The sequence below is a fragment of the Camelus dromedarius genome, chromosome 10 (assembly GCF_036321535.1).
Source record: "Camelus dromedarius isolate mCamDro1 chromosome 10, mCamDro1.pat, whole genome shotgun sequence".
In the NCBI taxonomy this organism is placed as follows: Eukaryota; Metazoa; Chordata; class Mammalia; order Artiodactyla; family Camelidae; genus Camelus; species Camelus dromedarius.
In genome coordinates, this window is record NC_087445.1 from 66,184,832 (window position 1) to 66,316,474 (window position 131,643).

At 44.3% G+C, this 131,643-nt stretch overlaps 5 protein-coding genes and 1 long non-coding RNA gene across 19 annotated transcripts in view; 2 read left to right on the forward strand and 4 right to left on the reverse strand.

Annotated features, from left to right (window-relative positions):
* LOC135322351 (uncharacterized) overlaps positions 1-4,804 on the reverse strand; it is a 12,081-nt gene extending 7,277 nt beyond the window's left edge. Inside the window, exon 1 of the long non-coding RNA XR_010382880.1 lies at positions 4,699-4,804. This is a non-coding gene — a long non-coding RNA (uncharacterized LOC135322351). The remainder of the gene's footprint in view (positions 1-4,698) is intronic.
* Positions 4,805-22,241: 17,437 nt separating this feature from the next.
* FBXW2 (F-box and WD repeat domain containing 2) lies at positions 22,242-53,214 on the reverse strand. Of its 2 annotated transcripts, XM_010998259.3 has the most exons (8): positions 53,122-53,214; positions 52,911-53,019; positions 47,966-48,475; positions 39,243-39,437; positions 36,987-37,120; positions 32,598-32,684; positions 31,814-31,983; positions 22,242-27,134 (listed from the first exon to the last, which is right to left on the reverse strand). In XM_010998259.3, the coding sequence occupies exons 3-8, from the start codon at positions 48,453-48,455 to the stop codon at positions 26,846-26,848; spliced, it is 1,365 nt and encodes a 454-aa protein (XP_010996561.1). In that variant the 5' UTR covers positions 48,456-48,475; positions 52,911-53,019; positions 53,122-53,214; the 3' UTR covers positions 22,242-26,845. The 2 variants fall into 2 exon arrangements, with proteins under 2 accessions (XP_010996561.1, XP_064346537.1); XM_064490467.1 differs by lacking the exon at positions 53,122-53,214 and having other exon boundaries at positions 52,911-53,091.
* A 2,450-nt stretch (positions 53,215-55,664) lies between these two features.
* Positions 55,665-58,010, forward strand: B3GALT9 (beta-1,3-galactosyltransferase 9). Its single transcript, XM_031449526.2, has 2 exons — positions 55,665-55,670; positions 56,900-58,010. Exons 1-2 carry the CDS (start codon positions 55,665-55,667, stop codon positions 57,998-58,000), a joined length of 1,107 nt encoding a protein of 368 aa, XP_031305386.2. The 3' UTR covers positions 58,001-58,010.
* A 3,185-nt stretch (positions 58,011-61,195) lies between these two features.
* Positions 61,196-78,470, reverse strand: PSMD5 (proteasome 26S subunit, non-ATPase 5). 2 transcript variants are annotated; one of them, XM_064490469.1, is made up of 11 exons: positions 78,244-78,358; positions 75,183-75,376; positions 72,928-73,072; positions 71,792-71,905; positions 71,235-71,363; positions 69,193-69,302; positions 67,446-67,588; positions 66,492-66,683; positions 64,944-65,053; positions 64,411-64,551; positions 61,196-62,014 (listed from the first exon to the last, which is right to left on the reverse strand). In XM_064490469.1, the coding sequence occupies exons 2-11, from the start codon at positions 75,188-75,190 to the stop codon at positions 61,757-61,759; spliced, it is 1,350 nt and encodes a 449-aa protein (XP_064346539.1). In that variant the 5' UTR covers positions 75,191-75,376; positions 78,244-78,358; the 3' UTR covers positions 61,196-61,756. The 2 variants fall into 2 exon arrangements, with proteins under 2 accessions (XP_064346539.1, XP_064346538.1); XM_064490468.1 differs by lacking the exon at positions 75,183-75,376 and having other exon boundaries at positions 78,244-78,470.
* Positions 78,471-78,548: 78 nt separating this feature from the next.
* On the forward strand, positions 78,549-96,795 carry LOC105104490 (protein CutA homolog). Of its 6 annotated transcripts, XR_010382799.1 has the most exons (7): positions 78,549-82,080; positions 85,814-85,962; positions 89,388-89,447; positions 91,036-91,081; positions 91,343-91,392; positions 94,444-94,563; positions 94,718-96,795. XR_010382799.1 is itself a non-coding variant. In XM_010998222.3 (6 exons), exons 2-6 carry the CDS (start codon positions 85,844-85,846, stop codon positions 94,818-94,820), a joined length of 378 nt encoding a protein of 125 aa, XP_010996524.1. In that variant the 5' UTR covers positions 78,550-82,191; positions 85,814-85,843; the 3' UTR covers positions 94,821-96,795. The 6 variants fall into 6 exon arrangements, 3 of the variants coding, with proteins under 3 accessions (XP_010996524.1, XP_010996515.1, XP_010996532.1); XR_004136357.2 differs by lacking the exon at positions 94,444-94,563 and having other exon boundaries at positions 78,550-82,080; positions 91,343-91,498; positions 94,718-94,780; XR_010382800.1 differs by lacking the exon at positions 94,718-96,795 and having other exon boundaries at positions 78,550-82,080; positions 91,343-91,498; positions 94,444-94,562.
* A 2,458-nt stretch (positions 96,796-99,253) lies between these two features.
* Positions 99,254-118,988, reverse strand: PHF19 (PHD finger protein 19). 7 transcript variants are annotated; one of them, XM_064490470.1, is made up of 15 exons: positions 118,670-118,981; positions 116,083-116,283; positions 115,503-115,584; positions 113,017-113,112; positions 112,423-112,523; positions 111,748-111,896; positions 109,956-110,051; positions 109,156-109,224; positions 108,836-108,956; positions 106,456-106,523; positions 105,074-105,235; positions 104,402-104,489; positions 103,572-103,657; positions 102,976-103,071; positions 99,254-101,729 (listed from the first exon to the last, which is right to left on the reverse strand). In XM_064490470.1, exons 2-15 carry the CDS (start codon positions 116,266-116,268, stop codon positions 101,387-101,389), a joined length of 1,743 nt encoding a protein of 580 aa, XP_064346540.1. In that variant the 5' UTR covers positions 116,269-116,283; positions 118,670-118,981; the 3' UTR covers positions 99,254-101,386. The 7 variants fall into 7 exon arrangements, 4 of the variants coding, with proteins under 4 accessions (XP_064346540.1, XP_064346541.1, XP_064346542.1 ...); XM_064490471.1 differs by lacking the exon at positions 118,670-118,981 and adding an exon at positions 117,547-118,337; XM_064490472.1 differs by lacking the exon at positions 118,670-118,981 and adding an exon at positions 116,774-117,522.
* Positions 118,989-131,643: the final 12,655 nt, after the last annotated feature.

The following is a 131,643-nucleotide window of genomic DNA, read 5'->3' on the forward strand; positions in this document are numbered from 1 at the left end:
CCTAAGGAAATACTTTCAAAGATTTTTTTTTAAAGCTTGTTTTAATATGAGTTGATAGTATTATAAGTAGTAAAAAGTTGGAACTACGCAGGCACCAAGGACAGGTGAGTGAGCAAACTCTGGCCGATCTACTTGAAGGAATACTATGACCAGCTTAAAAATGACAGATAAAAATCTCGTCCAGACATGGAAAATTACACACGAAAGAACGTCCAATGGAAAGTTTAGGAACCCAAGCTCTTCAAGTCCATCAGTTTCTCCCTTGGAGGCCTGTAGATGAAAACAGGAAGAGCTCAAGAAAGACTTAAATAACATGTAAATAAAGCCTGGGGGGAGGGTACAGCTCAATGGTAGAGAACATGATTAGCATGCACAAGGTCATGGGTTCAATCCCCAGTATCGCCATTAAATTAATAACAATAATAAATAAACCTAATTACCTCTTCCCACAAAACAACAAAAAAAATTTTTTTAATTTTTTAAATGTAAGTGAAGCCCATCTTCTCTTTTCTGGTTATTTGTGGGCTTAGATAATGTAAGTAAAATAACCCCCATGAAAATGCTTTCTAACTTTAAAATATTGTCCAGTATAAGGTTATTATTCACCTTCTTCATAAAGTAAAACATCATTTTGATAACAGCTAATTGCTCAGTCCTGCTTTAGGTGGTTGGGACAGAAAAACAATGGTTTGCTCCCCAGGATCCAGAAGAGTGGGGATCGAGCCTTGACAAGGCCTGTCCCTTCCCAGATGACTCCAGGAGTTGGGATGCAGAGGAGGAACAAATACGCGTGCTCACACCCAAAGGATGGGAGATCACCTTCTCATTGGCACTGTCTGGACCACAGGAAACTGCCCAACTGGCCCAAATGACCTGTCCCCCTAGAAAGCTGCCCTGCTCCCCCAAGTAATAACCTTAACTGTATCTGTCAGGATTCTTGGCTGCAAACAATGAAACTCTACTGTGGACAGTTTAATAATAACAACTCTCAATACTGTTATTTTCAGCGTCAGTGCCACTGCTGTTACATGGGGGCCCTGTCCCAGGCTTGGTGGTAAGGGTTTTCAACGCATTACTTCTTTTTACCCATAATTTTGAAAGAGGCTGTTCTTCCCTGGTAAAAATGAAGTAATTAAGATTTAGAAAGGTTGAGAAACTTGCCTCAAGGCCACAGATTTAGTAAGTGGTGGGGATGGTTTTCAAAGCTAGAGGCTAGGACCACAAAGCTGGAGGTCTCAACCGCCAGGTCCTGCTGTCTTGACGAGGCTCCTTCAGGGCTTTAGTAAGAATCTGACAAGCTGGTGATGTGGCCTCTGTCCTCTGTGGGTCTCTACTGGCCTTCATTCTTTGGGGGCCATTTCCAGAGAGCTGGCTAGAGTTGGTTGTGGACAGCCCCACGAGGAGAATCAAGAAGCCAGCTTTCCCAGCAGCCACACAAACTAGCAAGAAGCAGAAACGCTCTCGCTCTCGTGGCCTCCAGAAAAATCTGCAAGCCCTCAAGGAGGCAAGACCTGCCCTTTAAGAGAGATAGCGGGCCTGTCCCATCTGCAGAGACTGAACAGACTGCTTTTACTTTCCAGGCTGGGTTTCTGCAAATGGAATGATTCACTCCTACTAAGTTTTTAGCATTGCGCACTTGGGAGCAGACCCCGGACTGTGGGGTCACAGTCCTGAAATCAGAGCCACCACTTGCTTTCTGGGGCTCACAGGCAATGATGGGGACAGTGACAAGCAGCAGTCTTAATTTAAGGTGATTGGTGCAGGACAGGGGAGGTGGGGTAAGGGGAAAAGTATGAACTTTGAGTCGGAAAGACCTGTTTCTTCACATCCTGGTTGTGTGCCTCTTGGCAAATTTCCTAATCTCGCTAGGTTGTTTCTTCATCTGAAAGAAATGTAAATAATTATGCTTTTATTGCATAATTCCTATGAAAATTAAAAGGAACAAGTACATCCATACTTAAAATTACCTAGCACACAGAGGCTCACTGAATGATAGTGACTAATATCAATAGTACTAGTATAGTTATAAAGGCTCTAGAAGGGACCTCTATAAAGGGTGTTTTTTAAGGAGAAAACAACAGAAGGGACATATAAGCTGGGTTTTGACAAGTAAGTAGGAGTTTGTTGAGCAGCTGGTGGGCAGGAAGGGTTTTCCAGTTAGAAACAACAGCAAGGGCAGCTTTGTGAAGAAGCACAGAATGTTCAGGCAGCAGGAGAGGACCAGTTAGGAACTACTGAAATATTCCTGTCAAGCAATAGGGCCCATGGGGGGAAGGTATAGCTCAGTGGTAGAGTGTGTGCTTAGCATGCAAGAGGTCCTGGGTTCAATCCCCAGTACCTCCATTAAAAAAAAAAAGAAAAAAGGATAAATCTAATTACCTCCCTCCTAGAAGAGATAAGGGCCTTGCCTGGGGCCAAGATGACTCTCTGAAATCCCCTTTCTACTGTCCTCAAATAAAGGACCATAACTGACCTCTCACAGAGTAAATTCATAAACCAGCATTCCTGTGAGCTATGCTACCTGAAGGCAAGCAGCCACCACGCCCCTGGCTGGCCAGTCTACAGAGAATAAATGAAGCTGAGGACCACCTCCAGGCATCCAAGGCCCTGGCTCACCTTCTCTGGAGTTGCACGGGCTTGGGTTTGACTCCTGGTGGAGTCACTTTCCTCCCTATCTAGCCTCAGCCAGCCACTGGTCTCTCCAGCCTCTCGGTTTTGTTACCTGAAGCAAAGGGAACCACACGTGACCTAGAAGTCACTACACACCATGGCAGCCCCCGGCACCCAGCAGGTGCTCCACATCTGAGAGAAAGGGGCTGCGCGAGCGCCTGAGCTCACTGCAGCATCGGGGCAGGACCGACGTGCTCCTGGGGAAGCCTCACACCCTCAACCACTCCTGACAGGAGAAAAAGACTTTCACCCAAATGGTGTCTTTGGGAAAACTGCTTTGCAACTTTGCTTTTTTTCCAATGACTGACAGATCACATCAGGATAAAAATGCCTCTTTCTTTTTTTGGTTGAAATAGAGTTCACCTACTATAATGTCCACTCTTTGAAAGTGTACAGTTCAGTGGGTTTTAGTACATTCACAAGGTTGCGCAACCATCACTACTATCTAATTCCAGACAATTTCATCATCCCCCCAAAGAAACCTCGCATCCATTAGCAATCACTCCCCATTCCCTCCTCCCACCACCTTCCAGTAACTACTTAGCTTGTTTTCCGTCTCTGTGCCTATTTGCCTACTCTGGGCATCTCATATAAATGGAATCAGACGTGGCTTTCTGCATCTGATTTCTTTCATTTAGTATAATGTTTTCAAGGTTCATCCATGTTGCAGCGTGTATCTGAACTTTGTTCCTTTTTATAGTTGAATGATATTCCATTGTATAGATATTATAACACATTTTGTTTACTCTTTACTTGATGGATATTTGGACTGTTTCTACTTTTTGGCTGCTGTGAATAATCCCCATTCTTTTTAACGGTTGCATATATATTGATCGGATGTAACATAGTTTATTTAAGCACTTTCTATGGAAGAACAGTTCTGGTCTTTCCCATTTTTGGCTAATGCAAAATGCTAATGCGAAAAAAATGTCACCACAACATCCTTCTAGTCTTCCATAAGAGGGAGTCGAAACTTACCCCATTTCTTAAGGAAATTATTCAACTGAAATGAAGCAAAAAGCTCTATTGACAAAGATATTGATTGCAGCAATTTTTACAGTAACACACGATGGAATTGCTTAAAGAGTCCACAATGAGGAACTATTTAGATAAATTCTATTATTTGATGAAATGATGTGCAGTTAGTAAAAATGATAATTATCAAAGCAATGGAGCAACAGGTGAATTGCCAATGATGATCTTAAATGAAAAAAAAAAAATACAACACAGTGCAAAATGCCCATGCTGGTGCTCACAACAGCAAGACGTGGGGTTGGGAAGCACGCCCGTGCCCTCTGGCCTCAAGTGTCCCACCTCTGCCACATCACTGAGATGAACAGATGCTGGGTTTCCCCTCTAGGAGTGGGCTGGGGATGACTGCCACCCTGTACTCCTGAGGGTGCCACAAGAGGACCACTCATAGGAGGAGGGAGGGCTTTCCTTCCAAGTGACAAGGGGAACAGCAGTCACGTTGCCATCCCTGGATTTAAGGTCCCAACTCCTTAGGTGGTCAGAGGGTGGGTCACAGCTGGCTGGGTAACCCTGATGAGAATCGTGGCTCAAGGTCATCTTGGGGCTGCAGAACCAGTCATTCATGAAGGTAATGCGGGTACCCTCTGACCTGCCCCTGTGCTCTGCGGGTTTTCCTGCCAGCTTTCAGCATCTGGGACAAAGGCTGACTTCTTAGACAGCTGCCTGATACCGTCCTGTCCACAGTAGTGACTGCAAATGCATTCAACTGCAGCAATTGTGAATGTATTCAACCGAACCAATCATGAGAATCTTTTTTTTTTAATGTGCGCTTTCTATTGTCATAACCATGTCTATTACAGTCATTGCCATTAAGAATGCACAACGCAGCAAAACCAGTGATGAACATGGAGCCTTTAAAATCTTAATGGGAAAAATTTAGCCCCATTGGAGGATGTCAGTTGTATGCTTGTAGTCGTGATTTGCGTGGGTTCTATGAATATACTTAGATTAAACTGATTATTTATTTATTATACCTTAGGTTACCACCCTCCTTACCTGGCCTTTAAATATGCTTTGCTGAAACCCTTCAGGGAGTTCAGGGTTTTCTTGGGCGTGAGCCACCCCCTCCTCCTTGCTTGGTCCTGCAATAAAACTTTCTCCATTCCAAAAAAAAAAAAAAAAAAAAAAGGTTATAAGGTATAATAAATAGTGACAGATTATAGGTGTTATTTTTAAACATTCTAAACTTGAATTATACAAAATATACAATTTTTGTAAAATCCAAGTTTCTATGAAGGAATATAAAAGACCATTATTTTATGATATTCCTTGAAGTGCATAGTGGCTTCTAAGTGCTCTGTTAACAAGCTCTAATCAGCTCCATGATCTGTGAAATGGTCTCCAGTGTCCCCAAGCTTAGGGAGTTTGAGGCTGTGTTTGTTAGGGTGCAGTTAAGCTGCTGTAACAAAGAGACGCGAAAGTAGCATGATCCAAACGTGATGAAATCGATCTCTCTCTTAAAAACAGGAAGCCAGGTTGGGTTGGACAGGTGCGAGGTTCCCTGTTGCTCTGCCAGCCCCTAGGGTGTCATCATTTGCTTAATCACAGCTGGGTTGCTACTCCTGGGAAAGAGGAAACAGCCAACATCTAAAATAAGAAGCTGAAGTTAGAGATGACTCTGAAAATGGGCACAGCACTTCCTTTTACAGCCTACTAGTCCAAACTTAATCATGGCCACATCCAGCTGCAAGGCTCAGAAAGGCAGCCTCTGCTCTGCTCAGGAAGAGGGAGGGGAGGGAACTGGGGGTTAACTAGCCACCGGCTACTAAGACATTTTTTAATTTAAAAAAGCATATAACAATAGAATTACATCACAATCCCATCACGCAAGTGCAGACATTTCTCTATGGTTCCTGTCAATCTTGGCACATGCATGTTTGTTTTTTTATTTTTTACAAAGTTGTAAAAAGAATGCCTAAGCAATTTTACATTCTACTGGAATAAAGCAACGTGATTAAAATAAATGATATACTATTTTTCATCTGCGGTATTGGCAAAGATTTTTTAAACCACGGTAGCCAATGATGGGGAGATAGTGGAGAAATGGCCATTCTCAGATGTTACTAATGAGGATGTAAACTTGTGCAGCTTCTCTGGAGGCCAATTTGGTGATACATCTCAAAGGCTTTACAAATTTAACTTAAGGAGGAAAATTCAGAGATGTGGATATAGATTTGTATAAAAGGCTAGCCATTAATGCCTTATTTATAATGCTAAAAAAAATGGAAAGAATCAGGAAATTGTTTAAATGAATTGTGATCATCCATCCATATAATAGACTATTACACAGCCATTAAAGTACCAGCATTGGTGTCCCACAAAGGGAGGCATCCAATCTTTATTTTTAACACAGACATTTTTAACTTCCAATATATGTGCCCTTTTCTTTAATAATTAAAGCAGATGTACAATCTACATTTGATAGGCCACACACAGGCTGTTTTAGTTAGCATAAAATTCAAGATGTCTCATGTATAAGCCAGAATAACTTCCTCATACCTCAATATGTTAAAATTTCTTTTATCATCTGATTCCTTTTTTTTTTAACTTAAAATTATCCAGGGATGTAAACAGGGCTTGAAGAATATTCACCAAAACGTTAAGGTGGTTCTTGCATGTGAGTGGTGTTAGCAGTGATTTTTTTACTTCCTTATTTCTTTTTTGTAGTATTTTTCAATTTTTTTTTACAATGAACATATGTTACTTTTATAATAAAGGAGTTATTTCAGAGTTGAATTAGAACCCTAACACATTAGAGCAGGCTAGATCGTCAGCAACAACTCCCTCATGTTCCAAATGGGGGAAATGACTTGAATAAGGTAACACTGCTCATCAGCACCGGGCTTTGAACCAAGGTCTTCTGTCTTCAAGACCCATATTCTTTTCTCTATGCCACACTAGAAAGAACATTTCTAAAAACAATTTGACCCTTGATGGCTTAGTCCGGGTTGAGCTGAACACAAAACAAAATGTGTCTAGAGGACTTAAAATGCACACACACACCAAACTTCTGGTGCCACCAGTGCTGATGGGGAAATGCACACTGGGGAAACAAACACTGACCTTGACAGAGATAGGAGATGAGAACTTTGTTCATTCCTTAAACAACTGTTTGTGAGCACCTGCTATGTGATATTTTCAACACACTAGATCCTGGTCATCAGTGACGAACAGATGTGAGCCTTGCTCTTCTGGTCTTACAGTGTTTAAAATCGGCTAATGGTTGCTGCATGTCTATTATCCACTCTGCGTTGTCACGGACACTTGTCTGTCATGTTGCAGCAATAATATTAACCCTCACTTCTCAAATTAGAGCCTAACTGTATGGTAACTAGACACTATTTCTAATCTCACAGCAACCCTATGAGACAGCTATCATTAACCCCATTTTACAGATGAGAGAACTGAGGACTGGAGAGACGAAGTGAATTTCCCGATGTTACACAGATAATTAGTGGCAGAGCTATTTTCCAATACATGTCTCTCTGCTCTTAAACCTAGGGTCCTGTATCCTGCACAGAGCTTCACCCTCCAACACCCACTCATTCCAAAGCCTAGATAAAAGCTTCAGACTCAATGATTTGGACCTGTCCAGACTTACTGAACTTACCAGGATGGGGTCCAGGAATCTTCTGTTCTTTTTTTTTTCCAATCAGTTGTCAGATTTATTTTGAAATTGGTTGTCAGAAACTTCTGTTCTTAATAAGATCCCTAAATACTTCATATCTATGCTAAAGTTCAGGACCACTGCCTTAATCTGTAGCCTGGAATCCATCCTCCAGTTCAATTATCAAAAAAAGGAATTATCCCCAGGCCCCAAACCTCGAATTCCACTAGGGGGCAGTATAAACCAATGTGTCTAGAGGAATGGATGCCGCGGTGACATTCATTCATGCACGGGACCTACAGCAAGGGCCTCCCAGGTGCTAGGCACTGGGCTGCGCAGTGGTGGATGATTCCTGTACCTCTTCTGCTGTCTATAAACTAGGAAATGGGGGAGCGGGGTGGGGCAAGGAGGGGGATGCCGCTCAGCGGTAGAGTGCATGCTTCCCATGCATGAGTTCGATCCTCATTACCTCCACTTAAAAAAATATAATGATTAATAAACATTTTTTAAAAGCTAGGAAAGCTGCTTTGGAGCAATGTGGTAGATGGAAAAGCAGGGTCATAATATTTTTCAGCTTCTCCAGTCAAGAGATAGAGACTCTTCCTTCCCCCTTGATTCTGGTCTGGCCCCATGACTGGCTTTCACCCAGAGAACATGGAAGTAGTGACTTGTGGAATTCCAGAGCCTTGACCTTAAGGCCTTGTTGCTTCTATCTTTGCCTTTTGGAAGGCTTCTGCCATGGAGAATGGAAGCTGGAGTTGACAGACCATGTGGAGAGGCACAGCTGCCCCAGCTGAGGCCCTAGATGGGGCGGCGGTGGGGGGGCACCTTGGACCACGCATCCCCAGACCAGCCACCAGCTGATTGCAGCTGCCTGGCTGAGCCCGGGTGAGCCCGGCAGACCCAGTCAACCCACTGAATTGTGAGAAATAATAAATCATTGTTATTTTAAGCCATGAAATTTCAGAGTAGAATATTACACGGCAATAGGTAACAGAAGCAATAATGCACAGGAAATTAGTCATTGATTTAACAATTATTTACCAAGTGCCTACTCTGAACTGAGTATTATATTATCCCAGGTACTGGAGATTTGAATCTTGTTGAACAAGATAGGAGAAGCCCCCAACCTCATATGGGAGAAGACAGGCAATATGTAAGTAAATTAATAGATATATAATTTCAGATGGAGATAAGTGCTGGGAAAAAAAAGCATATAAAGAGTTCGAAAGTGACTGGGGTTGGACATGGGGGTTTGGGGATAGAGTGATCATGGACATCTCTAGGAAGGTGACATTGAGGATAGTCCTAAGTACTGAGAAGAACTGTGCAGACCTGGGAAGTGTGTTCCTGGCAAGCAGAACAGCCAGTACAAAGACACCAAAGCAGGAAAAATCTCAGTATGCTCGGAACACAGCCTGGAGACCAGTGGGCTTTGTTACATGCAACATGTTCTAGTTTAAGATAACATTTCCGCTTACTTAGAATTCTTTATATTTCAGTTTTCCCATCAGTCAGTCACTCACATTTACAAAAGTGAACTCATGTGGATCTAGTTCCCAAGTATTCATCAAAATATGCCTAAAAGTTCTTTATTTTCCTGGCTTCGGAATCAGTAAACTTTCCCACTTTTTTTATAGCCCTTATTGTCTTTTAGTGTTCTCTTATGATGTTCAGAACCTGATTTTCAGACCTAGACTACCTCTTCAAAGAACGTTCAGTGGTTTTAAATCAAATCAAATTAATGATGGGGTCCCTATTAAGATGGTAACTCACATTGGGTTTTCTCTTCCTCCCCTTCAAAATCCACTCTGGAGAAAGTATTTAAGCAAAATGGAAGGATGGAGTTGAGGAACTTGTGAAACAAAACATAAAAAGATGCCTCTGGGGAGACAGAAGTCTGCATGGAACCAGCATGTATACCTGGGAGCCAGGATGGGGGTGGTACCTGCAGCCTGGGGGGAGGGTTGATGGAGGGAGCAGAGAGAGGACGGGCTGGAGGAGAAGCCTTTAAGGTCGGCTGCTGTCTCACCCAGGTATCATCTTGGGATAACCACTGCCTGGCCCCTCCCATTTAAAACCACAGGTAGCCACACGGGAAAGCAAAGAGCCTCAGTGAGAAGAAAAACGAAATGGAACAAGAGATTACACCCCAGAGAGAATGCCTCCTCCCAGTGCTGCAGCTATTTATTTAAGGACAAATCCCTGACTGAGGATTAATAGGTGGGACTAGAAAGGTGGGATTAAACCAGAGGGATCAAGAGTGATTCTGTGGGACCTGGGGCTTAACCCCTCCTCTGTCTTTAAACCCTGCAGGGAGACATAGACTAGAGCCTGGTCTTCACTCCTTCCCCATCAAACAACAAGATACAGAACATGTGCTCTGGGGAACATGAACTCACAGACCAAACTAATTAGCCACCTGAGGAGCACAACTGCAGCAAAAGGAGGATAAACATCTACCAGCTGAAGCAAGATGATTGGAATAGACTGGCCAAGAATATGCTTAGTAAATACACTTCAGAAAATAAGGCACTTTCAAGTATAAAGCAAGAACAGGAAATCGCTTTCTTACAACTTTAATGGTATATAATTAACAGACAATAAGACACACATATTGAAAGTGTTCAATTTGATGAGTTTTGACATAAACTTCCATCTGTGAAACCACCACTATAATCGAGATAATGAAGATCTCTCACCCGCCAAAGTTTCCTCCTGTCCCTTGTAATCCATCCTTCCCTCTACTTCCATCCCCGGACAACCACCAATCTGCTTTCTGTCTCTTGAGGTTAGTTTTATACAGGGAATTTTGTATAAAGAGAATCATATAGTTTGCATTCTTTGTGTATGGCTTATTTCACTCAGCGTAATTTTGAAGTTCATCCATGTTATTATATGTGTTGATTGTCTCCCCTTTTTTATTACTGAGTAGTATTCCACTGTGTGGATATACCTCAATTTGTTTATCCATCTAAAAACAGTAAAACCCACTGGTTAAGATACTCCTAAAACATTTGCAGCATTCAGAGTTCACCTCTTCTAAATCACCTTTCAAGTCAAGATGGTCCATGTCTGTGATTTTCCACATAATATCTCCCTCTATGCTATCAAGGGCACTGGTTATGCAGCATTTCTTTTTTTAAAAAATGAAAGAATTAAGTGCCTTTACTGCTGAATCTCCTAAAGCCATATTTGCAATTATATATGATGCTAACTTACTTTTTTGGTGCTTTTTCTTATTGTGGTAAAGTGTGTATGAGATCAATTTGCCATTTTAACCATCTTAAATTGTATAGTTCAGTGGCATTAATCACATTCACTGTGGTGTGAACCATCACCACTACCTATTCCCAAAAATTTTCATCACCCCCCTCAACAGAAACTCTGTATCCATTAAGCAATAACTTCTCCTCTCCTCCCCCAAGCCTCTGGGAACCTCTATTCTGCTTTCTGTCTCTATGAATTTGTCTTTCATATGGAATCATACAATAGGTGTCATTTTGTGTCTGGGTTATCTTACCTAGCCTGTGTTTAAGGGTCACGCGTTTTGTAGCATGTATCGGAACTTCATTCATTTTCATTGCTGAATAATATTCCATTGTATGTATATGCTGTATTTTGTTACATATTCATCTGTTGCTGGGCACGTGGGTTGTTTCTACCTTTTGGCTATTGTGAATAATGCTGCTATGACAACTGGTATACAAGTGTCTGTGTGAGTCTGTTTTTAGTTCTTTTGGGTGTATATATATACCCATATATATATATATATATGGAATTGCTGGGTCATATGGTAATTCTATGCTAAACTTTTTGAGGAATCACCAAAGTGTTTTCAATAGAGGCTATATCCTTTTAGTTTCCTACCAGAAATGTCTGAGGGTTTCAATTTCTGCACAAGTTTGCTAACACTTGTTATTTCTGGTCTGTTTGATAGCAGCCATCCTAAAGAGTATGAGGTGGTATCTCACGGTGGTTTTGATTTGCATTTCCCCAATGATTAGTGATGTTGAGCATCTTTTCATGTACTTACTGACCGTTTATCTTCTTTGGGGGAAATGTCTTTTCAAGTCCTTTGTCCATTTTTTAATTGGGTTGTTTGTCTTTTTGTTGTTGAGTTGTAGGAGTACCTTATATATTCCAGATATAAAACTCTTATCAGACATATGATTTTCAAATATTTTCTCCCATTCTGGGGGTTGCCTTTTCACTTTTTTGATAGTATCATTTGACGCACATAAGTTTTTAATTGTAATGAAGTCCAATTTATTTCTTCTAGTGTTGCCTTGTGCTTTTGGTGTCTTATTTTTTAAGCAACAATTGCCAAATCCAAGGTCATGCAGATTTCCCCCATTTTCTTTTCAGACTTTTATGGTTTTAGCTCTTAAATGTAGGTCTTTGAACTATTTTGAGTTAATTTTTGTATATGGTGTAAGGCACAAGTCCAACTTCATTCTTTTGTGCGTTGCTATCCAGTTTTTCCAGTACTATTTGTTAAAGAGTCTGTTTTCTCCCCCTATTTAATGGTCTCGGCTTCCATGTGGAAAATTCATTTGGTCATCGATCTGCAGGTTTATTTCTGGGCTTTCAATTCTATTCAGTTGGTCTATATGTCTATTCTTAACGCCAGCACTACGTTGTTTTGGTTACTGTGGCTTTGTAGTAAATTCTGAAATCAGGAAGTGTGAATCCAACTTTTTCTTTTTCAAGATTATTTTGACTATTCTGGGTGCCTTGAAATTACATATAAATTTTAGAATGGATTTTTCTGTTCCTGCAGAAAACACCATTGGGATTTTAATAGGAATTGCATCGAATGTGTATGGGCAGTATTGTCAACCTGATAATATTGCCTTCCAGTCCATGAATGGAAATCTTTCCCTTTATTTAAGTCTTCTTTAATTTCTTTCAGCAATAGTTTGTAGTTGTAAGTATATTAAGTCTTATGCCTCTTTGGGTATATTTATTCCTAAGTATTTTTTCTGTTACTGTAAATGGAGTTGTTTTCTTAATTTCCTTTTCAGATTGCTCATTGCTAGTGTGTAGAAAAATAACTGATTTTAGTGTATTGATTTTGTATCCTGAAACTTTGCTGAATTCATTTATTGGCTTTAATCTATTAGTTTTTTGTTTTGTTTTGTTTTGTCTTTGGTGTTTGAATTTCTTAAGGTTTTCTAGATATAATTTCTAGATATGTTCTTCAAATCCAGTTTGGATGGCTTTTATTTCTTTTTTTTGCCTGATTGTGCTGGCTATAAGTTCTAGTACTACATTGAATGGATGTGTCACATTATGGTTAGTAAGATAAAGCATCTTTATCATATTCCTGATCTGAGCAGAAAGCTTTCAGTCTTTCACCATGTGAGTTGAGAGTCACCAATCTGGTTGACATCAAAACCAACAATTTGAATTGGATGACTGATGAAAAATTTATCTTCATCTTTCAAAAAAAAAAAACCCAACTCATACTGAATTAAACATTCTTTTAATATTAATTGATCATAAACAGTTTCAATCTTCTCTTAAGGAACTGATTTTCAGGTATGCACTTTTGTTATTTCATTAATGTAAAATTTGTAGTTTAACAGACTCACAGACATAGAAGACAAACTTATGGTTACCAGGGGGAAAGGAGAAGTGTGGAGGGATAAATTGGGAGTTTGAGATTTGCAGATACTAACTACTATATATAAAATAAATAAACAACAAGATTCTACTGTATAGAACAGGGAACTATATTCAATATCTTGTAATAACTTACAATAAAAAAGAATATGAAAAGGAATATATACATATATATATAACTGAAACACCAGAAATTAACACATTGTAACCTGACTAAACTTCAATTTAAAAAACAAAAATAAAACTTGTAGTTTAAGATATTAATAGCCCTATTTGATTCCTACTGTATTTCTTTGGAATAGCTTCGAACTTTGGCACTTGCCAAAATCAGAGATAATTTAAAGTTCTCTGGGCGAGGCTTTTTAGTTCTTTTAAAATAAGGAATGAGTTGGAAATATCGGGACTCCAAGATATCTAGAGATCATTTAAAGGGTTTTCTACTGACTTTTATTCTCTACCCAAAGAAGTGTTTCACAGAATTCAGGTATTGTCTCATTGGTTTCAGCCCTCTGCCTGGGTGATGGTTTGGTTTTGGTTTTCCCCCCACCCTGGAGCAGGTCTAGACTTTTCACCAATTTGGAGGAGAAAGTCAGCTTGGTCTGCAATCTGCTTGCAAGTGGAGGGGAAGGGTCCTGGACCATCTATAACATCAGAGGCAGGAACAAAGTTCCAATCGCAATTCCTTTATTTCACTTCCAGCCGGTTACATGGGCAGGTGTTTCTCTGTTATTTAGTAGCGACTTTAAACAGTAAAAAGGCGAATCTGGGGACTAAAATTCCCCACAGAAACTTTGCAGACGCTACATGGTTCATTTGCTGCAATGATGTGAAATGGATCTTTCTGAGAAAGGTCCCATTTATATTTTAGTTTGACTTGAGAACAGTCACAATTTATGCCCATCTTTTTCCTGAGAGACAGGAAAACATTATTACGTACATGCTGGATGTCAGGAAGCTTTAGGTGTATAAAAAGACATTTGGCAGAGAGATTCTTAGAAATATGACTTTATGGCAGGCGACAGTTTCCCTTTAAAATAAATTCACACAAGAAAAAATAGTTGTTTCTACTGGATAGCACGGGGAACTATATTCAATTTCTCCTAATAACACATAATGGAAAAGAATCTGAAAAGCAAATAGATGTAGTACGTATATGTATAACCAAATCACTTTGCACAAAAGAGGCCTAAAGTCAGGTCTAGGTGCTCAAAGTCATCTAATAAACTAAACCAAACTCTAGTGGGACTTTCCAAATACAATTAGAAGAGCAGAGAATGTTAGCAATCTGAGCAGTCACCTGACAGAACCATCCATCAGCTTTTGACTCTATGGGGAAGAGATGACCCTGGGTCTTAACAGGTCCTCAATAAATATTTTAAAGACACGCTTTTCCAAGGACATTTAATTATAAGCACAGTGGCTCAATTTTTCTTTCTCTTTGGCTTTAGGATAATGTTATTGGAAACAGGAAAGAAACACCTTGGATTTGAGTCTGAGATCATGAAATTATTCTCTAGAAAAGGTTTTCTATCATCAAATGTCTTCTCAAAATCACTTCTATTAAAATTCTTTGGTGCTGAAGACGTTAGATGTCTGTAAGCAAATAAGCCACCCCTACCTGAACACTGATTGGATTTTTGAAAGGATGCCTTTTCTTTTACAAGGGTCTTGCGTGGTATTTCTCCAGGGAGGCGCTCATGGCATTCTGGGTGGGGCGGTTCTGGGTTGTGCTGGAGCCTCTCATGCCTTTCAGGAAGTTAGCATCACTAGCCATGAGGTACAGAACAGGCTAGTAACCTAGGTCCTAAGACAGCCGCCTACAGATCCTGACCCTGGACAGAGTCAGGAGTACCAAGAGTCTCTGATCCAGGCACTGGGCAGGCATCTGGGGCACAGACGTGAGGCAGAAAAGCACAGCCATTGCCCTCAAGGAACGTACAGTCTAACGGGGAGGGCAGACACCAAACGACTCCCATCAGGCGCTCTGGCACAGTGAGCTCTGGTCTGGCAGTCAGGAAGGCCGGCTTGTGAAGGACTGTGCAGCAACACTGGAAGGGGAGCAGGCGGAGCTACACAAGGCGAGGGGGAAGTGCCATCTAAAAGGAGAGGCTCTCCTTCCTCATGCATAAGAGGAGAAAAGAAGTTGGATGTTCTCTTTATCTCCAACAAAATGATTTTTAAAAATCTAAAATGCCCTTTCCTACAAATGCCGTGATGGGAAATATCACTTGGAGCTGATATTTCTGCAAGAGACGATGTCAAGCAGATGCTCCCGCAGGGGGCAGGGCTTTCGCTGGCGTTGCAGGAGTTGCAGGCTCCTTCCTGGGCTCAGCTCTGCAGGCTTGGAAAATATATCAATTAGTTCAGAGTTGCTCAGATTCGCAGATAGATGATAACGAATCTAGATTGTTTCCTAAAACCCAATTCCTTCCCAGAGGGTTGGCTGGCAAGTATGGAATTTGAGCAGAAGAAATTCTAGGTTGCATTATCCAGGCAGAATGCAGAGTTTCTGGTCATCCGGACACAGTGTGTCTCTCCCTTAGTTAGTGCCAGAGCAATGGGAAGATGTTTCCTGGCTGGGTTGCCCTTTCTGGGCTCTATTCCGACCCCTGGGGCATCACATCCCCATTTTAGACAGACTCTACGATGGGCCAGGTAAACTTTGCACAGTCTAAATGGGCTCAAGATTTCCAGGTCTCCTTGAGCTACACACTTAAAAGCCAACTTTTAGGATGAGTGGATCCTTCCAGAGATTTCTTTCTCTCATCTTTTCAGTTTCATGAATTGGTCCACCTGTACATTACATAATCCAAGAGAGAATTATCACTTCCATCCTACAGATGAGGAAACTGAAGCTGAAGTGACTTACTTCAGCATCACACGGGAAGAAGCCAGGACTGGCTCCCGGGTCCTCTGCACCAGGGCCTCTCACACTTCAGTGTGCATAAGGATTATCTGGGGATATGGTTAACACTCAGACCATACTCCCTCTTTTAGGTACATTCTTAAAAAATCCTTTTGTGGTAAATGAAAACACAGATACAGAAAATCATATAGATCAAGTTCATGGCTGAGTTAATTATTATAAGGTGAATACCACCCAGACCAAGAACTAGAACTTTGCAAGGCACCCCGAAAGCCCCTTTCATGTCCCAGCAGAGCCCCCTCCCTTGTAGCACATATAACTGCTATCCTGACTTTTAGAGTGACCATATCTTTCCTTTTTATCATTTTATCACCCAAATATGCGTCACTAGCCCTAGAATTTAGCCTTTCCTGTTTTATGAAAGTCATGTCTTTTAAGTCTCTTTTAATCTATCGATTCCTCTTCCATCCCTTTCATTTCTCTCCAGTGTATCTGTTGAAGAACCCAAACCATCTGAGCTGTCCTTTCCCACGGTCTGGACCTTGCTGATTGCATATGATGCTCTTGTTGCAGTTCAGCATGTCCCTCTGTCTTTGGTTCTTCCCGCAAACCGGCAGCTGTATCCAGAGGATGGTTCAGGCTCAGATTTAGTCCCTTTGTCAAGATCATAGGAGACACATGTCTGGTTGTCTCTCTTTTTGTGATCTCAGCAGCTCTTGGTGCTTCATGCCTGTTTATTCAGTAGGGCTGCAAACTGGTAGATAGTCTATCATTTTTCCCCCACCAATGCCTGGAATACTTTTATTAAGAGACACGTCCCCTCTTCTATTATTTGGATGCCCAAATACTTTTTGTCCTTAAAGTCCAATCAGGTTGATTAGAATGTTTTGGTCTCCATCACTCTGGCTCTTTATTCTTAGGTACACAGTATACTTTCAATATGAGGTTTCAACCTTTAAAAAAAAATGTTTTCAGCAATGTTCTCTTAAATTACAGTTTTTAGCATTTGTTTTGTTCCCTTGCTTTGCTTTTCATCTCTGGGGGCTCCTGTTACCTGTGTGTTTGGTCTCCTTTGTCTGCCTTGAATATTTGTCACTTTCTCTCAAATCATGTTTCTTTCATTTTCTTTTTTGCTTAAATGTTATTTTTTCTTTCTCAGCATCTGTTTCTCTTAAGGCATAATCTTGTTGTGGCTAGTTCTTATCTCGCTTCTAGTTTAGTCTTCGTTTCTAAAATAATTTCTCTCCTCTGGAGTCTTCATTTTGTTTTTGAGGTTTTCTAGTTCTGATTTATGCAGCACCTCTTAGCCTCCTTTTGCTTTTAATAACTTCGTGTGGAATTTGGCCTTGATACTTTTCTATTGTCTATTTTTAGGTGAAATTATTTTCCTGACTTTCTGGAATGAGGCTACATTCAGGGAAGATTTTCAACCTTTACAACGCCCCCTTTTCTGTTGTTTTGGCGTGGAGTTTAAAAATAAAGCAGCTTGCTTTCTGGGATTTCCTGCCTCTGTCCTTACCCTTTCTTGGGTCTCGTCCATCTCTTTCTTTCCTTGTTCTCAAATTCTGGTAGTGCCTTACATGTTCCTGCACTGACTATAAAGACCCCCACGAGTAATACAGCCTTTCTGACTCTGTCTCTCTCTCTCATCTCTGTCTGGCTTAATTTGATTTTAGTCCCAGTTTTCCCTAGTCTGGGCCCCTGTCCTAGAAGACAGCAGGTCGGTCTCATGAGCTCATAGGGGCTACCCTGCTCCAGCCCTTTCAGGTGTTGTTACCATAGGCACTTGCACTCACCCCCTGTTGGAGAGGACAAACTCTCTCCCAGCTTCAGCTGACGTTTTCAGGTCGCCTGCCCAACTCTCCAGTGATCACCATTGCCCATTTTGGCTTCTCCTGTTCTCAGGTCCGTGATATACTTAGCCCTGTTCCTTCCTTCCTCCCCTCCTTTTCCTCTCATACAAATGCCGTTCCTGTGGCAGTTTTTGGTTTGCCTGTCTCGCTTGTATTTTGGGGCTCAGGGGGTTACCTTGTTACCCACTTTTGTTACAAGTATCACCTGGTTTTTTTGGTTTTGCTATTTAGGTGCTTTTTTTATGTGGAGCTTCTAAAAGATTAAAAAACGATGCTGCTACCACCACCAACTTGCTCCTTTTGTGTTGAATTTCAGGTGTTTAAAATGGTTTTGTCTTCCAGTTCTGGTAGTGTCCCACATGGACCTATACTGACCGTAAAGACCTTCATGAGTAATAATAGTCCAGCCAACCACGTGTATCCTGGAGCCCTCTAGCAAAGTCTGCCCACATCACAGGCGGCCTGCATCTAGAATCCTCTTAGCTTGGGAACTTGATGGAGGGCTCCTTCCTCTGTGAAACCTTCTTTGTGCTTCCTTCATTACAACTCTTGGATTGCGCATGTGTGCGCTGCCCCAGAGAACTGGGAGCTCCTAAAGGCAGGGTCCATACACAATTACCTCTGCATCCCCAGGCCACAGCACAATGCCCGGTACAGAGCGGGGACCTAACATTTCCTGTAGAAGGCATTTGAGCTAAATAATGCCTGCAGCTATATTACATTCTAAATTGATTTTTTTCTTAAAAATTATATATGCTTATTGTAAAAGGCTTAGAAAATACAAAAAAAAAAGCATATAGAAAATATTTACCTATAATCTTACCTCCAAGAGATAACCAGTATTATCCTTTTGGTATATTTCATTTTGTTCTTGTGCATGTTTAAATCATTTAATTTGAATCATGTGTATGCCACTGTTAATCCTGTTTTCCAATATATACTTTTTGCATTTCCATGAATTATTCTTTGTAACATTATTTAATAGCTCTGTGTTATTCCAGTATATATGGTAAGATAAATTTTAGTACAAAATTAAAGGCATTTATTTCTAAAATAATGGGGACAAGTTTACGTGGAGTGCCTGCTGATGTCTTGATATGAAATGACCTTTGATCACTGAACATAAAGTAGAAGGCAACTCCGGTTTTAGAACACATTCAGAGTGGCTTTAAGTGTAGAAAAGCCCTTAGTATAATTAGTGTATTCAAAGGGAACAGAATTCTGCTTAACTCACAGCCAGATGCTATTTCCTAGGATTCCACTAGGTGGAAGAATAGGCGAGAGAATATCAGTGGTTCTCAGCCTTGGTGGGCATGGGAACCACCTGCCTGGCGCCATACTCGGAGTTTCTGATTCATTAGCCCTGGGGTACAGTACAATAATTTGCATTTTTACCAAGTTCCCAGGTGATGCGAATATGCTTGAAGGAAACCACACTTTGGGAATATTGGATTATGGGAATCAACGTAGACCAATCCAAGGCCCGTCCACCACACTTCCATCCAGCCCCTCCTTCAGAGTTCCCATTTGCCCGGCTCTAGGCCACATGGGCACAGAGAAGAGTAAGACCCATTCCCGTTCTCGAGACATAGTCTTGTGGGGGAGGAAAAAAGAGCCAAAAAAAATAATGCTTAGCTTTGTCAGCTTAGGCTGACATCCCGCCTTCGTGGTGTTTTTTGTTTGTTTGTTTTTCTGATTCCTGCTCATACACAGCTCAACCTTTGTGCCCTTAAAGCTTGAATGATTAACTAGCTCAAGAACTGCCTTACATGGCTCAATCTGCTGAACCAACAAACTCAGGAAGGTCTGCGCTCCTGTGAAACTCACAGATGGAAAATCACCTCTCCGAACTCAAAGAGCTAAGAGGCACCCCTGACAAGCCCCGCCCTGCTCTGCATTAATGAGTCAAAACAAAACATCAGCAGGACTATGGTCTTGGACTCTGCCCTTGGGAGCCTTCTGAATTAGTTCTTCATTTTAAATTTCAACACATTAATTATTTTTGGCGGGGGTGGGGGGTGGGCTTTTGATTCATGATTGCTCATATTTTCCTTTGAATATGATTGATCACCTGCGGTACATCTTCATTAGGGAAAAACAAGTTCTACCCATGCAGTGCTGTTGACTTGGCTCTCTTCCAAAGGACTGGGACTACACCCACTCTGACGGGCAATGCACAGTTTGTGACATGTCACATTAATTGCTGGGATGTAAACACTGATTGCTGGTAGGTTTGCTTGACACCAGCTCTTCTTAAGGAATGAAAACAAAATTTTCTGTGCATGCCCAGGGTTGAATTATTACTTCTAAATCAGTGATGCCTAGATTAGTGAAATTTTATTTCTGACCATAATTCATCTCAAACAATGTTTCCCAAGTTTTGGAAAATGTAGTAAAAATAAATGGGAAAAAGGAATTCAGAAGAAACACAAATAAGCACACATAAAAATATCCGTCTTCAGATGTTAAAATACCAATTAAATCAACCTTGAGATACCATCTTTATACCCATTAAACTGGCCAACTGCTTAAAATAACCACTCAGTACTGATGACGTTGTGTTCAAACAAGAACACTCGATCCAGCAAGGCGACATAAAAAAATCCCTTTAGCCCATTTGGAAAGCTACATGACAAGTACAAAGCAAAAGCCATGAAGCGTTCCTTCCTGGACACAGGGGAGGTTTCTGGGAGCCAGAAATACTCTCTCTTGATTCGGGTAGTGGTTAGACAGGTGTTCACTCTATAACTGTGACTGTTTCATGCTCTCTTCCTGTCGGTAACAAAAAAAAAGTTGAGAAAAAAATTTTCCTTTGTTTTTTACCAATAAGTCATCTACCTACTGGGAACTTGTTCTAAGGAAATAATGCACAAAGAAGCTCTCAGCAGCATTATCTAAAAAGCGAAACTGGAAACTACTGAATTATCCACCAAAACAGGAATGATTTAGCATATTATATGTAATAAAGGAATATTACAAAGCATTATGGTAATTGCAAAGGCTTAAAACACATTTCTGACAGCACAATAGAAAGCAATTTGTAATCATGTATCTAGACATACATGCCTAAGGACCAGAGTATTAAAAATTGTTATGATAAAGGAGCTCTGGGTAATTTTCCCTGTAAGTTTGTATTACTGTTAGATTATCTTTACCACAAAGAGAACAGAACATGCAGTTAAAATAAGAAGGACAGGAACATTCCACTGGAAAGGACTACCCATGTCTAATCACACAGTGATCATCAAATATTCTGCCCAAGTGTACTCGGAACACTTCAGATGTTTACAGAATATGGCAGAACAGGGAAGTCTAAGGGAGGAAGAGCTGTAATAATGCTCTGAAATTCTCGAAAGTTATTTTTCCTCCATAGCATGTAGCCTCTAAGATAATCCATGGAATTTATTAAAATATCAAGAATGGACTGAGCATCATGTAAGAAGAACTCAATCTTATGATGTTGCTGGAGAGACAAAGCATTCACCTAAATTTTGGAAAGTGTACAGATTAAGGGTGAACGTTAATGGTTTGCCAACTGTAAAAGGTACTACATGAGGAATTGCCAAATGAATTGCACAACTACCTACCCTGGGCTTGAGTAAGGCTGAATGGGGGATGGTGGTCAGCAGAGGCTTTAAAGACAGTGAGAGGTCAGTGGGGTCCTATAGGTTGGCGAGAGGACAGATGGAAAGAACACAGTGTCTCTATGAGGGGAAGACCCAAGATGCAAGGGCAGGAAAACAAAGAGTGAGAATTTTTTGAAGAGATGAGTTGGGACTCATTCATGTTAATAGATCCAGACACCTCCTATTGATAAGAGTCATTAACGTTGGTGAACAGAGGAGCCATGCACTCAAAGGAGGGGCTGCAAGAGATGGATGTCCTGGAAGCCGGGTCCACGATGGCTGAGAGGTGCACACCAGTGGTGGAGGGGGTGGGCAGCCGTCCAGGTCTGGATGAAGAGACTGAAGTGGGGAGAGAATGGGAAGAGAAACAAGGAAAGGTAGGAAGAATCCAGGTCTGTGGGAGCCAAACATCACAGCCCCAGCCTCATCCTCACCACCTACTCCTCCTCTAGGCAACTAGTTACTTTTCCAAGCCTCAACTTTCTCATCTGCAAAACAGGAAGGATAATCTGCCCTATAATGGCGCTGGCGGCGAGCAAGGTCCAGGACCATGCTTGATGACGAGGAGTCCTACGGACTTAAACTAAGAAGAAAGGACAAACCAACCTAGGGATGTGCTGAACAGAGGAGGGAAAAAGAGAAGCAGTCAGTCCCAAAGTCTGAACCCTGCGTAATGGTACGTCCCCCACCTCCATTTGCATCTATTCATGAAGGTCGCCAAAATCCTTCCCTGCATTTTACTTTTAAACTTGTTTCCCCTCTTGGATCTCATTCAGAAACCACTGCTGGACTTACATTCTAAAACATGCACGAACAGCGAGAGGACAGAGCCACTTTAGATCACTCACAGGGCAGAGTCTCATTTCTCAAAACCCATCCTCAGACACTCGCTTTTCAAAAGTCCCCTCTGAACTGGTTTGGGGGGAAAAAAGCAAGAAAATAGTCTTAACTACAGAAAGTATTTTTAAGGAAATGCAGCTTTATTTTTTTTTCAAGTACAAACAATAACTTGGGCTTGGCTAACCAAATGTTGCCTAATCAAGGGAACCCGCTTCAATGCAGATATAAGTGATTTGTAGTTAGCACAGTCACTCGTGGGTGTAAGAATGCTTCTATGGTGCATGAAAATAACTTCTCGTCTTACAGACATCTTGTCCCACAATCACGCCACTGTCTGCTCATACATAAGCCGCCCCTTCTCCCCCCGCCCACCCCCACAGACAGTTCAAATATAAACTTCACCTCATTCCCCCTAGATCACAACACACATCAGACGAGTGAAACATGAGTTCCACGTTGCCACAGATGTCGGCTTGATGAGACCAGCCTTATTCAACCTGAGCATTCTCATCAAGAGGACTAAGTCCAAATTAGTGAAACATGTCTGTTTACAGTGTGAGTACAGGGACATCAAACAATCGTGAGCTTTTATCGTCTGAATTAATAATTTGCCAGGTTTAAATATGCAAAGACACATTTTTATTTGAGCACATTCATGAAGCGTAGAAGCAGCTGGATTCTTTTAAGCTGCAATAAAGTAGGTTGACCTGGTCAAGACTGCAGTACCAGCTGTGAGCAACTAAACCACTCTGGGGCGGACTGCAAACGCTCTGAAGCCACTTGACAGCAAAACACCTTTCTGCACTGAGCATGGCCTTTCAGCCTGATTATGCTGATGGCAGTGGTACAAAGACCACCCAGTAATCCGTCTGCGGATTCATCCTGAAAAAAATTCACTTCCCTAGAGCAGGCACGGGGAGATGGCAGGTCAGCATTTCCGTTCAGAGTGCTAACCTGGTCTCTTCATCAGACACTCTGTCTGAGGACTGCAGAATTCTCAAGTGTCTCGGTTGTCTTAAATAGCTTGGCAAGCACCAGCAAAACAGGTAGGAAGGCTATGTCAAGGGGACAGACCTCAGGGGCCTCTCCTCATCCTGACAACTCTATGGCCCTAAAGGCAAAGGTGAGTGTGCCCCAGCCCAGGCTGCATCCTGGGGCAGCAATCCGACTGCACACTTCCCTACAGAGGACGGCAAGCGGCCCAGACACCAAGGCCCGACACAGGCCCAGACGAGGAGGCGAGGAGAGCTACAAGAGTGACAGTGGGAAGATTTACCTCTGGGCTCCCAAGAAGCCAGGACACATGGTCACAGCTTCAAGGAGCTGGCTGGGTTTGGCCAAAGCCAGGCTCCACTCTCCAGAGCTACTTCTTTTTGATGGAAATGCCTCACCTAACAGAAACAATGTCTTGTCTAAAACAATACTGTTTCCAAAAGTATTTCTTTTCTCCCTAAGATGTTTCACAAATGCAGAGCAGTAACCATCCTCTTGACAGCAAACACTAGAATGACTATATAATCCTCATTCACATTTTACTAAGTGTTTTCAATGGCCAGATTAATTTTCAACTATGAAAAGTGAAGTGCATGCCTTAAAATTTAATAGCAATATTCCCCCGTTTCCACTTAAAAGCTACTCAAATAAGTGTACCTTCCTGTGGAACTTCTTCAAAGTCTAGCCCCTCCACTGAAGGAAGTCTTTCCTCCTACCTCTCTGATAGGTCTAAAAGGTCAAGTTAGAATCAGTTGTGACAACACTTATTACTGCAAATAATGGAGCTGGAGGAAGCCAGCTTCCTCTGGAATGCCAACAGTCTGCTAAAACCTCACATTCACTCAGCTGTCCTGGACCCCGACCTTCCCCGAAGCCTGAAGTTGTTACGGTTCCCTTCATAAATCTAGGAGAGAAGCCCCGCTTCCACCACACCAGGGCCACTCAAAAACTCCATTGCTCATCCCAGATGGAGTCTACTTGTTCAAGACTTAAGAATTTTCAGAAATGAGAATATTCACGAAAAAGAAGAGGCGAAGATAAGTCCCTTGCCTCTGACCTAAGGACACAAAAGTTAGTGTGTGGGGAAGACAGGCCCCCTAACTCCCTGAAAGGGGACTGAGTTACCCATCCCCCCCACCCACTGCTCTTGCTGCCTCCCTGCCTCGCCTTATTTTTTTTAAGGGTTATTTTCCATTTTTATAAGAGCTGGAGATACTATGAATAAACCTAGCATTGAAAAAGCAATTAAATAAAACGCTCAGGTGAAACGAAGGCCTCTGAGGAGGAACTGGAGTCCAGACTCCAACCACTGCCTCCAGCACTGCTGTCAACGCCAGCTGCGCCGCCCTGACCGGAAACCTGGGCGTTCACCACAGGGAACGCAAGTGGGAGATGCTACACAAGTCTCAGGTTTGTTTTCAAAAAGCTCTCCCCACCAACCACTATAATTACAATCACTCGCTCTTTGAAGCCCCTGGATACATCTGAAGGTAAGGTGGGAGTAGGGATGGTCCTAAGATCAGTAACCTCATTTTGTTCTGGCTGGATGAAAAGGGGCAAGTCATTTACCCTCATCATTGCTCAAAGCCTCCTGAGGCTCCTGCAAAATAGATTCCTGCTTCAAATCTGGTTCCATTTCTTGGAGGACCAAGCAGAGCTCACACACAGGATTCAACGTGAGACGGACCTGGGGGACAGAGAAAGATACTGTTCTTTTACCGAATCCCCTAGAGTCTCAACATGGATATTAAGTAAACCTGTCCTTGGAAACAACCATCATTTCCCTAGAACCCTAACTTCCCAGCATTCAGAGGTCCGTAGTCAGGCTCTAGGCTGACAGGATTCTGGGGGAGCTGTGTCCCCACTGTAGTTTGAATCATTCCTAGCTCTGCTGGCAACTCTTTTCCTACCTGAAAAATGGATATGCTTCATATCAGAGTTAACGAGAAGAATGAAGAACTCTTATTTCTAGGCAGAAGCTCTCAACTCAGGCTCCAGTTCTCAAGTTCATCTTCAAACTACTTTCCTGTTGATCTGTGAATGAAATATGCCCCCCTCACTCCCCTGTAACGCAGTGGGAAAGAGCTGAATTTTTCCGACTGCTTGCTCCCTCTCCTTTCTCCCTAATGTTTGTGACAATTACGTTAAAACACTTCCACTGCCAAATCGCAGCATTATGTAACTTTACAGGAATGAGAGGGTGGAGAATGCAAAGTGGCAGCCCACAGACATGCTTTGTTTAGCCCACTGCATTTTAAATTATCTTCAATTAGTTTCAACATTTTTAAAATTAGGGTGTTACAATTCTGGATTTCTACGTCCCCCTGAAAAACCAAAACACCTGCCAACACTGGGCTTGTCTCTGCCTCACATTCAGGGCTGAGTAACCACCCCCTAGACAGGCTCCCCCTGGTGTGGCTCAATCCGACCTAGCACTGCAATTGCTTCCGTTACCTGCGTGGCTCCTCTGGGTATGTGGATTTGTGAATCTTAATTTAGGGCAATTCCCTCATTTTCAACAGAAAGTTTAACCTGCCTGAGACTACGCATCAAGTTAGAGGCAAAGGAGGAGGAAAAGTCAGGGTCGGGGACCTTCCTTTCTAATGTGGCACACTGCCTTCTGGAGAAGCACAACGCCCATCAGCACTTCTTCCACCAACCACTTATGTTTTTAAAGTGGAACGTGTGAACATTTTCTACATTCCCTTTTATCCAATCTTTTCCGGGTATTTGATTTCCTCATAGATGACAGCTTTGTATCAGTGATTTCATTTATGCATTGTCTCCAAACCCAAAGAAACAATGAATCAGCAATCAGACAGAAACAAATAATCAACGTTTGCACACCTCAGCAGACACAAGGCCAGAAAGAATCTTCGATCACTTGGCCTAACAACTAGCTATGCAGACAGGGAAACGGGGCCCAGAGAAGCGCGTGCCTGGGGTGCAGGGTTCCTGGGAACAGAGCCAGTCTTCAACCTTCCAACTCAGCGCTCTTTCTACCGTACCATGGCACCTCTGCGCAGTCACCTAGGTTGTGCGGGACCCAGCACCGGCTCACTCCACACAGAAACAAAAACTACAGAACTCTCACACCTCAGACATGGCCAGCCTTGACTCTGCCAAGAACTAGGGTTTAAAATGTATTACAAACCATCAATTTATGGAACTGGAATGGCGCTGGAAGACAGATTTTCTTCAGAACTAGTATTTGGAGGAGAGTTTACAAATGTCACAGGACTTGGTGGTCTTTGTAACACTGGCTGTTATAAAAGCTAAGCCCCATGTGAGAAAAGTTGCTGAAACAACATCATAGCACCTTTGCTGCAACTTCAAAAGAAAAAAAGGCAATGGTAAAAAGCTTTAATAATGGACTGAATGTGTTTTCATAGGCAACCAATTAGCAGATTAATGAGCCATTTAAATTTCTTTACTTAAAACCAATACTCAGGAAAGATGAACCCCGAATGCACCCTCTTATACTGACCAACATAACTAAGTACGAATGAAGTCCATGGTGTTCCCCATCAGCATGCTGCGGTGTGTGTCACTAAACAAGCCCTCCCCACCCCGAGCCCCGCCCCCTGGCAAACGTAGATAAATGATTGTGCACTGCGTGATGATACCGTTAGGTGAGAACTTTGGTTCATGCAGTCGGCTGCCACAGAGGTTGCACTCAAAACCCGCAGCCCTGGCACCCAAAGTCAGTCAGCGGTGGCAGCTCGTGGCATCAGCCGTGCTCCTTCCACAACACCAGGTGAATACTGTGGTCAGGCATGCTGGTGGCAAAGACCAAGCCCGTGTCATTGTGCCCGTCCAGTCCGTTCAGCCAGGACGCTTCGCCTGCCAGGAAGCTGGAGCCTCTCTTGGATTTCCTATACTCTGGCAGAGGCCAGCGGCTAATCAGGCTCTCTGTCCGCAAGTCCATGATATACAGGTAGCGGTTGTCAAACAGCAGGGCAAAGACATCTCCAAAGCCAAGCAAGGCCAAGTTTGCTATCTCGGGAGTCTTGATGACCCTACAAGGATGAGAGTTAAGACACATGAAGGCAACTGTGCTTCTGTCTGTGCTGCTGAAATCTTTCCTGGAGATGTTTAAAACCATTACAAAATTCAAGCAAATTTAGAATTGCATTAAATTTTTTTTTAAAAAGGAAAATATGAGCACAAAAGACTTATCCTACTTTAGAAATAAGGCAGGGGAGAAGAAGCCTTCGTAATACTATGGTAACATATGCATGTAAGGAGATGAACATTTATAAAAGCACAAAATGCCCATCTAAGCTGGAAAGGATCTTACAGATTATCTCATTTCTAACATGTGAAAACCGAGGTCCAGCCAAGGTAAATACTTTGGCTAAGGATTCACAACTCGCTAGTTACCAAGTAGGACTAGAGCAGAATACTCAACAAGGTGAAAGATTTATTCACCAAATCCTAGAATACAGCCGTCCCTTGGTGTCCGAGGAGGACTAGTTCCTGGACCCCCTCACATACTGAAGTCCTCGGGTGCTCAAGTCCCTTACATAGAAGGTTGCAGCGCAGTCAGCCCTCCACATCCACAGACGCAGAAGCCATGGACGTGGGGGCCGACTGTGCTGGCCTAGGGGCACCTTCCCTGAGCCCAGGGCAGAGACTGAAAGCCAAGTGACAAAGTACTCCTCTATTCGGCAGGGAGCAAACACACAGGCTCCTCTCTAAGAACAACAGAGGCTGAACTATACAAAGTTCCCCAGATAATTCAGAAACATTTATTAATAATAGATTCATCGTAAATTAGGGAAAACTGGGAGAGTTGGGAAGACAGCCTTAACCTTCTCAGGTTGGTAGTTCCTAAAACATCGACGGCAAAGGCACAAGGTGGGAGAGACCTAACTAAACAGCAACACACACACACACACACACACACACACACACACACACACACAGAACCCTCAAAACCTCAGTCTCTGTTATCCGCACGTTCAGTAACTCGAAAAGGTGATATCCTCTCTGGAGGCACTAGGAAAAGACCTACAAGACAAGGGAGATGCACATTTTGCTCTGCGATAGTACATCTGAACCTGAGGCCAGTATAGCCTGCATCTTGACAAGGACACTACCAGCTAGTGCATGTCCAAGAGCTCAACCAGCAGGGACAGGGCCTGGTAACCAGGACAAGGAAGGAACAGCTGAAGAATATTAGCTTGGGGTTGGGGGGCAGAAAAAGAATTGGCAGGGAAGCTGTACACGGTCCTCACATTTAAATATTGAAGGATGTGTGGGAGGCCAGGCATTAGGGGCTCTAGCAGAGAGAGAAGTAAGGTCAAAGGGAAAGACTTACACGGAAGCAGATTTCAGTTTGGTGGCAGGAAGGGAGGGGATTTGGCAGTGAAGAGGAAGACCTGTTCCTCACACTCAGCCGGTCCAAAACCAAACTTAGTAGCCAAACCTGTTTCTCTTCTTTATATCCTTGCTCACTCACTCACCCAGCTGCTCAAGTTAGGAAACATGGCAACCACCCAACTCACAAACCGTAAATCCAATCACCAAGATCTACTGCCTTTATCTAAACTGTCCTTTAGTTTACTCACTACTACCGGAACTGCCACAACTCTGATCAAAGACGTCACTTTTGCCTGCACTACTGCCAGCAGTTTCCAGCTGGTCTCCCCACAGCTGCTTGTGCTTCCTTTCAACGAGCTAACCTCACACTAAAGTCTAATCCTATTTCCACCTCATTTAAACAGTGAAACCCATAGACGGCTCTCCACTGCACTCACATGTCCTGCCACCCCGGCCTTCCCTCAGTCACCCAAATGCACTGGCTCTTTCAGTCTCAGGGCCTTCCAGCAGCCCTCTCAGCCCTCTCAGTCTGCAACGCTCCTCTCTGCACACCCACCCCCAGCATTTGGTTAAATGCATCTGCTCATCCTTTAGAGCTCAGCTCGAATCTCTTCCTCAAAGAAGCTTTCCCTTACTCCTCAAACTAGGCAGGGTCTCAAGGTACTTCACGCTATGTTGCTCTTATCCCAACCATTAAACTATCTGCATGTAGTCAGCTGTTTATGATGTCAGCCTTCCCTCCCGATGGTTAGTGACTTCCACAAGTTTGGTAAGTATTTCTGCTGGTTCCCAACGTACATCACAATGCCTAACACATACAGGTCAGATAAATAAATATCTGCTAACGGACAGAGCCGTGGTGCAATGAGCATGGCGAACACAAACTCCTACAAGAGAGATCCAAAGGAAACTGGGAAAAGCAGCAAGAAAGTCCCACATCATCAGTGCAAGCAGAAAATGACCAGAAAGTTAGAAAACTGAGAGGTGAGGGGACAGGACTTAAGCCTGGGGAAGACCAACTGACTCCAAAGACTTGCGCACAAATGTGCTGCAGAACAGAACGCAGGTCTTGACAGGCTCACAGCACCTCTACGCTGATTACTTCAGAACTGTGAACAGACATCCCTACTGTGCAGTCTGGCCCCCGAGCCCACAAACCCCTGCCTGCTGTACTGAGACAAGATGCGCTCAGGAGACTGCATCATGCCTTCGCTTTACTGAGCAACGTGCTCTCTGTGCTTTGCTTCCTTCAATTAGCATCAAAGCTTATGTAACACTACGTGGTCCAAGCAACTGAGGCCACAGGATCTGTACTAGGATTTCAAAAAGAGGTTAGTTTATTTGTGTTTGAGGGGGGGAAAAGCAAGAGATAAAGAGATGAAATAGCCCCTTTTCAAAGAAAAATCTGAACTAGCAGCAAAAAATCTTGCAGGTTTATTGGTGACAGTTAGTTTATCCAAATACCAAAACCTAACAGGACCTTCATCTGGGACACTGGCCTCCATCTGCCATCCTGGGTAGGAAGCACCCAGGAGGAAGGCACATGCAGGGTCAAAGCAAACCCCTGGAGACTCTAATAAAAAAGACTATGACACCTCTCTTTCCCCTTGCCTTTGCACCACTCTCTCCCAAATGTTAACTCAAAACAGAAGCAAAACTAAACTGTTAAAGATCTGATTTTCCCACACTGATGACAGTTGTATCTGCAGGGAGCTGGCTCCAGGACCCCTCAGATGCCAAAACATACAGATGTTCAGGTCCCTCATGTAACACAGTGCAGTATCAACACAGAACATGCACATGTCTTCCCACACGCCTCAAATCATCTCTAGATCACTTACATCTAACACAGTGTCAATGCCACAGTAACAGTTGTAAGCACAACATAAATGCTATGCAAACAGCTGCTGGTGCACAGCAAACTTAAGGTTTGCTTTTTGGAATTTTCTGGAAATTAAAAATATACGCATGTTCTATCCTCAGTTGGTGTGACGCCCGCAGCCTGCAGTACTTGAATTCCTTACTTTGCAAAGAATCAAGTTTTTTCAGAAGTTCCCTCTTTCTGGCTTGCTGCTCCCTTGAGCATGAACCTGCTGGATGGCCCAGCCGTGGAGGGATGGATGGACGCAGGGATGCTGGACTAGGGTGAGCTGTGGGACACTGTACTCTCTCAGCTTCTGCTTCCCCATCCATAAAATGAAGAGCTTGGCCTAATGTTTTCTAGGATCCGTTCCAGCCTTTTCTTCTCAGAGTGTAATTATCAATTTCTAGAAATTATTCTGACAGCTTGGAAATCTAACTGGTTAGAAGTGTAGGTCTGACTCCAGGAAGACATGAATGGGGTTGTAATTTAATGACCAGAGAGATGCGGCCCACCAAAGTCCTGTCGGCTAGCACGATCAGATCCCACACAAGTTGACCTCAAACAAAAATGTTCAGTTTTCTGTCCCCAGGCCAGCACTTCCTGAACCATGCGATGGAGCACTAATTGAAAGCTGTTAATAGGTGTTCCTCAAAACAAGGGCTCTATGCACAATAAGTGTGAGGTACAGTAGGTTAAACAAATTAAAACAGGTTTCTTTATGTAGAGCTTCTCAGACCCATTAGTAATAAAGACCTGTCAGGTCCTGAACTAGGTCCTCATACAGACATTTCATTTAATCTTTACTTTATAGGTGAGAAACTGAGGCACAGAGAGGTTAAGAAACTTTCATAAAATCACACAGCTCATAAGAAATGGAACTAGGTCTTAAACCAAGGTTTATTTTATCATTAAAATAAGTTCTCTTAATCACCATATGGCACTGGCTTCCATCAGCCTCCAATATGCTAACAGATACTGCCCGTCACCAAGAAGGCTTTATGGTATGCAGTGAATCACAAAACTATCTGCCATAGACCTCTAAAAGTATTTCTTTGGAGAGAAACCCTGCAAGTTGTAATGTTCTCTAAGTACCTCTGTCTTACTACTAGTTAACAGAAGGCCACTCGATCCCTCAATGCAGAATTTCAACCAGCAAACAGAACTTAAAATATGAGAACTAGAGGAGATCTGAAAGATCTTTTCAGCCAAACATTTCATCTTCCAGAAAAGCTAGAAGGGGTATTTAGAAATTCTGAAAAGGAAAGTGATTCAGAGTAAGAAGAGGTATTAGAACCTAGACCTTCTAGACAGCAGCGTATAACTCTTTCTAAGTTAATTACTGCCTTTGAAAGATTTTTTTGAGTGTGAGATTTTCAGCACAAAACCCTATTTATAACTGAAGGAGTAAACACATCCCGAAAGCAAGTTATTAACAGGTTTATCCAAATATTCAGTCTTGTCTTTATTATTAAACTGCAACTGACTGTTAAAAGTCCAAGGAAGCATTACCTGAGAATATCGTAACTGGCGAAGTCCCACTGGTAAAGACCCAGTGCTGAACTACAGACGATGTATTTGCCATCAAAATGAAGTCTTGGCTGCAGGCAGATACTTCTATCCTCAGAAACAGACAATGTCTTTAAGCACTTGCAGTTGATTTCTCTCCCAATGGGCCAAATCTACAAGTAAGAGAAAATTGGGAAAGATGACAGATCACATCACCACAGAAAAGCTTGTCCTTAAACAATGTGGCTTTGTGTTTGCTGAAGTCAGACACAAAGTGAAGTAAACTGGAAAGACCACAGGTTTTACAGCTGAGGCTTGTGTTCAAATGCTGATTCTCCATGCATGTGTTGAGTAATCTTGGGTAAAACAGTTAACCTCTATGAACCTCAGTTCCTGCAAAGAAGTGAGTTAATGCCTACATGGAACGGTTTAAAAGGTACAATGAAAATGCATGTAAGCATGCTCTGTAAACTTTTTGCAAATTGCTTTTCTTATTATATAAATGTATGTTTGTGTTTTTATTCTTTAGCTCTAAGAATTGAAGAGGGTAGGAGATACGTGTCTTAAGGAAACAGCAAAAATGCACTAAAGATAAAGTTCTGTGGATTTTTTCCCCCTTCATTCACAAACCAGAGTTAGAAACTGCCTGGAACGCAGGGATAATGAACCTTTCTCTTGCCAATGGGTTTAAGACGGTTGGGACTAAAGACATCCCTGCCTCCTGTGAAATACCCGCCCAGTGTCATACCCTTTCTTGAGGCAAATTAATGGAGGAAAAAACCCTCACCTTGATCTCATATTTGTCCGCACTTAAGAGAATGTAGTCTCCAGGGCTGTGCAAGAGAGATTTGACTTTGCACTTCTGTAAAACCACCTAGAAATAATAAATATCCATATTATAGAAAGATCCTTTTAATGCTGTTCCTATACTGCTTTTTAAAAAATTAATCTACAAAAAATGAGCTTGAAATGATATGGTATGTGAGAACAGTTAAGCTATAACTCTATGACCAGGTTAACCTCTACCAAGAGTTTTACTATTACCAGACTAAATTATCAGCAGGATCTAAGTGCCTGATGTTGGCAGCACTTAGTTTCAGTCTGGAAGCAAACATTAGGACTGCTTTTTAAAAATTATAAAATGTGACTTCATAAAAAATGTGAGGAACAGGAAAGAAAAAAGTCCATACACATAGTAGATACAAACCACCTGTTTTCATAAGCATGTGCGTTATAAAGGAAAAAGCACTAGAGCTGGGACCAGAATCTGCCATATGCTGACTTTGCAACCTTGGGTTAGACCATCTAACCTCTGTTCCTCAGTCTCCTCATCTTTAAAATAGGGGATGAGGCACCTATTATCTCAGATGACTTCAGTGCAAATGAAATAGAACAATGAAAACTACAATGTATTAAGAGCTCACATCCCATCAGTATGCGGAATCATCTGCGGACACTAGGTTTCAGTTATTTTAGCACTAAGTCAGCATAAAGTGAGAGGGGAGGCCAGGCTCGCTCATTCAGAAGCCTGGGTTGCAGGTTCAAATGAAACCGACAGACCTGCTACTAAGCGCCAGGCACCTTGCGGGGGCGCTGTCCCCTCATCTCATTTAATATCAGAGAACATTTAGCCGATGATGAAACTCAGGCCATGAAGGGCTGAGTACGCTAAGACATCACAGTGTCCTGGCCACAAGTCCACTGCTTTTAACATAACACTGAATTGTCTCCTATAACTTTTCTATTTAAAATTGAATGTGTCTGGTACGGAATTATTTTTTTCCAAGTTTTTGTTTTTATTGTCGTAAAATACACAAAACATAAATGTAAAATCTCAACCATTTTTAAGTGTTCAGTGGTGGTGTTGATCTTCTCAAAAATCACCCACTCATCTAAAACCCCCTAGTCATCTGCTTCTTTCTTCTTTGTTCCCCATCAGTAAGTTCAGTGGCTTTACCTTAAAGACACATCCTTCATGTGCGCCCTTCTCTTTCTTTATTGCCACCCAAGTCCAAGCTGTTGGGTATCTTTTGCTTAGACTAGCACAAAAGCCTAACTGGCCACCTTGTATCCACTTGTGCCTCATTCTAATCCATTCTTCACTCAGCAGTTATTTTCTTAAAACATGAATCACACCAGATCCTTGCTCAGAACTCATCGATTACTTCCTACTACACTCATGAGAGCCCAAATCCTCAACGTGGTCTGGTAACCCATAGGTAATGGCCACCTCTCCCATACCTCCCCCAGCTACAGCACACCTCCACTAGCCTTCCAGGGCATCAGCTCATCAAATGTCTAGGTTCTTTCCCACCCCAGGAACTGTGCACATACTGTACCCTCTGAAATACCCCACTAATCTTTACACAGCTACCTCCAATTTATTCTTCACATTTGGTCCCTTCTCAAAAAGCTTTCCCTGAATCAAATTAAACACCTTCCTAGACTTTCTCATAGAATGCTACACTTTTCTTCCATAGCACTTAACACAATTTGTGATTATATATTTATTTGCAAAATTATTAATAACTGTTTCTCCTACTAGACTAACATTCAAATCAGGCCTGGGTCTCTTTTGCTCACTCCTGTATCCTTAGCCCCTCACAGAACAGCATGATAAGCTCAAGTGTCTCTGCATACCATTTCTGTTAACACTGCATCTGATGCTCACAGCAATCTTTTTTGAGAACTAAAAAATATCACAATACTCTTCTAAAGATCCTGTATATTTTTCTTTGTTCTACTTCCTGCAATATTGTTTTCCCTTCCTCCCTCCCTCTTCTCTTTCTAAACAATTTAAACGAAAAAAAAAAAAACAACACAAAAAACACTGTTCACCCATTTTTTTCCCACTCCCCACATCCCACCCCCTGCCTCTGGCAACCAACAATCTGTTCTCTGTATCCATGAGTTTTTTCTTTTTTTTTCAGATTCCACATATTAGATCATATCGTATTTGCCATTGTCTGACTTATTCCACCCCTTGAGGTCCATTCATGTTGTCACAAATGGCAGGATTTCATTCTTTTTTTTACAGTTAAGTAATGTATGTGTGTGTGTGTATTGTAATATATGGATGGAAATATATACATATGCATTCACCCATGGATGAACACTTAGGTTGTTTCCATATCTTGGCTATTGCAAATTGTAAATAATGCTGCGATGAACATGGGGTGCATGTATCTTTTCAAGTCAGTGTTTTCATTTTCTTCTGATAAACACCCAGAAGTGGAAATGCTGGATCACGTGGTAGTTCTGTTTTTCAATTTTTAGGAATCTCCAAACTGTATTCTATAGTGGCTACACCAATTTACATTCCCCAAAAGGGCACAAGGGTTCCCTTTTCTCTACAACTTCACCAGCACTTGTTATTTCTTATCTTTCTGATAACAGCCATTCTAACTGACATAAGGTGCTATCTCACTGTGCACCTGCATTTCCCTGATGATTAATGACGGTGATCACTTTTTCATTTACTTGTTAGCCACCTAGTATGTCTTCTTTGGAAAAGTGTCTATTCAGATCTTCTGCCCATTTCTTAATCAGATTTTTTTTTTTTTTGCTATTGAGTTGTATGAGCTACGAATTTTGGATATTAGTCCCTTATCTATAATTTCTAAGTATTTTATCCCACTCAGTGGGTTGCCCTTTCATTTTGTTGAGTTTCTTTTGCTGTGCAGAATCTCTTTAGTATGATGTAGTCCCACTTATTTATTTTTGCTTCTGCTTTTGGTGTCAGAGTCAAAAAAATCATTGCCAAAACCTACATCAAGGAGCCTACTGCCTATGTTTTCTTCTAGGAGTTACATGGTTCCAGATGTTAAGTTCAAGTCTTTAATCCATTTTGAGTTAATTTTTGTGAATGGTGTAAGACGCTGGTTGAGTTTCATTCTCTTGCATGTAGCTGTTAGTTTTCCCAACATTGTTCATGGAAGAAATTGTCTTTTCCCCATTGTAGATTCTTGGCTTTTACCGTAAATTGACCGTATATGAGTGGGTTTATTTCTGGGCTCTGAATTCTGTTCCAGTGATCTGTGTGTCTGTTCTGCCAACACCATACTGTTAATTACTATAGCTTTGTCATATAGTTTGAAAGCATGATGCCCCCAGCTTTGTTCTTTCTCAAGATAGCTATGGCTTTTTGAGGTTTTCTGTGGCTTCGTACAAATTTTAGGATTATTTGTCTTTATTTCCTTGAAAAATGCCATTGGAATTTTGACAGGGATTGCACTGAATCTGTAGATTACTTTGGGTACTATGGACATGTTAACAATATTGATTCTTCCACTCCACGAGCATGAAGTATCTTTCCATTTATTTGTGTCTTCTTCAATTTCTTTCATTAATGTCTTGCAGTTCTCAATATATAGGTCTTTCTCCTCCCAGTTAAATTAATTCCTAGGTATTTTATTCTTTTTGATGCAACTGTAAATGGGACTGTTTTCTTTATTTCTCTTTCTCATAATTCATTATTAGTGTACTGAAATGCAACAGATTTTTGTGCACTGATTTTGTATCTTGCAACTTTACTGAATTTATTAGTTCTAACAGTTTTTTTTGATGGTGTCACAGGGTTTTCTATATATAATACCATGTCATCTGCAAATATGACAGTTTTACTTCTTCCTTTCCAATCTGGATACCTGCTCTTTTTTTTTTTTTTTTCCTGCTCTGGCTAGGACTTCCAATATTATGTTGAATAAAAGTGGTTAGAAAACATTACAATGTTCTTTAAAGATCTCATACATTTTTTTGTTCCACTTCTTGCAAGCATTTTCTTTTTCAAAATGAAAAATGCTTTTCTGATTTAAAAAGAAATTTGCTTATCCTAAAGTATAAAAAGTACCCACAATTCCACAAAAATAATTATCTTCAACACAATACATTCAGAAACTGTTAACATATTATCCATAGCTTTCTGTATGTAACCTGTTTTATTTGCTCCCTCTACCCACCTCATATATTATGGGCATCTTTCCATGCCCGTAAGTCATTCATTCAACTATTTACCAAGTGTCTTTTACATGCTGGTCACTGTTGTACACCAACATGCTTTGTGGTTGCATCAATTCCATCTTATGACTCATCTACCACTCATGAGGCAGCGTCAACCATTCTCCATCCCACCCCTCAGCAGGACTGACATCAAGTTTTCTTCTGTAAGTCTTCCTACCTTGGTGACCCATTCTGTGTGCCCGGTGAGTGTGTTCAGGCACGTTCCAGCAGACAAAGCCCATACTTTCACAGTGAAGTCTGCAGAGCCACTCACCAAGATGTCCAGTTCATCATTGTAGTCGACACTAAACACTAGTATATATAACACACACAAAGTTAAAATATGCCTTTCCCTGCAGGTCTTTTTTTTAACAGAGTTCAATAACGCTCATTCTCCCTAGCTGCCCAACTGTATACTTTCTCAACCAGAACTACTGTAAGAGTGATGCTTAATCAGCTAACAATTTTCTGATAAAAAGCATGTCTACTTCAAAATTTTTGCTATTATTATAGGTTATTATTCTAAGGATGAAAAGTCCCTGGAATAATACAATCTCTTACACTTGTACTAGCTTCAGAGTGAGAAGCAAAGCCAGTATAGGAGACAATGGCATTTCTTCTCAGGACTGCCTGCCTGATACTACACATAACTTATCTAAGCTTATGCAGGGAAAACAGAACATCAGTGGACCTACTCAGATTCGTACTTTTTATTGCAGTAAGATAAAATGTCAAGAATATAAGCCGTAAAACAATACCATTACTCAAGAAAAGCCAGTGTAATGAGAAAAAAACAAAAAACAAAAAAAAACCAAAGGTCAGACTAAGCCATTCTCTCAAACTATCTGACTTTCTTCACAGCTGTACCCCCACTACCTAAAACCGTGCCTGAGTATAGCAAGTACTGAAATATTTGCTTTTAAATGCCTGTCAAGCTCTAAAGGAACACTGGGGACCCAGAGATGAAGACACTGGTCTTTTCTTTAAGGAACTCAGTCTAAGTGAGGGGTGGAGGAGGAAGTCCAAAAATAAATAAATAAATGTTTACCTCTTGCTAGGGAAACACCAAGGAGAATGACTAACTCTGCCCAGGGGTATCAGGGAAGACTTCAGGGAAGAGGCGATATTGGAGATGGGCCCTGAAGGATGAGCAGAGTTTATCAAGAAAAGAAAGAGAATACTGTAGGTAGAGGGAACAGCAAAGGCATGGAGTTAGGAAAAGCCACAGCAATGTCCAGGGAACAGCAAAGAAGAAATCTTTTAGAACAGGGCTCTCAAAGTTTATCAGGCGTAAAATCACCTGGAAGGCAACGTATATCCCTTGACACTGTGGAGTATTACATTCAGATTGATGTATAAGTTCCATGCTAAATCATACATCTTCAAATATTAATTTTTGTAGTAAATAAGTGATAGCAGAGCAGACTGAAGAAAAATGTATAGGATGACAAACAAAATGGGGGAAATTTTTGTTTTTGTAATAAAACAGCTGTGTTTTAAAGAATTACTGAGCACCAGGTACGGTGTAAGGAACTCAGGACCTATGGGTGAACAAGATAGGCAAGTTCCCTGTCCTTCTGGAGCTTAAAGGTTGGTGGGGAAACCAGGTGATCATGCTTACTTGTATGATGAGTGTTACACAGGCTATTGGGACACCTACAGCAGAGGGAGTCAACCTGTTTAGGGAGTCCAGGAAGGCTGCTCACAAATGTGATGCTTAAGAGCATAGACTGTGACTGTCAGGGGCTAAGGCGGTGGGGGGAAGGGGGGAAAGGAAGAAGGGAGCTGCTGCACAAGAGGCTGGGAACTAGATCAACATGATTTCTGCACAAAGCTCCAAGATACAAGGCAGCAGAGGGAGAAGCTCAGGTCTCAGCCCTATGTTCAAATGAGCAGGTTTTGCAAACTAAGGCTGCTGAAAAACTGTTAGGGAATATTCAGGTACCTTTTTCCATCTTGCGGCTTTTTTCGTCAGTAGCTCGTTTTAATTAAATGTCAACCAAGCTCCAATTTGATGTGATCTGTGTAGATCACACAAGTCATTTGTAGAACAGTAATTCTACAAATAAAGTGGACTAAATTTACAGGTGCAGCATTTAGTCAATTTGGAGTTACGGAATCTGATAAAAACAAAAGACCAACCATTCAACAGGATATAAAGGGAAAACAGGGGGAAAGGAGAACGGCTCGTCCCAGCGTAAGGCTACACAGAAGAGTTTAAACACAGGCCAAGGAAAAGTGAAAGTAGGGAGGAATGCCAAATAACTTGAATAAAGGGATTAACTATAGTGACTGAGAAAGAACTGGCTGGGGAAGGACAGCTTAAATTAAAAAACAACAGAAACAAAAACAAAAAGCGATCCCATTCTTGGCTCCTGGCTTTAAGGAATGAGGTTAAAATAACTGTTGAAACCCTTGAAAAAAGGCAACCCACCCGCCCCCGTGTGCCCCCGGAAGTGCTGGGTCCTGGCTCCGGAACTCCATTCCCAGCAGGCCACAGTGTTGTCAAAGGAGCCTGTCACAAGCTTCTGCTCATCAAACTTCACTGCCGCACAAGTGTGGGTCTGGATGCCATAAACACACTGCCCTGTGCTCACATCCCATAGTTTCGCAGACAAGTCATCTGACCCTTCAAGAGAAAAACAGGGAGGTTAGTAGGAAAACAAGCACTAAAGAAAGGAAATCCCCAAACCATGGTACTTCTCAAGGAGAACCGTAACAGTCACCTCCTCTAGCACTCCCACTTTACGGCTGGGAAAACCAAAGCATGGAGAGAGTAACACAACTTGCTCAGGGTCACCAAAGTGGTGTTAACATTCCTGGGACTGAATCCATGCCTTTTGCTTAGTTCTTTCCCGGCTATCGAGGGGTATTAGATTAAAGCATCCCTTGGTGCTTCCACTTGTAAATTTTCCCAAATCTTTGGCTATCATCAGCTCTCTGATTTGAGCTTAAAATGACAGGTATTACCTATGACTGCATGGGTACACGTGCATGCCGGTCCATTACCCAACAACTTTGAACAAATAAAAAATGTGAATAGTAAAGCTGTCTGTTGTAACACATTCTGCTCTTAAGGCAAGTCACAGATAAGCCTCCAATCACTGGTTAACTTCCACAAAGGCTAAATGCTAATTTATTGAGCCATCTGAAATGTGTGAAGGAACTTCAAAGAAAACTAGACATAAAATTATTCCCAGTCCTAACAACTCAACAAAGAGCTTGTTTGTTAAAGAGCCTGTAAAGCTTCTTAAGATTCGATAGGAAATAAGTAGGTTTTATTTCTGCCTCTGATGAAAATACTACACTGATTACAGTGACAATTCAGGACGTTGCCTTAATCACGTTTAAAATCCTGATGATTAACTCATTTGTCATAATTTACCTTTATAAAATAATAAGAATTGACCCTAAAAAGCCATTTTGAAGATAAAATAGTGTAATAAGAACGTGGTATCCTGGAAAGGCACCAACGGATCAGTTTTCAAAAAGCTTAAATGACTACAGTCAGCCACAATCCCACATTTAAGGGCTGATCAAGAGCCACTATTTCAGACAACGGAAAAATTACTATCACTTATGAAAAAGGTAGAGCAAGAATTTCAACCTGGGAAAACCCTGTGAGAGCATACTGAAATGAAGACTATATCTGTTGTCACTTTACTATTTAGGGACTCAGTTTCTCTTTATAAAATGAAAGGTGGGACTTGGCTGGTGGTTCTCAAGGGCATGAGGCATCAGAATCATCAGGGGAGCTGTAGCAACACACACGGAGGGCCCTGCCTTCAGGGATGCTAATTTAGACCATCTGAGGTAGGATCCAAAGATCTTAAAAGCTTGCCAGGAGATTCTAATGTATTAGGCACTAATTTTGAGAACCAATAATCTAGAACAACACTGTCTGATAGAAATATAATACAAGCCACATAAGCAATTTAAATTTTTCTAATATCTACTTTAAAAAGTACAAAAAAGAAAATAATTTAATATATTTAACTCAGTATGCCAAAAATATTATGATTTAACATGTTATCAATATAAAAATTTGTTAATGAAATAGTTTACATTCTAAGTCTTCAAAATTTCCTAAGTATTTCATATTTCGCATCTCAGCTGGAACCAGCCGTATCTCAAATGCTCAAAAGGCACGTGGTAAGTGGCAACTATGCTGAACAGCACAGGCCTAGATAATCTTTGGAAGGTCCTCTCAGCTTTTTGGTCCAGTCCGCATTTTGTGGCTGTAATTCTAGCAAGCTAAAGCAGGAAAAGAAATCATCTTGGGTCCTGTCTGAGCCTGCTGCTGATTTTTCATCAGTGTTCGACCAGGGTCTCCTTCATTCATTCAACCCATATTTAGAGAATGTCTCTGTGAGGCAGGGCTCCTGCTCTTATGATGCTTAGTCTACCTAGGAAGACAAAAAGGCTAAACAAGCAGTAATAATTCAGTACAGTGAGGGGTGGGCAGACAAAAGCCCAGGACAAACACAAGGTGGGCATAAAAAGAGAAACTGCCTCAGATGAAGCTCCACTGAGCTCAGTTGTGCTCAACAACTAGGTGATCCACAAACATGCCTTCGGAGATGGCATGACTGGCTCCACAACTACACTCTTACTTGTTTTTAAGCCAGGCTTTGGTGTAGGACTGTTTGAAGAAGGAATTTCATGGCTTAAAGCAAGAATAAACTTTTGAGTATTAACCAGATGAAATTTAAAGGATGAATAAATCAATCAGCACTCTCCCCCCAGCTGAAAAAGACAGTATACGCCAGAGCTCAGCCAAACTTTTTCTGTAAAAGACTAGATAGTAAATCTATTAGGCTTTTTGAGCCATACAGACTCTGTGGTAGTTACCCTGCTTTGCGGGACCTGGCTCCTGCAGCTGGCAGTTTGCCAACCTCTGTAACATACCTACTGAAAGTACCTATTAAGTATCTCCAGGGAGTACATAAATATATGTGAACAGGTATTGGGGTCGATTCATAAAGAACTACTTGGAACCATTCTAAAAACTGCCTAGGAATTATTTAAATGCTTGTCAAAATGCACTGCGTAAAACATGGACACTGATTACGAAAGCGGTTCAGCGTGGCTGGGAACCAGCAGCAGGGTCAGGTGGGAGAACTGGGTCAGGAGGGTGTTTAACTGTGCCCAGGTCTGCATTTCTGAAAGATCACTGTGGCTGTACCATGGAGAATGGTCTGAAGCGGGACAAAACTGGAGACAGGAAGGCTACTTAAAAACTAGAAGGGAGGATAAACAAAATGTGGTATATACATACAATGGATTAGTATTGGGCCTCCAGAAGGAAGGAAATTCTGACATACGCTACAAGACGGAGGAACCTCGGAGAAATTACGCTAAGTGAAGTAAGTCAGTTACAAAAGAACAAATACTCTAAGATTCCACCCATGAGGTACTTAGATTAGCCAAATTCAGAGACAGAAAGTAGAGTGGTGGTTGCCAGGGGCTGGGTGGAGGAGGGAACAGGGTGTCAGTGCTTAATGAGTACAGTTTCAGTTTGGGAAGATGCCAACAGTTCTGGAGGTAGATGGTGGTGATGTTTGCACAACAATGTGAATGTAATTAATGGCAATGAACAGTACACTTAAAATTGTTAAAATGCTAAATCTTATATATATTTTACCACAATTTTTTTTTTAAAAAAGGAGGGAGGATTATTTAACCTAATTATTTAAACTAGTGTATTCAGGAAAACATTAGGCCATTCAGTTTTATACCCTAAAAATACATCAGAAAACAATCAGGTTGAGTCGCATTCCATTTTATAGGGGTGTAAGTCTACTGCTAACTGCCAAGCCCTTAGGAGCCACTATTCTCTGCTCCTCTCTGGCTTTATGTCAGCTTTCTCTATGGACTCCCATTCGCTGTGCTGACCAACACATGTTTTCAAAGAGGTCATCAATGATGCAGCCTAGAGAGGAAAGTGAAAGGGGACTAAATAAATGCAGACTATTTTTCACTACATGAAAGGAGGGGAGAAGCCCCCTCAATTCAGAAAATGGTGAAAACAATATTTGATAAAAATTACAGAGATAGGTATGTAACAAAAGTAAGCAGAAAAATGAGCTGTAACCCAAAGAGTAAGCTATCTTTCCAAGTTTAAATATTTAACTGGTAGAATCAGATCTCAGCTCTCAAACCACCTCTCTAAGGCATCTGACTCTGCCTACCAAGTGAATTTACCAGTGCTCTCTAAGACAGGTAATCTTCATGCTCCTTCTTGAAACTCTCTTCATCACTGTTCTGTTTCTTTATCTCTATCTTTCCTCTGTGTATACTCTCAAAGGATCCACCTTATGCTCTATTCCTTTTCCTCTCTCCATCTCCTTTTAAAATTTCACTTACAGTCACAGCTGTGATGTGACTAACTCCCAAATCTCTCTCTCCTGTCCTGCGCACTCTCCCAAGCTCTCACCTTGCATTTCTAGACTATGGAAATTTCCACTCTTACTTACACATCCAGCTGAATTCAGCTCATCCCAAATTGAACTCCATCTACCCTCTTGAATTTATTCCTTCATTTTCTGTTCTTGTTACTACTACTGTCTTCCGAGGTATACACACAGCTAGAAACTATCGACCATTTCTGAAGGGTCCCTACTCCACATACCCAAATCACTGCCAACTCCTGGCAATTCTATTTCAATGGCTGCTCTTCCATTTAACTGCCCCTTTAAAAAAATCTCTACTCTTAGTATCCTAAATCTAGACCTATTTAAGCTCATCTAAACTGCAACAAGCTAATACTTCAACTTGGAAGCTCCAGATTTGTCCATGTCAAAGGGCATCAATAGAACTAGCAACATCTCCTAGGGGGAATATTTTACAAATCTGTAGGAAGGCTTCATTGTCACAATGGAGGGACATTACTGGCATCTACTGGGCAGAGACCAGGAATGCCGAACATCCTGCAATGTCTGCAATGCACAAGAAGAATTGTCTTGTATTCCGCATGACATTCTTGAAGGTTCTACCAGATATTCTTAAGTGAAAAGCTTATCCTTAGTTATCTGACTGAGCCTAAAACCTGGTTTTTTACAAAGCATATTTGCAATTTAACTGTATGCTGAATTTTTTCTGGAGTGTTAACTACCAAATAAATTGAGGAAAGATGTATTTTCCTGGGAAAAACTGAGAGTTTTTCACCATTTGAAAAGATCATGTCACGGACGGTATCTGTGACATAAATACAACATTCTGCATTCATGGCTGTCATGTTCACAATGACAGTACACATAGATGTTGACATCTGATTACCACCTCCTAGCACAGCCATGCTTGAGCACTACCTGTTCAATGTGTATTTTTTTTTTCTGTTTCAAAGTATTTCATTAAGGTGCAAAGTATGGAATATATATGTCTGTGTCTATCAGAAAATGGATGTGTTTCTGGTCTTCAAATCGCCTTTGTTGGCTGTTACCCAGGTGGATACAGACTGAGTTAATTAAAAGAAGAAAATCATGTTGGAGGAAAGAAAATGTTTAAAAATAGCTACTTTAATTGCTTTTATTTAAAACCTGAGGGCTAGAAACAGTTATACCCCTCATGGGGCAAAGGAAGGAAACATCACATTTCTGAAACTCTCAAAGTCTAACACACTGGAGCATTACTGCAATGTTGTAGTGTTGTCACAATATCCTTACTCAAACATTTCAAATAGAAATCAAAGAGCAGCACACTCTTGATGTACTCATCACTGTGTGTGAAAAGAAATACTGCGATGCCCACTAACCAGGCTTAGTGAGGCGAGGACATCCCCTCAGAGTGGCAAGGCTCTCAGGTAGGCTGGGAACTGACAGTGACCATCCTCTAGGGGAGAGAGGCTGTGTTATTTGATTCAAAGAACCATGTAAGGGAGCAACCTGGACCTGGTATATTACATATTATTTTAAGTTGCAGTCCTCCTATTTCTCTTCTGGATCAGAGTTTGGGTATTACATTGATTTTAAAACTGTGTATGTAGAGATAAGTTACTTCTATGAATTTTACTTCAAGTTAGGAGGATATTGTAAAATATGTTATAAAAAGAGGACCTGGATCTGACAGAAATAAGAAACACTAGTTTACCTGAAGCAGAAAGCTCTGAATCTGGCCCTTTTTCTGTTCAGAAATCTTTCAGTTTACAGAAAACTCTCCAAACACATGTTCCTGGCATCCCAGTTGTGAAAACACAGTCCCAGCCTATTTCTTCAGATTATATTCTGAAAGTCTCTTAAGAGTTCCTACTTATATTCCAAGATTCTAGTCTAAATGGTTTTCTTTATTTTCTTCCATGCTTGGCCCTTCCCATGCCTTTTGAATGTTGATCTTCCTATTGGAAAGCCCTGATTGTGTATCTCAACTCTCTAAAATCTACACATTCTTCAAGACCCAACGTGAACAATGCTCTACCTTCCCAAATGGAAGAAATCATTCCTTCTTCTGGACAACTATATAATTTTATTTACCTCACACAATTCAACTACACCATTTTTTCGGTCAGTCTCTCTTTTAATTTGAGATATAACTGACATACAAAATTATATTAATTCCAGCTATGTAACAAAATGATTTGATATTTGTATATACTGTGAAATGTTCACCACAATAAGTCTAGTTAAATACATCATTTGATCATACCTCTTTAATAGCTCTTGTTTTTCTTATTCGACTGTAAGCCAGAGGTCACAATACAGCCATTTACAGACTGAATATGACTCAATCACAGTATTTTAAAAATTCGATTAATACTTTCTAAAAAAAAATCAGGGTATTTCACAAAAATCTAGATTTGGGGCTTCTCTTGAAAAGTCAGATCTGACAACTCTGAACCCAAATCCCACGTGGCAATAATTTATACTACAGTGGAGTAACAGCTACCCACTTTAGTGTTTCTATTAGCCACAGTTCACTCAGAGACTTTCACTTAACCAGGTTCCCTTCCTAATCCCAGTGTGTACGTTCTTCAAGAGAAGAACTGCATGCCATCACAGCGTCCTTCACACAGTAGGCATTTTATAAATAAATGTCTATTGAACAGTACAAAGCACAACAGGTTCCTTGCTTACCATTTCAGAAATAAGCAAAAGAATAACCACCTCATTCAATGTATACCATGTTAATTTTTATACCATCAATATTTTGGTGATACTGTTTCATTGCTTGCTCAAGGGCTAATCTGAGAGTCACTATAAACCAAATTCACAATTTCCCCATTCACTCATAGTGAAAATACAAGCTCTGAAGTAACAAGATGACATGAACACATACTTAATTCTATAACAAATATTCCTCTCACTAGTAACAGTCCCAGGGATGCCGCTTTAAACTAATGCTTTGGATCATTTTCAATGAACAGAGCATAATTTTCAATATGCAAACCAGGTGAGTGAGTTTAATCATATTAAAAATATCATAGTACATAGACCCCCCCGGGAGAATAATCTTAAAATGCAGGGTTGGGTTCATAGGTATGGAAGATCTTAACTGTTCAGGTAGTTAAGAAATCCAGTGAATGTATTCTGTGCCAAGTAACGGAGGTTTTATAGCATTTCAAACACAAAGTTTAATGAGAAAAAAAATTGTTTTAAAGCTGGAGTTCGTTCTGAAAATGAGTCAACTGCCAGTACTGGCCTAAGTATATACATATGTAAGTGCCAAGCTCAAATGGAATATGGCATTTTAATCTTAAAAAACAAAACAAAACAAAACAAAAAAAACCTGCTGTTGATCATGAGCTGAAAAGGACACTGAAAAGCCATCACCACAGCTGGGAAAGTACATCGAAGTCTATACTTCCAATAATCAGGCTTTTATAGGACAGGGAAAATAATGTAAGCACAGAGTAATTTCAGGATGACAAAACCATGAGATGCCTTAAATTTAATGTTTACTTCATAAAACTGACAAAGTGTCAAGCATTTCAGAGAAAACGTACATCCGCAACGAACAAAGAATTGCAATTTTAAAACAATCTTGAGAAATCATACCTCTCTTAACTATTACAAATACTAAAACTGAGTCTGGTAGGACTCTGAGGGAGAAGCAAGTTACTTAAGGCTTTGCTGTGGGCACAGCATCAATTCAATATATCTGGAAAGGACACTAAGAGAAATCTATAAAATCATTCATACTTCCCAATCTTGTGGTTCTCCTTTGAGGCTTCTGCCCCAAATAATTCAAGGGGAAAAATAATGCAAACAAAAATATTCATAAAAATAGAAACAACCTAAATATGCACTAACATGGAAGTGGCTAAATAATGGTGATATACTTACACAAAAGAACAGTACACACCATTAAAAATGACAACTATGTAGTTTAGGTAATGCTCAAGTGTTTACTAGAAATTGTCCTGGATGAGGAAAGAACACGGAGTATCCCTGCACTGTATGTTACATGCACTGGAAGTGAACAGGCATTGGGATCGCTGATGAGAACTGCCTAGAGTCGTTCTAAACATTGCGTACTAACAACACCTATCAAAATGGACTGCCTAAAACGTGGGCACCAATATAATCACATGTAGAAACACGTGCCCATTTTAACTGCAAGATACACATGATTTTAATGATTATGTTTGTTATAAAAAGCTACTTAACTATTTGCTGAATTTTAAAATATCCAACTGTGTTTTTTCCCACGCCCAAACTCTTAACTTCTAATTCCTCTCAGAACCACAGGATCTCAGAACAAGAGAGGTATCTCCCCTCTTATATTTTATAGACAAAGGAACAAGCATATAGAGGTTAAGCAATTCTTCCAAAATGACCTATCTGCTAGGACTAGACAGCAACTTTTCCACTATTTTTTTCCTAAAAAACATTGCTGACAGAAAAAAATAAATTAACCAACATGGAGGATTGTACATGGAAGAAGAGTAGAGAAAAAGGTAGTTACAGCTTTCTGACTCACATCACATTTAAAAGAATGTCTGGAGCTTTCTTCTAGTAAAATTTTATAAAAATAATTGTTTTAGAGTGAAAGAGGATAAAGCGGGGGGTGGTCACTCAGGGGTGGGGGGATAATGCCATCATCGATATATCATATAATTAACAATTCCCATCCTCAAGCCTGAGGAGTAGTTTGTTCTGTTTGTAAGACTAAACCCTATGAAATTCAAAAACTAACAAAAATAAAAGTTCCAGGCTCTCTTACCTGTACAGAGAAGTCCATCTTTGTAGTAAAGTGCATACACTCTGGCACTGTGTCCAATTAACGATGAGGTCTCAAAGGCTTCGTGGTCCTCCAGTTGCTTCATTCTCAAAATAGCCTTCAAATAAACCTTCTTCCAGTGCAAAGCGTCCTGAACAGAATCATCTATTTGCCAGCCCAAATTTTTACAGGCAGTCTGCCACACCTCTGTACAGGCACTTATCACCTTATTCCACTGTTTAGAGACGAGGCAGCATGTGAGTAAAGTCTGAGGATCGAGCCATTTTAACAAATAAAAACTGAGCTCCAGGGGAAGGAGTTTGAGGAAGTCCCGCTTGAGGAGAGTCTCCAGGTTATTGGAGAGATGCCTGAGCTGGACTGCCCCACTCAGACTAATCAGGTGATCCAGAGTTTCATTTTTCTGCAAGTCCGTCAGAGAAAGAAATGTAACAGAAATGTTATCAAGCCATGTCTCAAAGTCCTTTCTCTCCATAAGGTTATGGAAAAATTTACCTGTGGCACATCAAAATATTGTATTAGTTCTGCTCAAAAAGACCGTTCAAGCAAGACTAACAAATGACGTATTAAAAATTAGTGTAAAAAACTTGGCATTACAACTTTATGCTTTGTTACAACATTTTAACTTTACAGTTAATACACTGTATTTATCTGAGAAATTTCCATGCACATAAAAGAAAATACATTTGAGAAAACATACTTTAACAAATCATGACCTCTAAAACATAAGTCAATGAAACTTATGTGTGTGACTTGCTTCTTTTGAAGTCTAGCACATGCTACATGCATCTTTACAGTAAAAGACTTACAAAGTATTCATTCATTATGAAACAGTGTATTCTATAAAACAGAATCCCCATCAAAACTATCATAACAGCATTTCCTTAATACACTCTATTTAGGCACTAAAATCACAAAAAGAAGCACCAGGATGTGACGATCAGAAAGCAAATCCCCAGAGCAGTAACTTGCAACATTAGTTATCATGCTAAGTACAACCTGAGCTGATACCAGCATCACAGAACTGACTGCTGGCTTTTGCAAAAGATGTTCAGGCAAAAAAAAGGTTTGGGGAAGAAAAATAAGCAGGTGCAGTAAGTTATACGGCTCAGGTATTCTGGTTCTTCCACTTCCTTTATGGCACTGCCTGTTAGAACATGAATTACCAAAGGCCTCATCTGGCCTTACACAGCCTGTTTTTATGAGCTGGTGACAACTCTTATCCTCATGTGCCCCAGAGAGCCACAAGGGTCCTGGAGGCCTGCACAAATAAGACAAATTAGTAATCCTGATGCTTACAAAACACCCCCCCAAACGGGTACCATCCACTTTGCAGATGAGGAAGTTGCAGGTCAGAGAAGGTAACTGATTTGCCTACAGCCAAAAGAGCACTAAAATAGCAACAGAACAGACTGAAAGCCAGTACTCTCAAGATCAGTACTCTTCCAACCACACCAAGCTGTCTCTCTTTGAAGCCAGCTACCAGCAGGGGAATCGTAACTTGGTGATAAAATCTGGGAGCACTGTGCCTATCTGATTATACCCACCTTCCCCTTCACGGCTAACTGGAACAAAAACAAGTTTACAAGCATCTAGCAATACATACTATATTAAGGTGTCAACACACTCTTAATGATGGGGACTAAACTAATGGGAAAAGAGAAAAAAAATAAAGCAACTCCATAAAGATCGTCTTTCCCAAGATGGGCCATGTTGGTAGGTATCAGTGCTAGATGATGGGTAGGTACGTGGAGGTTTTTTCGTTCTATTTTCATATGTTGAAACATTTCCATGATTCAAAAAAAAAAACTTTCCTTCTAATCTGATCAGTTTCCCATCAGACTGTCACACTAATTTAAAAACTTTTATGTCTAAAATAATGTGGAAGAGGAAAATAAATTCTTTACAATATATGTCACCTAGCCAGGTCTACACAAAGAGCCAGATCTCATCTTCCAACTTTGTTAATGTTAAGACATGTAAAAATCATTTTCATTAATTTCCCAATATCACATTTGGCAGGAACATTATCAGACAAAAGCAGGAGAAGCAAACAAACCTCTTCCAATAACATCATCTTTTGTCTAACAGTTTTGGTTTTTGAAACAGTGAATGGACTTTAAAATAACACTCTTTAAAGCCTCAGAGTTTGGGCTAGGTAGGATTTATTAATTTAAGGATTTACTTGGCTGCCAAAAAATAATCAGTTCACCAAAAGTTTTATCAACACAAGAACAAGCCTCCTTCTTTTCCTGAATCCTAACAACCTTCCATCTACAATATTTCTGAAAACATTTTAAAGAAATCATTCACAAAAAACAAAACAAAAAAACCCTTTTCTGTGAACATTCACAAAATGTCACAACTTATTAATTAATTAATACTGGCCAATTACAAAGCTAACTAAAAACATCTGCCCAGAAATAATTTTCTACAGTGAAGGGGGGAGAACTTCTACCACACCCACACTCACACAAAGTATGCCACACACCCATCATAGAAATGCTTACATTTATATAAGATGCACTGTTATTTAAATGGACTAGAGGCAAATTTATAATACCCATGAAAACATTATCAGGGTCCCATCATTACCAAATAACTAAGAGATAGTAGACAGCATGCCAAATAATGTGCCCATGACACCACAGGGATTATGAGACAAGTTATCCAGTGAGCATCTTTTAAAAAACCAGCCATTTCTCACATTTATATATTTTCCTAACCCCTAAAAAGCATTTTTTCCAACCCTTACATTAGAGATGCCCTTTATAAGAGGCTCTTTTCTCAGTTCTTCATCTCTCATTGCCATGAAAAAAGGCATCTTTTTAAAAATAAAGCAGGCCTCATTAACTCTGCAGAATGCACTATGAAAAAAATCATTGTTTATTTCTCCAAAAAAAATGAACTGACTCTGGAGAGAACTTTCTTAAGGTCACAGGTCTAAAGTGAACTCTTAGAGAGCCTCTAGGAATATCATGTGCTGGCAGCACAAGGCCCCACGGGGAAAACTTCAGGAAGTGGGATTTCAATTCAACACAAGGAGGAGCTTTTAAAACATCAGAGCTTTCCAATAATGGAACAGCCGCCTCCAGAGTAGTGAGCTTCCCATTCCTGGGAACAGTCAAGGACAGTTGGATATAGAGGCCAAATGAGGTAAATGACAATGCTTCGGAGTCAGTCAAATATTTTACTGACTCAGCCACTTCCTATGTGATCATCGATATATGTTCAACGCACTTCTAAGCTTCAGTTTTGTCATCTGTAAAATGAAAGCTACCTCACCTTGAGGATTATGAGAATCAGAAACAGAGCAGGGAAAGGCTTAGCATAGAGCCCAGAAGAGTAGCTCAAATGGCACTTTTTGTTAGTTTTATTACCGTGAACAGCTGGCAGGAAAGCTCCACTAACATCCCTTTCAACTCTGTATTACCACGAAGTTTCTCTTAAAATGGCTTAAAATATACAGAAAAAAAACTCACTCAAGCTCTTAAACTTACAGGGAGTTTAATTGCATAATTAAGGGCAATTAAGACTATGACTTGAGGCTCTGATTTCCCACCAGGTGTATCTTCTCTACACCCTCCCCAAGCTCCATAGTGTCTCATGCTTTTTTCCCCCCACTTCAGACTAAATATTAAACTTGACCTTCTGAGCTCAATATTAACAATCACAGAGCTCTGAAATGGGTGAAGATTCTTAAACTGGGAGATGAGAGACCTGGGTTTGGCCTCTGGTTCTACCATTAACTCCCTATGTTCCCTTAGCCAACTCTCACATTTGCACTGGTTTTTAAAGACTCAAGTACTACTCGCAGATATTACCTCACTTGATTTTCACAACTTCATGGAAGGTATCAGAACTGCCCTTAATAAATGAGGAAATTTATGCCCCCCCCCAATGGACTAACTGACTTTCCCAGGGTCCCACAGGAAGAAGCAGACTCAACATCCTGCCCAACCCCCACCCTCCCAAAACAAAACAAAATCTATACCCCTAGGTCTTATTAAAGACACAACATTCTAGATAAAACCCGAAGAACGCGTTTTCCTCTCCTCCCCCAGGACCTGGCCTAGTCAAGAATGAAAGCAAGATATTTGTCCTTGGGGAGGAGGCCTCATCTTCCCTCTCTTTTCTTATCAAATATAACCAGCAGTTAAGGAGTACAGAGACTTTGAAAACGTATCTATATAAACACATATACACAAAAATACCTTTTGAATATTCAAGAAGCTGGTTAACACCAGTAGCTTTCAGAGAAAACTGGAGGGCTGAGGGATAGGAGGGGCCCTGTTTGAATTTGAAACCATGTGGATGTCTCATCTATTAAAATCCACCTTCAGTTTTACGATGAATTTTTAAAAGCTCTGAAAGAATACAGTGTTTATAAAACACTCCGCGATTCCACTTGTTGCTGGGTGACCCTGAGCAAATCACTTCACCTATCTCAAGCCCACCTTCTTCACTTGTAAAATATAACCACGGAACAGCATTACCCGCGAGGGTTTTTACGAGTAATAAAGACGATAATGCACGTAAAATGCTTAGTGCAGTACTCGCATACTGTAAGCTTACAAGAAATACCAGTTACCATCATCACTTAGCATTAATACTGTTATCTTTACTGCAAACAGCACCCCACACATACACACCTGTCTCCATGGCATACCCACAATTATGGCGCAGTCCCTCGCATTAATACAGCGCTTTGTACTTCATAAACCACCTCTCCACACTTTTATCTTTCAAACTCACGGCAGGCCTGTTACATCATTGTTAACTCATTTCGCAGCTAAGGAAACTGAGGCACTAGGAGGCAGTAACTCCGAGACCCAATTCTCGCATCTCTAAAATCAACTCCAGATCCCTTCAACCCGTTCGTCGCTCCCAGGTATCCCGCTCCCGGAGCCGTGTTCCGCGCAGCACTGACCTGAGCGAGCGCCCCGGGGCCCGGGACCTCGCGCCGGGCTCACACCGACTAGGCGCGCTCGGGCCGCCAGAGCCTCGCAGCGGCCGGGTCCGCTCCGCAGCCATGGCGCCTGAAGGGAAAGAAAGACAAACAGCCCGAGGCGCAGCAGGTCAGCAGAGGCGCGGGCGCCAGAGAATCCCCTCCCCGACCCGGCCCCGCCTCACACACAGACCTGGACCAGCGGCCGCTGCTCGGGGTCCGCAGTCTCACAGGGGAGCGGCTTCCGGTGCTGCCTGCGTCATCTCCGCGCGTCTCTCCGCCCGCGGCGCCCAGCGGACGCGGCTGCACTTCCGGCCCCCGCCTGGATGGGGAAGCGGGAGGGCGGAGGCGCTTAGAGGGAGGCGGAGCATGCGCAGGACAGCTTAGACCTACGGCGCCTGTATCTGAGTTTGCTTCCAGGCTGTAAATATAAATTTGTCCAGCGGGTTTATTATGTCCCTCATCCAATCTGATCCTGCACCAACTGTGCGGCACTTTTTCTTACTATGCTCACTCTATGGCGGAGAGAGGGAGAGGTGAAGATGTGTCCGAAATCAAACAACTCAGGATATAGACATAACATTTATATGGACAATAAGATATTTTATGTACAGTTAGTGGTAGAACACAGCGAAGGCTCCCTACCTTCTGAGTACATCTGCAGTACTTGAAACATGGGAAATAAAAAGTTGACTCTTAGTGGTGGAAGCCAAGTATGGAGTCCAGAAAGTCAGGTCTTAAGAGAGCACATTTGATTTGGTGGACCGCAGGCAACCTCTCTGGACATCTAAGCCAGAGAATGCTGATGACACTACAAGAAAATATAGCGAGACATGAGTACTCATATTGGATAACTTTTATGAAACAGAAGGCAGTGCTAAGGTAATCAAGAAAACCAAGCACCCCTGACTGTTTGCAGCAAGTGGCCTCAACCCCAGTATGGTAGGATTTTGATGCATCAAACTGAAAATTCCAGATGGAGCTGCTCCAGAGACAATATTGTTTGACCTCTCATAGACAAAGAAAACAAATTGTCTAAGCCCAGAGGAGATCCAGGAGCAAAATTTATGGCTCTAAAAAATGAAAAGAAAATTGAAAAAAGAATTGTATTTAATTATACTCAAGACCTGTTTAATTGTTCGATTTAGTACATATAAAAATTCCCTCTCATATGAATTTTTTAGAATATATATTCCCACTTTATAAAAATCTCCAAAATTGCATGATGATTGTTGAGAAAACATAGCCAACTTTAAATGTAGTGAGTTATTCCTAGACCAATAATTCCAAAAACTGCTATGAATGGCAGGTAGGAATACCAACATGCAAAAAGAAAAACATGAAATACAGCCTGGCATAGGAACAGAACGTTCAAGACAACTGCTTATGAGGTGGGAAGCTCCATAAAAAAAGACTGGCAGGACCCCCAGGCAGGACCACTACTCTCCTGCCAGCACCATCCCGTTCCCTGGGCCAGAGGCTCTACCTCACTTTTTGCCTCTGAAACGGCTTACTTCTAGGAAAGTGGAACTTACCCCTAAAATTCTATTGGTTCCCTGAGCTCACTCTGATTGCTTATTTCCTTCACTTCTGATTGGTCCATTTGTAGTACTTCATTTGCATGGAGCTCACTCCTGATTGGTCCATTTCTACAAATCTTGTTTCTAATTAGTCAACTTTTGTTATACCTTATTTACATATGATGTTGCAAAGTGTAAACTGGCAGCCTATAAAAGGCTGTGTAAACCTACAGATGGGGTCCAGAGCTTGGAGTGTTAACTTTTGTGGGCCTGCTGGCATAATAAACCTGAGCTCTCCAACTAAGTGCTGCTTGGTCTTTCGCCTGGATCCAGGTTGCTGTCACAACTGAGCTATAACACATTTTTCTGCAACACTTATGTGACAGGAACATAAAAATATGCTGGATGTTCTTTCTTTCTTTCTTTCTTTCAAAATTAACTTGCTGGTCAAATGGCGTTTGGAGTAATTCCTACACATACACAATATGAAAATTGTACACATCAAATGCTTAGTTTCTCCAATTCAGGCTAAAATGGACTACATGTTGTTTTCCATTTTGAGATAAAATTGCCTGGGAGAGATAGTTTGGATGACATATAACTGATTTAGTAAAGTTCTTGCATAGCATATACTAGGAATTCAAAATTCTTCCCAATGAGATATACACCAAACCTCACCATATGTTTTTTTAAGTAGAAAAAAAATGCACCCCCAAGGGATGACGAGTGTCTCTTGATATATTGCAGTATCCCTACAATATCTGGTGCATGTGCATGTACCAGGGAGCAGAAACTACTCCAACTGTTTAGTTTCTTGAGATGCACTCCTTTGTGTGAGATGCTGTGGGGAGATGATATGGGTGAACTAACTCTTCTTTCAACTCCCATTCATTGTTCACAAGGAACTCAGCAAAAAGACAAGGGGTGGTTTTAAGAGGTACACAAAGTTGGAAGCACTTGAAGAGGTTTGCTTTCTCTTCTTTGTTCTGGATTCACTCTAGCTGTAACATGAGCAGCATTTGCTCTCCTATGGAACCAGCAGCTATTCTGGAACAAAAGCTCAGGTTGATTGGCAAGAAACCTTATCCTTAAAGTCTCAGGCACAAAGAACTGTACTTCAGTTGCTGTTGGACTGAGCGATCCTGAGATACATTTGGGCACACTTTGGCATCTGGACTCAATAATTCCTAAAGTCCTGAAATTGTTCGCAGACAACATGCAGGTAAGTTTCTTATAATCTTTGAAGCATTTTAGATCTATTAAAATAGGCTTTGAGGAGTCTGAAGTTTGTTGTGTGTGCAAATCATCAGAACTGAGGAAATGGAAAGGAGTTCGGATTACAAATGCAGGAGTTTGTTTTGCATTGTTATTTTTTCCTATTCAATAGGCATAGAAAAGTAAAAGATGGGGGTCATGATTCTCTACTGGTTAAGGTGAGCTTTTAAATCTGACAGATTTGAGTTCAAATTGTGGCCCTACTTCACCTTCTTACTCACTGGGTGATCTTGGGCAATTACTAAACCACTTGGCTGCTCAGTTTATGTTTGAAGATAACCTATGTGAAGAGGCTAAATAAGTTAAGGCATATAAAGTGCTTAGCATGTGCCTGGCCCACAGGAAGTGCTCATGGTAAGTGTCATTATGGGAGTCTTTGTTGATTGAAGCACCAAAGAATAGAGATTTAATTCCTTTAACATACCCTGGCTCTGTTATATTGCAATGTTGTATATGCTCTTCCAGATGGAAAGTTTCCATTTCCTCTGATGAGGTGGAGTAAGCTTGGCACAGGTTTGTGCTAGATCTCTGAAAGGGTGCTGTGCAGATAGCAGAAATCTACCCATATTGACAGACATGTCAGATGGAGTAGGGGATGTTGTCAAAACAGACAATGTGAGAATTCAGTATAAGATTACATTGAAAAGTCATAAAAGAATCTAAATGTTTGATAGTAGCCATTGTGCAGTGGCCAACAAAATCTACCACTCCATTGAAAAATAGCACTTGACCTTTGTAATTGGAGAAGAAACTGATCCAAGTGCTTCAGTTCCAGAAAGAACATCACATATTTTCCTGTAGGCTTTAGCACAATGATGCCACTTGTTAATTTATATCCACATGTCTATGTCTGATTCCTCTTTGCTTCCCCAATGTCTAACACACTGCCTTGTATATAGTAAGCAGGCTTTCATCCCAACAAACAAGAAAACAACCAACTAACATTTTATTCAGTTTCCGCTTTGTGCCAAACACTGGACTCAGCAGCGCTGGAGAAGAGAGAGGCATGATGCTAGTTGTCTAGAAGTTCAGCGATCTAGTGAGAGAGACAGATAACAAAAATAAATAACGATGTATACTTAAAATAGTGTTGTAGGAGGTACATAGAGTCTTCAGTGGGGGCAAAAGCAGAAATGAGATGAAGCTTGAATCAGTGTCTGTTCTTTTCTTATTCAGGTGACATTCTGCAGACTTCGGACTCACCAATGGTGTTTCATTCTGTTTAATGTTATCCTTTTTCATGCCTTGCTTTTTGGGGCTGATTTTGTGGAAGAATATTTTCTGCATGCTTTGCCTTATGTGGATATGAAAGTTCTTGAAGTTAAAGATAAGGCAAGAAAATTGAACACAGAGCCCCTAAGAAGTAATCTTTCAAAATATTATATCCTGAGCCAGCCGGAGGTGTGTAAAGGGAAGAACATATTTTTGCTCTCTCTTATCTTCAGTAGCCCAGGAAATGGAACAAGGCGGGATCTCATTAGGGAATCCTGGGGTAATGTAAGCAGTGTCCAAGGGCACCCCATTCTCACACTGTTTGCTCTGGGGATGCCTGTTTTGGTAACTACCCAGCAAGAGATAGACAAAGAGTCCCAAAAGAATAATGATATAATTGAAGGAATCTTCTTGGACAATGCTGAGAACCAAACTCTGAAGATTATCACAATGATGCAGTGGGCTGTGACTTTCTGCCCTAACGCCCTGTTCATCCTCAAGGCTGATGAAGAGATGTTTGTCAATCTACCAAGCTTGGTAGACTATCTTCTCAATCTGAAAGAACACCTTGAAGATATCTATGTAGGAAGAGTTATCCATCAGGATACACCCAACAGAGACCCTAATAGCCAAGAATTGTTCCCTTTTAGTGAGTACCCAGAAAAGTACTACCCAGATTACTGCAGTGGTGAGGCCTTTATCATGTCCCAAGATGTGGCTCGGATGATGTATGTAGTTTTTAAAGAAGTACCCATCATGGTGCCTGCTGATGTATTTGTAGGAATCTGTGCTAAGTCCATTGGCCTTAAACCCATCCACAGTTCAAGGTTTTCTGGGAAAAGTCACATCAGATACAACAGATGTTGCTATAAGTTCATTTTCACATCCTCAGAAACTACAGATGAAATGCCCTTGGCATGGAAGGAAATTAACAACGGGAAAGAATGTACACTCTTTGAAACCTACTACGGGCTCATTTCCTGCAAACTTCTGACATACCTTGACAGCTTTAAACGTTTTCACATGGGTACCATAAAAAATAATGCCATGTATTTTGGTGATTAGGATTTCTTTGTTTTTCTTTAAAAAGTCTGTTTTTAAAATTACTTCCTACCTTGTTATAGAATGTGCCCCTCCTTCCTTGTGTTTTCTGTAGTTTCTCTGAATGTTTGATTGTACTCAGCAAGTTGCAGTGTTCTTAAGTGCTCTGATGTACTACGTCATATTGAGATCTCATTTTAAAAAATTTAACTTGGTGTAGCGTGATTCTTTTCAAAACAAAATATTTTGCCCAGAAAAGAGAGAGCATTAAATGCAATTATAATCAAAAGTCTTGTTTCTCTTTACAATTAATGGATTTCTAAAATCACATTATATAGAAATGTCACGACTCAGGGACAGCAGTGGTGACTGATTTTTGAGAATGCTCAGAATGAAAGGAAAACACTAAGTAAGGTTTTTAACAAAATGTTCATCTTGTCTGCAAGCAGGAAACATTCCAGTAGTCTGGGCGGTGGAATTTAAAAGTATTAGCTACCTAGTGTATATTAATTTAAATCTCACTAGTGTAAAGACTTGGATCTCTAACTTTTTGTGAAACAATTTTAATGAAGTCCAGTTAGGTGGTTTTTTACAAATGGGATGCAAAAAACACACGTTTCGTGTTATGTATACACTCTGTATTAGTTTCCTAGAGATATAGAGTATAACAAATGAGGTGGTTTAAAACAACAGAAATGTATTCACTTTCAGTTCTAGAGAATAGAAGTCCCCATTTAGGATGTCAGCAGAGCCCTGCTCTCTTTGAAGCCTGTAGGCGAGAATCCCTTCTTGTCTCTTTTAGGTTTTGATGGTTGCCAGCAATCCTTGGCATTCCTTGACTTGAAGACGCTTCACTTTAATCTCTGCCTCCATCTTCACATGGCCTTCTCCAGTGTGTCTGTGACTTTATATATAATGTTTCCTCTATGCTGTGTCTGTGTCCAAATTCTGCTCTTCTTCTAAGGATGCCAGTCTTTGGATTAAGGCCCACCTTTATGATCTCATCTTAACTTGATTATACCAGCAATCAAACAAACCAATGACGTATTTCAAAATCAGGCCGCATTCATAGGTACCAGGGGCTAGGATTTCCATGTTATCTTTTGAGGGGATGCAATTCAACCCACAACACGCTTTCTGATTTCTCTTGTATGATGAATAGGCACTAGATCAGTAGTTCTAATTCTGGGGTTCTTGACATTTCAGGCAACCCCTAAGTAATACACATTGAAAATCCCTGCCATGGCCCTTATTAGATCATGTTTTTGGATATGTCACTAAATGATACTGAGCCTCAGTTAATGCACAAAATCAACCTTGCAGGGGCTATGTCAAATGTTTAGCATTGAATTTGGCTCATAGTGTTTGATAAGAGGAAGAGGCAATGTTTAAGAACATATGTTCTGAGTTAAATAGCTTTAGTTCAAATCTCAGTTCCACTTATTTGCTGTGTGCCTTTGTACAAATTCCTTAACTTTGCTGTGTCTTGATCTCATGTATGAGCAGGGTAATAATAGTACCTAACTCCGGGGAGTGGGAGGATAGCAACATGAGTTAATACATGAAAAGCTGTGTGAACAATGCCTGACACACAGTCACTGCTGTTATCTTCAAAATATAGCCAGGTAACAAAAGGGGAGCACATCTGATTTACCCCACAAAAGCCAGGTTAACATTCCGGCTCTGGGCTATGCCACCTATACAAGGTACTTAACCTCTCAGGATTAATTTAATGTCTTTGTCTGCGAGATGGTACTTAGCTTGTACGACTGTTAGCAGGATAAAATGAGAAAATGCACACCAAGTACCTAGCATAAAATAAATGCTAAGAAATAGTAACTATTATTAGTTATAATGATAAAGAATTCCACAATTTTCCCCTTTAAATCCTAGGCTTTGGTCATATTGAATTACTTGTGGTTCCCTGAGTGTGTTTGCTTTTCATTACCTGTACATCTGCTTGCTATACTACTCCCCTCCATTTTTTTTTAAAAAAGATTTGTTTTTAATGGAGGTACTAGTGATTGAACCCAGGACCTCATGCATGCTAAGCATGCGGTCTACCACTGAGCTAAACCCTCCCCCTGCCCCTTACTACTCCCCTCTGTTCTTTACTTGACTAGCTCCTAGTGGTTCTTCAAGATTCAGGTGTTTACTTCTCTGGAAAACCTTCTCTCAAGTCTAGGGTGGGTGTTCTGTTTTCCTCTGTAATTGTATTCACTATATGTTAATTTTTTTATTGATCTATTTTCCTCCACTATTAACTGCTTGCTACCTGTGTGATCTGGGGATAAGCTACTTAACTTCTCTGAGCCTCAGTTTCATCCATGAAACAGAGAGGTAAAAATTAAATGAGATGAAATTAGCCCTTAGGACAACATCTAATACTTTTGCAAATGCCAAGTACATAATGAGCAGTCAATACTGTTTATTTATTAAGTGCAAAATAAAACACTAATTTGCATATTTTATTTAATCTTACTCTGACGTTAAATGAATAAAATCGTATCATGAATGAGACTAAATATAAGTCACCTTAGAGAATGTTTCTCAGGCCAGGAAAGCCTTGGCAGTAGCCCCATTAGTGGTAACAGCAGTAGGGAAACAATCAGTATGGAAACATGGAAAAGGGGCGACTCAGGGATACCAGAGATGGTGGAAGAGATGACCAATCTGGGGACAAGAAAATTCCAGTCACGTGAGAACCATTTTGTAACAGAGCAGGGATGGTTTATCAGCATCACTGTGGCTTAAAAGAAATCTATCTCTACATTCTGAACCATCACACTCTGTTAACACATCAATGTAGAAGCCTCTAGATTGGTGATTGCTTTGCCATTTAGAGAGCAGAGCACTGGAGAACAGGTGAGAACATTTTCTGTCAATGAAAAGAAAGTGCACCCTTTGTTCATCAGTGGGATGGTGTCCTGGTTTAGACATAGTGTCCCCTTCATTCTGACTCTGGCTGTTAGGAGTTGGTTTCTCCCTCTAGCTGATCAACTCAATATTGACTGAATGAACCTCAAAAATTAAAAGCAAAACTCAACAATGATGACCCACTAATTAATAAAATGACAGTTTGGGGACCTTTCTGGTTTAGCATGTCATCACGCCTCCCTACCCCAAACCACAACACAGTTAAATGCACTGAGCAACAGCAAAACAAACAAACAAACAAACAAACAAAACAACAAAAACAAACCATCAATGAACACTAGAAACACTTTAAAAAGATTTATTATCTATTTTTCAAAGGAATAATAATAACAAAAAAATCAAGAGATCTTATTAAAAGTATTTATTCTTAGCACAGGGAACATAATTTTAAGATTGCATATATTTGTTTTACAAAGAATATTTATATCCAAGACTGTGAAAGTGGAATCAGAAGTGGAGAAAGGACCGAAAGAAAAAAAAAAAAAGTGATAAAGAGAATTCAGAAACAATTTAGTTCCATTTAAGTTGAAGTGGGTTTTAAAATAAGGCAGTGAGAAGTCCACAAAAACTTTCTGGGAGGAGAACAAAACTTCCATTTTCTTGCAAAGATTAAGGCGGTCAAAGGAGTCTGAAGAACATCTGGATCAATGACCAAGTATGCCTGCTTTCCTGGATTTACACTGTATTTCAGTGTAGAAACACAACCAGTGTCGGTGATAAAGTTACATTAGATACTCCATGATAACTCTGGTGGGAGGGAAGTCTCTGTTTTGTAAAATACAGATGGAGTCAGATGACTCAGGAAAAATTTTGGTCAATAAGTGGTGAAGACTCTACAAAAAATCATTCAGCTCCTTCCACTGCTGTCGTGGAAATAGGTTTCACGTAGTATGGACCTTCACTCAGGTAAGTTCTGAGCCTCAAATAATTTGGGTTCCCAAAGATTTCTGCAATTGTCTTAGAATTGGCAAGTGCTTTCACTAGTTCATACTTGGCATCCTTTGAAGCTTTGTCATGCTCTACGGACCGGTCCATCACATATTCTACGAAACCTGGACTGTGAAACATAAGTTTCTGAGCCCAGGGTTGGTTTGCAATGGCCTGAAATGGAAAGCAGAAAGAACACAATTCCTCTGAGCCTTAAGAGGTTAAGTTTGTTAACGAGATGGCACAAACCTCAGAAGGAAATCTGGCAACATGAACCTTAAAAAATGTTACTTTTTGCCTAAGTAATTCCCTCCTGAACGCTAACTTAAGAAAATAATCAAAGTATTAAAAAAAACCTTTATATACAAAGATGCCTGTCGCAGTGTGAGAGGTACAATACACATCCCTAACAGTGGAAAGGTGGGTAAGTAAATTATGGTTTACAGCAATAAAAAATTAAATAAACATTAAGAATAATGTTTATAAAGAATAGGTTATATGAAAAAAAATAGATCCAAATTATATACATGCATAATCACAACAACAGAAAAATAAAAACAAAGACTAGAGAACAAAAGGCTACCCTAAAGAAGCTCTCATACTTGTGCGTGAGGACAGTTTCGAGACTGTTCATTGTACCATCATTTGTAAGAGATACGATCTACATCTTCATTTACTGGAGAGTGACACGCTGTGGCTATTCAATGAAATATTAATGACTTTCTAATTGCCTCTTTTACTATAGCTGAATCTTAAAAACAACATTAAAGAGAAGAAGCAAGTTGCAGAATGATGTGAACAGCATGATTCCATCTACAAAACTTAAGAATATGTAAAATACTGTAATTTAAGGATATGCACACACAGTAAAAGTATAAAGTCACGCCTGCCCTTATAAACCCTGAATTCATGACAGTGGTCACATCTAGAGAAAGAGAAACGGGATTGGGTAGAGGTAGAAAGGTATGGCTGTATGTTTGAAATATTTCACCAATAAATAATAAATAAATAAACAGCAACACGAACACCAACACTAAAAGGAGATACACCAAAGAGGTATGACTCTGTGATTTAAAAAATTTCTACTTCTCAATCTTTTCCAAATTTAAAAATGAATAAGCAACTTTTATAAGGTTTGTTTAAAAAACCCCACTACTACATTTCAATGAAGAACAAGGAACAATCAAGTTGACAGTCTAGTCTCTTCCTCTCAAAATGTGCTCTGCAGCCCGTTAGCATCGACTGGGAACTTGTCAGAAATTCAAGATCTCGGGCTTTATCCCAGAACCACTGAATCACAATCTACATTCTATCAAGCTCTTACAGTTTGAGAAACATCAGCCTACTTAACAGTAGTTGAGGGTGAAGGGTGGGCTGAAATAAAAAGTCATCCCAACCAGTAAATCAAAAAATTATCTCTACAACTATGCCTGCCTAAGTGGTGCATACCGTAGAAGAGTGGGAGGGGAAAAAACCCAGTGACAATGAGACTACCCGTGCAGGAGCCAAAATGACCATCACAGGGACTATTGACAGGGGTGAAACAGTCTATAACACACCATTCCTGAAGTTGATAGATGTACTGTATCCTTCAAAACCCAGATCATGAATTACATTCTGCAGGAAGCCTTCCTTCTCGTCATCTCCTCTCCTTGCTCCCCCACCCCGTAGGCCAAGCATGCTGCCTGAGACCCTGTTACTAGGATTACTAAAGTGATCACTACATTTCCACAAGCCCGGGGAATCACAGTAAGTGCTGAGGCTAAAAAGTTAAATCAGATATGGTTTCTACTCTCAATAAATTTTGAATAGGTCAATAAATAAACATTTTCAACAAAGTGTAATAAACAGAACACAGAGGTATAATCCTTACCACAACTATAATTATACAATTAACTACATAATAATTTCTGCCTGGGTCCCTCAATAGACAGTGAGCTATATGAAAGGAAAGTCTTTGTATATTTTGTTCACTCTTGTATCCCCAGAACCTAGCAAAGAAAAGAAACTCAACAAATACTTGCTGAACGAATGAATAAATGCAAAGTATGAGAGCAGACACTGCTTAACTCAGACTTGTGGGTTTGGGCAAAGCTTGCTGAAGAGACACCTGAGCTGGTCCTTGAAGAATGAACAAGAAGTTAACAGGCAAAGTGAGGGAAGAGTGCTGAGTGCAGAGAGTACATGAGGGTCCAGAGATATGAAGCAAGCAGTTTGGTATCTGCAGAGCATCGAGTGCCAGAAGGGAATGGCAGGAACTAAGGCGGCTCAGGAAGAAGACCAGGGTTAGGTCAGTAAGGGCTTTGCTTGATGGCAGATAAGGAACCTGGAATTAATTCTGTGATCCATAGCACCCTGTTCAAATACTTGCCACAGCACCTAATACCTTTCACTGAAACAATCCGTTTACACGTTTGTCTCCCTCATTAGTCTACATTAACAGTGAGGGTAGAAACTCACTATGCACTTGTGTATCCCCAGGGCGTGCAGAGGGACTCACTCACGGTTAAGCACTCCCGTGTGGAAGTGACAGTCCCAGAAAGGCCTGTGGGAAACAAGAGGATGCCTACCGTGAACACTTTCAGGGCAGCACAGTGTAGTTCAGGGAACGGTTGATTGCTGATGCCACGGAAGAGCTCCAGCGGGTCCCGAGATAAAGAAGAAAACCAGGATTCTGCCATCCTAAGGAGGTCATCAGTCTGCTGCTCAGGCTAGAGGACAGAAAAGGAAAATCTCAAGACATTAGGAAGTCAGGAAACCTGGGTTCTGATCACACTCTGTCATTAACTGGCTGTGGGCCAAGTCTGGAGCACTCTTCCCCAAACACGACCCAAACTGCCTCAGTTTTGTTTTGTTTTGCTTTTGATGGGGTTGACTGAGCAATCTCTAGGATCCCCTCTAGTTCTCATACTCCATGATTTCACTTTAACTTAAAAAATGTTACTAGTCATATAATGAGGGTTCTCTTCTTTCACTAAGACTGAGAAAGATGGCATTTATTTGGTCAACATTTATGTAAGTCAACCAGAATTATGTTGATTCACACAGATTTATTCTCCCCCAAATATCCCACTGTCCTTCATTAATTTCCCAGTCTACTTACCGGTAAATAAAAAAGAGATGAAATTGCATCCAAACACCTAATTTTGAGCTCTGTTGAGGCATTCTTTGCTTGATATCCCATTCTCATGAGCAAGCGTTCAAAGCGAGTTCCTTTGAAGGGTAACAAGATATACTTTTTGTGGTAAAGCACACATAAAAGTTACCATTTTAACTATCTTTAAGCATACGGCTCAGTACATTCACATTGCTGTGCAACCATCACCACCATCCATCTGCAGAACGTTTTTTTATCATCTCAAACTGAAACTGTACTCAATAAATAACAAGCCCCCTCCCCTCCAAGCCCTCTGGTGACTACTATTCTGCTTTCTGTCTCTGTGAATTTGACTACTCGAGGTGCCACATCGAATTGGAATTCCACCTAGAAGTGGAAATGCTAGATCATATGGTAATTCTGTGTTAATTTTTTGAGGAATCACCATATTTTCACAGCAGCTGTACCATTTTACATTCCCCTCAGACATTCACAAGGGTTCCAGTTTCTCACATTCTTGTCAACACATGTTATTTGCTGTTTTTTTTTAAAGAAAATAATAGCCATCCTAATGGCTATTGATTGAACAATGAGATTTTTTAAAGTAGGATTTCATATATTATGACTGCTCCCAACCTAAACCAACACAGAACTAAACACGTAGTCAGAGACCAAGTGACAGGCCTAAAACGCATTCCCATGCAACACAGCATATGTAAGTCAAAGTGCAGAGGACCTGGAATCAAAGGACCTAAATTTGAGTAGCAGCTGCCCCACAGTCTGAATGATTTTAGAAAAGTTATTTTAACTTCTCTAAGTTTCAGCTACCTTGCCTGTAAAATGAGAATGACAATGGTATATGTTCTCTGCAGGACTGCAAATGGTTTATATGTTAAAGGCACATGCACTTAGAAGAGTACACATGACATGGGTATTAGCTGTGATACACAACAGCATATTAATTTCCAACATACACTTCACAAGGGCTTTAACAGTGCTGTACATTATTTTTTGTGTGCAGAATTTATAATATATGCAAGATACTCATGGATGTGCCATACAAGGATCACTCTTGACATAAAATTTTATAACAGATTTTTATTTCTGTTCCTTTCTTGACATTACAAATATAAAACAAATGTATCTTTTTCATTAAATATTTACACAACTCTGAGAAGTAGCTATTATACTCTTTTCATTAAAAAAAAAATGAGGAAAATGAGGCCTAAAGTTGTGATATGAGTAAGTGAAGTTCAGAGAGCTAAGTCAGTGTTAGAATTGGGACAAGAATCTAGGTCTTTCTGACTCCAGACTATGGTCTTTGTACCATAAATACTATTTAAGGAAGACAGAAAGAGGAAAGAATGCTTGGTCCAGCCAAGTTTAAAAAAAAAATTCAGTAATAACTATGAGACTTTTTAGGGACAGTCCAAGGTCATGGTAAAAAGACTGTCATCTGTAATGCAGCTAACATACCAGCAAATGAACTTACATAACGCATCTTTGTCAAAAATTAAGATATCCTTAAGGAAAGCCAAAACAAATCATACCAACCTGTTTTCTGTAAAACCTGTTTTCCTTCAACATTGGATCCCAGAATTCCAATCGTGTCCACTGCTACACCAATCATGGTGGGGTCCTGACTTTCCATCATTTCAAAGACTTTTTCCACAAAAACAGGATAACGTTCACAGACCTGTTGAGGACTATCCATGATAGCCAGGTTTCCAAAAAACTTCACAAATCCTGAAGATATTGACAACAATGTATTTTAGTAGAGGAAAAAGACAGCATAAATTGTGGGCCCTACGTTTTCATGGGATAGCAATAAACTACAGGCCAGAGAGAGGAGAAAGGTTATGGTACTGTTTTGCCTGGAAATCAGACAGACCATAAGGAGACACTGAAGGACCTGTGATATGTGCTCCTGAGGGAAGAGAAACCCCAGGGTGTCAGTGGAGCTGGGTCCAAGGACTGAAGCACTGTCATGTGCAAGAGGGAGAAGAGCATGGACTGGTCTATGCACATTACAGGAAGGTAAGTCTGGAGTAACTATCAGGAAGATATTTTTTAAACAGAGATGCTCATCAATGAAATAAACGAAGCTACCTAAGGAAAGCATTAACCTCCAATTTCTGCAAGTACTCAAGAAAAAGTAATCAGCCATGTCCTAGAACAGAGTAATTCTGTATTAGATAAAGATTCCAACTCAGAGATCTGCTGAATCTGTGAAACATACTATAAATGTCATTACTAGTAGTTTTATTTATGTTTCCTTTGGCTGAGGTTCAAGGGAAACATCCTAATGCTCTAAACAGTAATATTTCCAAAAAAAATCAGAATCAAGAGTGCATGGCTCCCAGAGCAATTGACCCCACTTCATTAAGGGGCTATGGGTATCATCCCAAGGGGATCAGCTCCAGAGAAAACAACCCCAGCCTTCCTGGTCAGAGGTAACTCAGAAACAAAACACATACCATTATTTCCACAAGCACCAGTGTTTCTTACCTGGCAAATAGAAGCTAGAGAAAGGGTCTGAATCGGCCCCCACAATTATGTTAGAAATCTGATCAATTACTCCTTCCTGAGCAAGGTACTGTCGTCCATGATGAGTACATGCCAGTGATGTCACCATCTCTATACAGGTGGCTCTGAAATGCCAAGATTTTGCATATGATTAGCATAGCTTATAAATTGCTTTCATACAGATTATTGCATATAATTCTTCCCACTAAATGTGAAAGGTCAATGATCCCAGCTCTACTTTTCAGATGAGGACACGAAGATGAGAAAATTGCAGTGACTTGTCTAGAATCACATTGTTTTTACAAGGGAGAGTTAAGACTTAAATCACGACCTCTGACTTAAGGCCCACTATTGTTTCCACTATCACATAGCTACTTCCTAAAAGTTTTTAAACCTTTGTTTTATTTTGAAATGTCAAACTTACACAAAAGAGAACAGTACAGTAAGCTCCCATGTACCCATGATTGTACAGTAATCCTGATTGTATAGTTATCAAGATTTTGCTTTATTTATTTCAACTCTTTTTTTTCTCCATTTTTTGCTGAATTATGTTAAAGCAAAGTCTAATGATCTTGCCATTTACCTCTCCATGCTTCAGCATGCATCTCTAAAAAACATATTTTCTCACACAATTACAATGTCTTTACCACATATTAAAAAAAATAATAATCTTTGGCATCATCTAACACCTAACCATGGCCAAACTTCCCCAATTAACTAAAAAAAGTATTTTTACAGTTGATCCTAAGGTAACTTAGCTGACTATTTTGCAAGGTTTTTTCCTATGTTGCAAAATCTGATACAAAGCTAAAGAAATTTAACAAAATAATTTCCTTATTAGGAATGCTTTGAAACAATGTAACTCAAATGCTTTAAAACAGTGTAACTGGTTACTGGTTTATGCATGTGAGTAACAAATTCAGTCATTTAAAGAACACAGGACAAATGGGAAATTATTTAAAATAAAGAAAACAAAATTTGTACACAAAGGTAATTATAGTGCTATTATAACTGCAAAATACTTGAAGCAAACCAAGTGCTCAACAGTGAGGAAGTGTCAGTAAATTGTGGAATACCCACAAGGAAACATTTGGCAAATATTAAAGGGGACTTAGGGAGTAAGGTGGGGCTGGGAGTAGAGAGACTGGAATTAACATTTCTTTGAGAACCTATATCAGCCGTTGTATTGGTCTCCATGGTCAATTCATTTACTCCTCACATTATCTTCTTTACAGGGTTGTCAGTGTTTCAGTTAGGAGATGAGGAAACTCAGGTGCAGAAAGGTTAGAAGAATTTCTCTACGGTCAAACAGCTAATAAGTGGCAGAGACGCATGCAAGCCCAAGTCTGAACCATTTTCAAAAGTCCATGTTTTTCCATCATGCCATAGTGCTATTATTTAACAACACAAAAAATGTGTATGTTAACCTGTTAAGTAATACAAAATGGCAGTCGCCATGTGATTGGCAACTCTGTAAAGAGCACACATGCCTAAGGACAGGGAACATAGTTATTCAAAAGTAGCTAAACTGTCATGAAAGACTTTGCTAAGTTCCAGCATGCTGCATGTACCTTGAACAGTTTTCTAAAGGCCCCGTCTTCAGGACATCTGGTCACGAGACTGCAACCTAAGCACAGGCTCTACTCGGGAAGACCACACTAAGTCCCAAGGTTGTCATCTGGCCCTCCAAAAGAGGACATTTTGCTCTAAACTCTCTCAGTCAACATACCTGACAAGCACATCCTCACCAGTCAGTTCCTTAAGGAGCTGGGTTACCAATCCACTGGTGGTACAGTAGTTTAAAGATTCTGGGGACACAGAAGAAATCTCCACAATTAGCTGAAAGAAAAAAAGAACAGAAAAAGCAGAAAGGTCAAAACAGCTCCAAACTTGTTAGATTGTCATTTTAAGTTAAATGCAGGACTAGGTACTTTATATAATTGAATTTTTAAAAGTCCACTATTTGTCTCTGCAAGTAAGAAAACTTTACTGAACACATAAGAAACTTGGCACAGAAACGCTCCATTATATTTGGGTGTATCTGTACTTAAAAAAAAAATCATCAATCAGGACAAAAGCTCAAATCAGCAAAAACAAACAGACTATCAAAATCATTCATTCATTCATTCAAGCACGCATTCCATCAGTCAACCATTCACTCATTCACACTGATTCAACAAGTATGTTCTGAGGGCTTACTGAGCAATACAGGACACCAAGGATTTTAAGCAGAGGAACAACAGAATCAGATTTTGATTTTTAAAAAATCATTGTGGGTGTATGTGATGACAGACTAGTGGTGACAAGAATGGAAGAGAGCAGACCAGTTTGGATGCATATATAGTACTCCAGGGGAGGGATACTGGTAGCTTAGACTAGGGTGGTGGTGGCTATGTCAAAGAGAAGAAATGCATAGGTTTAAGTAAAATTGCCACAATGTGATGACTGAATGGATACGTGGCAGGAAGAACACAGCCTCACAGAAAGTAAGCTGCGGATGCTCCTGGAGAATGTCATTCTAAGTGAAGTAAGCCAGAAAGAGAAAGAAAAATACCATATGAGATCACTTATATGTGGAATCTAAAAAACAAACAAACAAACAACCAAAGCATAAATACAAAACAGAAATAGACTCACAGACATAGAATACAAACCTGTGGTTCCCAAGGGGGTGGGGGGTGGGAAGGGATAGACTGGGATTTCAAAATTGTAGAATAGATAAACAAGATTATACTGTATAGCACAGGGAAATATATACAAGATCTTATGGTAGCTCACAGAGAAAAAAAATGTGACAATGAATATATGCATGTTCATGTATAACTGAAAAATTGTGCTCTACATTGGAATTTGACACAAAATTGCAAAATGATGATAAATAAATAAAAAATGTTAAAAAAAAAAAAAAAAAAAAAGAAAGTGAGCTGGAGGTCTAATGACCAGACACATGGGCTGCAAGACAGGCCAGTTTGTTGCTGCTGTTTTTCTTTAGGGGGAGGAGGCAGGTGGAGAAGATCAGGTGTTTGGTTTGAACGTGAACATGAATGAACTAGAATATGTCCAAGGGAGAGAGAGTAAGAAAGCAGTTTACGTGAAGGGCTGAGCTCAGTAGAGAGGTCTGGCTTGGAGGTTTACACGTGAGAGTCATCACCATTGCAGGTGGGAACTGAAGTCACAGGATGAACACAACTGCTTAGGAATAAACAATTAAAAGTTCAACAGAGGCTAAGGAGCCAGGAGACCAAGAAGAAACAGCCAGAGAAGCAGAAGGAAAACCAAAGCATTGCAATGTTAAGACATGCAAAGTAAGCAAGTGTCCTGAAGAGGGGATTGGACTGTGGAGGGTTTCATTTTGAATATGGAGCTTATTAACTGTGTGGCCTTGGGTCAATGACTCCATCAATAGTGAGATTCATTAATGATAATGAAGTACAGGGTTTACTGTGAGAACTGAAGACAGTACATGTGAGGATTTAGCACACTGCTCAGTACAAAGCTGCTTCTCATTACCACTACTACAACTAAATTTTTCAAAGTCTAGTTTCAATGGTATATCCTCTATCACAGTACTGAGAGTGCAGTGTAAATTTTTTTTATGATTGTTTCATACACTAGCCTGGGAGTTCATCCCTACATCCCAAGCACTTAGTATAGGGCCTAACACAGACTATATACTCAATAAATACATGCTAAATGAACCATCTTGCCTTCCACCGTAAGCCTTACTGCATTCTGAATTGCAGGCACCAGAAAGTATGCTTCCAGTCTTACCTCATACACCCTGTATCGAACAATGTCATTTGTTTTCATTACATTTTTCAAATCATCCAGCAGATTACTTTCAAATAAAGCCTCCAGGCCAGCTTGGGTCAGTGATATTCTTGACAGGGATTTAATGGCCTTAGAAGGAAAGAAAGTATCTCATAAACCATAAAAATACACAATTGTTATTTTCTACTTCATAAGACTAATGTGAAATTCAGTGTATGGAGTGCACCTTATCTAATGAGCATTCACAACATTTTAGCTATTATTATTTATAGTTGGAAAAGATTCTCAACAGAAAATAGAAAAAGCTTCTAATCAAGCAACCCGATCAATGTAAATCCCCTGATGGATAATTTAGATATGTGTAGTCTAGGAAATAGAAGGGGTTAACAGTACTTATTTGACACCATTTATTTAATCAGTATCACCCACATGAGGTTGCATATTCAATTACACAAATCATTCATTCTAAACCTTCACCTCTCAATCCCGAAGGCCTTTCTCTGTCTTTTAGGACACTATTGTCTGCGTGTTTAGGCTGATGGTTGTAACCAACTCACCGCTTTAGCTACAGATAGATTCTCTCCACCAATACAATAAACGATTTGTTTTAGTAATTCAGTATTATTTAGAATCTCAGTAACAGCATCAGAATTTTCAACAATTCTTCCAACCTGAAAGGAGAAAACAATCAGAAATACTCTTCCAAGGCAAGGCTACATGAGAACAAACGATGGTCAAATTTCCTTAGGGTGCAGTCATTTTAGGAGTTACTGATTACAGCTATAAGTCATTAAAAATTCCAAACAACCTGAATTCATTAAAGTCAAACACACAGATGGTATAGTCGCATCTTTGAAAGGGAAGAAAAAAAAAAGATGGCGGGTAAACAGTTGTGACCTTTCAGTGAATGACAACAATACAAATCCTAGTTTGATCAATTTTCAGTTGTGTTGATCTTGGGTGAATTAAATAACTTCTTTGAGCCTAATTTCTTGTCTGTAATGCGGGAATACGACACTTAACTGTAGGTTAGTAATAAAGATTAAATGTGACTAACTAGGTAAAGAACGTCCTACCTACAGAGTTCTGCACGTAAATGGTCAGTGAATAGATAGATAATTTCCCCTGTTTTTGAATAAACACCTCAGAGGAGAAAAGGAAAAGCAGCAGTTGAACATCTACTGGATAACTAACCGCTCAGCTTCTGTCACTTCACCTCAGCAGCAGTTCTTCACCCAAAACAGTAGCATGTTTGGTTTCCAGGGTGGTAAGAGTTATTGTCTTAATTTGTTGGCAGAGTGACCTTTACAGCAGTACCTCGTTCATGCCACTAGACCAAGACCTAACATAGCAATCTTTTCCTCTAGACTCAGGGCTCCTTGAAGGAAAGAAGCAGGCTTTCTTTAACTTGGTAGCTCTAACAACACACGGTACAATGCCAGGAATAAGGAACTCAGTATTTGATGAATGAATGATTGATTCAGATGGTACCAGGTGCAACCTCCTACTTTAGCTTCTATCCCCCTGGTTATAGTTAGCTGCATACACTAGAATAGACCAGACACTCCCTAGGGACTGAGAGAGCACATGCTTTCTTCACCCCTCTGTCTCTGGCACCCAGCACAGAGCCTGGCCCAGGGCAGGTGGTCACTAAATGTCAGTTCCCTTATTATGTGCTTGTATGATTTCATACCTGGGACAGAGTGAGGATTTTTACAGAATCATTGGGATGAGTCAGTCCCCTCTGCAGGTCACTCCTGAGGTTCCGGGCCACATGAACTGGCTCCAAAGCTTGGAGCAACCTCTCCAGGATGGATACACACAAAGTAGTCTGTTCCCTAAAGGAGACACCATAGATCGCATGAGTTCATGTCCCACCAGGTAGGAAGTAACAACCTAATAACATCTGGCATCTGGCTCACTAAGGAGCTCCTCCACACAAATGTCCCTACGAAACACAGCTTCTACTTATTTATTCAACATCTACTAAGCACCTATTATGTGCCATGCCTGTGCTGGGGCTATAAAGAAGGATAAGCTATATTCTCTAATCTCAAGGAGCTCAGTTTAATGGAAGACACAGAAAAATAGAAAGGCAACTATAATCCAAGTAGATAAATGCTGTAGGTGAGAGCTGGAAGCTATGGGAGCTCAGAAAAGAACACAGGGTTCAGGGAAGCCCTTCTAGAGGGGTAACACCTGAGCTAAACTTTAAGAAAAAGTGGGAATTATCTAAGAGAAGAAAGGTGTTTCAGGTAGAGGGGTTAGTAGCATATGAAAGACACAGAGGAATGAGATTGTGTTATGCATTCCAGGAACCACAAGTTGCTTGGTATGATGGGGTGGGAGAGAAGTGGGGAGAAAGATGAATGACAAGAAATGAAACAGGAAAGATGCACAGAAGCTAGATTCTGATAGGTCTTTTACATCCTGCTATGGAATTTAGCCTTTTTCCAAAAGGCAATGGCAAGCCATGAAGTGATTTTAAAGCAGAGAAGTAATATGATGAGATCACTCTGCAACAGTGTTAGAGAAAGGATTTTCAGTTAGAAGGTAGTTGATGGTGAGAAGTGATGAAGGAACAAGACAAGGAAGCAGCAGTGGGAATGGAGAAGAGGGAAAAGATTCAAGAGCTATTAAGAAGGTAAATTAAGCAGAACTTGATGACCACCAGATGCAGATAAAGAAGGTGTTTCATGAGTAACTTCCTTGTCTCTTAATAGGCAGTACAAACAGGCACTTATACTGCTAACAGGAGTATATAATTAAACTAGTGTCTTTCTAAAAGGTGATTAAGCGATACATAGCAAAAGCCTTGAAAAAGAACATATCCTTTTAACTTAAGGACTGCACTTTTGCACAATCAAGCCTAAGGGAGCAATTAAGAATGTTTTTATACCCAAGATAATTGAAAACATATGTCCACACAAGTATCTGCACACAAATGGAAACAACCCAAATGTCCATCAATTAATGAATGCATAAATGTGATATAGCCACATAATGGAATATTATTCAAACACGAAAAAGGAATGAGGTGCTGATACATGCTACAACATGAATGAACCTTGAAAATATGATGCTAAGTGAAAGAAGCCAGACACAAAAGGCTTCCTTTTGATGCGATGATTCTATTTATGAGAAATTTCCAGAACAGACAAGTCCATAGAGACAGAAAGCAGATTCCTGGTTGCTGGGGAAGGGGATGAAACAGGGAATGGGGAGTGAATGCTAAAGGGTACAGGTTTTTTTCTTTTTTTAAAAGAAATACAGTTGTATATACCATAAAATTAACCACTTTAACCATTTTTCAATGTACAGTTCTGTGGAATTAAGTACAGTCATATTATTATGTGACCATCACCACCACCATCCATCTCCAGACCTTTTTCATCCTCCCAAACTGAAACTAACCCCTCATTGTCCCCTCCCCCTCAGCTCCTGGTGACAACCATTCTCACTTTGTCTTTACAAATCTGACTACTCTAGGTACCTCATATAACTGGGATCATACAATATGGTCTTTATATGTCTGATTTACTTCACTTAATATAATGTCTTTAAAGTTCATCCATGTGTAGCATGTGTCAGAATTTCTTTCCTTTTTAAAGTTGAAAATTTTTCCATTGTGTGTATGTGTGTATACACCACGTTTTGTTTACTCATTCATCCACTGATGGACATGGGTCACTTCAGTGTCTTTCTGTTTTAGCCATTCTAGTAGGTGTGTAGTAGGATATCAATGTGATTTTAATTTACATTTCCCTAATGACTAATCATGTTATTTTTTCATTTGCTTATTTGCAATCCACACATCTTGTTCAAATACTTCTCCCATTTTAAAATTGGGTTCTTGTTATTAAGTTTTGAGAATTCTTTATATACTCTGAATACAAGTTCTTTATCAGAAATATTCTTTGCAAAGATTTTTCTCCATTTGTGACTTGCCTTTTCATTCTCTTAACTGTGACCTTTGAAGAGCAGAATTTTGATGAAGTCCAATTTATGAATTTGTTCTTCTATATATCATTCTTTTGGTGTCACATCAAAGAAAGCTTTGTTTAACCCAAGTTCAAAAAAATTTCCTCCTCTTTTCTTCTGGAAGTTTTATACTTAAGCTTATAATCCACTCTCATACACTGCTGGTAGGAATGTAAAATGATACGATCACTTTGGAAAACAGTTTGGCAGTTTCTTAAAAGTTAAACACACACCTACCATATGGTCCAGCCATTCCACTCCTGGGTGTTTACTCAAAGAGGAAAGAAAGACTATGTCTATGTAAAGACTTGTACACAAATGTTCATAGCGGGGTTATTTGTAATATCCCAAAATGGAGACAACTCAAATGTTCATCAACAGGTGATTCATAAATTGTGGTACAGCCATACCATGGATTACTACTCAGCAATAAAAAGGAATGAAATATTCACTCACACCACACGGATAAATCTTAAAATAATTACGCTGAATGAAAGGAACCAAACCAAAGAGTATATACTGTATGACACCACTTACATAAAACTCTTTTTAAAAAAAAGAGGAAACCCATCTATAGGATAGAAAGCAAAACAGCGGTTGCCTGGCTGAGGCAGAGAGGGATTCACTAAAGGGCACAAGGAGACTTCTGGGGCTGAGAGACATCTTTGCTACCTTGATGGTCTCATGGGAATATACATGTTAAAACTTGTCAAATTGTGTATTTTATTAGGTGCTGTTTTATTTAGGTAAATGATATCTCAACAAAGCTTTTTTCTGTCTTTCTTTTTCCCCCAAAGCAATGGTAGATTAAACTGCATAGTGCACAGATTTCAGTGAACATGTGGTCCTTTGGTACCAAGAAGCCGAAGAATTAATAACATACAATCAGTCTTGTTTGCCTTCCATGATGTAAAGCAGTAATCTCAGGACTTACTTTTCCTCACTGAAATTCTGGTGAAGATTCTAGATTTGCATCTATCAGAAAAGATCCTGAACCAATACACAGCAATTAGTGTGTTTTAACCAGGAAAACAGCAACATATCTAGAGACTGCCAATCCACTATCCAGAGAATTATTCCTACAAATTGCCATTGGTATCTACTACGTACTGAGTTCTGAATTACCCTGTCTTTAAATTTCTATTAAAATTGTTTCCTAGTGCACTGCTCCTTCATTCAGCAAACCACCTCCCCCATGGACCTTATTCTTCAAACTCCCCTTCATTTCAGTTTCTACTGCATCTCTGGTGTTAACTTACTGTGTGATCACTGAAAGTCTCTTCATCTGTATTTAAAGTGGTTGGACTAGGCGGGGTCTCTAAAATTCATGAGTTCAATCTTTTATTTGCCATATATTGTATTATGTGCTGCACCCTAGGAGGGATGCAGAGATGAAAAAACATGGCCACTATCTTCAAAGAACTTACAAACTAGAAAGGAATAGTGCAGAAGTGCCAAGTATCTTTAACAGAAGTAATGATGACGTCCTTCAGGAGATCTGAGGCCAGTCACTTGCAACTAGAGTGACCAAGAAAAACTTTTTGGAGGGGATGGCATGTCACCTGGGCCTTAAAGGGTAGACAGATTTGGAGAGAGGGAGGGCATTCAGTTAGAAGGACAGGTATGGACAAAGTTAGGAAAATGCCAAGTCATGCTCAAGGGAAAGTAAATAGTGCCACTTGGTAGTTGGAGCAGATGACGTAGGTGCAGAGTGGAGAAAAAGATGAGCCTGGAAAAGTAGGATGGAAATACACCGTAAGGGTCCAAATGCCAGACTAAGAAGTCATGATTTTACACTGGAGGCAATGGGAAATCATGGAAAAAATGTGACCCAAATGACCTAAGAAGTTCACTGTGGCTGCTACGTGGGAAGGACACACTAGAAAAGGAAGCTTAGAGGTAATGAGAAGTCAGACGAACGCAATAGACCTAGCAAGAGGGAGAACATGAGAGCCTGAATTAAAATGGACAAATAAGAGAGATTTCATAGGCAGACCTGAATAATGTTAACTCGCGGAATTAATGAAAGGAGAACACATAAGAAAAAAGGAGGAATCTTAGAAGGTCGGAGCCAAGAAAGCCCTCTGAAGTCGTCCAGTGTTGATTTAGCGATTCATTATCTTTTCAAGAAGAAATGTCAGTTTTAAATGCCTGGATCATGAACATTTTAAAAGTCTTAAGTTATCAAATGATCAAAGACAAAGTGTCTTTTAATCAAACTCTGCAGATGTACGTAAAATGAAAAGTAAAAGTTGCCATCTTAACCATTCTAAGTCCCACTTCCATACTAATAGTTTCCACTGTACCTTTCAGATATTTTCAATGTTCATGTGGGTCTCGGAGGATTATAATCCTTTTTAAAAATTACACACAACGGGATCATAAACTCCTACAATTTTCCTTCTTCATTCAATAGTGTGTATTAGAGATCCTTCTATGTCCACATATATAGATCTCTATCAGTTTTTCCAACAGCTGCATAGTATTAAAGTCATGTGTCATAATTTAAAAATCCTCTTTTAATAATCAGGTTGCTTCCAGTTTTTGTTTGCTTTTTTGCTGTCACCTTCTGTTATGACTATTCCTGTATGCATATATTTTGTGCATAACCTGCATGTTAAATTTCTACAACAGGATTTACTGGATCAAAAGGTATGTGAATTTAAAACATTGATGCATACTACCAAATTGCCAGGATAGTACTCCTTCTTAAGAGGAGGAAAAAAGCCAAGGACTTGGATACATGATTGTGGATTTCTCCCTGGACATGGGCAACCTTGCTTTCCTCCTCCAATTCCCATTTCAAGCGTGAAGGCAGCGAGGCCAGACGACGCCCAGGGGTACACCTCAGAGCCTGGACTTGAACCCCGCCTCTTGCCTCTCAGCCCAGAATCCTTCCCTCTCTGAAATTTCGGCTATATTCAACTTCACCGCGACTGGGAAAAGCCTCCCCTGTCACCCTCCCCCCGCCCCGTCTTCATACTTGGGGGTGTCACTAGCCCCCGCTCAAGCCGCAGGGTCCCCTCACCGGTGGTTCTCGTTGAGCAGGGAGAAAAGCGGGCCGAGGCGCAGTTCCGCCGCTTGCTCGCGGAGCTCGCTGAGCGGCACCGACTGCAGCACCGACTGCAGAGCGCGGAGCTCCTCCAGCGGCGCTTCCAGCCGCGAGACCTCCCTCAGCAGCGTCAGCGCCTGGGCCGCCATTGTGTCCCCTCCCGCCGGGGCTCGCCTGTCTGCCCGCCCAGCTCGCGGCTCCCGGCGCGCTTCTCCGAGCCTCGCGAGATCTGCCAGGCGCAGGCTCTCTTCCCCGAGTTTTGGCTGGGAATGCGAGCCGTCAGGGCCGCACCAATAGCATTGCGGAGCTGGCGGGCAGAGCGCACTCCCAGGCTGCGAAGCCTCGCGAGACCGGGGCCCATTAGGGTCGCTGGTGGTTAGGGGGTTCGCAGCCTGGCGTCCTCTCGTGCGCCTTTCGGTCTTGCAGCCCGACCCTCCGTTCGGCCTGCCTCTGGCCCACCGAGAGCGAAGGCTGAGTAAATGGCCGGCAGGAGTAGCGATGAGAATGAGGACCATCCGAAGGTTAAACGGCCTTGCGGGCGGCCTCCTGGCTCTAAAACTAGGCTCTCGGCAGCGGCTTAGGCCGCCCGGGGCGAAGCGGAGCACCCGGCTCCCGGCCGGACGCCTGTCATGAGGAGGCGGAGGGTCATGCTCCTGGAAGACAGCTTGAAAATTCTCGAGAAGCTGGAAGAAGGCGTGAGTAACACCGACGTGGGGCGCCTTCCTGGCGTTAATGAGGCAGCCGTGCGCTCCGTTAAGAAAAACGAGAAGGCCATCAAGGACAGCGTGGAGAATGTTTCGCCCATCTGCTCCTAAGTGCTGTGCATTCCCCGTGACGTTTACATCGAGATGGAGACCGAGTTAATCTTTTGGGTCGAGGATTAGACCGTAGAGGGGCATCTGACGATGAAGGCCATTTGGCCTGGCCAGACGCGTGTACAAGCAGCTGGTGGAGACCACTGGGAAGGGCAACCCAGATACCCTTCATGCGAGCAAGGGATGGTTTGAGAGGTGTAGAAATCGCTATAGTCTGCGAAATTCGAGGTTGATGGGGCAGGAAGAATCTTTAAATGCCCAGTCGGCACCCGAGTATTCCAAGCAACTCCGGAAACTGGTCAGATCTAGAGGCTTTGTACCTCAGCAGGTCTTCAACGCCGAGGAGATGAGCCTGTTTTGGAAGTCCTTGCCTTCGCGTACTTTTAGGGAAACAGACAAAAATCCGGAAAGCTTAGAGGAAGCTAAAGACACAAAATCCCTTATTTTTTTGTGCCAGTGCCGTAAGTGACAAAATGATAAAGCCGTTGCTGCTTTATAAAGACCCTGATCCCACTTGTCTTATGGAAAAAAAAATAAAAAACGCCGTCTTGTTTTCTGGCGAGCCCTAACAATATGGTTAACAGCTGACTTCTTTTTGGATTGGTTTCGTAGTTGTTTTATCTATCAAACCTTGAGTTCTTTCACAGAAAAAAATCTTGAATTTAGAGTGTTACTGATTTGGACAGAGGTCCCAGTCACCCGGACTCATTCTTTGCTCATCCTACTGTTGATACTGTGTTATCTCCCTCTGGAAAGCACTAACTGCCTTCAGCACTTGGATCAGGGTATAACTGGAGCATTCAGGAGATATTACACCAAGCATATGTTTGACCACTTTACTGACTATTGAAAAGAACCCTTGCCTCACTTTGAAAGAAACATGGTAACAGTGAACATTGCTGAAGTTTTGGTAGTGATAAGAGGTGATGGATGATGTAAAACCAGCTGCTCTTAATAAAGTCTGGCGGAAACTTTGGGACAATATTGTGAATGATTATGCATGTTTCCCTAGAGCTAATTAAGTTGAAAAAAGTCATAGAGTCTGCAAAATGGATGCGCTTTAAATTCATCGATATTGATGAAAGTGAAATTAATGAGCTACTTCAGTTTCAAACTTTGGCAATAACAGAGTGTATCTATAGATGAGGAAGAACACAAGTCTCTGAAAGTAGACATAAAGATGAATCTAAGGAAATTAAATGCTGTTTTATACCAAGTGTGTAAGGACTATCATTTAGTCATTCAGCAAACATTTATTAAGCATAATCTGTGTGAGGCCCTGTGCTAAACTCTGGACATCTCAGGAAATCATCTCAGGATCTAAGGTAAAATGGTCATTAACAGTGGCTTTATTAATGTCACAGGTATAAAAGATCACAGTCTTGATTTACTTTAGTGGACTTTAAATAAAAAGGTTTTTTTTTTAGGACCACTTGGCCTCATTTTCTGTAACCCTGTTTTTTCCATACTTGCTAAATTCTTAATCTCAGATGGAGATTTTCTGAGTTAACCTTCTTTGGTAGTTGGCATGAGAGTACTTGCTCTAGAATTGCTGTCATGGCCTTACGTTTTATAAAGTACTCTTATATTAATCTACTCTATTAATTAATCCTCACTTTAGACCTATGAAGGAGATGCTAGCTCTTCCTTTACCAAAAAAACCCCTCAAAAGCTCAGAGAGGTTAAGTAATTTGCCTGAGCCTGTGTAGCTGTTGATGTAAATGATAGGGCTAGGCCTACAGCCGACTTAAGACACTTTGCTAGGAAGTGTATTAGGCCTTTAAAAATTTATAGTCCCACAGAATGAGACAGACAGGTAAACAGGTAAATTAAACACAGGTTGTGAACTGGTGCCTGCAGGCCAGATTTGGCTAACGTGTTTTGTATGGTCTGCCCAGTTTAAAACAATTTTGAATTGGTTTTCAGCATTTCCCACCACCCTACCCCTGCCTTTAAGGTGCTATTTACATAAAATACAGTTCGCCAATTTAAGTGTATAGCTTGTTGAATTTTTTAATGTTTGTGTAACCAGTACCACAATCAAGATATAGAACAGTTTCCTTGGCTTAAAGTTTACTTGTGCCCTTGTCTACTCAATCCCTTCTCCTGCCCCGGAAATGTCATTTAATAATCAAGATATTTCACATTAAAAAGCTAGATTAAAAAATTGGAAACCCTGACGAAGTGGACTCTGCATCCCTGAAGGGCAATAGTCAATCATTAGCTTGCTTCTTTTTAAAATTTGTTTGCATCTCCCCATGGTTGATGTTAAATGCTGCAACAGAAATGTGTACAAAGTGCCTTAGGGGGAACAAAGGACTGTGGGACTAATTAACCTTGGGAAAGGCTGCACAGAGCAGCTGGCCTGGAAAGACGAAAGAGTTCATAGGGAGAGCAGTTGGGAGTAAGAGTGTTCTAAGCCAAGGAGGATTAGAAGGGAGATCCTGGGAGAAGGGGGTGACAGGGGAACAGGAAGGCAGCCACGTGTGTGTTTCATTTATTTGTTTTTGTTGGCGGGATGAGCCTCTATAAAGTGTAAGAGTTTTGTGTATCTGTATTAGTGTTTGTGGGCTGTTGTTTCTGAAGGTTTTATATATCTAAGAAACTTAGGTCTTTTTATCTCTGCATCTGTGGAGATTTTATGATTCGCGTGTGTGTGTGTATGTATGCGTTAGAATGGGAGGGGAAAATTAGTATTTTTATTTTTGCAGGGGTTGGAGGTTTGCATGTGGTGCTTGGGTTGCCCAGTGAAAATTTCTCCCTCTTTCCCCGCCCCCTCCTTCTGGCCTGGCTGGGACCTGGCTGGGCAGTGAGGCAGGCAGCAGGTGGTAAGGCGAGAGGGCTGTTCAGGCCCTTCGTGCCCGCCCATCAGCCAGCAACTCGGGCCCGAAGGTCCAATAGGCTGTGCTGCTCAGTTACCGGCGACGCCATGGACAGGCTGGGCGCACGGTGCCCCCTGCCAGGCTGCCCGCGGCCCTCAGTCCTTATATGCCTCCTGGTGAGTGTTCCACCCTACTGTGAGTCCTCTCATCTCTAAACCTCCACCCTGGGATTGAGGAGAGAAGGTGCATTTGTCTTTACTCTTCCTGGGATTTTGAGCTGGAGGCAGGTAGGTAGGGGGTGGAAGGTAAAATCCTTGGGGGCACCACCCCTTGTCCTGGAGAATTGTGGCGTGGTTCTGAAGGTTACCAGCACCCCTTCACTCCCTGCCTTGTGAGGAGTGACCGGGCTGTGTTTCACTGCCAGGGTCGTTGGGGTGATAAAGGGTGGCTGCTGGAAAGTTCACATCTACAAGTCATGTGATAGATCCTTTGTTGAGTACAGTTATTTCATTTTTCTGTATTTTTCTGGGGGCTTTGTTTTGTCGTCTTTGAAATAATCTTAAAATGTTATGGTTGGAAGTCGCTACAGGGTACTTGCAGTGGTGCTGGTGGTTGTGGTGGGTGGGGAGGGGGAGTGAAAAGGAAAGCTGTAGGGGAGGGCCCGGTGCCCAGGGGTCTAGCCCAGCTCTGCTGCTCACTTCTTGGTGATTTCTTCCCCTCTCTGGCCCTTAATTTCCTCATGTGTATGAGTTGGCATAAATCAGTAACTCTTAACCTTTTGGGGGCTATAGATTTTCTTTTCTTTTCTTGTCTTGTCTTGTCTTGTGAAAATTCTGGATTTGCACCCAATGAAAATGTATAGATAAACACAGGTTTATCTATGTATTTACAGATAAACACATCTATAAGTGTATAGATAAATTAAAATGTTGCATTCAGTTTCTGAGTATTCACAGATTTTTAAAACCTAGATGGGTTACAAGTTTAGAACCACTAGGTGGTTTCTGAGGCCCCTTCTGCCTTAACAAACACTAAAGTCAACCATAACCTTTTAAAGGCTAGGTAGATACTCTAGGACAAAAAAAGGGGGAAGACAATGAATTATGAAATAACTAAAATATTTTAAAACAATGTAAAATTAGAAAAGGATAAAGACATAAATATGAAAATACTATAAAGACTTTAAAACTGAGAGTAAATATTTTTCCATTATAATGTTTGTATTAGGGAATTTGGTGATGTGTGTATTTTCCATCAATTTTGCATTCATGTAATATCATTTTCTAATAAACTGTAGTCCACCTTTGGTTCCAAACTGACCTTTCATGCTTCTGATTCTTTGTTGATAACATCCACAAACATTTCCCAAGCCCATGCTCCTTGTCAGGGGTTGTAAAGTGCTGGGAATACAGAAGTGAATGAAGCCAAAGAGCTCGTGTCCAATGCAGGAGACATATGTAAACAATGGTCTGTATTTCAGTGTGATCGACGGTAGACTAAAAGGATGTTTAGCAGCAGTCCTGGCCTCTACACACTAGATGCCAGTGGCATCTCCCCCAAGTCATGACAATCAGAATTGTCTCTAGATGTTGCCAGATGTCCCAAGTTGACAGCTACTGGATTAAGTGAAGCTCAAGTAACCCCACTATGTCAGTTCCTAGTCATGCTCCTTGCAGTTCTTCGAGAGCCCAGGTTGGGAGGCAGGAGTCTTGGACTCAAGTCTTGGTTCTGTCACAGAATTTGTGTGTTCTGCCTTAGTTACCTTATTTGTAAATGAAGGGTTAGCTTAGACAATACCTGAGGGCCCAAAATACCTCCTAGCATTTTGACTAAGAGTTCATACAAGAGGTTCAGTACATTTTAGGTGAGTTTATATTTAATCCTGTTAGCTCTGTGTTCCACTGATACTTGCTGGCTGCAGTGCCCTAGATCTTTTCCAGGAATGGCGTCTTTGGCTAGGGACAGGCCGTTGCTCCTTTTGTTAGGAGTCTGTGCTGGAAGCCACCTTAGAGTCATGTAGTTGACCCCTCACAGTGTGGTAGTATGTCCAATTCTCTGCCAAAAGCACTGTGGGTGACCAAGAAGCCCTACTTACTTCACAAGGCTGTTTATCCTCAGTATCAACATCTTGCTGATACACTAATTCACTAGCCTGCAAGTATTTGTGGAGAACCTGCTATGTGCCATGAACTGTGCTGGGGACACAGTGATGAGCAAAGCACAGTCCCTTCCTTTACTGGATTAATGATTATAAATTGTTTATCCTGTCTTGTTAGAATCCATGGCAGCTCTGAGGTAGGCAGTACAAATGTCATAATCTCCGATTTCTAGATAACATTTACAGAAGGGAGAGGAAGTAACAGGCCACGGGCAGTTAGCAGTAGGCTAACAGGCACTAGGATTTAAAGCCTGCTCTCTAGTGCCTTTATTTTTTCCCTATATAATCTAATTTAGTTGTCATTAAACACACAATAAAAGCTTCATTGAAAAGTCTGTTTGTTTTTTTTTTCTCGTGTGGTCACTGGTTTAGTTCAGAGGACCAGTATGCTGGATTGGAGGTGTTGGTGGAGGTAGTAGGAGGGAAGGAAAAACCCACCCCAGACAGGCCTCTAGTCAAAGTGAAGCTGAAGACATAAAAACGCTACTTATGCCCTGCCAAGAAGTAGGAGCCAGGACCCGGGCAATAACATAGAAGGAATGGGAGGACAGAGGTTTATTTGAGCGAGACGCGAGCCCTGGGGTGGGAGGCAGGAGAAGCAAGCTCTTGTTCAGTCTTGCCTGAGTCGCAGTGGGACTCCTCGCAAGTTTCCTCGACCCCTATTAGTGACTCCATTGTGTCTCCCAAGCAGAGAACCCTGGAATGGAAGATGTCCTCCAGTTATTTTCATTCCCTCTTATTTTAAATGTTGATCATTAAAACAGTAAGGAACAATTGCATCTTGAATGTTTTTTCCTCTCACACTGTCACTGCCATTTTCTTAGCTCAGCATCTTAATGCTTTTTTCCTGGAACGTTGTAAAGGCCTTTTAAATAGACCTTCTGGTCACTCCCCATCCTCCTTCCTGTTACTCTGCTCAGATTGATCATATTATTACTCTCCTACTTAAACTTCCAACAGCACCTTGTCTCTTGAGTACAAACCCCAGACTCCTTAGCCTGAGCCTTTTCTTTATAGTTTTGGCCAGTCTCATTTCCTCCCAATCTCATATCCACAGACTAAGACCCATGCAGACTAGATAGCTCATCTGTTCCAAATACCTCTTGAGTTTGTACATACTATCATATCTCCCCCTCTTGTAATCCTACTTATCAGTTCCAACTTAGATGATATCTTTGAAGTCTTTTCCTGTCTCCATAGGTAGAGCCTTCCTCTTGGACCCCCAGCTCTCTGCCACAGTAGTACAAGTCACACTGCTTTAGAATTAGGCTTCCTTGTCCTCTAGACTCCCCATGGCACCCTGTACATACACAACTGAACGAAAGTGAAATTAATTCCCTAATATATCAATAGATGGTAAGAACCTATCATTCACAGCGATCTCCACAGGATGACAGCAGTTCAGTGGATGTCAGTTGGCATTACCTCTAGTAGCAGTTTTGCACAATAGGATTTCAGGTTATCAAGACTTGACTCCTAAGCTTTGCTTCACTAATTAAAAGCTGTATGATTTTTGAGCAAGTTTCTTGATTTTTGAGCCTCTCTTTTTCCATCTGCAAAATGCAGAGGAAAATATCTAGGCATGAAAACTTTAAGCACCAAAGCTCAACAGAGATCCCAGGAATTATTTTGTGGCTGGGAAATGGGGAAGGAAATATGATGCCCAGCCTTGGTTCCAGTCTGCTTGAGCTGGCAAATAGTGAATTGGCCATGCCACTGCTGATCTGCGCTTTTCTTTCCCCACTGTGCAGATCCTGACAGCTTCTTTCCTGACATACCCCATGCTCAGGACCCTTAGCCTGCAGCTCCACTCAGTTGTCACTGGCAGCTATGTCTCCGGCACTTACTCCATTGTCTTTGCCAACTGTCCCAACGAGCAGATTGCCAGAGATATTGCCAGGTATGGTGAAGGGGCTTAGGTGCTGCCGTGGGAGGCTTGGGGAGGAGCTACCAGGGTGCAGGTGGGTGGACATTCAGCTGGCTGGGGTACCTTAGTAACTGGTTTTCTGGGCATGAATTCTCCCCTTTGTCTGTGGCTGTCACCAGCCACTAGGACGATGTTTTTGCCTTTTGTCCAGAATTCCCACACTTACTGCTCTGCCTAGAGACAAACATCCCGTTACTGTTGCCTGGGCCATGGGAGGTTAGGGGGCCTACCTGTTCCTGCTGTGGCATTCCAACTCTTGACCTTGATGGTTGCCTCCAAGTTCCTGCATGCTCTGGTTCCCATCACCTCCAGATACAGACTGTTGCTCTCATCTCCTCTCTCTTTTGTCCCCCCAACTTCAAAAGGCACATTTGTTTACAAATGAACAGTATAAATGTAATAAGGAACAAAGGAAATAAAATAATAGACATATATATTTACATGGCAGGTATAGGGAAAACTTACCGTTCAATTCTTTAAATAAATACTTCTACAATCTAGAATTTAACAGTCAAAATTAGTTTCTAAGAGTAATTTTTTATCACCTCATGAAGAATTTTTAGGAGGGTCATCCTATGTGATTCAAACTATGACTATGTTAATGAAAAAATTACAATTTCATATTCAGAAATGTCCAGGTTGCTGGAAGCCAAGTAAACCAGATCACTACCAATGTCTAAAAGATTCAGAGGCTCTTAGGAAGTCCCCTAAATGCTCCCGTGCTTGTCTCAGTGCTGCCTTTTATTCTTTAGGGCTTCCTCCTAGTTGCTGGTACATAAAGTGTTCTCCTTACCATGCAATGCCATGGCTAAGTAAGAAATATTTCCTGTCGTTTCTGGGGTCTGGTGTAAAAGGAAGGCTGCGGGGTGTGTGTTGGGGTGTGTGTTGTCCACCACTGACTGGGACTCTGAAGTGGGGTCTTAGGGGCTCTCTCCCCTCAGCTGTTCTGTTCAATATTTTTTATAGAAGAGAGGCAAACAGGTTTAGTTTCCAGGATTTGTAGGAGGAGAGTAAATGAATCCATGGTAGGGAGGGCCCCACAAGTGTTAGCTGGCAGGAACCCCAGCTTCAGCTGCAGAACTAGTTCTGGGACCAGGTCTTCAGCTCCAGTTCAGTGCTCTTTCTTCATTAGTGTTCTTTAGCGTTCGGTCTGCCGCCTCTCAGTTCTGGTTCCTGGCAGCGTTCTTAGATCTCATCATTGACAGACACACTCTAAACTGGAAAAATCTGTTGCTGGGGCTAGGGTAGAAACTTGAATGTTGAATCAGAAAGCCTAGATTCTAATGTCTTCTTTGCTGCCAACACCGCATATGACCTTAGACAAGTCTTCCTTCTCTGGGCTTTGATTTCACACATAGAGAGAGAGAATTGGATTAGGCCAGGGTCACAGACACTAATGTCTGTAGACAGGCAGCTTAAGTGAGGGAGTGGGCTGGGGTGTAATGATGGAGAATGACAGTAGATGGCAACCCTCACTCTTCTCACATGTAGGGAGGAGAGAGCAGTGGAAGTTGACCTGAGAAGCATATGTCATGCCTCGAGGGAGTAGCCCTTGCTCAGCTCTAGCTAAGTGTGACCTCATAGGACTGCAGGTCCAATGTCATAAGTCTCATTTTTTGGTGAGAAGGCTAGATGATGTGTACGTTTTGAATGTGAAATACTCTGATAGTACAAATTGGTAACAAAGTCATGGCTTTTTTTTTAAATGCCACGTGAGCCAAACTGTGTATCTGGTCTGTGAGCTTCTGGTCTGTGACCTTTGCAATTCTGGAAGCCCTGGAAGTTCTGCATTTGTATCTCCTGCTTTACTCAGATGAGCATGAGGGCCTGAGCTCCCTGTCTGTGACCCACTGCTGGTCTTCAGTGTGTGTTTTATCCATCAGCTTGCATATTCATTCACTCCTGTGCTCTCTCGCTCTCTCGTGCTCTCTCTTTTTTTTTTTCCATAGGAACTTTTTGAATGACACAGTCCTCTATAGTTTTACAGTCTCTTACCAAAGGGCTGGTTGCTGTGATCAGTCACCAAGGACTTCATACTTCCAAAAAGACTGGAAAGGGCCTTTGAGGCACTGGATTATTTTTTTCTAGGTTTAACTCACTCCCTGTGTTTACATGTCACCTTTAGAACCAATGAAGTGCAATTTCTCACGCAGATCACTTGACTGAGCGAGCAAGACTTGCGGCCATTGCTTAGACAAATTTGTGCCATGTGCCTCTCCTTACAGTCAGGGTTTACTCATCTCCTGGAATTTTCCAAGGGAGTAAGGGCGGTGGTAATACCAGATTCATGTGGAGCCTTAAATAGAGCCCTGTTCAGCCTGGAACTCTGGGGAAGAGAAAGTAGGTCAGTTCTCTTGGCAGCAGCTAAGAGAAGGAAGGAACAGTAAGCAGAGCTCCAGTGAGGTTTACTTGGCAGGGGCCAAGCACTTCAGAGAACCGAAGCTGGGTCCCCTCGGCTGCCTGAGGCTTGAGAGGAGTTTGTCAGGGTCTGCCTGAGTCCCAGGGCTTGAGGTTTTGATACTTGGGAACATTTCTTTGCATCCGTGATACTTGTGCTAGTTCAGGTGTGGTTTACTGTGTTCACCAGGGTTCTGCACAGGAATCAGACTGTCAGGAATTCCAACCTGTGGTCTCAGAAAAAAAAATTTTTTAGAGGTCTACAAAGGTGATGATTGTGCTCTAAGGGTTGTGGTAGAACCTTTACAAAAATAAAAGCAAAAAGAGCCTATATTTGCCAAAGACAAACACAGAACATGATGCCTTTTTTGGCTTTCCTTAGAGTTAATATCAGTTGTGTGTGGTCACACAGGTATCTACAGACCAGAAGCACTGAGTGTCAGCCCAATACATATCTGAGAAAGAAAAGGAGAAGAAGGTGGCATGATAAAAGGAGCTCTTGGTGGTGGAAAGGCTTGGAAACCACTGCCTGAACCAGTCCTCTCTTTGTACAGCAGGCACTCAGGTCGAGTGGGAGGGCTGTGCCTGTCTCGGAGAGGTGCTCAGATACCTGTTCCTGGAATGAAAGAAGGAACTTGTGTAAGGTCACACAGCCATCCTACTGCAGGGCTGAAGTGGAGTCCACATCTTCTTGTTCTCCATCCAGGGTTAATAGATTCTCATTCCCCAAGCAGGCTGGGCCTGTCCTCAAAACTGCCTTCCCATAACTGCTTCCCTGCTTGTCTCCCCACCCAAGGAGGGACTTATAAACAACTCTGTCTTCAGTGGTTCTGTGCATGGTAGTCTGTGCACGTACCGGGTTGGTCTGAGTGGGGAGGGGCCCTCTAAATAGTTACCTACTTAGGCTCAGATTTCCTGGGTAATTCCCAGGAACTCCTGCCCCCCAACCCTTCTCGGGACACTTGGACACCAGTGACTGTCACTCTGTCTCTTTACTTTAGGGCTGTCCTGGATAAGAAGCTGGCTGCATCTGTGAACATCCTGCCTAAGGCATCCTCGCTGTGAGTTTTGCTATGGCCAGAGGAGGGGTGTGGGAGTGCTAGGTCAGGTCGTGGCCGGTGGAAAGAGCACTGAACTAATGCGGAGTTGTCAAAGAACAACTCAGAGGCATCTAATTCATCAGTAGTTCACTATCAATTTGTATTCAGAGGAAATCAACTAGTGGGTTTATGTCATCCAACAAAAGCAAAAACAGGCTATGTTTAGAGAAGGGGAAAAAACCTGCAAATTACGAGCAATGAGTCTTGTTTGCACATTCTTTGTTTAAATCAATTAGCTTGATGTTACCAAAGAAGTCAGACTGGACATTCCATTCCTGACTAAGCCCACTGGGGATATCAAAGAATATAATTTCTGTTGCTTTTGAATTCTCTGGAAAGCTTTGAGAGTTCAGCATACATGACAGACTATTTCTGTGCACTGTCTGCCTTTCATTTCATCAACTCGTTTACTTGGGCCTGGTCTACACCATTTCCCTCATCAAAATATTTCCACATCCCAGTGCTAGCATGCAGGATTTGTCTTGTACCTCATTTTCTCTGATCATCCTGTTTCTCATCTCCTTTCTCCTCTGATGAAAGAGAGAGAGGTCCTACTCTTGAGGTCAGAGCAGAAAAGTGCCGTGTAGCGAAGGCTTTCTCCGGCCCCGCAGTACCATTCCCTCACACCATCTGTAGCTGTGGCTCCCACATTTGGCCATGCTTTAGATTCCTGAGCTCCATCCTGGATCTGTTCAGTCTCTAAAGATGGGGCTTGAGTCTCTGAATTTTTAAAAAGTTGTATTGGTATTCATATAAGCCAGTCTGGGAGCCAGTGCTTGGGAACTAGAACAGAATTTTAGCCTAATGTTCCCCTCCTGTGTTCATCCTTCCTTATAATTCATCCTTTCACCACAGCTTTGTGAGACAGATAAAGCCAATGCTTGAGTTGTCTTAGATTTGCCCTGGGTCAGCGTAGATATTCTCAGGTCAGATTTCTTTCCCTTCCCATGATGCTGTTCTCATGACTCTTTTTTGAACATTGTCACTGAATTTGTTTTTCATTTTTGGACTTGTTTCCATGTCTTATAAGGCTCGCTTCTTCCTTGAATCCTCCTTAGCTTATTTAGTTTATTCATTGGTGGGCACTCAGCTCTGAGAGTCAGTGGTAAAAATAGCACCAGTTCAGAGGATGGGGAGGTGCCTGGAAGTCATGAGTGTAGGATGAGCATTGAAAGAACTGGAGATGCCCAGTTTGGAGGAGAGAACATACAGGAGTTTCCGCAGGGCTGTCCTGAACTGGGCCTTCACGTGGAAGCTGGGGAAACAACTTGGTGGCAAATTGGCACACCGTGAAATAAACCATCTCATGTGAAAACCTTCCAGGCAGATGGACTTCTTCAAGAGACGGTGAGCCTCTCACCTCCAGGAATGTTAAGGCAATGCTAGAATGTTTGAACTAGATGACCTGTAAGGCTTGACCAACTCCACAGTTTTTTATATGGGCTTGGAAAGATTTTGAAGTTTCCACCTTCGTAAATCACCTAATTGGGCCAGGCTTAATTCACTGAGCTCATCTTGTGAGCATAATTTTTTTTGTTCTCTTCTCCAGGTACTTTTGGAATGGAGAAATAGAAGAGGCCACTGAGATCCTGTTGGTGAGTGAGGATGGGAGGAAGGGGCCTTGATGGGGGAAGAGCGAGACCAAGGCCTTTTCCCCAGGTTCCAATTAAAAATTAGCAAAGATCAACTGATGAAGGTTCTTGCCCCACATAAGATGCCCTAGGTTCATTTGTGAGCTAGTGATAGCGCCTGGGGACCCGGAGGAATGCTGCTTTCTGCACGGTCAGCTGAGTGAGCAGCTGCAGAGCTGGGGCTGAGGTCCTAAAGCAGTGCTTTTTTTCTTTTTTCATTTACAGCTAATAAAGACGAAGACTTCCAAGGTCCATACGCTGTCCAGCTACATCAGGTAGTACTGCCATCTCCTCCCAGCCAGGGGCGTGCTGGGGACCAAGTGAATGAGCTTGAAAAGCAGGAGACCCAGAGCCTAGTCACCAGCCTCCATGTGACCCTGGGTATGGCCCTGTCCCTCAAGAGTCTCCATCTGTAAAGAGTTAAACCAGTGGTTCTTAAAATTTTGGTCTCAGGATCCCTTTACACTTATGGAAATTGTTGAGGACCCAAAAGAGCTTTGTTTATGTGGGTTATATAAAAGTTTACTGTATTAGAAATTAAAACTAAGAAATTTTTAAATTATGTGTTTTTAGCTCATTTAAAATACAGTATTACCTATTAACATAAATACAGGCATACCTTGGAGATATTGCGGGTTTGGTTCCAGACGACTGCAGTAAAGTGAGTGACATGAATTTTTTGGCTTCCCAGTGCATATAAAAGTTATGTTTACACTCTACTGTAGTCTTACTCAGTATGTAATAAATAGCATTATGTCTAAAAAAAAGTAACAAATTACTACCTTAATTTAAAAATACAAAACAAAAAACAATTACAGTAGTAACATCAAAGATCACCATAACAAATATAATAATTAAGAAAAAGTTTGAACTATTGAGAGAATTAGCAGCATGTGACACAGAGACAGGAAGTGAGCAAATGCTACTGGAGAAATGGCGTCAGTAGACTTACTCGACCCAGGTTACCATAAGCCTTCAATTTGTAAAAAACGCAGTATCTGCAGTGAAGTGAAGTGCAACAAAATGAGGTATGCCTGTAATGCGTTTTTATGGAAAGTAGCCATGTTTTCCAAAAAACTGGAAAGAATGGCATCATTTTACATTTTTGCAGAATCTGGCTTAATAAGACAGCTGAGTTGCCTCAAAAGCATCTTTAAGTATTAAGACACTTTTAAGCTCATGGTGATAAATTCAAGTTTTCCAAACTTCTAATTTTTGTGTAAAAACATGAATTTTTTGATCGGCAATAAATGATGTAAATTGTCTTCATTTGAGTGGTGGGCCCACTTTGTTCTTATTTGGGAAAATGCCTAATACTCAAACCGGAGTAACCTTAATTTGTAAAAGTGACAGACAAATGATGGTTACTTGGGCTTGAGAGTAAAAACTTGAGAGTGTTCTGTGGGGGAAGAAAGTCTAGCTTCTGTCTCAATCAGAGTTTTAGACGACCTTGCTCTTAGGTACATAGCAGAAGCGCCTTTGTATGATTCCCATTTTGTCACACAGAATATTAAAAAGATGTACTCAAGGGTCAAACTTTAATGAAAATAGTAATTCTTTACCACGTTATCAAGGATGCTCTTGCATTTTTAAATGCAGGTGTGTGGTGGTGAAGAACACAGTGACAGCTGCTACAGTGTGGTGCCCTTGTCCTGACGCATGCTGTGGTGCCACCAGTCTTACCCATCACTGCTTTTGCACCATCAGTGCAAATGTCAACATAGTAAAGAGATAAATAACAAATGAGTACTATTATGAAAATAGTTTTGGCCTCATGGACCTCCCAAAAGAGGCTTGGAATTCCCCAGGGGTCAGTGGACGTCACCTTGAGAACCACTGGTCTAAATCCTTATTTATTATTCAAAGTGTGGTTTTTGGAATAACTGGCATCACCTGGAAGCTTGCGAGAAATACAGAATCTCACACTAACCCCAAACCTACTGAATCAAACTACAGTGTAGTAAGGTGATTCCTGTGCACTAAAAGCTTGAGACTTGCTGGTCTAAAGCAGTGATTCTTAATGCTGGCCATGTGCTATAGCCACATGGAGACGTTTTTCAAATTATCAGTTTAGGCTCCACCTCAGATTCTGACTTAATTTATCTGGAATGGGTATGAAGTAATGAGTATGAAGTATGGTGTTCTTCAAATCTTGACTTTCCTGTGCAGCCAGAGATGTGAGTCACCATTTATTTGGATGATAAAACCTTTTCCCGTCACTTCTTAGGGAACCAGGAAGGACTCTGGAGTTACATGATGATACCAGCTCTCAGATCTAGTGGTAGAAAAGGCCCTCATGTTACCACTAGAGCACAGATGTGGGAATAGGGCACCTTTGGTAGAACCAGCACTCTTGAGAAATTACAGCCTGACTGGTGAGGGACAACTTCGAGGTTAAGAGCATGAGTGCCAGAGCTTGACCTCCAGGGTCAAATCCTGGCTCCTCTGTTTGCTGGTTGTAGCGTAAATGCATGTGTGTTACTTGAGCCTTGCTGTGCCTCAGTTGCCCCGTCTACAGGGTGGGGACCATACGAGCACCTTGGCTTGCTATGCATACTGGAATGAATTACGTAAAGTACACACGTGAGGTGCTGCGTTAGTGGCAGCTCTTACTACTAAAGCATTATAAACATGTCTCCTTCAGTATGTCTGAATAGTATTCTGATAGTATTGAGACATACATACACTGAATTCTGTATGTCTGCTTTTAAAAACACATACAGGTCTAGGTGTCCATGAAATAAGTTAAGAAAATTCATTATCCTCAGGCACTGAAAATTATCCAACTTCCTCCTAATGTTTAAGCACCTATCCAAACACGTGTTGTGATTAGGACCACCTCATGAGAGCCTTGCAGTGCCTAATTCAGCAAAAAGGAGGCAGAGGCTCATTATCTCTATTTGACAGATGGGACGGAGGCCCAAGGCCTTATGTTTCTTTGCTTTGGAAAGTGAAGAGAACTTGCATTGTGTGTCAAAGACCAGGTGAAAGAAACAGGGAGGAGGAGATTCCTGTGGGTTTGGATGGTCAAGGAAGAGCCCTCGGGAAAGGTCAGAGGTTGAGTTGAGCCTTAAGAAACAGAGAGGTGTTTGGTTAATCAGCAGCAGCAGGGAGAGCTTTCTAGGTGGAGAAGAGAATACAGAGGTACGGGGGGGTGGTTTGGGGAGGGCACAGTGATGAGTTGCGACAGTGATAAAGACAGCAGCTAACATTTAGTGATGCATGCAGTGCCAGCCAGTGCACCAGGTAAGTGCTTATACACCTTGTCCCATTTTATCCTCAGCAGTCCAATCATGTGGGTACTATTTTTATCCCCTCTTTTGTAGGAACTTTAGGGAATTAAGTGATTTGTCCATGCTTACATAGCTAAGAGGTGGCAGACTGAATTTGAACCCGTGTCTGTGAGACTCTCAAGACGTCTGGCCTAACTGATCACTTGGTGACAGGTGGGTCACAGGCTCAGGAGTGGTGAGCTGTGGGGCTGGACAGGTGGCTACAGGCAGATTGCAGCAGGCCTTAAGTGAGGCTGGCCAGTTGGGTTTTATCGCATAGGCTGATTGCAATTCTAGGCATTCACAGGGCTCTGCTTTCTTTCCAAAGGTTGATGCATCCTTTTGAAATCCCAGAGATCTTCAGTCTTCCCATGGACCGAGGAGATGCACACTATTTAAAGTGGCTGGAGGAGGGCATGAAGGAGGAATGAGTGGGGGCTTTTTGTGCACCCTACTGGCAGCCTTGAGCCTTCAGCAGCTGTACCATGGGGGAAGAGAGGCTTATGTCTGCCTCGCAGTGTCGCCATGCTTTTGTCAGCACAGAGGAGCTGAGTCACTTTTGGAGGATGAAGGTCTGAGGCTCCTGAGGCTGGAAGAGGACACTGGGCCATTCAGGCTGAACAAGAACCCAGTGGAACTTGTCTCCGAGTGTGTCATGCTTGAAGGTGGCCAGGGGTGGGATGATGATGATTGTGTGTAGGGGCCAAGGGGAAGTGGCAGTGAGGGTGATATTTGTCATCTGCAGTCACTGAGCCAATGTCGAGTGCCTAGTATGTAATTACTCTGCTTCTCATGAGGGGTGGACCTGAGGACCTGTTCACTCAGGAGTGTGGGAGGAATGCCACTTTCTAGGGGAACTGGAAGTACTTTATCCAAAAGGATGAATTGCTAATGGAATTTCAAGGCCAAGCAGAATTAGCTCTCCTGGCTAAAGATGGTGTTTGTTACTCCTGGGTCCTGAGGACGCGGGGCTGGGAGTGGGCTTCATGAGTGCATTCAGAACCGGGGAACAGCAGGGCTGAGACACAGCCTCTCGGGTTGGGAGTGGTCTTGACTCTTTCCTGGCCTGAGTGTGGCAGACATCAGCAGGTTCTGGTGCCTTGCTCAGTGGCGACGTAGATTCTGAGCCCACCCTGCTAACCTTTCCACTTGAGCGCTGAAACCGAGCATCCCCGAGAAGGAAAGAACCCTCAGGAACTGCTAGACTGGTGGTGTTCAGACTTGGTCCACAGAGCCCAGGGGCTGACAGAAGGCACCCTAGGGGCTACCTGGGTGTGGCAGTAAGAGTTGGGACCCCCACTCACACCTCAGCCAGTGCACTTGTGCTTTTATTATTTGTGTATGTAGAGCTAAGTGTGTGTGTGTTTGTTTGATAAAGGTTTGTAAGCCAGTGGCCTGAGTCAGTCTCTATTTTGTAGATTATAAAGGAAGCTGAACTGCACCGAGGCCCAGAAGCAGGGACCTGTTGGGTTACAAACAGTACAGCCAAGGCTGCTCGCCCTGGTGCTCTCTGCCTGCTGCACGGGTGTCGGGTGGACGAGGGCAGGGAGGGCAGAGCCCCGTGGGGTGAGAAGAGAGACTTGACCAAGGCCCCCTCTGTGGCTCTGGCACAGGGTAGCTGCACTCTGCAGATACCGTGGGCAGTGTGGGTAGTAGCCTGGGTCTTTCTTCCTAGAGGGAAGGGTGTGGGAGGGGGGTTGCCAGGCTCTAGTTCTGACACCTTCTGTGCTTCTTGGACCTTAGTTTCTCCAAATATAAAATGAGGGAGGACCTCCAAGGGCCCTTGTGTGAAGACCTTGTAGGGACTTCAGGCTGAGCCCCTTCCAAAGGTCCAGAGGATCCTTTTATGATAGCCAGTGAGGATTCTGGTGGGCTGCCTCAGGAGAACAAAGAGAATGATAGTGGTGATGTCCTTTTCTTATGACAGGTGTTTCTGGTACATGTGAAAATCTTGTGTAAAGTAAACCTTACTGAAAATGTACTGGGGACCCCAGATGGACTGCCTGTGTTGCTTTCAGGATAAAGTCCAATTTCTTGGTCTGGCTTTCAAGGCCCTTTATAGCCTTGCCGCAGATCTCTTTCTCCGTCTTTACCTTCCACCTCCCTCTCCTGCCCTGGCAAGTGGGTGAGTCCAGTATGCTGTGCTGTTACCCTCCTGCCTGAGCGCCCTTCTGCACAAACGCTTGTGAAATCTGGTGGCTCCTTTGCAAAGGCTGGCGTCCCCAGTTGGAAGGAGTCTCTCCTGCCTGGTGTCCTTGTGCATCACAGTCTCCTGTTTCTAGATGTGAGCTGCTCGAGGTGAGGGGGCATGTTTGAATCTATTTGGTCGTTTGCACAGGGTTTGGCAAATACTTCCCAAATTGATGTTTCAAGCATTTGAATAAAACTTTCTTGATAGTCCAGTTACTTTCTTGGCAAAATCCAGCTTTTTTCCCTTGAACTTTCTTAAAGTAGAACTTATTCCAAAGGAGATTTTTCTTTCTATCTTTGGCCTTCACTGGGTCATTTTCTGTGCTGACTGTGCATTGAAAACTGTTCCTTGGTGGCCTTCCTTTGCCTCAGTGTCACAATTGACTATAGGAAATGGGAGAGGAGAGGGAAAAAACACCTGCTTAAACCATCAGCTCTCTCTACCAGGTTCTTTCCTAGGTTCTTAACATCATTTTATCCTTATAACTCAATGTTACGCTCATTTTGCAGATGAAACCTGAGATCAGAGAGCAGGAGATAAAAGATGCTTAAAATAAGTGGCAGAGCTAGGCTCTGAACCCGGGTCTCTGGTTCTGAATCGGATGGTCTTACTGCCTCTTTCAAAGAGGTTGGATGTATCCCTTTGTAGGCCAAAGACCCAGAGAACCTGCTCTAGCCAACTCTAAAGGAAGAGTTACTAGTTCCTCAGACTTCCCTGGGGTAAGTTGGCATATTGCACTGTTTACTTCTCCCCACAGATCTGGAGGTTGGCGATAGCATCTTCCTTATACAGATGAGGGAACAGATTTTGAGGCGCTTCATGATTCTCAGGGTCTGTGTGACTCCAGCTGACATGGTTTGGCCACTCTACCACACTGTCCTCCCAGAATGATGCTGTGAGACCTGGGGCTGGGACCTAGACTAGGCTTTCCACGTGGGAATTCCTTCCTGGCATTTCTCAGGAAATGTAAGGGTTTTTTTGAACCCAGAATTCCTGGGAAAACCAGTTGAGAAAATGAGAAAAAGTATTAAAATTACCCATGAATACTGAAGCTTAAAACCATGGAGATGTTATTTATTTGAAGGAATCCATCTTCATCAAATAAAAAACAAGAGCAAGAAGTGCTCCCGCACAGGAGTGAAGGTTCGGAGAACCAGGCAGGAGCGTGTGGGAGGGAAGTGGTGCTGCCCTCTCGTCAGGTGTGCCTGTGATCGCTGCCATGTCGTGAAGGCGTGTCTAGTCCCGTCTGCAAGGACCAGTGGGAGGCATTCTTGCAAATAAGGTAAGTTTCTAGACACAGTATACTTTCTACAAATCCTGTCAGCCTAGTTCCAAGAAATAAGCTTTGGAAACAAAATAAATTCTTAATCTGGCAATTTTGACACAAGATTCTGTGTACTCTTAACCTTGTTAGGATATATTTGAATGTGTTATTTGAATACCATCCGATAACATTCCCTGGCGTTTTCCAGTATTTATTCCCTGGGGGCTGCAGTTCTTTGTAGATACTGCTGAGCTTAATGTTCCTCTTTGTTAAACAATTTTTTTCCCCAGATACCTATAATAATGAGGAAAAAGTATAAAGAATGTTTGAAGTAGTTTAAGGGTAACTTATGATTTGGGGAATTTGTGAGAATCCTGATTTCTTGGTCCTGAATTCCAAAGGTGGAGATTTGTTGTGTTTGTAAACACTAACCTTGACTACACGGTAGCAGGCCCTCCAGCCTGGGAAGGACCACCGACCTCGGGGGGCCTGTAGGGCTGTTCCACGGGAGCGTGGACTGGAGCCTGGGTCCCTGGCGCTGTTCACTTTTCATCTCACTCCATTGATTTCAGCCCAGAGAGTGATCCCACCCCTACTCCTCCCCACCTCAGCTCCAGTTGTGGTTTTGTTCCAAGAGCACTTACAAGGTTGAAGCAGGAGGTGTGGTAGGGTAAGTGGGAACCATATAATGAAGATTTTTAAGGGCAGACATTAACACTTGGTGGGGTGGGGGGTCTGGGGTGTGGTCAACAGGCTATGCTAAGCCCTGAAAACACAGGGTTCAGTTGAACCCATGGCCTTCACTTCCCTGTAGCTTTTTCCTGTCCCTTCATGTTGCTTCTTTTTCTCCAAACTGCCCTCAATTTAGAGAAGTTTATGTAAAGTAATAATCTATCACATTTGTATGTGAGAGGGTTCCCCCAACATCCCTCAACAGCAGGGATTCTCTCTGGCATGTGGAGGGCGAGGAACTGAAGCAAAGGAACCTGAGAGAGCAGTGCAGGTGGCAGCCAGCAGAGTGGGGCCAGGGTGCACCTCGGGTCACAGCTGTGTGCCTGTGCGCAGAGTCAGGGCTTACAGTGCCTGTACTGAAGCATCTTCCTAGGGTCCCATCCTAAGTTCATTCCCCATCTTTCTCTTCTCTCTGACTCTCAGCTAATGTTTTTTACCCCCATGAGTCAGGTATTCAGTAGAAAAATGTTCCAAGTCTTCCTGGTGGTAAGGGTGAGTATTGCTGAGACAATGTGGGAGGCGGCGGTAGGAGTGGCGTGGTGGCCAGAGAGGATGGGGCCCAGGCATTCCTCCTCACATTTCGGGAGACCTAGACGAGGGACCAGAGCTAATTCCTCTTGGTACCCAACAGCTGATAGCTCACTAGGGGAATGATAAGCAGATTTTGAAAAGGCAGCTTTAAATTGTAGATCAGACACATTAATTATAATTTTAATATAACAAATGTTACTAAAAGCAGCAATTCAAAACCATAAATCTTTTTGAAGGTGCACAGGGTTATGATAAGGTCAGTTGGCAGTAATGCAGCTGTTACCAGGTATGAGTGAAATGCTGGAGTGTGGAGTCGGGGGGGACCTTGCCAGGCCGTATGCTGATCTCCAGAGGGGAAGACACCCTCTCCCTCTCTCCCCCTCTTGAAGCCCAGAGCCTCTGGAGCTTGAGCAGAGGAGGCGCAGAAGCTCCAACAGGCTTTGCCCATCCTGTGCTCTCAGCCTGGAAAGCTGCTGAGGAAGCACGGGAGGCCTGGGGGGTTGTTAGCTCTCTGGAGCAGGCAGGAAGCCACCAGCTGGACCCCAGGTCTCACCCCCCAGCTGGACTGGGCACTGCCTTCTCAGCTCCCCTTCCACCTGGCCCCAGCTTGGGGTCTTCAGTGGCAGCAGCTGTGGGGCTGAGAAGGGAGAGAACTGGGCCCAACCAGCTGGTCTCTGCCTAGACTGCTGGGAAGCAGAGGGAAGTCGTGGGCTGTGTGCAGGAGGTGAGGTCCCAGTTGAAAGGCACTGTTGGAGCTGAGGTTGGAGGCAAGGGGCATCTGAACTATCTCAGGGACCCTTGAGTGCTCACAGAAGGGGAGGGAGGCCAGCCTATTAATAGGAAAACCAGCTCCAGGCCTGCTGCCCCCCACCCCCGCCATTGTCCATCCGCCTTCGCCTTACAGCTGGCAGCCTCCAAAACCCAGCCAAGCTGAAGGCCACAGCAGCAGCTGGCAAGGCTGGTCCCCATCTGGTGCACCCCTGCCCCAGTCAAGGCACTTATTATTTTCCAATCAAGTGAGTCAGTTTCTAATACCTCTGGAAGCAGCAAAAATGAGTCGTCTCCTCCCCCTCCCATTTTTGGTCTCCCTCCAGATGGATCTGAGTTTCAAATGTCGATTCTAAGAACTGTGTTTATACTCCCACTGACCAAAGGCTTCCCTTTGAGAGGACTGAATGACTCAAGCCCTTTAAAAATCCCAGCCTGCCCCCAAAATGATTGTCAGTTTCAGGCAGGGCAGGGGCTAAGAGGGTATGAGTTCCCTACACTTCCCTCTGGGGTCAGAGCTGCTTCGTAGGCAGGAGCCAGACTTTCACATTTAGTTGCAGCATGTGGCCCCCGGGAAGAGGGCCAGGGAAAGCCAGGGGCAGGAGCCAGGCTGGCAGGGGGTGGAGGGGTGGGGGTTGCGGAACGTGTGGCTGTGTGTGTGGTGTGTGTACGCCTGCTGAGCTGGAACAGGACACGGCTTCCTTTCCTCCCCTCACTTCCTCTCCCCGTCCCTTCGGTCTGCAAGGCCAGGTCCAGCTCCATGGTAACAGAGAGAGGGTGTGGCCAGGGAAGGGAAGACTTCTGGGTTCTCAGAAGCTGACACTGCAGCCTTCATTCTTGGCCATAATCATTGGGCTCTGGTGCTGGTGCCTTCTGAAGCAGGGACTCGGCCTCTTTACTCCTCAGATCCTGAGAGCCCAGGGTCCCTGCCACACAGGCTTTCTCAGAGGCCTTCTTCCACCCTCACCACCTCTTCCCCAAGCCAGGAGGAGTGGCAGGAAGTTGAGAGAGAGGGTCCTCAAGGCATCCTCGTGCCCACCTTCACCCAGCCTTTCTCCAAGGTTTATGTTCTCATTATGTGGTTCCTGGGATGGATCAGGTGTGCAAACTGGGTGTATAAATACACACCCAAAAGGGATGAGAGAGAGAGACACTGGACACACTGGGGACAAAGACAGACTCGGGCCTCAGGAACAGGCCACAGAGCCAGCAGGACACTAGTTCAGAGGAATAGGTCAACAGTTTGAGGGCGTGTGTAGACACGGAGCCATAGCCAGTGGGACCTCAGAGATACAGGCAGAGGGGTGGTGAGCCCGAGGAGGCCCGCGCGCAGGCCGGGCCCAGCCGAGAGGCACAGGCCCGGGCCTGGTGGGCAGGCGGGGCTTTGGCCAGGCACTTGCAGCTCTGTCTTGCTTCCCTCCCCCACCCCAGCCTGGAGAGACCTGGGGAGCCTGTGGTGTCCACTGTCTCTCCTTTGGTTTCCAGGGCTCCTGGCATCCCCTGGGGGCTGGTCAGTAAGGAGTGGTCCCTTCCCACTCCACCAGGTACTGAACCTTGCCCTCAGGTGTGACCCTCCGAGCCAACACCTGGTACTTCTCCCCACAGGCTAACCGCCCAGCTGCACCAAAATAGTTGGTGATGGATGACTTGAGGTGGGACAAGGACGAGTCATCCTCACTGATGCTCTCAAATGTGTGGCTATCGATGCCCTCATCTGGCCGCTCAGCACCCGAGGCCCCCTCTGCACTGCTGTCCGAGGGGCAGCGTCCACCCAGCTCGGCCGCCCGCCGCTTTGCCCGCAGTGGCATGTACGCTTTGGCCGCCAGCTTCCTCTTGCGGCTGCCCACTGTCCGTCTGTATCGGAAGGGGAAGAGGAGAAAGATGGGAATGAGATGGGATAAGCCACACAAGTGCCTCTCCCTGAGCACTCCTGGGCACCAGGCCCTGGGCACAGATTGTCTCCCTGGATCCTCACAACAGCCCCAAGGAGGCTCCTGAGGAGAAGACACCAGCTGGGGAGTGGCAGAGCCAGGATTCAAACCTAGGTGTGTCCAGCCCCAAAACCACGTTCTTTGTGTTTAGGAGCTCAGCACTGCACAAGTCCAGCGGCACCGTTCTGCAGCCACGCAGTGCAGAGGCCCTGCTTACACTGCCTAACCCTTCACTTGGACTTGCCTGTAGCCAAGTGAGTCAGGAGTAGGGATGGGGTTTGTAGCAGGTGAGTCAGATTAGGGTAAGGACAGACACCTGGATTGGAGACAGACGTATGTGCCCCAACACACAGGAACAGAAAGAGGCAGAGGGCGTAGAGAAACACACAGAAGGGGAGGTACACATTCACAGATGCCTAGAAACAGAAACCAAGACCTGAAGTGCTCCTGAGAACCCAAGAAATGAGGACATAAATGAAAATGCAGAGGCAAAAGCAGAGAAAGCCACCTAGAGGTGTCTGGAGACAAGGGACATTATACTTTTAATTCGACTTTGGCATGTGCCTCAAACATCCTAAAATACAGTAAAAGGCGCCTCAGTTGAGAACCTGTCCGTGTGCTCTGCAGTCCCGCCCTCCCTAGGCCACTGAGGACAGCACCTGCTGAGCAGGCTTAACCCTAGCTGGGTCCCCAGGGGTTTCTGTCCCCTCTCCGGACCCTCACTCTGCAGAATGCCATTCTCCCTCTATCAGGCTTCCACACCACTGGCTCTTTTCCTTAAAGACCCAGGAGACAGACACCAGATTCAGACAGCCAAGAATCAGGGTTAGGGAATCTGCAGTCAGAGGCACAGACATTGCAAAATCACAGAAAGCAGAGGGCAAGAACCCCAGAATGAAAGATCCCCAGATCTGAAACTGCCCAGCAAGAAGTGTCATGTAACCTGCAGCAGGCAAAGAGGAGTGGCCTGAATGCCCATATTCAGCCCCTGTCTGACCCCACGACTCAGAACCAGAGGGTCCCAGACCCAGATTCACACAATTACAGAAGGCCATGTCCCGGAGCCTCACGTGCCCAGAATGAGACACACATCGCAGATGTGGGCTGGGGGCAGGGGGCAGGGGGCAGGGGGGTGACGGAACTTGAGGCCAGCATGCTGGGAAGCTGACCTGGAGTCGTAGGAGAGGCTGGTGGAAGCGGAGCCAGAGGTGCTGGCGGCGTCGGTGGAGTCGACGTCTGAGAAGAAGGTCTGGCCTGAGCTGGCACTGAGGGAGGAGAGGGCGAAGCTGCTGTTGGCCCTTCCCAGTCGTCTCCTGGCCCCTCTGACACGCATCCAGCCAAGGCCACCTCCCCACTGCTGAGCTCCCCACCACCACAGCTGCAGTGGCCGCCCCCTCCCCAAGGAATACGAATGCGGGGTGACCAGAGCGATTTAGGTATGGAGCCTGGGGCAGAGAGAAGCAGGGGCGGGGTGGAGAGGGCCGGCGGGGGCAGGCCTCTAGCACTGCTCCGCAGAGCTGTCGCTGGGCGGGAGCACCACAGGCTTTCAGCCAGGGGCATTAGGCTGCAAGGCCTGCTGCAGAAAGACCCTTCCGGCGGCCTTCTGCAACGTGGACCCTTTAACGGCAGTGACCCCCAGGGAGCATCCACTCCCTCCAGAGGCTCTCTGCTCTGCCCCTTCTGGAGCTGGGGGAATGGCAGGCTCCCCGCTTGGTTCAATCTCACTCTCCCGAGCAGACCTCTCCACTGGGTCCCTCATCGTTACCTTTTTAAACTCTGGATTTCATCCAGCGTGAAGTCAAATATGCTGGCCAGGTGGTGGTTGGTGCTCCAGGCGGAGGTAAAGTCACTCTGTGGACACAGGAAGGGGTGGGGGTTCAGCCAGACAGCATCACCTCCACCTCCCACAGCACCCTCCTCCCCGCTGAGGGCCCACCGGGCCAGCTGGGCTTCTGGGGGTTGGACTTGTCACTTCCTCTTTTTTCCCCCAGTCCTGACCAGGGAGCCAAGTCACTCCGGTTCAGTCCTGACTCTCTACCAGACTGTGTGACAGCCCCATCTCTGGGCCTCAGTGACCTTAGCTACAAAAAGTGAACAATACCCCTTCCGTGCTTCCCCCGCAGAGGCGTCGGGAAGCATGACAGAATGGAATGGCAGTTGTAAAGGTGCCTTAGACGTGGCCCAGGGGAGCTACTGCCCCCAGCATGGCTTCAGTGAGGATGCAGGGCTACTGAAGAGGGAAAGAGGGTGCTCTGGAGCCCTGGTTCTGGGCTGGGCTCTGCCAGTGCCTGAGGTGTGGCCTCAGGAGAGTCGCTGCCCTCCCTGGCCCTCAGTTTCCCCTCCTGGACGGGGTGGGGGCAAGGATACTACCTGCCTTTGCCCAGCCCCTCCTTGGGTTCCTGGAAGAACTTGGGGAGATAAAGGATGGGTCCTGCAGCGCCTGGCCCTTCCTTGTTTGGCTGTAATAGGAACTGGCTTCTTTCAGGGACATGGGAGAGTCCCCTGGGCCTGGGGGATTCAGTTTTCTGCACAGGAGTCCCTAATGTGTGCTGACCCTGCGTGCCAAAGTGGAGAGTAAGAAAACCAGAAACTAACACTGGGGATAGCATCTTCCAGCAAAAACTTTGATCTTTTTCTTCTATAAACTCTCCTTTTCTGCTGCTGGAATTCGTGAGGCAACAAACTGTGGAGACAGAAGAGGGAGAGGGTGGCCCAGTCAGAGCCTGAAGGCCCAGAGGGTGGCCCGGAGGGAGAAGGGGCTGGGGCAGGTGTGGGGTCACAGTGTGGGGGTGGGGACAGGCCCTCCTTCACAAGGAGCAGGGGGAGGAAGGGGAGTCCTCAGGGAGGGTAGGTGTGGGAGGGAGGGCAGGTGCGGTGGCCGGCAAGAGAGGAGGAGCCTCTCCAGGCTCAGGCCTCCAGATGCTCCGCCCCGCCCCCCTCGCCCAGGACGAGGGGACTGAGCTCAGCCAGGAGCGCTAGGGACCCTTCCACACTCTTGACTTCCCCTTCGCCTCTCTGCCTAAGGCCTGCGCCAGCAAGACTGGGTCCGTGAGCTGGCTTTCCCTCCAAGCAAGGCCATACGGGGCTGCGGTGGACGGATCGGGTCCCGACTCAGCCATGGACAGGGTGCCCCCGGCCGGGACTCACTGGATGGAGGCCCTCCCCGCTCGCTCCGACGTCGCGGCACAGCCCGCCGGCGGGGACCGGAGCTGGGAGCAGAGAACCCGAGGGCGGCTGCGGCCCCACCCCGGGGCCCCAGGCACTGACCCAGGCTTGCTCTTTCCTCTCTTACGCAGCTCAGAGGGGGCGCTGTTCTCCGTGGGCACCAGGCCCTTGTCCGGCAGCAGCTTCCCGGGTGGGTTGGGCGGGACGCGGATGCGCAGGCGGAAGATGCACTTCTTCTTCTTGATCTCCTTGCCACAGAGGAACCTGGGGGTGGGCAGGGAGAGGGGAAAGCTCTGGAGCCTGTCCGTCCATCCTCCTGGGGAGGAGAGTCAAGTGTTAAAACCTCCCTCTCTGCCTCCCTGGACCCAGAGCTAAAATCCAGAGAAGGGCGTGGAGACACTTGATTCCTCAAAGCCTCCAGGTGTTGGCCGAGAATATGGCCGGGGGCTTCTCCCTGTCCTTCCTCCCGTGCGTGGCTCCTGCTGCACCCCTCTTTTCTTCTCGGCCTCAACCAGCCGCAAGGCTGCCGCCTACAGGAAGGCCTCATCTAGCTCCCGGTGGAACCCTATGGTCGAAACACTGGATCCCACACCATTCTGTTCTCTGCTCTCCCCAGGGAGACTGAAAGCACCTCCTGGCACTTCCCTCCTCCTTTCCACACTGGCTGAGCTGCCTGAGGCTGCAGAGTGACTAAGCCACAATCCTACCCTCAGGAGACTGTCCACAGAGAGGGCCCGAGACCCCACGGATTCAGGTGTAGGGCTGTGGGCCCAGACCATGAGAAGATGGAAGAGTGGATAATTCTGTCTAGTGCTATCTGGAGAGGTTTCACAGAAGCAAGGACCATGTCTTAGTCACTATGTTCTCAGCACCTACATGGGGCTGACAAAGAGCAGCAGTTCAATTAGCAGCTGTTGATGGAACAAATGAATGAAAGGGACTGAAGAGCATTCGAGGTGAAGAGAAGAGTGAGCAAAAGCAGAGTGGGAAAGCAAAGGGTTCAGAATGGCTGACACCCATTTAAATAAAGGACAGTGGCAGAGGGTGTGGGCAGGGTCTGATCATTAGAGGCCTTGAATACTGTGCTAAGGAGCTTGGGCATTCCCTGTGGTGGTAGCAAGGCACGTGTCAGCCCTGTGTTCTGAGAAGAACTCAACAGTCTGGATGGGATGACATGGGCTGGGGACAGTTAGGAGGCGGCAGCCCACCCAAAACATGATGAATCGATGTTTCAGTGCCTGGCCCAAAACCACACATAGCTAGAGCTGAGGGGTGGGGAGGAGCTCAGAGATCAGGGTTGCAGCCCCCTTTGGAGCTGAGCCCAGTACCACAATGTGTCAGGCTGCTGGAGTGGTCAGGGGAGGTGTCCCAAAGGAGGAGGGAGACCCAGGTGGGAGCACAGCCTGAGCAAAGGCTACGAGGTAGGAAGACACTGAAATCCCACCTGTCGAGGGTCCCCACAGCACTCCCTTCCCTGCACGCACCGGCTTTTGTAACTGTTCAGAGCGTTGAGGAGATGCGGTCCTCGGTCCGTCACAGGGGTGCTGGTGAGCTAAGGAGGAGCAGGCCAGCAGGACAGTCAGACCCGGGCATGAGGAGCCTCAGCCCCTGTCCCCTCCCTCCCCTCAATCTCCTGATGCTCCGAGACCTCCAGGTGAGGACCACTGACTTGTTTCATGATCTCAGACAAGTCTTTTCATCTGAGTTCACATCCCCAGCTGTAAATGAGAATAACTCCTGTCCTAAATGTATCAAGAGCCTTAAAAGACGTCCTTGCCCCTGACCCAGTAATGCTACTCCATGGGACCTATCACACAGACATGATACGACACACGAACAAAGCTCTATGTACAAAAATGTTCACTGCAGCGTTGTTGCCAATGATGGGCAAATATGAAAAAATGCGAAAGAAACTATATGCCCAACAGAAAGGAAACAAATAGGTAAACTATGGTGGAAATCAATGCAGTCATGAAAAATGCTGATAAAAACTTCATAATATGGAAAAGTATTCATGATATAATGTAAACTGAAAAAAATGACTTAAAATGGTATATATCATGAGTCTGTTTCTGTTTTGTATATAGATTCATTTGTATTATTTTTTAGATTCCACGTATAAGTGACATCATATGATATTTGTCTTTGTCTGGCTTACATCACTTAGTATGATCATCTCTAGGTCCATCCATGTTGCTGCAAATGATAATACTTCATTCTTTTTTATGGTTGAGTGATATTCCTGTGTGTGTGTGTGTGTGTGTGTGTGTGTGCGCGCGCACACGCACATACACATCTTAAACCAACTGTCTGTTGTTGGGCACCTGGGTTGTTTCTGTGTCTTGGCTATTGTAAACAGTAAACATTTGTTTACAGCTATTGCAAGCTGTAAACACGGGGGAGCATGCAGCTTTTCTAATAAGAGTTTTCATCTTTTCTGGATATATGCTCAGGAGTGGGATTGCTGGATCATATGGAAATTCTACTTTTAGATGTTTAAGGAACCTTCCTATTGTATTCCATAGTGGCTGCATCAATTTACATTCCCACAAACTTATGGTTACCAAAGGAGAAATGGAGGGGGGAGGGATAAATTAGGAGCATGGAATTAACAGATACAAGCTATTATACATATAATAATAGGTAAGCAACAAGGATTTACTGTAATAGCACAGGAAACGATATTCAGCATGTTGTAATAACCTATAATAAAAAATAATATAAAAATATATAACTGAATCACTTTGCTGTACACTTGAAATTAACACAATATTGTAAATCAACTATACTTCAATAAAAAAAAAATTGTGAATACTGTATAACCTGTAAAGCTGAGTAAAAAGAAAACCAGACAGGAGAGGATGGAAGGATAAGCACCGTGTGCTTTAGCAGCAGTTCATGAGTCATGTGACACAGGGTAAGGATGGTTTTATTTTAAGTGCACTTCCTTATACTTTTTGACATTTTGAAAATTTTCTACCAGGGACATGTATAATTTTTTTTATAAATCAGAAAAAAAACCTTATTTAAAGAATACCAGCTCTACCTATCTTTTTAGTGCTTTATAACATATATAAATACACATATGTACATTGTATATATAATATGATAATTTATAGAAGGCATACATTATATACAAACATTGTAAATGAAGATGTTATTATATGAAAAGCTTTTGCAAAGCATAAAGATTACTTTAAAAAAAACTCCCTGTTTCACTAAAGGATTTGGGGCAGTCAGCAGAGAAGATGCTCAAAGTGGTGGAGAGGATTCTGAGGGTGTCATTAGAAAAAAGGGGGCACGGCTCCACTGTGGAAGTGGTTGGAGAGGCCCTGGCTCAGCTCCAAAGTGGTGCTGGCCACCCGCAAGTCGCTCTCCACCTCTGACATCCTGAAAGTCTCTCTGGTTTGTTACTTCACTCCACAGGTACCCCCAGCTCCCAGACCCTCGCAGACCACTTCTGCTACTCAGAGTATGACCAGCAGGGGGCAGGCCCATTTCATGTTCCATCCTAGCCAGGTAATCTGGAGTGGGTCACGCATCTCTGTAGAGAGGCCTGTTCCAGCCAGACTCAACTCCAGTGGGGCGGGGTGCGGGGTGGGGGTTCCCTTCAGCTGAGTCGGTAAGGCCCTAACCCGCCTACTGCCAAAACCTGGGTTAGGCAGCCCCCTGCAGGGCACAGGCTCAGATGCCTGGACCCAGGACGCAGGAGCTCAAAGGCTCTGGGTCTTTGGCCCCACTTGCAACCCTCACAGACAGGCAGTGTTCCTAAAGAGCTGTGCTCAGAGACCCAGATCCCTGGACCTCGGTGACCCTGCTGTGGAACCAACTCTTGCCACACTGACATCCCATGGCCCTGCTTACCTTGCCAAGCTGCAGGAGCTCCCAGTGGTGGTTGACAAAGGCCAGAATCTCCTCAAAGTCAAAGTACTTCTTCTTGCTCTGCACCCCCAGGTTGTAGAGGGCCAGGTGAACCACATCAACCCTGGGCAAGGGGGCAAGGAGGTGGGGCCGGGGTGAGGCAGCAGCCTGTCCAGCCAGGGCTGGAGCATCCTGGGTCCAGGCTGAAGGGCAGGGGCAAGGCTGGGACCTGGTGTCTGGAAATGGAATTATTCCCAGGGTTGGGTGAGGGGAGAAGCTGGGAGGGGACAGGAGTGGGCCTGGGCTAAGTCCCACCCTCTCACCATCGCAGGGGCAGCCTCTCGATGTACTCTGGGCCCTGGTTACACACGGAGCAGAAGAACAGGTAGAACCTGCGGGTGGGTGGAAAGAGGGCCTGTGGTGGGAGGGGCTCTGACACCCCACCCGTGGCCAGTCCCCTCGCCCTCTCGCCCCCTCACTCCCCACCTGCTTTCTCATAGACAGCATTGTCCTCATTCCCTTTGGGGAGGGAATGAAGATGGGGCAGAATAGGGACCAAGAACTATTCCTCTACCCCTTCTAACCTCTGCCTCAAACCCTTTCCCAAATATCACTGCCCTGGAGTGTGGCTGAGTTCAGAGTGGGCTGAACTAGGCTGTGCTGCAGGGGTCAGCCTCTTCCCCTTGTCCTCAGAGACACACACACATACACACACACAATCACAAATGACATGAGACACCGACCAAGACACACACAGCATCTGATCTGACACACATAAGCCTCCCATTAGCTTAGCCCCATTGGTTAGAAGCCAGACCAAGTCATTCGTCTCCCCTGTGGCTCCTCCAACAACCCTGGCCAGGGGTGGGGCAGGCCCTGTGTCCTCCCCCTCCCCCAGACACTTGAAGAGACTGGGGCTTACAGAAGGCAGGACTTTGTCTAAGGCCCCCCACTTGTCACAGGCAACTGGGGATGTGGCTCAGCAAGTTCCTTTACTGAGAAGTCTTCTTTTACCCTAAGCTGCCACCAGGCCAGGCAGGTAATCTTAAGGGGTTGCTGTGGCTGCAGTCCCCCATCCCCCAACCTTCCCCCCAAGGCTGAGCCGGACCAGATTAGCACCTACCGGTCTCCGAACATCATGGGCTCATTGAGACACTGGGTGCAGGCCTCGTGGAACCACTGCCTGCACCGGTAACACTGCAGCATCCGCAGGTACCATCTGGAGAGCCAGAGGAGCCAGGGTCAGCCAGGCCCACACTCCCAGCCAGGAATCAGCCTTGGCAACCTTTCCCAACACAAATTCACTCTCCGCCGGGGGAAAGGGAAGAGAACTCACAGTTACGGAGCACTAGGCTGTGCCCTGGGAGGTCCTGGCAGAAAGGGGTACGTGATATCACTTGATCTCACCCTCTGGTCAAAGACGGCCACTGTCCCCATTTTACAGGTGGGTCAGAGGTAAACAGCTTGTTCAAGGTCACTCAGGAAGCAAATACTGGATGGTGACTCAAATCCTGGCCTCCCTAACTTCAAAGCCCGCGGTCTTCCTGCCACATTGGAGTCCCCATTTCTGGACTGCGCCTCATACACTGTTTCAAAAACATCACTGACGGGGAAAGGTTTGCCCGGGAAACTTCATGGGAGAATAAAGGCCCCTATAAGTCCCTCACCTGGTACTGTATCTACCCTATCATGGCCATTCAACAACTACTCACTAAATACAAATGAACACCAAAAGGGTATTTTCTTAATTAACTAACAGTCAATGCTTTGTTCACACATAGTCAGATGTGGTCCATGAAACAGCTGCATCAGAATCACCTGGGGTCAAGGTTAAAACAGGAGATTCCTCGGCCCCCTCCATGCCTACTCAATCTTCAGGGGAGCCCCTGGGAGATGCATTTTTAACAATCACCTGGGGAACTCTGCCCAGTAAGCACTGAGAACCACCGCCTCAATGCTGCAATGATCTCTATAAGCATTTCTCCCTTAGGCCTCCCAACACCCAGGGAAGACGATGGGGCCAAGGTTATCAATCCTACTTGAGAAATGAAGTACTTCGAGTGATTTGCCCAAATCACCCAGTTAGGCTATAAGCACAGCCTCCAGATCCCTGTGCTTGTCAGCTGACCTTGGGGCTGAGATTTAAGACTTCAGGACTTCCTGTAGGCTGGGTTTCCTCAGGGCAGAGATTCCATCTCTCACTTCTGTGGTTCCTCCCACAATGTTACTCAGCCCAAGAAAGAGGGCTTAATTGCCCATGGCTACATGGAGGCCCAGGCCGCAAGGAAAAATCAGATTCCTGTCCCATAGTCAGGGCAGGAATCCCCTCCACAGCTTCCCTGAGGTATTTCCCCCAACCTCTGCTTGCACACCTCCAGGGCAAAGAACCTTCCTCTCTCACCTCCAGCCTGTTTCACTGGCTCTGACCATGGAAAGGTTTATCTCAACTTCCAGCACTAACTGCAACAGCTCACATTTATTAAGCGCTTACCAAGTGCCAGGGACTGTGTGAGCCTTTATGTGAATGACCTAATTCACACTCCACTCACAACCACCATGTCACGGGAAAACTGCGAAAAGAACTGGGGCTCAGGGGCTGCACAGCTGTAAGGGGCCAGGAGGATTTTGACATTCTAGGCCAGGCTCTTAACTCCTCTTCTTTTCCACGACGCCCCAAGAAAACACCTCCACATCCCCGTCCCACCCCACCTGCGGAGAGCGCTAGCCTCATCCTCTGGAGCCCGCAGGGCACTCCTGCCGCCTGAAAGAGGATGCGGGCTCTTCCCTGGAGTTGGGGGGGTGGTCCCCTAGAGCCAGCCCCGCCCCGAGCGCCGGCTGCGCCCCGGTCTGCCCCGCCTCCTTGGGCCCCGCCCCGCGCCCCGCCCCTCCGAGAGGCTCCGCCCCCGCGGCCTTACTCTCCAGGCCCGCCGCAGTAGCAGTAGCATTGCTGCTGGTTCGTACGGTGAGGCGAGTCCCACTCGAGCTCCTCGGGCTGGTAGGACAGCACCATCTTCACGGCCTGCAGCGTCCTGGCGATGGCGCCCTTCTTCAGCGCGCCGCCTTTCTGCGGGGAGATGAGGGCCCGAGTCACCTGTGGGGGGGTCCTGTTTGGGCCACACGTGAATCCCTCTCAAGGCTATCAAGGTTAATGCCGACCAGGTGGACACGCAGAGTTCCAATATAGTCAGAAACACAAGGAGCCTTTTCTCATCAATCCCAGATCCATCTTCTCTCTATCCCCAAGGATCTGCATTTTCAACAGTATTAATAGTAATAAGCACAACAAAGGTGACAATAATAACCAATATATATTGACGGCTTACATGGATTTTTCTCTTTTAACAGTAAAGCACCACTTGTTGGGGGCGTCCTACTCCTGACACCAAACCCGTGTCCATTTAAGTTGGGGAAACAGGCTCAGGGAGGCTAAGGAACCTGGCCAAGGACATACAGCTGGTAAATGGCAGTGGCTCTGTTTGTGTCCAGAGCCCTGGCTCCGTGACCAGGAGTCAGGCATGAGCCCAGGGAGTCTCTGGGCTTCCAGACTGGAGGAGGGGGGAGAGGCAGGGTGGGAAGAATGGAGGGCTCACCCGCACAGCCAGCGCGAAGATGCAGCGTCGGCAGAACCAGGGTGTGAGCAGGGGCCGATCGGCACTGCCTGCTATGGGGATGTGGCACTGCTGGTGGTAACCTACGGCGAAGGAGGGGTGGTGAGTGCCCACACAGAGGCGATGGCCTGAGGCCAGTCAGCCCAAAGGTGGCGGGGGAGGGCTGCAGGAGGTCCTAGGAACTGTGTGCCTGCCAGCTGCCAGGGGACTGGCTGGCGATGTCACCAAGGCAGCCAAGTTGGTGCCCAGGCAGGCCACTAAAAACCAACACTGGCCCAGTGGGGGAAGTACCAAAAGTCTGGCGTCAGCCTCTGTGCCCCATCTCTCCCACCCATCCTCTCCACCCACGGGGGCTCTGAAGTGCATAGCCTGTCTCACTTTCCAGAAGCCCCAGCCCTCCCCAAGGGTCGCCTCCAGGGGCCCTCATTCCCACAGACCGGCCTCCTGTCTAGAGCTCCGAAAGAAACAGGAAGCCAGCTAAGGCCCCAAGGGTCTGAGGCAGTGCGGGTCACAAGCCAGTGAGGGATGGGGACCCACAGGGCCGGGCCTTCCCAGTGCCCTGCTCATCACACTCACCCAGGCCACACTTCCCGCAGATGAGGATCTCATTCAGGGGCCCTGATGTCTTCCCCAGGCAGATGTTGCACTTGGGCTCCTCCCCGGGAACACCAGCTGAAAGAGGTCCTCAAGGGTCAGGTCTGGCTCACAGGAATTTGAAATTTTAATCACATTCCAGGTGCTGAGCCTCTACTGAGGGCTGGGCCCCATAGGCCAACTCACCGAATCTCCCCAACCACTCCGAGGTGCCTATTACTACTACCCCATTCTAAAGATGGGTAAATTGAGGCCTGGAGAGGTTAAACCCCTTACTCAGCTAGTAAGTAGGAGGTGGGATTCAGCTGTTTGACATCAAGTCATTCATTCTTTTGACCACACCATACTGCCTCTCCTGTCTAATTTAATTTGATTTAAACAGGTTTTTATGTTAAATAATTGAAAGACTTTTTTAAAATTATGGTTTAATAGTGGGCAGTTATAACGAAGCTCCGTGTTCTTATTAACAATTATAAACTCCTGGCCAATCTTGTTTCAACTATATTCCCACCCACTTCACCCTACTGTATTATTTTGAATCAAGTCCTAGATTCAAATCATTTTCCATAAATATTTCAGTATGTATCTCTGAAAGATCAGAACTCTTAAAAAAATAACTACTCCTCTATTGCACCTAAAAATTAAAACTAATTTCCTAATATCATCAACAAATTCAGTTAGTGTTCACAGTTCCAATTGCCTCAAATAAAAATGTCATAACGATTTTAAGTTTGTCCAATTGCTTTTAATTTACAGGTTCCCTCTCCATCTTTTTTTTCCTTTGCATTTTGTTGTTGAAGAAGAAATATGTGTGTATTTTTGAAGGATGAGTGAATAAAGTAGATATATTTTGATGTGTTTCTGACTCATTTCCTGTAGCAGACTGAAAGTTTTGTAAGGGCAGAAATGGTATCTGTTCATCTCTGTGTCCTCAGGACCTCACATGGGGCTAAGCACGTAACACGTTTTCAGTTGTGTTTGTTGAATAAATGGTCTCTTGCCTCTTATTCCTGAATATGCACCCCCCTGGGAAAGTGGTGCCCACCGTGGGTCTCAGTAAGTCCTCATTGGCTTAATGAAATGATGGATCAGTAACTACAGTGTCCTCAGCCTTATGCTCTCCCCTTGGGGGACCTCAGAGGGCTGTCGTGATCCGGCTGGAGAGCCACGCGGTTCCCCAGGTGAGCAATGCAGCACCTCCTTGGTGCCTGGCACACAGCGGGCTTTCCACACATGGTTTGCAGACGTGAACTGTCCTTCCTCACCAGCTGGCTCCTTCTGCTTTCGATAAGAAGGGAGCCCAGGAGAGGAGACCCTCATTGCTTCGGATTTTTAAATAATACATTTAGGGTGAGAGGGGATTGGAGGAGCATTAGTCTGCATTAGCCACAACATCTTGGAGAAAAAGGCAGTTTGGAAGCTACTAACTGGCTGCGTTCTGTGGCCTCTGCTTGTCAGACTCCTGAAATCATCTCTTACAATATCAAGGTCTTTAGAAAATGCCTGCCTGTAACTCAATAGCACTGGGCTAAACATTTCACATGGATTATCTCATTTAACCACCCTGGGAGGCGAGTACTTTCACTATCTCCTTTTTTCAGATGAAGATACAGGCTCAGAGAAGTTCTCTCACTTGCCCAAAGACATGCAGCTAGCAAGTGGCAGAGCTAGAATATCCTGGCCAAGGAATATCTGACCCTAAACCTGCCTCTTCCACCATGTCTGTTCTGTTAGCGCATGAATGCCAAAAAGGTCTCTCCTCTCATGGTAACTCTGATCGGTAGTGGCTGCTTGGAGCTCCATGTTGAAAATATATGAATGTTGTGATTGATTAGTGATGTCTGAAATGTACACGGGAAGGAAGAATGGTAGCAAGAATGCCCCTAACTTGCCATCTCTGTAAGACAGTGTCAGCTTTCTCAGGGCAGGGATGGTACCCAACCCAGCTCCCTTTCAACCTTGAGAACTGGCTCAGTTCCATCCAGGCATGTCCATCTTCATCCCGCCTGGTACATACCTGCTTTTTTGGTCTTTCCCCCATGGACAGAGCTGCCTCCCTAGGTGCTGATAGGGGACACTGTGCTTACATATACAGGTGACAGTTCTGATTGCCTAGGTCCCTCCCTGTTCATACCCCCAAAATGACCCAGAGCTTTGGACAGCAAGGAAGCAAACACAGGCCTGGGATCCATCCCTGCTCTCCCTGCACCTCCACGATCCACCTTCTCCATCTCCCTGCCTCCATAATGAGATATGTGTACCCAAGGGGATGACAGGTGTCATAAGTGTGTTTCCATGTAAACGTACAACTGCTAATCCCATCAGCATCTCAGGTGGTTCTGGGGCTCCAAGAACAAGGCCGGAGGCCAGAAATAAGAGACAGAAGGAGAAAAGGAAAAAATGGAGGTAGAGGAAGAGAGAGGACCAGGAGGTGGGGCAGGGGTGCCTGAAATCATAGGAATACTCACCATGCTGTATGTCCTTCCACAGGACCCAGTATTTGGAATTATCTTCAAAAGTCACAAGGCAACTCTGCTTAGAACTGCTGACCTGGGGCACAGAGAGGGAGGAGCAGTGTGAGATGGTGGCTGGGGAAAAGCCACAGGAAAAAGATCTTCCTCTCCCATTTTTATCCCCAAAGGGCGGAGGTATTAGACCCCTTCCTGGTGCTCCAGAAAGCAGTGCTAGGCTAGAAGGGGAAGGAGGGTGGCAGTTCTGGACGTAGTGTGTGCCCACGCACTGGTGGTGCACAGTCAGGGGGATGACAGCTCAGTGGGAATGCCGAGGACAGAGGAGGCCAGGTGATCATCTGTGATCCTCTCCAACCTGCTTTCGTTTTGATTTGTACGCTCACAGAGCACTTTTCTAACTGGCTGGCTGATGTTGGCCCTAAGGATGGCACCTCATTTGCAGGCTCCACCTCCTTCCACTTTCAGCTTTGGAGCGTGAAGCACAATTTCCCAGCCATCTCCCATCCTCCATCACTGGTCTGAGGCTGAGCAGACAGATGCTGAGTCTGGGAACTGGGGCCAGGGAGGAAAGGTTTACCCTCTTGATCTTCCCGAGATAATACAGTCCATCTGTCCACCGGCACAGCACATACTGGCCCTCCGTCAGCTTGGACATCAGGTCTTTGAAGTTGTTCTTGGCTTTTGCCAGGGCCCCCTTGTTGGGGAGGTGGCTGTTGGCACCATAGGAGTCCCGTGTCCCTGGGTCCAGACCTCGACTCTCCATCAGCTTCTACTGACACTGGAAGAGAAAGAGAACAGGGTTTTCACTCCTTGCTTCAGGGGGAGGGGAAGGAAGGAAACTCCATTTATGTAACCTGTGCTATGTGCCAGATGCTTTTATCATCTCACCGGATCCCCATGACAACCCTGCAAGGGAGACATGATTATTCCCATTTTACAGGTCAGGAAACTGAGGCCTGGCAAGGGGAGGTGGCTAGGGGGTCAGAGGCAGACCCATGATCCATGATTAGGTGAGCCAATTCTAAGACCTGTGTTCTTCCCACCCAGACCACGCTGCCTTTTACAAAGAACAGATCTTTCAACCAACCACAGAGGAAATTCTCCCTGCCCGGGGGGGCCTGAACTACACCCCCTGGCTTCAGAGCCAGAGGTTTTATCCCTTAAGCAAACACACTCCATGTTCCCTCAGTGGAAGGTCTTCTCCAGGGGAGCAGCAGGAAGTTTTCAGACCCCCGACCTCTCCCTGAGAGCCGGCAGAGAAAACTCACCTAGAAGGAGACCTGGGTGGCTTGTGAACTGGCATAGACTTGGCCATCTGTGTTTTCCGTAATGTCCTTTTCTGTTCTCAATTATGGGATGATTTAATGGAAACCAATTCTGGGAGATTTAAACTCACTTAGGCTTTTACTCAGATGCAAATTGGCTCCAAGCAGTGAAGTCACGGCCATGCCAACCTCTCCACATCTGTCTCTCACCATCCTACAACACGTGCTGCTCCACAATGATTTCTCTCTTCCTGCTAATGCGACCACTATGGTCCCCAGAACCCCCAAGCATCTTAGACTTCTCCAACAAATGAGTTGCCAAAATTGGCTAATTTTGAACACAGTGACTTCTGGCATCCGACTCCGCTTTTTCATCTGAGTCCTCATCTCACCGGGACCGTTCATTCATTCGGTGACTGTTTCCTGAGCCTTGTGCTCCCCTATGCTGGGCACCTGGGATGGGGAATGGGACCACCAGCACCCAGTGCTAAAGGCCACTCCCTGCTTTCCTGCCTCCCCACCAGACTCTTCCACAGGGCAATCAAGTCCCATCTTCTTATTCTTCCATCCAAAAACATTCTTTGGCTCCCCAATGCCTTCAGTGGCATTCAAGGCCCTCCCCAAGGCCTCCTCTTCCCCTCTGGGCTCACCTGGCACCATGCCCCACAATACACACTCTCCATTAAGCCAAACACAGCCTCTCTCTGTTCTCTGCACCCACTACTCTGGTCCCCTCCTTCTCTGTCGAGGCACTGGGCACCTGGTGTTATGATTACCTGTAGACGGGGAGAGAGTCCTGGGTGTTTTTCCGTGTGAGTGAGCGTGTACTCCTGTGAGACTGATGTCTACAGCCTTGTGGCAGTGCGTATATGAATTGGAATACATGTGTGTGCATGTCAGGGGCCTTGAGGCAGGCAGGGCATTGCTGGGGTCTTCACTCTCCAGATGGTGGCGCGGCCACATCCCCTCCTCTCTCCACCCCTCTCATCCTCTCTTTTCTCCAGGCCAGAGCGCACAGGCACTGGGCAGGGTGTGCAGACCAAATCTCTGCCTTCTTCCTGGCACCTGGCTCCCGGACGCGCTGCAAGGTCCCTGCCCGCCGGGCCTGGGGCCCGGGCCGCGGCAGGTTCACAAACTGACACTTCCTCCCCCGCCGTGCCGTTGGGAGCAGGCCCGGTCGCCGCGCCCCCCTTGGCCGGGCGGGGGGCCCCCGGGTGGCGGCCCCCCCAACCCGCGCCTCCATCCTCCCGGAGCGGGCCCCCGCGGGCTGTGATTGGCTGATTCAAACCCATCTGCAAAGAAATGCCTGTTTGCGGGTTCCCGTCGGCGTCCAGTTCAAATCCGCGGCACCCGGAGCGCGGGGCCGGGCGGGGGCAGGAAGCGAGGATGATTCATGCGCCGGGGCCTCTCCCAGGGCGGCCGTTGGCTTTTTAAAAACGGTGTTCGGCAGGACAAAAATGCTTGCAGAAGTACCCCCTTCGGGTTCAAAAGCTCCTCTCTTCAGTTGCTCCGATGCCAAGCCTCCCCCATCCCAATCCAGCCGCAGCCTGACTTCGGACGTGAGCAAAATCCCAAAGACCCCCGTCCGTCTCCAGCCCCCTCCCCTAGCCCCTGAAGAGGAAAAGTAAAGATTTTGGGCCAGGCAACAGCGACCTGTCACACACGCCCCCCAAAGGCTCGGGGACCCGGGCGGGGCTCCCGCCGCCCCGCGGACACGGTTCACTCCGCCTCCATCCCCCAGGCGTGTGGCTCCCCGGATTCCAACCACCCCCCCCCGGAGGCGTCTGACCCGCCAAAGTTCAGGGAAATTTCCAAAAGAGGGATGGATGATTGCAGGGAGAGTCGAACGTAGCGGGGAGTCCCCCGGCCCCGGCCCGCCGCCTGCGGCGCTGAACTTACCGCGAGGCTGCGTGTCCGCCGGTCCCACTTGGAGTCTGGCCACCAGGCGCATTGGCGGCGGAGGCGGCTGCGCTCGGCCCGCGGCTGCCCGGCCGAGTGTCCGCCCGTGGGGCCGGGGTCGGGGTCTCGGCGGGGGCGGGGCGGGGCGGGGGCGCCGCGGGGAGGAGGGGGGGCGGAGGAGGAGGGAGGGGCCGGGGCGCTCAGGAAGGGGCCCCCCGGGCGCGGGGCGCCATCTTTTTCGCGTTTTCCCGCGAATTATTGACGTCCCGCTTATGTAATTAGCGGGGGCCGCGCCGGCCTCGCCATTGGAGCCCGCGGCCTCGGGGCCCCGCAGCGCCGCCCGCCCGCCCGCCGGCCCGCGCCCGCCCCCGGGCGGCCCCCGCGCCGCGCCCCGGCCCCCGCCCCCGCCCCCGCGGGCGCGCATCCTCCGCCGCCACCGCGCGCCCGGCGCAGACACGCGGAGCCCGCGCCCCGGCACGGCCACCCCGCGGAGGCGCAGGCACGGCGCGGGCACACGCGGAGGCGGCACCCCGCGCGCGCGGCACTCAGAGCTTGCACACACTTGTCGAGGAAACACAACCCTGGGCACAAGGCACAGACGTCAGCTGGCGCAGACACACAGCGGGGAGGTGCAGACACACACAGCCTCACTGCGTACACACAGACCCAGGACAACCCAAACACGATTTGCACAACAGAAACACATCACCCTGCACTTGCAGCGTAGACAATCCGCACAGAGACACAGCACACGCAGAATATAGAAACAGATCCATAGCGCACACAGGACAAACACAAGTTCACAATACATGGTATACACGACACAACGCACCATAAAGACAAATACAGAACACACACATAAGACAGGCAAACACGCATAGAGCCACAACACAGTAACAAAACACACAAGAGAAACAAAATAACAAATTGCACACAAACACAATGCACAGAAACAACACAAAGACACAATTGCAAATACATACCACACACACAAACAGCATTTAAATGAGTGGCACCCGGTGAAAGACAGCATGGAGTCATAGGAATAGCAGATTGAGGCAAGGGGTCTGGCTCCAGTCATATCCAGTTTTTGCCCTTGGGAGGATGGGCAGAGGTGTCCCCATTGAAACTCACTCTTTGGTGGGTGGGGTGGAGAACACGTGCCAACCCCCACCCCTTACCCCCTCAGCCCTCCTCTCACCAGCTCCCATCATAGGGGACAGAACCTCCTGGGAGACATCATGGGTGTGGCCAGGGGACAGCACTCCCCCACCCCCAGCCTTCCCTGGTCCCTATTCACTGTCAAGTTGCCCACCCTCTTCCCCCTGCCTCTGGGCCTTGGGGGTGTGATCTCTTGAGCTGGCAGATCCTACCTCTGGGTCTCATAGGCCAACTCCACTGATTACTGGCCATGGGACCCTGAACATATCACTTCAAGTCTTAAAACTCAATTTCCTCATCTAAATATTGTCGTTGGGAAGGTTAGAGTTAATATGCAAAGCCCCCAGCAGCCAGTGGGTGTGCAGTAAGTGATTACTGTACTTTGTCAAGAAATTATATATTCCTTGAGTGCCCCCCTGGGTGGGGCTAGAACTGGGAGCTGTGGGGCCCACAGTCTCATGGGGGAGTCATATGTTGGCACAAGCATTGACAACACACATACATAAATATGATGGACCTTGGTGGGGCAGTGAACCGGACATGGAATTGGAGGAGTCCTGGCTTCAAGTCCAGCTCTGCCTCGGAGCCAGGGCAAGATGCTGGGTGAGCTAGTTCCCCTGGAGGCCACGTTTCCTGTCTGTTCAGAGGAGGTAATGGCACAGCCCCATCTCACAGGGCCATTGCAGAGAAGAGCATGAAATAGCATAGTGCAGGAGCAGGTGCTTTTGAAAATGAAAAAGTGGTAGGCAAAAACGAGGAGTTGTTAAAACACTACAAAACAAGAAATTATAAATGTCACTAGAAAGACAGTTTTACCTGTGGCTGTCTAGAGGCAAACTCTAACTTTGAATTGAGAAAAGGGGATAACTATCACAGAAAAGGTGGCATTTAGAGGGAATGTGGAAATAGGAGGTGGGCGCTCCAGGCAGAGAGAATGGTGTGTGCAGGGGGCCTGGGACAGAACAAGCCATGTCTCCTGGGCTGGAGTTCAGGGTGCGGAGGGAAGCAATGGAGGGTAAGGCTGGGAGAGAAGTTGGAGCTGAGTGTGCAGGGCTGGGCTCAGTTTTCAGCCCACGGGCAAACCAGGGCCACTGAACAAGTTGTAAGTTGTGCATGTTCTAGAGAGAACCGTGGGTAGTCTAGAGCAGAGAAAGACCATGATCTGAGTTTGCTTTGGGATCTGGCAGAGGTGGGTTGAAAGTGTGGACAAACCAGAGATAGACGAACAATCCAATTTAAAAAAAAAAAAAAAAGATTAAGGATATCAACACGCAATTCACGAGAGAGGAAACCTAAGTGGCCAAAAATATGAAGAGATGTTCGGCCTCACTGGTCAAGTGAGAGATGCAAATGAAAAGAGCTGTGAGACACCATTTCACATCCTCCAGACGGGTGAGGAGTAAGAAGTCTATCAGTGTGGGGAAAGGGGAGGGGCACTGAGGATGCAGCCCCGTTGGGACCCTCGCACGTGCATGACGGAGATGTACATTGGTACCGCTACTCTGGAGAAGATTATGGCAACATCTAATAAAGCTGAAGATGCTCTTATCTACAATTCAGTGACCTCTCTGCATTCACTCAGTATATAATTGTGAAAAACTAGAAACTGATTAATTGTCTATCAACAAGAGTCCAGATAGAGAAATTGTAATCTATATGTGCAATGGAATAATATACTGGGAGCGAAAATAAACTAAGCCTCAACATAGACACAGTCTAGGAAAAAAATCAAGTGGTAGAATAGTGTGATATAAAAAGTTTGGTTTTTTTTAAATTTAGAAGTAGGGCAACATATGTATTTTTAGGGATACAGTCAGATAGTGAAAGTATTAAAACATGTCTAGGAAATCAAAGGCACCACATTTAGAAGAGTAGTTACCTCTGGGAAGGGAGGGAAGGGATGAGATCAGAAAGTGGTACACAGAAGATTTAATTATATCTATAATGTATTATTTCTTAGGAAAAGGATACCTGAAGCATAGGTCGCAAGGTGTCAAAGTTTGACAAAGCTGGGGAGCTCGTCCATAGCTGTTCTCACTGCTCCTTCCCCTTCTCAAGTCTACAGCTTGTTCTCTGTGCTCTGTATGTTTGAAATATTTGGTAATTTTAAAGATGAGGCAGGGAGGCAGGGAGATTGCAGCAAAGGAAGTTTGATCATAGCTAACCTGTCACGTGTGCAGGGCCGTCATGGCCCAGCGTCCTACCGTGTCTGTGACCTGTGACTTGCCATGACTCGGTGAAACAGGCATGGCAAGTGTCAGGCCCATCCCCAGGGGAGAGAACAGAGGCTTGGAGAAGTGGACTGACTTCCCCAAGGTCACTCACAGTAGGGAAGAGCCCCCTTTCTCTCAGCTGTGCCTCAGCGAAGACCAGCAAGGGCCAAAGAATGTCAGGAGAGAGTCTCCCAGCTTGCATGAATCCCTCCTCCCTCTGCCCTCTATTTTTTCTTTCAATTTTGGACACCTCGGAAAATACAGAAAAGCACAAGGAAGAAAATAAAAAGTCACTTGTGATTTTCATTGTCTTTAAAGTCAGCTTTATTGAGGTATATATAATTCATATACAGTAAGTTCACCTGTTTTAGACACGCAGCACTATCTTCAGTCTAGAGGACTTCACTGTTTTGGAAATATCTGTTTGCCTACTAGACCAGTTAGCATATATGAAAGTGCTCTATAAAGAACAAAAGCCTTTTCACAAAGTTGAATAATTACGCTTGTAATAAAAGTTTTGGAAATAATTCAGATAAAGGTGCTCTCATCCTTGAAAGTAGCTGACCAGATGGGCGGGCCTGTGTTTTGTTGCCTGAATTTGGGGGGGGGGGGGTAGTTTATAACAGCCTCAGCGTGGAGGTGCTGAGAGCCTTCAAATTATAGTAAAAAGGATGATTGTTAACCCCATTTAAAAACAGAAAAAAAAAAAAAAAAAAGAAGAACAGTTGACAGGGTCAGACTGTGACCTGTTGAAGTGCCTGTGGCCTTAGTTAGCTGCCAAGCCATAAACACATTTACCTGTGGCTTCTGTGGGGAAACAAGAGAAGTCAAGTGTCTGTCCTCTCTGTGAGCCCCGGAGCACCTTCCCTGGGACGCAGGAGATCCTGTTGGTCCTCCTCCAAGCTCCCTGTGGAACCAGGGATGGGTCTCTTCTCTGAACTGGGCTCCACATCTGTTAAAAATCAAGTAAAGCTTTATTCACACTTGCAACATTCAGCAGCCGTTTAGGGGAATACGCTGTGGGCCAGCATCCCTGGGAATAGGGGTGGAAGCAGAGGGAGATGTACTATAAAAATAAAAGTCCCAGCCTTTGGCATCAAGAAGCCCAGATCTGGAGATGGGGCTGGCGGACAGACGCATCAACAGGTCATTGTGATTGTATGTTGAGAGATGCGATCAGGACCAGGAGCGGTCGGCTCTGGGCAAATACTGGTTGGTGATCTCTACCGTGCCTCTGACTACAAAATTATTTGATTCTCTGAACTTAATCTAAGCTTTGTTTCTCCTTCACTGGGTAACCTTGAATAAGTCACTTCTCCAGTCTGGGCTTCAGATTTACTCAGTGGCCGAAGCACAACATTTAGAACAAGTAAGTAGTTCTCAGTCTTGCTCCACAGATGATCTTATATGATTTGACCCAACAAGCATCGCGTTTATTATCTGATAGTTATTTTGTCTTCTCTTTTTTCTGAATTAGATCCACGTATTATATTCAATCAGAGCTTTTGATTGGTATGATACAAATAATGTGACTATAAAAGATAGAATTAGATAAATAGATAAGCAAATCAATAGACAAATAGAATTCTAGCCCAAAGCAAGAGCACTGGGTCTTTTGTTAATCTGTGCCATTGTCTAGCAGATACTTCTGGGAAAGAGTCAAGGTGTCTTTCAAATTATCCCCACATTAAAATACAAAGGAGCCATTTTATTAGTGAATTCCAGTATTTAAGAGGCATCTTTTCTGGAATCAAGCAATCCATGCATCTATCAGCTTGGGGTGGCTGAGAGAGAGGAAACAGACAAGAACTGGTCCCCAGTTGGGCATTTCAGGAAGGAGACAAGCTATAAACAGCTCAAGAAATAATCAGAGGAGAGCAAAAAATAATCAGAGTGGATATAACACGATCGTTTGTGTGATTCGGCTAGTAATGGCAGAAATGAGGTTTAAACCCAGTCAAGTCTGGTGTATTCAAAAGCCAGTGGTCCTCCCACTGCCCCACTCTGCCTCCCTTGCTTCGTGATAGGCGGACAATCGCGATCACCATCAGTGTTGCTGGAGAGCACAGCCCATGCCAGGCACTGCCCTGGGTTCCACACGTGAGGAAATGGGAAAACGTGGCAGAGCTGAGCCGTGAACCCAGAAAGTCTGGGTCCAGAGCCTTTGACCGCCATGCCTTCTTCCACCCATATAAATATTGCTGTTTGGCCCTGTAGGTTCTCGTGCAGTTGAGACGCCTGAGATGCTTCATGCAGTGCTATTTCATCTTACAATAACACTTCGTATATGAATAACTCTTTGGAGTTTATACAGGGTATTTTCACATCTCCCATTCCATCCCCACAGCAACTCTACAAGATGTACAAGGCATTTTGTAGATGACGAAACTCAGGTTAAGGATGCTAAGTGAGGTACCCGAGGTCACACAGCTAGAAGGTGCCAGACACAAGACTCAGGGTCAGGTTGTCACAACAACTGGAGAGGATCTTCCAAGTCACATTGCCCAACTCCTCATGTTCACATGGAGAAACGGGTATCTGGAGAGCAGGTGAGACTTGCTCAAGGTCATTCAGGAGAGACTTATTCAAGGTCAAGTGGTAAATCGGCAAATGAGCTGCAATCCCGCCTCCCTACCAAAAGATTTACATCATGCTGCTTTTGTCAGATCTCCAGCAGTCCTCTTGAGTTTTCCTACTGCCAAAATTTATTTTAAAACCCTTCTGGTTTAGTGTTCTGTGATATGTGACATTCTCATGAATTTCTGAGGGAGTCCCTGCCTGGGTGGGAGAATGTCTGGGGACAATTCAGCTTGAAGAGGCTGTAAGTCTATGGCTATTTAAAGAGAAGGAAGTCTCAAGCCTGGTCTCTCTCTGTGGTCTGTTCTGGGCCCGAATCTCTGGGCCTAAACCGGGGCAATAGCTCCAAGAGGTTTAGCTGGGACCACTTTGGGCTGCATCTTACAGCCGCCCCTTCCAAGATTACGGTTCACGATCCCACACACCTCCTGCAGTAGACAGGAAACATCTGGGCCAGAGCCGCATGGAGGGAGCCCAGCTTGTGTGGGAGATGCCCTGGGAAGGAGCCTGTGAGCCGGAAGCCGCAATGGGGTCTGGATCCCACCTGTGAGCCTTTGACAGGCCCAGGGTATGAATGGTGGCTGGGGTGGGGGGCGTGGGAGAAGCGGTCATAGCACCTCAGCAGACCCCTTATTCCTGACCCTCTGTCCGGATACCCCAGCCCTTCCCTCCTTCAGCAGTCCACACCTGTGGGCTTTACTCCAATCTGTCTCTACACTCATGACCCTTAAAAGGCCAGAAGGACCCAGATGGGAATGGAATCACAGAAGAGCATACTCAGTGGCAGCTTGAAGGGCTGAGGGGTCGAACCCGGGGGTGAGACAAGGAACAGGAGAGTATGCCTGGCTTTTGACGGCAGCAGGCAGCAGCCTGGACAACCGGGTGTATTTGCTGTGATATTTCTCAGGCCTTGACAAGAGAGCCTGTGCCCACATTTTCACAGCATTCAAAAATGGTTTTCCTGGGACGAATCTCCTTGGTCAATGCCCACAGCCAATGGGAGGTGGTTATTTCTTGCTAGTTTTGTAAATACAATGGAGACCTTGTATCTATCTGCCTGAATTCTCGGTTACAAGAAACCAGGATTATCCCTGGCCATCTTAAGCAAGGAGGGACCTACTGGAAGATAGTGAGGGCTCACAGAGCTGATAAGAGCCTCGTGAACAGTCTTGGACAAAGGGCAGAGCCATGGAGCTGCAGGAAGCCCAGCCAAGGGAATGCTGCAGGCACAGTCTGATCCAGGATCCTCTACTGAGAGTCATTTTGACCTCCAAGGGTCCTCTCACCACTCACTCAAGAGTCAGTCCCAGGAATGAGTATCTGATTAGCGGAGGTTATATTTTATATGGGTCTGCCCACTGTCCAGATGGGAGGAAATGCTAGGGAAGAATTTGGCTTCACTAGGCTTACCTAGTGATGGTGGCCATGGGAGATGGGTGCCAGTTTTTCCCCTTCCTCACAATGGGAGAATTCCCTCAGGAGAGAAACCAGGGTTCTAAGGTGAGGGTGGATACTGGACAGGTTGTAAGTGGCAGCTAAACATCTCGGAGCTATTGTCTAACTTAAGTCAGTAACAAGTGGTGTTGCTTAAAAAAGGAGCAAGGTAGTCAGAACATTGGATCTGAACGTGGATGACCCAAGGTCAGCTGCTACCCCTTATTACTATGTGACTCTGGGCAAATTAGTTAACCTCTAGGAGTCTCGATTTCCTCCTCTGAAAAATGGCTATAATAACAGCACACACTGCTCACAATAAATTGCACGTGCAAACACTTTGTAAACCCTCAAGTATTCTGAGCCCGCGAAGCCAGTAGGGGTGGGGCAGTCGTGCTTGAGGCACCTTGTCATGTTGGTGCCCAGCTCAAACCTGGTACCCGGTAAATGCCCAGGAAGTGGTGAGTGAACAAATAAGCAAGTGATCAATGATGACTATCACCGCTCTAACGTAACCATCAGCTTTGTGATAAAAACCAGGCAGATTCCGTTGGGCTCCAACGTAGGTTCTGTGAGCTGAGGCCTCACACATGAGCTGGTGTCCTTTTTTTTTTTTTTCAAACAACCCTTTTGACGTTTTCATTTTAATATGTGAAACCTGGCTACTTGTCTCAGGGAGAGTTTATGGAAAAAAAGCTTCCAGCTGGCTTTGGGGCAGCCCATAAAAATGTACTGAAAACTTTGACCAGTGAGAAAAGAGGAGCTGTTGCATGATAGTGAACAGTGACGCCGTAAACCCTGGTGAGGCCCACGGCCTTTCAATAATTAGCTCTGTGGGCAAGAGGGTGCGTTCTTCATTCCTTCCTGGCTCCTTGTCAGAGGATGGGGCCCAGAATCTGCTGAAGAGAAACCACAGCTTTCAAATAACAAACACGTCTTTAAACACAGGCAGCTTGTGATTCAAACGGTTTTGAAGGGCATGGGGGAGGGAAGGGTTTTAAAGCAAGCTGATTAAAATGCCCACATCTCTCCCTCCCTCAGTTCAAGCCTGACCTCCTCCAGGAAGCCCTCCTTGATGACCCCAGCCCATGATGTGTTTGTTCATCCCTATGACTCCTGGACTTAAAAGTACCTCCAGAAGTTCCTCTGAGTTTCAGGGTCAAGTTCAATCCCCTTAGCTTGGCATGCAAGGCCTTTTGTGATTTGGCTCCTTCCCATGTCTGTGGCCTCTTCTCCTACTCCCTCTCCCTCCCCTTGATCCAGCTGTGCCAGACAACCTTCCGCTCCCTTCCCTCCCCCTCTCCATTCGGGCTTCAGAGCCTTGGACTGTACCCCGGCTTTGGCCGGGATTTTCCTTCTTCTTAACGTGGTTGGATGGTATTTATTCCCCAAACTCGGCCCAGGCCTCTCCTCCGGAGGAAGGGGGTGTGGAGAGTTTGAGCCCCCTCGCTGGCTTAGGTGCCCCGCTTGGATCCCCTGGGGACTCATCTCAGAGTGGACTCTGACCGTCCACTTACTGGCCTGCCTGCATCCTCTCCTCTCCTCCCTCCTGAGAGCCTCCCTCATCTCGGGATCTCTACAGCTGACACCAGCCTGGCCCAGGGAGCGAGCTCCTTTTTAAGCCCTGTTCCTCACACCTGGCAGATCACTGGGCTAACCTGGGAAGCCTTAAAATGCCAGTGCCTGTGTTCTCCTCAGAGACTCGGACCTAACTGGTCTGGGAGGTGGCCTGGGCCTGGGGTGGGGGAGGACGGGTGGGAAAAGTTCTCCAGGCAGTTCTGATGTACAGCCAGGGGTGAGCACCGCTGTGATTGATAGCATCTGACTCAGGACCACCCCCCCACCCCCCCAAGCTCCCCACCCCCCTGCCAGCAACTCAGAGGAGCTGCCCTCTGGGCACCTGCCAGGGAATATGATCTTGAACTCACAGCCCCACTGGACTTGCCAAAAGCGGTGTTGAAAGGAACACTATCCATTTGTTTATCTGGATGCTGAGCAGCTATACGATCACCCACAGGTCCCACCCAGCCCCCCGGGCCCCTCAGGAGAGACCCTCACCCCCTGCACCACAATAGCTTGTTAGAAAGCCACCTGCCTGAACCCCACCCCACATCCAAGGAGCCCGACCTGGGGCCCCGCACTGTAAACCAGTTGCTGGTTGCTACCGACCCACACTAACGTGACACAATTCTAAATGCCGTATAATGGGCTGCCAGCTCCCGGTGACGGTGACGGTGACGTGCAAAGCCAGGTAGGGAAGCTGGAAACAAAAAGGGCCTTCAGGGAGCCGTGGAGGGATCATCGGAAAACTACTCAGCTCTGGTCAGTCTGTGTCCTTAGGGAACGTGGGCCTCCTGTAGTCAAATCTCATATGCAGGTTTTTTTTTTTTTTTTAACAGACTGCCAAAAGCTGGCTTTTTAAGTGAAATCTCCTGTTTAAAGTTGACAACGAATCCAAACAATTTAAGTACACATCTCAGGCCAAACAGAGCTTACCTGAGGACTGCACGTAGCCAGGGGCCTGCCAGTTTGCTCTAAATGTTTCCTATAAACGCTGTGGATTAACTAGGGGTGGGGGGTGCGCTCACCCTGCCCTGTGTTCTCTCTGAGCTGCGTTGGGACTTGGGCCAGCACGGAGTGGGGCACAGGAAACAGCCCCTGAGACATGTGCTGTACGTGCAGTCGGTTCGCTGTTTGGGGACATTGCTCCCTGCTCCTCACGCCAACTCACTAGGAAAAGGCCTCTCTGGTCTCAGGGCTCAGGAGAGTGTTTCATTCACCTCCCCCAGAGATTCATTGGTATCTTATGGACACCGAACCTCGTAGGATCAGGGTTAGAAAGCTCAGAGGACAATTTGGGGCCTGTCTCCTATAACACATAGGGCCTCAAGATCTGCCCTCTGTCCGCCTGTGTCATGCCTGGGTTCCTCCGGCCTTTATAGCTTCCGTTTTCCATTTGTCACCCATCACTTGACCACACCTTCAACATTTTATTCTCTTGTATATCAAGTCAAGAAGTTCTGTTAAGTGCTTTCTGGAATAAGGCATGCTATACATAAAGAAGCCCATATGAAATAGTAAGTGTTCAACAAGAAAAAAAAAAAAGAAAGCAAGCTTGTTGAATCAATGACTACTTGAATGATTCATCTATGGTCCCACCCAGGGCCACGCACGGAGCAGGTGTTCAGGAAATGAGGGGCAAGATGACAGAGTGGAAAGTGACCGTTTAGAGATGGCCAGACAGTAGCCCTGTAATTTCCTAGCGACTAGGTCCTTGGCCAAGTTATTTAAACTCTCCCAGCCTCAGTGTCCTCATCTGAAAAACGGGGATAACCTCAGCACCCACTTTATGGGCTCTGTGGGGAGGACTGAATGGGGTTTTGTATGCAAAGTGTCTGGTACATAATAGACACTTAATAAATAGCAGCTGTGATTATTAATAATAAAAACATCCTTGGATACTGATGTCATTATTTAATAACTTAATTAATAGGCGGGCATCATGGACAAGGGTACTCTTGCTCTGCTCAAGCTGGCTAGACTCTGAAAAAGAAGCCACATGTACCTACCGGTGGAATAAAGTGGAAATGCATTCCGAGAAGCTCCCAATTTCCTCAGCTCTCTGCTTACCGTGCCCTGGGGACCCCTGGTTTCAGCGGTGATGGCAGGTAGCTTCCTGTCCAAGGCTGCAGCTGCCCATCACTCTCCCCAGCACGCTCAGACCCTGTCCTGCCTCCCCCATCACTCACCTCTCCAGTCCTAGTCCTGTACATCCCTTTTGTGGATGCCTCTGTCAGTTTTCTCCAAGCCTTCCAGCTCCATCTTTAGCTCTGACTGTCCCTTTTCCCGGTGATCACTGAAGGAAGCAAATTTAACATCAACAATCACTCGCCCTCACTGTTTGATGGATGCACTCCTACTTTAGGAAGTCTGTATCCTGCAGTGTCCAGGAGATGCACCCAGAGGACTGAACGTAGAGTCGGTGGTGTGTGGGGCATTCCCCCGAGGGCGGGACAGTCAGGATCGGAATGCTCTAATATCAGTATTAGGAAGGCAGTTCATCATACATCCGTACCATGGAAAGTGGCCGATGGTGAATGCAAGGTCTCCCTAATTAATTCTCACTGAAAATTAATTCAGAGGGGGCACCGTTGTGGAGGGAGAGGTTCCCACAGTGTGGCCCTGGACCAAGGGTATCAGCATCAACTGGGAAATTCTCCAGCCCCACCCCAGCTCTACTCTGTCCGAAAGCGTGAAGGTCGACCCAGCCCTCTGTTTTAACAAGCCCTCAGGCTGATTTGGGTGTGTGGCCAGTTTGCAGACCTCTGGAGTGCAGGGAAGGGCGAAGCCTGGATTCCAGCTCCGAGCCTCCGTGCCTCCTCTGTGAACAGGCTGATGCTTACGGCAGAGGGCATCCTTCAGGGAGATGAGGTTAGTGTGGGTGGCACTCCGCCACCCCTCACCCAGTCATTCATCAAACCCACCACGGGGGGTCGACTTGGAGCTGCCGCTGTTCTGTGAGGGGCCCGGAACCCATCACGGCCCCCAAGACCCCTGACTCTCTCAAGGATGAGAAGTAAGATAAAGTTAAGGGAAACCTGATTAGAAAGGTTGGTGGGGGCCTGAATGCCCACCTTAGGATTTGTATTTTAAATGTTTCTACTACTTTTCTATAACAACGCACCAGGGCCCCAGGGGAACACTTGGCCCCTTCTCTCAGGCCACTTTCCAAGACCCTGGTGGGGCTGTGAGGGAGAAGCTACTGAGCGCCAGCGGCCGCCTACCCCACGACACCCTCCCGCCTCCACCACCCCTTTCCCTAGCTGGCCTTGGCTGTGCTCGGTTGGAAGGCAGCTGTGGGAGGCCCTCTTATCAGGCACTGAGGCCCTGGCTGCCTGCAGAGAGCCTGGCACGGTCCAGGAAAAGGCGCCTGGGAGAGCAGAACTGCGTGTTTGGAATGCAAGAGCTGCTCAATGCATTCCACGTGGCTGCGGGTGCTGGGGGGCCTGGCCGACTCGGGGGAACCCAGGGTCAGGGGACAGACTTTGGCCGTCAGCTGCTCCCTGCGGGAAGGCACATTTATTTGTGCTCATTTACTGTCTGTCTCCCCCACCGCCCTGGACTAGGATGTTGACCACAGATTACCGAGACTAGCCTAGCGCCAGGAACAGAGATGTCAGGAGGGTTTGATGAGTGAACACCTCATAAACAACTTATTGGTAGAAGGTTTTAAGGATTCTTTCTCTTAAACAAACCCAGCACACAATCCCCCAGACCACTCAGCTTCAGCTAACATTCCTGGGAATCCCCTGTATGTCAGGACCTCACTTACATGCGTCATCCCAGCTGACCCTCGTCACCCCACTGGTCAGGGACTGTCACCCAGCTTTGCCCATGAGGGCAGCTGGGCTCAGAGCCAGTGATGTGACTTGCCCAAGGTCACACAGTCAGCAAGGAGCTGATCAAAATCTGAAAGAAGGTTAAAGTTTTCCAGATCCAAGTCTTACTGTCCAAGCTCCAGAGGGAGGGAAGCCCCGCTAAAGCTCTGATCTGCCCTGACCTCCTCAGCTTTTTCCTCATTCGGGTCCC

What these genes read in the sequence shown, in the direction of transcription:
- FBXW2 (XM_010998259.3), bottom strand. Translation starts at nt 48,455, where the DNA reads ATGGAGAGAAAGGACTTTGAGACATGGCTTGATAACATTTCTGTTACA. An exon ending in AGATGGACTTCTCTGTACAG is followed by an intron (nt 39,438 to 47,965) that starts GTAAGAGAGCCT and finishes TTTCTCTTGAAG; the next exon opens with GGTCAGATGACTTGTCTGCG. An exon ending in CCGGGGGCACACGGGGGCGG is followed by an intron (nt 37,121 to 39,242) that starts GTGGGTTGCCTT and finishes TATATATACTAG; the next exon opens with TGTTTAGTGTCGACTACAAT.
- PSMD5 (XM_064490468.1), bottom strand. Translation starts at nt 78,416, where the DNA reads ATGGCGGCCCAGGCGCTGACGCTGCTGAGGGAGGTCTCGCGGCTGGAA. An exon ending in ATCTATCTGTAGCTAAAGCG is followed by an intron (nt 71,364 to 71,791) that starts GTGAGTTGGTTA and finishes TTTCCTTCTAAG; the next exon opens with GCCATTAAATCCCTGTCAAG. An exon ending in ACAGGTTTTACAGAAAACAG is followed by an intron (nt 65,054 to 66,491) that starts GTTGGTATGATT and finishes TACCCTTCAAAG; the next exon opens with GAACTCGCTTTGAACGCTTG.
- LOC105104490 (XM_010998213.3), top strand. Translation starts at nt 81,724, where the DNA reads ATGATTCGCGTGTGTGTGTGTATGTATGCGTTAGAATGGGAGGGGAAA. An exon ending in CTGCCTAAGGCATCCTCGCT is followed by an intron (nt 89,448 to 91,035) that starts GTGAGTTTTGCT and finishes TCTCTTCTCCAG; the next exon opens with GTACTTTTGGAATGGAGAAA. An exon ending in AGGCCACTGAGATCCTGTTG is followed by an intron (nt 91,082 to 91,342) that starts GTGAGTGAGGAT and finishes TTTCATTTACAG; the next exon opens with CTAATAAAGACGAAGACTTC.
- PHF19 (XM_064490470.1), bottom strand. Translation starts at nt 116,268, where the DNA reads ATGGAGAGTCGAGGTCTGGACCCAGGGACACGGGACTCCTATGGTGCC. An exon ending in CTGCGGGAAGTGTGGCCTGG is followed by an intron (nt 112,524 to 113,016) that starts GTGAGTGTGATG and finishes CCTTCGCCGTAG; the next exon opens with GTTACCACCAGCAGTGCCAC. An exon ending in GAAATCCAGAGTTTAAAAAG is followed by an intron (nt 103,072 to 103,571) that starts GTAACGATGAGG and finishes CTCCTCCCTCAG; the next exon opens with TGCCAGCTCAGGCCAGACCT.